Source organism: Ovis aries, chromosome 11, assembly GCF_016772045.2.
Source record: "Ovis aries strain OAR_USU_Benz2616 breed Rambouillet chromosome 11, ARS-UI_Ramb_v3.0, whole genome shotgun sequence".
In the NCBI taxonomy this organism is placed as follows: domain Eukaryota; kingdom Metazoa; phylum Chordata; class Mammalia; order Artiodactyla; family Bovidae; genus Ovis; species Ovis aries.
The window spans coordinates 49,887,966-50,007,137 of NC_056064.1; the positions used below are offsets into that span (position 1 = coordinate 49,887,966).

Below are 119,172 nucleotides of genomic sequence, written 5' to 3' on the forward strand. Positions count from 1 at the left end.
GACTTATTTGAAAAGATCCTGATGCTGAGAAAGATCGAAGGCAGGAGGAGAAGGGAACGACAGAGGATGAGATGGTTGGATGGCATCACTGACTCAATGGACATGAGTTTGAGTAAACTCTGGGAGTTGGAGGTGGACAGGGAGCCTGGCGTGCTACAATCCATGGGGTCTCAGAGAGTCAGACACGACTGACTGAACTGAACTGAACATGCTCAAAGATATGTGATACCCAACATGGGTGTCCACGGCACGGAGTCTCCCAGACTTGTGACACTTACATGTGTAGATAGGCAAGAATCCACTTGCACACATCACATCTGACACTTGTACAGGTAGCCACAGATTTTTTCTTTTAAAAAATCAAAGCAATACTATGTACATAATTTACAACCTATCTTTTCTTGTCACTGAACAGATGCTTATCACTTCACAGCATATCTTCTTTGAAGCTTGTTGTCCGTGGCTGTTCATGTTCTGTGGTGTGGCCACATCACAAGCGTTCCTACCGATGGATACTGATCTTGTTTCCCGATTATCACTCCTCACATCGTTCCAAAATGGACATCCAGTTTTGCAGTTTTAAACTTATTCCTGTAAACATCAGTATCTTTGTTGACATTTTGTGGAAATGAGTTGTGGTCTTTCTGTAGTGCCGGATCATTTCCTTCTGTGTCTCTCATGTTCATAATTGTCTTCACCCTCAGCCACTGCCTTTGGTTTCTGAAGAGACCTGAGAGGAGAATCCCTGGGTTTGAGGCTCCCCAGGGTGTCCTAAATTCTAGACCATTCCTCCCGTGGACTCTCTTGAGCATTCTGAAGGGTGCACAGATGTTGGGAAGCTTGTGCCCATGCCCCCATGACACTGAGAATGAGTTGCCATCCCTCCCAGCTTGGGAACTGCTCCAGAAGCCATGCCAGCCCCCAGTGTGTGAAGCTGCTGCAGAGCCTTGTTCCTGTTGTCCTGGCACTGTGCTGACCCTTTGTTCTGGCCCCTCTTCTGATAATTGGGCATCCTGGGGGGGTGAGCACTCGGCATGGGTCAGGGGTTGTTAGTGCCTGTTGAACAGATGTGTAAATAGATCAATGAAAAACCAATCACCAGATTCACAGGAAGAGAGATGACTGTCCTCTAATCCTCTATTCTGATCTAGAGTTGCCGGGAGGGGAAGGGGAATGGGAAGATGGGGGGGGGGGTGCTGCCCCCACTGGGTGTCTAAGTGCCTTTGCTCTCCCCTATATGACACACACACACACAGCCAGGAAGCCAGGTAGGTAGCCATCCCCGCTCAGACCCAGGGTCCAGGAGCCAAGGCTGTCATCTTGAATGCTGGAGTCCATGAGAACTCATGGTTGAGGGTAGACCCCTCCATTGTGAGCCCCAACATCAGATGGCAGAAGGGGCCTGGGCACTCGAGAGGAAGTTCCAACAGGCCAGGGTTCAGATGCCCGCCCTTGGCCTCCTTGCTGTGGGGGCATAGTCCTCCAGGCTTCAGCACCGTCCATCTGCTGGAAAGGGCAGGTGGAATCAAGTAAGGGGTTGGGGGCACAGACTCTGCCATAAAGATGTCCCATGTGGAGTTGAAGCCTGACAACCAAGGGCACTGAGAAGGGGATAGGAGAATGATTCCCCTGATGATTGAGTTTTGTGTTCTGAGTTTCTTCTCTATGTCAGAGACCTGAGTTAAAGTTAATCATCTACTCCGAGTGGCTGCTGCTGCTGCTGCTGCTAAGTCGCTTCAGTCGTGTCCAACTCTGTGCGACCACATAGACAGCAGCCCACCAGGCTCCCCCGTCCCTGTGATTCTCCAGGCAAAAACACTGGAGTGGATCGCCATTGCCTTCTCTGCTGGGTGGCTGAGAAGGAGGAAAAGATAAAGGTGTGTAGAGAGGACAGACTAGTGCTGGGGAAGTGATGGCTCGGTGGGCTCAGCAGACAAGTGAAAACTCACCCTGAGTGTCCCAGGCATAGAGGGGGTGTCCCCATAGGTCACAGAATGTTCCCAGCCTCTAAGTCCGCAGCTCTTCCAAACCACCTGAAGTAGCCACCTATACCTCACGGTCCCTGCCCAGCAGATGAGAGTCAGGGGCCCCAGACCTCCAGCCTCCAGCCACAGTTCACAGCATGGAGCTTTCCTTCCTCAAGTACGTGGGAGACAAAGCAAGAGTCTGCACATGTGTACATGTAGGTGATATGTATATGTATAAAGATAGAAATATCTGGTAGTATACGTATGTATAGAAAATAACGTGTCATATATAATATATGCAGTATGTATGTATTTATAAAATAATGTAATCAAGTGGATGACATCCATTACCTTGCCACTTCCTTGGTTAGAAGCAACTCACATTTTCCCCTCCAGTCAGGAGGAGGTCATGACTGCCATAGGGGGTCACCTCAGGGTGTCTGCCACATGCTATGATGTGGGATTTCTCAAGGTCCCAAGACAATTTTAACATGCAGCAAAATTGGGAAACAACTGATCCAAGGAATTTTATTGTCATCTAATTCCAGAGGTGGGGGGGGGGTCTTCTGGCAGACCCAGGTGTTTTGACCAGGGGCCTAGATGAAAACTCGTTCACTTGGGGACAGTCATCAGACGTCCTTGGGGAGATGATGCAGATGCAGCTGGATGTACCGGTTGGAAGTTTGGAAGGAAGGGCTAGATGACGTGATTAATTTAGCAAATTATTTTAAAAGCCATTCTCAGATTTCCCCCATTATTCAAGCAAAGCCTACCTATGAAACCTTTCATAAGCTGAAACAGCCTGGGATTTCAGAAATGGATTTTAACGTAGGACTTTGTGGCTCAGCTGGTAAAAAATCTGGTTGCAATGTGGGAGACCTGGGTTCGATCCCTGGCTTGGGAAGATTCCCTGGAGAAGGGAATGGGTCCCACTCCAGTATTCTGGCCTGGAGAATGCCATGGACTGTACAGTCTAGTTCAGTCAGTTCAGTTGCTCAGTCGTGTCCGACTCTTTGCGACCCCATGAATCGCAGCACCCCAGACCTCCCTGTCCATCACCAACTCCCGGAGTTCACTCAAACTCATGTCCATCGAGTTGGTGATGCCACCCAGCCATCTCATCCTCTGTTGTCCCCTTCTCCTCCTGCCCCCAATCCCTCCCAGCATTAGAGTCTTTTCCAATGAGTCAACTCTTCACATGAGGTGGCCAAAGTACTGGAGTTTCAGCTTTAGCGTCATTCCTTCCAAAGAACACCCAGTACTGATCTCCTTTAGAATGGACTGGTTGGATCTCCTTGCAGTCCAAGGGACTCTCAAGAGTCTTCTCCAACACCACAGTTCAAAAGCATCAATTCTTCGGCGCTCCGCTTTCTTCACAGTCCAACTCTCACATCCATATGTGACCACTGGAAAAACCATAGCCTTGACTAGATGGACCTCTGTTGGCAAAGTAATGTCTCTGCTTTTCAATATGCTGTCTAGGTTGATCATAACTTTCCTTCCAAGGGGTAAGTGTCTTTTAATTTTATGGCTGCAATCACCATCTGCAGTGATTTTGGAGCCCCCAAAAATAAAGTCTGACATCGTTTCCACTGTTTCCCCATTTATTTCCCATGAAGTGATGGGACCAGATGCCATGATCTTTGTTTTCTGAATGTTGAGCTTTAAGCCAACTTTTTCACTCTCCTCTTTCACTTTCATCAAGAGGCTTTTTAGTTCCTCTTCACTTTCTGCCATAAGGGTGGTGTCAGCATATCTGAGGTTATTGCTATTTCTCCCAGCAATCTTGATTCCAGCTTGTGCTTCTTCCAGCCCAGCGTTTCTCATGATGTACTCTGCGTATAAGTTAAATAAGCAGGATGACAATATACAGCCTTGATGTACTCCTTTTCCTATTTGGAACCAGTCTGTTGTTCCATGTCCAGTTCTAACTGTTGCTTCCTGACCTGCATATAGGTTTCTCAAGAGGCAGGTCAGGTGATCTGTATTCCCATCTCTTTCAGAATTTTCCACAGTTTATTGTGATCCAAACAGTCAAAGGCTTTGGCATAGTCAGTAAAGCAGAAATAGATGTTTTTCTGGAACTCTCTTCCTTTTTTCATGATCCAGCGGATGTTGGCAATTTGATCTCTGGTTCCTCTGCCGTTTCTAAAACCAGCTTGAATATCTGGAAGTTCACGGTTCAGGTATTGCTGAAGCCTGGCTTGGAGACTTTTGAGCATTACTTTACTAGCATGTGAGATGAGTGCAATTGTGCAGTAGTTTGAGCATTCTTTGGCATTGCCTTTCTTTGGGATTGGACCATGGGGTCGCAAAGAGTTGGATACGACTGAGCGATTTTCACTTTCACTTTTCATAAAAAAGAAGTGGCCTCAAGAGAACTTTTGCAATGTGGGGGATATCTGTATGTATTCTCTTGTATTATAATTTTTTTTCTTAAAAAAACAACTTACATTTAAATTAAGTTAATTAAGAAGCAAAGGAAATTAAAAAGTGTGAAAGCATTAATATGAAGATACAAAAAACCAACATTGTGGTATTGGAGAACTGAAGATGTTCTTTACAAAGACCAAGAAAATATTTTCTTGAAAACAGATGGACACATTTCATCATAACTAAAGACTTTGAACAAAATGAAACCATGAACCACAAAAGTGTAAAACGTGGTTAAAATGTATTTTCAAAAGAAGTGTTTGTTTAAAGAACACTTTATTTTAAAAGTGTTCAGCTTTGAGAAGAGCTAAAGAGACAGAAATGCGTTGTCGTCGATTGAATGCAACCTGAAGGTTGAAAGTTATGTTTCATTCAGCAGAAATTTTTAGGACTTAAGCCCAGGAGGTAGCATCTGAAACAAGTGTGAGAGAACTGTTTGTTCCAAGGAGGCAGAGGTGGGGGAGCAGGTTATGTAGAAGTTTTGCAACAAAGGACAGGTAGCCTGGATATCAAAAGTTTTTTTGTAAATTAAAGAAAACCAGATAACCCAAATTAAGGAATTTAGCCTGTTTCTGTATATGGGAAGATGCAAACGTATGAGCTCCCTGAAATCATTCCTTTGATATGCACCTCAGCTCTGTGGGGCCAGTTTCCTCTGTTTTCACACCCTGAGCTTTCTTTCCTCAAGGCTCACTGGTAGGGAGCTGGCTACAGTCTAGATGGCAGGTATTCTCCTTCCTGAGTTCCCTCAGGGTTCACTGGCTCATATCAGAGGGCTGCAATCCACTGATGGCAGTGACATTCTTGTTTATTGATATGCCAGAAAATATTCCATTTCTCAGTGCTTAAAACGTAAATTATTGGCAATCAGTTTCTGATATTCATTAAAAAAAAGAAAAAAATAACCAAGGAGGAATCCATTTCCACCACTGAAGGACAGGGCCCTTGACCAAGCAGGTCGCCCAGGACCCGGGATGGGACAGTGACCATGAGGGAGACGCTCACCTGCACAATTTCAGAAACCTGTGGATTGAGAGTGATGGGATAGTCTTCTCACCCTCTAGGAGAGAACATCACAGACACAATCACCTTGGGGACAGGGTTAGGGGAATAAGACTGCCCTCCCTGGAGGCTGTGGAGACTCATTTGGGATGGGGGTGGGGAGGGAGGATGACTCAGCAGTTTTATTTCCTGGTGGGCTGAGGCTCATGGGAAATAGGCAAATGAGCCCAGAGCACCATGGGGAATGGCCCTTTAAATGCTCAGGCTGGCTCTGATCCCTCCTTTCCCCTCAGGGTTACCCACAGGAGGGAGCCACCAGGGAGGGTGAGAGCCCTTTGGAATAAGAAGTGTGTCTGGGGCCTACAGGCTGGCAGAGTGTGGGGCTTGGAGGCTGAAAAGCCCCAGGTTCCAGTGTGGCCCCGGGCCAGACGGGCCAGCTCAGGTGCCGGTGGTTCTTTTACGCTCCATCTGGTTAAGTCAGGTTAACCATTTGGTTAGATTCCGATAAGTTCCTTCAGGTTCTGACAGATTCTCTCAGGTTGTCTCAGGGTAAGTCAGGTTCTGTCAGGTTCCCTTAGTTTCCCCCAGGTGAGGCTGCTGGGGCAACAGGATTCCTGAGATGGGGGGATGGGGGGCACGGTGAGAGGAGGCTGTGTGTTCCACAGGCCCCAGGTCAGCTAAACTGAGCAGAGACAGGTAAAAGGGCTGGGTGTCAGCCCAAGGGCCCCTGTGCCCTGCTCCTCCCTGCAGGGCACCTGCTCCCACCTGCCTGCCCTAACCTCCCCTGAGGTTAGAGGGGGCCCCTAACCTCACTGCTTTTCTTTGCAGCTCCCAGAGGACAGAACGCTTGCATCAGCTGAAGTTAATTCCAGAGTTTCTTCCCTTCCAACCTCTATTTTGACCCAGTTCATCCACCGCCATCCCAAATTCTTCTCCTGGTGATCCTCATCTTTCTCCTCCCTGTTCTCTTGCCCCTCCTCCCTGCCCCTTGCACCTTACTGTGCCCCCACCTGTGGGCCAGACCCCCTAAGATCACAGCCACCCCCGCTCCTGCTGTCTCTCTCTCAGGAGGCAGGCCGCTTGGCCATGTGCCCTCCAGTCAGCAAGCGGTATGTGGCGGAGGGCCTGTCCTACCTCTATGTGTCCTGGTTGTACCAGCTTCAACATGGCAGCCAGATAAAGCTCTGCTTCGCTTGTTTCAAGGTTGCCTTTCTGGACTTTAAACGGATGCTGGAGTCAGAAGACTGGGAAGATGAAGACTGGGACTCTGAGCTGATGGACGATTCCGAGGTGTGGTCTGAGCAGGGGTCATCCCCGGGGATGGGGCCAAGCTGGGGGCAGGGCCAAGGGCAGCCTGCACAGGGCGGGGCTGTGGGCTGGGGGTCAGGCACCCTGGCATCAGGCCCTGTGGAGTCAGAAGATGTGGGCTTGCACAATCACACTGTGCCCACCGAGCTGCAGCCTCAGGATGCGGTACCTTTGGGCCTGGGTGCTGAAGATGCTGACTGGACCCAGGACCTTCCCTGGAGACTTGAGGGACTCCCTACCTGCTCCCACTGGCCAAGCCCCCTTCCTCCATGGCGGGGGTTTTTCAAAGTGGACCTGCCCCTGGGGGAGCCCATGGTCCTGGAGCTGGGCACCACCCAAAACACGGACCCTGCTGAGACTAAGGCCTGGTTACTGGACCTGCAGGTCCTCTCCCTGGTGAGCTGCTGTGATGTCATCTACCTCCAGAAGATGAAGCCAAGAAGGGCCTGGAGGACCCCAGGCCAGTGTTGGAAACTGCTGCTGGAGCCTGATGAGTGGTGGGTGGTGAGACTCCAAGATGTACCCCAGATGCAAGACCTGCACCACTGGAAGCTAAGCATTCTGGAATCCTCGTCTTTGGAGCAGAATGTAGATCTTTTACCTGCGGACTCGGTCCTGCTTAAGAGGGGACTCACCATCCTCTCTTTTTCACCCTGGGCCATGAGGGAGGCAGCGGAGGGGGACTCAGCCTCTAGGCCACAGTCCTCCACCCAAGGAGGGGATTCCAGCACCAGTGGGCCCAGAATGCCTGGGGAGAACCTGGCTGCTGTGGGAGCCTTGGCCCTGGGAGAGCTGCCACATTTCCAGCCCCTCAACCCAGGGTCCCAGAACTGAGGGACTGAGGTCCATGTGGTCACCATTGTCCTGGCTTCCCTAGGACACCAGAAGCTGGGAAGGACTGACCTCTCTACAACAGCCCCAGTAGCCATTAACAATGAATGAGGTCTTGGGCCTGGAAAGAAACAATGGTGAGTGGGCCAGAGACTGAGAAATGGGGCCCACTGCAGCATCAGGAAAAAGGGACACAAATACCTATAACTGGGAGGGAAGTTCTCTGTCAGATGTCACGGAGTTAGGAATCTGAGCTATTCGGGATGTGCTGGGTGAAAGGATGCTGTGTGATGTGTGAAGAAGGGAACAGGCAATCGATCTATGTAACAGCCCTACCCTGGGGAGGGATGTCTGAAGTGTAACTCCTGGGAAAACGGTGATAGAGTTGGGAACACGGTGGTAGAGTCGGGACCACAGGGATATGTGCTTATCTTTACTCAGTGGGCTCCACAGGACCCGGTTATCGGCACTGAGGACTCTGCAGTGTGAGAGACCTTGTTTCAAAGACTGGCTATTTTATATGGTTTGGCTATTTAGTTTCTGTCTCTTTGTGTGTCAGTTTAAAGGAAATAAAGTCATCAAGTTTGCAACAAGGTGTGGTTCAGAGCTCTTCTGCAGAAAATCTTTGTTGCTTCTCCTTGTCTTGTCCCTCTCAGGGACAAATCAATCCTAGCAACTCCTACTTCATGAGGCACAGTTGTCCAGGATGGCTAAGAATCTATAGCTTCTAGATTAGTGATGGTTAGGAAAGCTAGGGTGACCCTGTGTGGGAAAGATGTAAGCAAAGGTGTGTGTGTGTGCTCTGTCCTATCCGACTCTTTGCAACCTTATGACTGTAACCTGCCAGGCTCTTCTGTCCATGCGATTTTCCAGGCAAGAATACTAGAGTGGGTAGCCATTCCCTTTTCCAATTTCCAGGGGAACTTCCCAACTCAGGGATCGAATCCGGGTCTCCTGCATTGAGGGTGGATTCTTTACCATCTGAGCCTCCAGGGAAGCCACAGAGTGACCCTCGAAAATGCCTTTGCATCTGGCTGATCCTCCTCCAGTGTTTGGGGTTCCCAGCCACATCCCATGGCCACACAAACCAGCTGGGTTTACTGTATTTAATTCCATGGAATGTAGTAATATTGTTTACTTTCTTTCATAAAGTTTATGTGGGCAGCTAGCAGCTGAAACCAGATATATCAAAATGTCCATCTCCCCATCATGGCTGAAAGCCACCTATTCTTGCAAAGGTTCTGGTTTCAGACCTCCTGCCCTCAAGTTCATGGTGAGTGTGCCCATCTTCCCATGTAGGAAGACAATGGCTGTGGGTTCACGCCCCTTGTCTCATGGGTGCCTCAGGCAGGCAGGGTCACTGCAGGCTGGGTGCGGGTGGCTAGTGAGGGGGCGAAGGGACTGGGCGCCTGTCAGCACTGTCACTGAGAGTTGTTTGCAATCGATGGCTCCCTGCTCCCACCACTGGCAGAAAGCTCAGTCTTGTCTCTTCCAGCAAGAGTCAGGCCTGCCGGGAGCCATCGTGATGAACTCCGCCCATGGCAAAGGTCATGAGGAAGGAGGCTTGGCATACGCAAAGGCGTGATCAAGCCTCAGGAAACCCCCTGTTCCCGAGCATCTACCCCCAAAACCAGAGTCTATCTACTGTCTCATGCTCTTGCCTACACCTCTGACTTTATGGGGGCTGTTTCCCACCGGTTCTCTCGGAGAAGAAGTAAATGTGCACCTCCAAGTCAATAAAAATTCCTGGGCGTGACAAGAGTGTTTCAACTTATGGACTCCTCTGAAGGTTATCTAGCCCACCTGTACAGATTCGTCTAGCCACATGTGATTGTTTACAGCCTCCCAACCATGAGAGGCACGAGATGTTTTAGACTTACTAAAAGCAAATTCCTTTGGGAAGTTGGAAATTGTCATATAGTGGGTTGGTTAGGAGTTATATTGGTGAAGGGTTTTTTTCATTTGTTGTGCCAATAATTGCTGCTAATTCCCTGCCCTGGGTGTGACAAGGGTGTCTCAGGTCAAACCTCTCTGCTGACAGACTAGCTTGTGTGACAGGATTATCCATACTCCTGCCACTACACACATGATTGTTTACTACCTCTCAACAATAAACAGCACAGAGAGTTTGGAGTATTTTGAGAGTCTTGATTAGCACAGGGCTTTTCTCATTGTTGAGTCAATGATTGCCACCAGGCCTCCATATCCTTAAGCACCTGGGAATTTATTAATCAATGTATTTGGAATATAGAAAAGGAAATATAGTAGTTTTTAAGGTTAGCAATACTAGACTTTTTGAGTTAATGAATTTTCTCTTTTGTAATAGATCACTGTACTTTGTTATAAATCACTGTGTCCTTGCTATGTAAAAATGTAACTTTATCACTATCTTAAGACTAAATAGATCTTAAGGGGAACATTGGTGAAAGGGTTTTCATTTGTTGGGTTGATGTTTGCTGCTAAATCTCCATATTCCCTGCTCTTATAATGACTATAACTAGCATATAGGAGAAATAAGTATTAACCTTTAAGATTAATCATGTTAACCTTGGGTTAAATAAATTCTTTTGTTGATTGTAACTCACTACACCCTCACCCTATAGGAAGGCAACTTTATTTGGAGGGTGGCTCCTGGTTTAAGAAAAAACACCCTTGGAAAAAATAAGTTTTTTGGTTATCAGAAAGGGTCGTAAAATGTCAGCAGGTCTCATGGCCAGAAGATGATGTAAAACCCCTAAGACCTTTTTTATACATTTATGTGAAGCACCTGATTTTGATAAAGGTCAGGACTGCTGACCCCGGCGTGACTAGGTATTCATCCCGATGTGTAACAAGGTATATAAGCAAACCCAAAAATAAAAAAATGGGATCAGTTTCTGGAAAGACTGGTTCCCCCATGTCGCTTCTTTCTTGCTCCCCAATTTTCTGGCTGAATTTCCATCTGGAATGCGGGTACTCACCAAGCCTGCTAATTTTGCCTGGACTTCTTAGATGGGACCTGGGAGGCCTCAGTGCCTCCTCTCCTTCGGGAGAATGGAAAGACGCCTGTGGCCTACGTAGGTGGTGATTGGTATTCCATGTAAACCAAGTTATTCAGCCTCCTTTTCTCCACTAATTTTCCTACTAAGTATCCGTCTCTAGATCTCTTTCTATATCTATATTTAAAAAGTTTTTTCCTAGGATGCCGACTCCGTCCCCACCTTCGAATCATCCTGGATCCCCCAGGGCTGGACCCCGGCACAGGCCGATACCTCTGCCACCAGCCCAGTGTGCCCCTGGGCGTGGCCCTGTCGGCGCTCCCCGCCCTGCTGCCTAGAGACATGTGGAAGTCGGGGTGCCTTTGGAGTTGGGGCCACAGGCTCCCCTGATGGAAGGTTCCCAAGGAGGGAAGGCAGCAGCACGCCTCTGCTCAGATTCCCTCTGACTGGTGCCCGCTGCCTCCCCAGTGCGCAGGGGCTGGGGGAGGCGCACCTTCCACCCTGGCTTCAGGTCTCCCGTGTCCCCCTGCCCCCACCTGCAGGAACGGATGCTGCCCTGTGAGCCAGGCTGGGGCTCCCCTGGTTCCCGTGAGGCACAGAGGGGGCCTGAGCCCTCTGACCTGGGCCCAGCTACCCACCCCTGCCTACCAGGCCACCGAGGGGACTTAGGATTTACGCTTCTGGGGTGCACGGATTAAGGAAAGTCTCTGATCCTGAAGGCCTGAGTGATGCTGATCCGGAGAAGCCGCCCACCCTGGCCCCACCTGTGAAACGGAGAGGCGGCCCTACGGACATGGAGCCCGTCAGCCCCAGACCTTCACTCAAACACGCCAGACACCACAGGCGCAAACCTGGGACGCTGCTGGGAGAATTTCTTTTTTCTCTCATCACTTAAAATAGCATCTCCTTCAAAACACACTTTCTAGGAGGCTAGGACAAAATGCTGAGGATTAAACGTTCTGGGCAAACCATAGCAATGCGGCCTCAGTGCCTGGCCGCCTGCCCTCATGGAGACCCGGCTGGTCACCGTCTCTCATCTGAGTGAATGGCTGAGGCGCTCGATGAATAACACAGTTGTCAGTTAATAACCATCTCTAAGATTTATTTCAGTTTAGTTTATTTGTTTTGAGGTCAGAGAAAACCCAAGCTTGCTCGGAGAATGAGCCGGGAGGGCCAGCCCCGGGCCGCAGGCGCAGGTGGCACGCGCTCCGCTTCCGCTCCGTGACGGCCCTGCCCGGGGGCTGCGGACGCGCCTGCGCTGGAGGATCCGCGGGACGCGCGAGGGCCGCTCTCGTCACCGCCGCCCACCCCGCTGCTGCGCACGGCGCGGGACGCCATGAGGGCACGTCCCGAAGGCCATCATGAGGGGACCCAAAGAGGAGACACTCCGAAGGGAGAAGCGTGAGAGGAGGCCGCAAGGGGACACCAAGAGGGAAACGTCATCCGGGGATGTCACGAGAGGACACCTTGAGGGCAGCGGTGAAGGGAACCTCGTGAGGAGACGCCATGGGGGAAACCACTGGGCACACTACGAGGGGAACAGGCTCAGGGGACGCCACGAGGGGTAATAAGGAGGAGACCCCGCGAGGAAGGAAACATCATCCGGGGAAGCCAGGAGGGAACCTCCTGAGGAGATGCCATGAGGAGAATATCAAGGGAACAGCCATGTGCGGAACTTGAGGGGAACCGTGAGAGGACTCTGTGAAGGGATATCAGGGGGCTGTGCCCTGAGGGGACATTGACAGGCACACAAACTGCCCAACAGAGGCATAGACATGCCTCCTGCTTTACCTAATGCCTCAGCTCCCAGCTCCATGTGGGAAGGATATGCCCACCCCTGGCCGAATGAGGACCTCGCCTGGAAGCAGGAGCATAGATATGGCGAGGACCCTGCTCAGGTGCCCAGTTCCTGCTGTGCGTTGCACTTTTGTTTAAAGACCCACAACTAGACAAAACCAGCACATGAAGACAAGACTGAATCACACCCATAAGTCTTTGGGTGGTGAAGGATTATGGAAACTGGGGGCTTCCAGGAGCCCTTGCCCTGCCCTGCTGGCCTGTGCAGGCCCCTCAGGTTCCTGGGGATCCCAACGACTCTGGGGCGCAGCCCTGGGGAGGCAGCTTCTGCTCCCAGGCCTGCTCCTCTGGTGCTGACTCACTGTTTCCCGATGGCGCCCCCTGGTGGTGACTTCAGGCTGCATGGCCTGTGTGTCCCCACCCCAAACCGCAGCCTCCAGAAAGGAGCCCCAGCCCAGTGCCGGCCTGGCTCTCATCAGAACCGAAACAAAGAGCCTGTCCTTGAAAACGTCCGAGCACTCCCGACTCTGAGCTGTCTGGCCTCTGTTCTCTGGTCTGCGGAGTCAGGGTGCTGCACCCTCAGGGTCCTTTGCTCTCTCCCGGCAGAGCCCTGTCTGGGGGGTTGGGGGCATGTGGAAGCCATCCCCGGTCCAGCTCTGCTGCCACCCCAGCCCCACAGACCTGCTGTGAGTGTGCGCTGGCCATTGTGTGAGTGCGGGTGTGCGTGTCTGAGTGTGCCTGCATGCGCCCCTGGTGTTGGGTCTGTTCCCAGGGCCTTGGAGCAGGTACCTTTGTTCCTAGGTCCCTCCTGCCTCGGGCAGGTCTATTGAATTAAAGTCAATAGGAGACTTGACTAATAACCCCAGGACCCTGAGGTGCAGAGGGCTGGACCCCAAGGCAGGAACCACAAACCTAGAGGACTGAGAACCAGATGTTGGCCAAGGCCATTTAGGGGAAGGATTTTCTGCTTATCTGCGTTTTCCAAGGCTTCTAAAATGAACATGAACTACTGTGCAAATAATAAACACACAGCGGTAACATTCTCACCCGGTCTGTAGCCTATGTCCACAGTCTGGGTGCAGCAGAGACACAGAGAAGCATCAATAACAAAGGGGCGGCCCATCCAGCCTTCCCCTGCAGATGGAAACCCAGGCCATGCAGAAGCCTGTGAGTGGGGTGTGGGGGTGGTGGTGTTATGTCACTGAGCTGGGTTTGACAGCAAAGGGGCAAGGGGCGGTGTTGGGAAATTAAAATGGAGGAAGTCTTGTTCAAGTTTCAGCGGCTGGAGAGAAGGCCTCTGACTGACTTCTGTTCTTGCTGGGACTATGTGCCTACTTGCAAACACACAAATTGTTACCAGCAAGTCAAGCGGCACTTTGGATAAGAAAGGGAATGGGGCTTGGATTTTCTTGAGCCCCTGGAGTTCTGGCCAACTCCCTGGGGTCCAGAAAATCTCGTGACTGACAACGTGAAACAAACAACATTGTAAAAGTTAAAGAAAACCAGAGCTGCATTTTTGCATACCCACAGATGATGATATCCACTGGCATCCTGGGATTATAAGCGGGAGCCTCCAAAAGTGCAATTTGAAGTCTCACCTGCGTGATGTGGACATTTTCCCAGTTGGGACTCCATATCGCTGTGGTCGAGGGACTTCCCAGCTCTGTCTAAGTCTGGATGTTGGTCGGCCCCATGTGGTGATGTTTCTGCTGTTACTTTTCTCTATTGTTTCTATTTCTCTTCTTTTAATGGCTGAATATTGAAATTAAGCCAAATAATCTAGTAAATATTGAAATTGTTTATTATGTGACAAGTGTTTCTTTTGTTAATGAATCTTTCGAACCAGAAACAAAAGTAAAACTTTCAGCAAAATGGTGAGGGGAGGGGGTGGCTCCGAGGTCACCCAGCCAGATGTGATGCGGCAGCATCCTTGAGGACTGTTCTGCCTCTCTCTGTGACAACTGAGATTCTCTGCAATCTCATCAGACTGTCCTGGCAGCACTGGTGCCCACGAACACTCCCTGCAATGCCGGGAAAAGTCATAATGTGGCGCGGTGGGAGGGGGTTGGTTTCCAATTTGGGTCCTGGAGCTCATCTTTGTACTAAGACTCTAGGAACAGTCAAGCTTGTCTGGGGTTCATCCTGCGCCAGGCCGCATATGACAAGTGTGTGCATACCACAGGGCATCCAATCCCAAAACAGTGCGAGGCCAGTGCCGAGAAACTTCAAACCAGCCGAGTTCATGCCAGACTGGTGGGGCTCAGGGCCCCCACAGCTGGTGTGGCCCCTCAGCTGGACTCTAGCCTGGTCAGGCCCCCTGAGACCTGGAGAAACAGAAGGTGCCCTGTCAGAATCCAAGGCCCTGAATCCTCAGCCAAAGGTCACTCTCTTGTGGAGAAACCTCTGCAGCCTGTTCAGGGTCTGGCGTTGACCGGTCCACACCCTGGGCCTCTTGCCCTGAAAATGACACTCTCTGCCATAGCTTTCTGGTCGCCACCAGACACATTCACGACTGAGCGTCGTTTCCACTTTGGCCCAGTGTCTTCATTCTTTCTGGAGCTCTTAGTAATTGCCCTCTGCTGCTCTTGCCCAGTATCATATTGGACACCTTCTGATCTGGGGGTGGGGTGGGGAGGGGCGCTCATCTGGTATCATATCTTTTTGCCTTTGCATACCTTTCATGGGGTCCTCATGGCAAGAATACTGGGAGGAGTTACTATTTCCTCCTCCACTGGACCAATTTTGTCAGAACCTTTCACTGAGTCCTGTCTCTCTTGGGTGGCCCCCTGTGGCGTGACTCACAGCTTCACTGAGTTATACAAGCCCCTTCACCACCACAGGGCTGTGATCCATGAAGGGGCTAAGAAGGTGTATGTGCCCTAATCATGATGCTGGAGATTCTTAAAGGTGGTTTCTCAAACACCTCAGTAGAGGCAGTGGCTGGTGTGTGCTCTTTGGGTGGACTTTGCTTCTTGGGATTTGGCGACAATTCCTTTTCATTCCTTCCTGATTCTGCAGAAAGAGAAATTGTAGGAGCAAGTCCTCGGAACACTCCAGCTTCTAGAAGCACAGTCTTCAGTACCCCGGCTCGTCTATGCCGCAGTAGAAAGGAGGTCACCATAGCAGTGACTTGGGAGTGGGCCGGGTAATCGGGCCTGGTGTGTGGAGGTCACACCCTAAAACACAATCTCTTCACATCCAAGCCTTTTGAACAGGCCGAGTAATGGGGCAGAGTGACACACTGTCCCTGCGGTGGGATGGGGCCTGCCTGGCAAGGAGGAAACGTGCCTTGTGCCGGCCACCCCACGCACTGCCTTTGGTTAAAGCTGCAAATTCTGCTGCTTTTTGGAAAGCAAGACTCTAGATGTTGGACTCTTAGGACATTTGGGCTAAAATGTACTCACATACTCAGACCCAGACGACGTAGGAATTCTCTGTCAATTTAAATGCCAGTCTCTCAGTAATCGAAGATTAAAAGTCATTTATATCGATGGCTTGGGGAAACAGGATTTGTGGGTCTTAGAAGATGTTTCCCCTGTTGCAACAGTCTCATAATTAGGAAAACCGCTAAGAAAGAAGCTACTAAACCATGTACGTGGTCTCCAATCTAAGCTGCAGGCAAATGAAGAATGCAGACAAGGAAGCACATTGCCCAGCTGTTAGGAAACCATAACCGAGAGGGCCAGGAATGTCATGCAGAAGGTAATAGAATCATTCACTGATTAAAGCCATTGCTGCCCCCCCTTCCCCCAGGCTTGGCTTCCAAGCCACTGCTGGAGGTAACAGGAGAGACAGGGTGGAAATGGTAAAAAGGGGCCCGGCTAGCTGCTGCCCTGATTCTGGTCACTTGTGTTTGAAGGAGGAGGAGGAACTTGCTGCTTTTGCAATAGGTTGCCAAGCTCCACATTTCTTCCCTGTGATCTTGACTTTCCAATGTATCATGATCCCAGTGTATCACGGTGGATCGCGGTGGATTTTTTTAGACCCTCATCCTAAAGCCTCCCTGTCTCTGGAAACCACACCTGCGCAGTTGTCGCCCTCTGCAGGGCGGCTCAGCGACTTACAGGTCCGTCATGCCCTCGCCCATGGGGACAGGTGTGCTTTCCAGGCTCCCCTAAGGAAACTAGGCAAAGGAATGTCTCAAAATAAAGCCTGGCAGGGAAAGCGCATCAGATGTTGGGGCAGGGGTGTGAGTTGGAGGAGGAGAGAGAGATGAAGAAAGGTTGTGGGCTGATGGCCAGGGCAGGACGGTGGTAGCAGCCAGCCCGAGGAATCACAGGAGGCCTTATGAAGGGGCCTTGGCCCTGACGACCCCTTTTCCCTGGCCAGCAAGTGGGGGCCCGTTCCTCCAGCTCTGGTTTCCTTTTGTGTGTCCTGAGGCTCCAGTATCTTCCATCCTTCCAACCACTGGGACTCAGAACTGAAATAGAAACCCAAGTCCCACTTTTCCACCATGAGGACAGGTTAACCTGAAGCCTCTCAAAGGAAACAGGAATCAGAATGTCAGAGGCTTTAGCGCTAATGAAAGAAAAGCGCAAGTCCTTTGGGCGTCTCTGGTCTTGATCCGCCCAGCGCTGTGCCGTGATCTCCCTGACTCGTGTCCTGCAGGGGGACAGAGAGAGCTCTGGCCATGATCAGCCCCTGAAGCTGGGGCCCCTCTCCCTCTGGGCTCCAGCCACAGGGGAAGGTTTTGCCCCTGGGCGGGCTGGCCACAGGGCCTGCCTGTGGAGCGGGGTTGACCCACCTGAGACAAATCTGTGGCCACCAGGTTTGTGAGGTGTGGGCCAGCATGTGGCATGGTTTCTGGACACCTCCCCCCGTGTGGGCCAGGATCAGCCAGGGCTGGTGAGCAGCAAATAGCATTGCAGCTGGCCAGACCTGTGGAACCAAAGCCACATGTGACCAGGTGCTCCAGAGACACACAGGCAGGAGACAGGGTCAATTACACCAGCACGGTCCTGAGATCTGATGTGGTCTCCTGTGTGTTTATGAGTGGTGGACTGCCCTCTCCTCTTCAGCATGCTTAATTCTAAAATTAAACTCTAAAGTTCTCCTGACAGTTTTAACTCTGAACCTGTCTTGGAGCTTTATTCATTGTCTGACTCCAGGACAGCAGAGATCGCTCCCAGCCCCGTTGGCTCCATGGCTTGCACCATGTGAGCATACGTGAGCCCGTGTTTGTGAGAGCACCTGGCTGTGGTTAAGTCCGTCATGGGGCAGGTGGGCTATCGGAAGTGCACGGTGAGCCCAGCAGGACCGCACCGGGTTCTTGGGGGCAACTCCTGTGGCTTGAGGGGCTCCAGCCACACTGAGCTCCAAGGTCAAGTCGCTCTGCAGAGTCTCAAAGCTGTCTAAGTAAAGATTAAACAAAAGGCAAAAATAAAAAGATACGTGCATGCTGTGTCAAAGTCTGTTTTGAGAAAAAGGTGTAGATCTGGGTTGGAAGGAGACACGGGGCAAAAGTGACCCAGGGCGCTCCCTGTCCTCCGTGACCTGCCCTGCAACATGACTGCAATACACGCAGCCAGGGAAGGCCCAAGTGCGCTGCTGACTGCGACGGTGTCACCAGGTGGAGGGGCCGCTGGCTGCCTGGAGCCCTGAATGACCGCGGGGCACAGGCCCCCTGCACAGGCTCCCAGGGTATGAGTGGAGGCCCTGTATCCACAGATCCCCCACCGCAGACCATCACCAGGAGGCCACTCTTCCAACAGAGGGCACGGGCAGCCACGGGGAGACCAGGGCAGGTGCATGTGTGCACAGGGTATCACCAGCACACGAGGCTCCCTCACCCTGAGTAGACCCTCAGACCAGGCCCCCAGGCATGCTGACTCAGACCTGCCAACAAAGGGCCCAGTTCAGAATCGGATTCCACCCCCTCTCCGCCCGACAGCAGCTGCCTAGAAGGCCTGTCCAGTTAGAGCCAGACAGGAAACAATGAACGGGTTCCTCATTGGAAAAGGAGTACGTCAAGGCTGTATAGTGTCACCCTGCTTATTTAACTTATATGCAGAGTACATTGTGCAAAATGCTGGGCTGGTTGAAGCACAAGCCAGAATCAAGATTGCCAGGATGAATATCAATAATCTCAGATATGCATATGACAGCACCCTTATGGCAGAAAGCGAACAGGAACTAAAGAGCCTCTTGATGTAAGTGAAAGAAGAGAGTGGAAAAGCTGGCTTAAAACACGACATTCAAAAGACTAAGATCATGGCATCTGGTCCCGTCAGTTCAGTTCAGTTCAGTCACTCAGTCGTGGCCGACTCTTTGCAACCCCATGGACTGCAACATTCCAGGACTTCCTGTCCATCAACAACTCCCAGAGTTTACTCAAATTCATGTCATTTGAGTTGGTCATGCCATCCAACCATCTCATCCTCTGTCACCCCCTTCTCCCACCTTCAAATTTTCCCAGCATCAGGGTCTTTTACCCAGCAGAAGAGGCAAGTTTGGTCCCTGGGTGGGGAAGATTCCCTGAAGAAGGGAATGGCAAAACTCCAGCATTCTTGCCTGGGAAATTTCAGGGACAGAGAAGCCTGATGGTCTACAGTCCATGGGATGGTAAAAGAGTTGGCCGCAACTCAGCAAATAAAACAGCAGCAGCCACCTCCAAAGTGAGGAAGGGCTGGGAGGCTGGCTCTGTAAACACGTGTTCCTCCATCCCAGGAACACCCATCGCTGTTGAGCAGCACTCACGGAGAACCTACTGTGTTCCGAATGGCTGTCCTTCATTCCACTGGAAAGCAGGGACCTTGTCAGAACAAAATGCTCTTGATTACTGATCCCTCGAAGAAGGGAACTGCACGCTCTCTCCCTCCCTCACCCCCACGCAAGCGGGCTAGCCTCAGTGTGGACAGTCCCCTGGGGTTCCCATGAAGCCTGAGCAGCTGGCTGGGCTCTGCTCTCAGCTTGTGGACCTCCCCCTCAGGCTGACTCTGGCACATTCCAGAAGGTGGGGACCTGAGCCCTCAGGTGTGTGCTGACCAGCTGAGGCCTGGGCACCTGGACATGTCACCAGGGCACATGCCCTCAGCCTCCCGCGGAAAACCCAATTTTAAACTTTGACCCTCAGTCACTCTCAGACCTGGTGGCCTCTGGCCCGTATATTTTAGCCCTGGGTCAGGACGCTCTACCAGGAGGGAAGGTCAGAGTTCAAATGAGGATGCAGAGGAAGAAAGAACGGCCCCAGGGTTGGGGTGAGGAGTGGGAGGACAGGAGGGGCATCTTTGCTCTTGGAGTGTCCTGGAGCTGAGGGCCAATCTTCTCAGGCCAGGAGGGTGGGAAGACCCTTGAACCTTCTGACACCTACTCAAGGGTGAGGGAGCCTCTGAACAGGATGGCGTTGGGGGAGGTTTTGGGGGGATGCAGTTGACTAAAGGAAAACCACACAGTGAGAGAGCTATGATGGAGTGAGAGAATGCATCCCAAGAGAGGGGAGAGGCCAGTTCGTGGGGCTTCTGGCCAGGAGAGCAGGTGGACTCTCCTGGTGGCAGTAGAGGTAGAGACCCGCCCCCCAATGCAGGAGCCGCAAGAGACCTGGGTTCCACCTCTGGGTTAGCAAGATCCCCTGGAGGAGGGCAAGGCAACCCACCCCAGTATTCTTGCCTGGGGAATCCCATGGACAGAGGAGCCTGGAGGGATACAGGCCATAGGGTTGCAGAGTTGGACACGACTGAAATGACTTGGCACACATGCACAGATGGTGAAGGATACATCTGGGATAAGGTGGTTCTACTGCTTGCCACAAAGAACAGATACAGCTCAAGTTAAGGGTGACGATGCTTTTCTTTGTGTGGGAAAACACAAGCAGCTGGGGTCACTGAAATTCTTCCTGAGTCACCCATCTAATCATCTGAGGGTCTGCTTGTCCAGATACACAGAGTCCGTTAACATCACTAATTCCTGTCTGAGCACAGAAGTGCACTTGGGTCATTGGCCGAAGAGGACCAACCTTTGCAGAGTGAGCAAGACACTCTTTGCTGCTCTTTGTGTGCAGGGTCAAGCCCAGCAGGCTGCAACCCTCAGCTGAGTCACTCAGGGATGGCCCCTCGGCCTTGGTGACCATCCAGGAGCCCCTGGGAGCTCCCTCTCTTCTCCAGATAGTCTTGGGTTGACCTTCCACCCAGGAAAGGCAGCATGGTGGTACCAGGGTCCCATAGCCCTCCCCTGGGAAAGGCCAGGGATGGGTCCGAAGGGGGAGGTTATGGCCTTCAAAGGACTCGTGGTTTTGCGCTTAGAGCCCGTGGGCATTTCAGCCTGGCCCCAGCCCTTCCACCCACTGCCCCGGGACCTTGGGGAAGCCCGAGATAGTCAAGGGGGATCATTCTACTGTCCCTTCTCCCTCAACCTTGCTCTCTCTAACCTAATAAAAATTGTTGTTTTTTCTTAAAGAACACAGTATTCTCTGATTACTTGAGCACAGGATCGTTGTAGAAATTCTGGAGGAAAACAGGATGAAGAAACTGTAAAAAAAAACAACTGTATTTCCCAGACTCAGACTTACTTCCTGATGACATTTTATGTTCGTCTAGCTTTTCCGGAAGTATATGTTTCTATGGATTCAAAAGGAAGGGGCTTCCCAGGTTGCACTAGAACGTGCCAGCCAATTCAGGAGCTATAAGCACATGCAGGCTCGATCCCCAGATTGGATCAGGAAGATCTCCTGGAGGATCGCATGGCAACCCACTTCAGAATTCTTGCCTGGGAAATCCCATGGACAGAGGAGCCTGGCGGGCTGCACTCCAGTGGGTCGCAAAGAGTCAGACGCCACTGAAATGCCTTAGCATGCAGGCAGGTCAAAGGGAAGTTGCGAGGATGCTGTCTGCACAGTTGGGGGTTTAAGCTGCCTGGTTCTGCTGATGCCCCGACAGTACTCTCAGACGTGCCAGGCTTCACCACAGCCCCTCAGTCCACACCAGACACGTCCACACACAGGAGCTGTGTATGGAGCCTGTAACTGGTGCAGCTACTGTCACAGGAGGGCCCCAACCAGATCCTCTGCTTCCCCGCAGACCCTCACGTGGTCCCAGGAGCACTGGCTCCTCCAGCTCAGCGGCACTTCCAGGAGCAGGGCCCCTCTCTGCCACAGGAGAGACCCCAGAGGCCCACCTCCTCGACGACCATTTCAAGCAGCCCCTGAAGAAGGGCTTTCCCAGCTCCTGCCTCCCCCAGGAACAGATGAGGAGTCTCCCTCTGTCCGCAGCGCTCTTCCTGAGAAGCCTCTCCGAAACTCCCACGGAGGGAGGGCGTCTACCGGGATCAGAATAGCCACGTCCTGGGCTCTCGTTGGTCTGGGGTTAGAGTGTTCCCAGAGAAGGGTCCTGATTCTCGGGGAATTCTGGGAATGGAGGCGGAAAGTTGAAAGGAGAGAGCAGACTGTGTGTGAAGGTTCCTCCACCACCTTCACTGGGGGTCACACAGGGTGACTGGGGCAAGAGAGATCCAGAAGCCAGGACATCTGGCCACTTTCACGCTCAGTGGGATGAAGGGAAGCCTCTTTGAAGGGCTCTAACTTTTATGTATGTTTCCTAACTGCATGTCCCTCCAGGGCCTGCTGGTCCAGGGATTTCTCAGGATTGGGGCGAAAGGAGAGAGCAGACTCTGTGTGTGAAAGATATTCCACCACCTTCTCTGGGGGTCACATGGGGTGACTGGGGCAAGAGAGATCCAGAAGCCGGGACATGTGGACCACTCTCAGGCTCAGTGGGATGAAGGGAAGCCTCTTTGAAGGACTCTAACTTTTATGTATGTTTTTGTAACTGCTTGTCCCTCCTGGGCCTGCTAGCCCAGGGATTTCCCGGGATTGGGGCATAAGCCTCACCCTTCCTGGCACTGGTTCCCACTCAGCCCTGCAGAAACGTTTGTTGAATAAACAAGAGTTGATTTGGGAAAGAATTCACATTGTTAGAACAGAGTACTTTAAACAAATTAATAAATAACAACACAAAATCAACCAATCAACACAAAAGTGGACTTATCCTGCCCCCAAAGTTCCCATGCCAGGGATGCCTCTCACCTTCCAGGTGAGGATTCTGTGGGGAGCAGGTTTGAACACCCCAGTCATCTGGCACCCTGGCAGTTTCTGAGGGTGCTCCCCCAGGGCCCAGAATAGCCAGGCCAGTCCCCGAGGAAGGTCTGAGTGGGCTCAGGGACTCACGTCTGGGATCCCCAGCTCCTGCGCCTGCAGCCCCACCGGTGACTTGCCTGCCACGCCCCAGCAGAAGCCTGGGAGCTCGTCACGCTTGCACAGGACTTGCCTTCCAAGGTGAACACCCGACTGGGCCCCACCGGGGGCAGGACACCCACTCTCAGCTCAGAGGCACTAGAACAAGGGGGAACTTGCTCTTTGGGGACCAGCGGGAAGCGCAGGTGGTAAGCCTGTGCGGGGGCAGGGAGACAGTAGCAGGATGGTGTTTAACTGAGGAAAGCGGGCAGGCGGTGCCTCACTCAGGGCCACCGAGGGATGGGGCCCCCAACCCCCTCGCTGCACTGCGCATCCTGTACGTAAGCCGCAGCGCTTGTGAGCACACCAGGGGATCCCTCTAGGGACACCATCCCAGCAGACTTACTTTCCATTTACCACTTACTTCACTTCTATGCAGAGTACATCATGCGAATTGCAGGGCTGGATGAACCACAAGCTGGAATCAAGACCACTGGGAGAAATACCAACAACCTCATAGATGCAGGTGATACCACTCTAAATGGCAGAAAGTGAAGAGGAACTAAAGAGCCTCCTGATGAGGCTGAAAGAGGAGAGTGGAAAAGCTGGCTTAAAACTCAACATTCATAAAACTAAGATCATAGCATCTGAACCCATCTCTTCATGGCAAAGAAAGGGGAAAAATGGAAGCAATGGCAGATTTTCTGATCTTGGGCTCCAGAATCACTGTGGACAGTGACTGCAGCCATGAAATTAAAAGACACTTGCTTCTTTCCAAAGGAAGGACAGCTGTCCCCAACCTAGACAGCATGTTAAAAAGCAGAGACATCACTTGCTGACAAAGTTCCATATAGTCAAAGCTATGGTGTTTTCAGTAGTCATGGACAAATGTGAGAATTGGACCATAAAAAGGCTGAGTGCAGAAGAATTGATGATTTTGAACGGTGGTACTGAGAAGACTCTTGAGAGTCCCTTGGACAGCAAGGAGATCAAACCAGCCAATCCTAAAGGAAATCAACCCTGAATATTCACTGGAAGGACTGATGCTGAGCTGAAGCTCACATACATTGGGCACCTGATGGGAAGAGCTGACTCACTGGAAAAGACCTTGATGCTTGGAAAGATGGAAGTCAAAAGGAGGAGGCAGCAGAGGATGCGCTGGTTGGACGGCATCACTGACTCAATGGACACAAATCTCAGCAAACCCTGGGAGACAGTGAAGGACGGGGAGCCTGGCATGCTGCTGCCCATGGGGTCACAGAGTCAGACACGACTTAACAACCCAACAACAACAGCTTTTGTAAAGCTGGGCAATGAGCACATTGTCATGATCAGGGGGAAATAGTGTTCTCATGTTTAAATCACCTAGTGAGCCCTTCCCCTTCCAGGCAGAGCTACCTCCCCCTGGCTTCTGTGACCACTGAATCTCTATTCCTGTTGCCCCATCAGCAAGGTGACCTCAAGGTACACTGACAGGGCTCCTCCCCAGAGAGGAGAGGAGAGCGTCCAATCGGCGGTGGGCTGCGCACCAGGGTCTGGGCAGCCCGGAAGCATAAGAGACCCTGCAGGGGCCTGTGGTGGCCACGTGGCTCAGCCAGCCTGGCGGAGCCCACGTCCTCCCTGTCTCTGAGGGACCACTGCAGGAATTACACCCTCAGGACTGAGTTACTCAATGAATGTCGGTGGCGGGGCCAGAGCCAGACCTACCTCACCTTCCCTGAAGCAGCAACAAGCACCCCAGTTCATAAGCACTTCCATAAGTAAAATGTTATACTATTTTGAAGAAAATAAAAGAACGTTCAGATGAAGGGAAAGGCATATCTGGGTGTTGGTTGAGGAAGGATTAATACTGGTAATGTGATTCTTTCAAAAAATAAAGTGTGAAGACAAATAATTCCCAGGAGCACTGAAGGCTGGGGCAGCTTGGGGCAAAATAACCAGATATTTGAAAAATGCAGCCATTCCCGAAAGCTGACATCATGCTTCTGGATGACTCCATCATAAAGAGAAATATTAATGGGTCAAGAATTTTAGTCTTACATTTGGAAACTTAAAAATTTCTAAAGCACAGTCATTCCCTGGTATTCTAATGGTATGGATTTTGCACTTTCACTGCTGCGGCCTGGGTCCAATCGTTAGTTGACAAATTGAGATCACACAATTCAATCCGATTATTCAATCTTGAACAATCCGATTGTTCAGATGGAGCTTGAAAGTGGAGAACTCCAGGAACTGGCTCTCCTGAGAAACTGCCACCTGCCGTTTTCTTTAGAATGATCATCGAATGCCCTGTGTCTAATAAAAATAGAATAAGGAATTCACTATCAAGAAACTCGTCTTTTCCCCTGAACTCAGGGCAGTTCCTGAAATTCGAGTTCAGTTCAGTTCAGTTCAGTTCAGTCGCTCAGCCGTGTCCGACTCTTTGCGACCCCCTGAACCACAGTACGCCAGGCCTACCTGTCCATCACCAAATCCAGGACTCCACCCAAACCCATGTCCACTGTGTCGGTGATGCCATCCAAGCATCTCATCCTCTGTCGTCCCCTTCTCCTCTTGCCCTCAACATTTCCCAGCATCAAGGTCTTTTAAAGGAGTCAGCTCTCCAAATCAGGTGGCCAAAGTATTGGAGTTTCAGCTTCCACATCAGTCCCTCCAATGAACACCCAGGACTGATCTCCTTTAGGATGGACTGGTTGGATCTCCTTGCAGTCCAAGGGACTTTCAAGAGTCTTCTCCAACACCACAGTTCAAAAGCATCAATTCTTCTGCACTCAGCTTTCTTTATAGTCCAACTCTCACATCCATACATGACTGCTGGAAAAACCATAGCCTTGACTAGGCGGACCTTTCTTGGCAAAGTAATGTCTCTGCATTTATGGGAAACTCGAGTGACTTCCCATAACTTGAGGTTTCCTTCCTGAATACAGGACCTGCGTATCAGACCTCAGGTGCACGTATTCTGAATCCTTCCCGCCTCCTCCTTTCCTGGCTCCGCCCTGGAATCATCATTCGGGTTTAATACAGCCACTCAGACCTGCGCACAGACAGGCTGCAGCTGCAGGCGTGGAGGAGCCGGTTACCGGGTCACAGGTGAGAGCTGGAGGGGTGGTGGTTGGGGCTCCTGGTGCAGGATCGCCCTCAAATAGGGGCTGGGTTGATGGAGATGGAGCACTGAGCCCCCAGGCTCTGCGCTCTGACTCTGCTGAATGAGGGGAAAAGACAAAGTCTTCCCGACCTGGTAGGGAACTGCGTCTCTGTGGGGCAGCTCCAGGCTTGCCTCTGCCCCTGTCTGGAGGGATAGAGAGTTGGCATCTCAAGCTCTCGGATGTCCACCCATATGCACGAAACCCCTGCTGCCCTGGACCATGTCTGGCGTGAAACAGTTTCACGTCCAGGCCAGCACTGTGGCTCTCATACTTGTGCACACACACTCACTTTCATGCACATACGCACTTGTGTGCACTCCTAAGGGGCACACGTGCACACTCAGCCCAACCACTCACAAACACTCATTAAAAGAGAAAGAAACCTGGAGAGGGGCAGTCCACTGCCTCTTTCTATGCTCTCCATTCATTTTTGGTTAAGCTGTAGCCGCAATCTCTAAATTCAATTCACCATCCCCTACTGGTGAATGATCTGCAATTTGAAAGCCAATTTCCATTCCCAGTGCCTAGGGAGCCAGAGCCCCTGGGAGGCCCTCATCCCCTGGGACTAAATAGTGAAGGTGGTGGAGAGGAATAGGCCCCCACCCGCCCCCGAGGGTGCAAGCAGCAGGTGCAAGAAGGGGGAGGGTTCTCAGAGGAAGTGCCTTGTGAAAGAGAGTGAGAAGTAGCCCAGCTGATGGGATGGTAGGTACTGATGGCCAGTGTGAGCCACAATGGTTTACAGACTCAACCCCCAGGCCTGGAGGAACTTCTGACTGCCCAGTAGGGATCCCTCCAGAGAAGGCAATGGCAACCCACTCCAGTAATCTTGCCTGGAAAATCCCATGGACGGAGGAGGCTGGTGGGCTGCAGTCCATGGAATCACACAGAATCGGACATACTGAGAGACTTCACTTTCACTTTTCACTTTCACGCATTGGAGAAGGAAATGGCAACCCAGTCCAGTGTTCTTGCTTGGAGAATCCCAGGCACAGGGGAGCCTGGTGGGCTGCTGTCTATGGGGTCGCACAGAGTCGGTCACGACTGAAGCAACTTGGCAGCAGCAGCAGCAGCAGGGACCCTCCATCCTGGCCATAGCAGCAGGGACAGGACACAGCAAAGGCTCCCCGGACTGGGGCATCTCTTCCCTCTGAGCCAGGGCTGGGGCTCTGTTTCAGCTGTCTTCTGAAGGTGGTTGGTCGCCTCCCTCCACACTATTGGTGAAAGGCCTGCCTGGACAGCAGGGTGCTCACCTTCCCATGTAAATATCCAGGTACATACAAGTTACCACTGAGCCTTTGCGTGGGAAACCTTGTCCAGGTTCTCCTAGGTGCTGCAGGAATGGAGATCCCTGCTGACCGAGAATCCCTGAGCCCCTGGTCAGCTGATAAACCTTGAGCCGCATACCTGCTGCCTCAGTTTCCCCAAGGTCCTGTGTCAGGACAAAGTGCTGGCAACGGCATGCACTTTCCAAGGTGTTCCACTGACTCCCAAATGCGATCAGGTCCCCAGTGACAGCAGAAATCCCAGCTGTGTGCCCCAGCTTAATATATGTAGAGACCAGCAGCTGTGACGGTGATCTGAGAGAAGGATGAATTGTTGCCTCACTTTTCCCAACTCCAGAAGCTTCAGGGCCCCTCCAGGTCTTGCCCCATACATGCAGGCTTCCTATACCACCCCGGACCCTCTGCCTTCTCACCGGCCTCTTCCCCTGTTGTGCCCTGGCCTCTCTCTCTCCAATTTTTCTGTCCTTTGCAGCGTCAGAGACAAGAGGAGAGACTCAGGAAGAGGGGAGGAAATGCCAAACTTAAAAACCCATCTGAATTTCAGATAATGAATCACTTTGAAATGTAAATATGTGGCAAATATTACATAAAATATACCTATATTTATAAATAAGACAACAGTGGAACCCCAGACTGATAAGGGCGGCAAAGGTGCCTAAGGACACAGGAAGCACCTCCCATCCCTAGTCCAGCTCCTCCATCCCCAGTCCAGCTCCTCCACCCTCAGTCCAGCTCCTCTATCCCAGACCAGCTCCTCCACCCTCAGTCCAGCTCCTCTATCCCAGACCAGCTCCTCCACCCTCAGTCCAGCTCTCCTTCCCAGTCCAGCCCCTCCATCCCAGTCTAGCTCCTCCATCCCAGACCAACTCCCCCCATCCCCATTCCAGCTCCTCCATCCTCAGACCAGCCCCTCCATCCCAGTCCAGCTCCTCCATCCCCAGTCCAGCTCCTTGTAGACAGCCCTTCTGCACTCTATAGGGTGGAAAAGTGTGTGTCTCCATTGTACAGATTTGGTTTAGTTGAGACTGGTCTATGGTTTTGAGGATCACCCGCAACCTGGAGTTCTTCCCAGTGCCTAGGCTGTATCGTCTGACGATTAGGAGCCAGGCCCAAGGTAGTTGGAGTTTGGGGGCAGAGCCTGGTGGGAAGGGACCCTGGCATTTCCTTGTCCAGATTCTGGAACCCTCCAGAGCCTTTCCCAGTGAGGAGAACCTCAGGGACCATATAAAATTGGACTAAGAGGCTTGTGTGCGTGAGCTCAGAGACCCGCCATGGCCTGGGGAAGGCTCAGGGAAGACTGGAGGTAGGGGGCAGCAGGAAGAGCGGCAGGAAGTCCTAACCAGGGCCCGTCTGGGAGCCCACAGCTTCAGCAGCCTTGGACAACATGACAGAAGATGGCCAGGGGTCCCCTGTGCACAGGCCACACTCCCCCAGGAGGACTCATGTGGTGGTAGAGAGTCTGTGACACTTCCTGCTTTCATAGTCTTCTGGTCATTTCAGTATCTGTGAGAACATTCCTATAAATAGCACATCTAGTGACTACAAATGGGCATTTAAGGTGAAGCTAAAACAGATACTACTGTTTAAAAAATGAGTCAGTGTCAAATAATTTCTAGGACACAGGGATATGTGAAAAGTGAAAGTGTTAGTCGCTCCGTCGTGTCTGACTCTTTGTGACCCCATGGACTGTAACCCACCAGGCTCTTGCATCCATGGGATTCTCCAGGCAAGAATACTGAAGTGGGTTGCCATGTCCTCCTCCAGGCGATCAGCCCAACCCAGGGATCAAACCCAGGTCTCCCGCACTGCAGGCAGATTCTTTACTGTCTGAGCCACCAGAGGAGCCCAAGAATACGGGGAGCCCATCCCTTCTCCAGGGGATCTTCCCAACCCAGGAATCGAATGGGGGTCTCCTGCATTGCAGGCGAATTCTTTACCAGCTGAGCTACCAGGGAAGAACTAATTTTTAGGACACAGGGATATGTAGTGTTGTGAAAAGCACAGAGGTTAGGCTGGGGAGGCTGGCGAGACAGGCTTTCTGGGGTGTTCCCTGGCAAGTAGAAAAAATATGAGAGATTGAGAGCAGAGGGTGGTTTGGTGGGCCTGACGTAGGCTCAAGGGACCACACACACCTTTCTCAGGGGGCCATGCCCACCAGCTGCCCTCCCACCCGACCTTTGGACGTCAACCTGCTGCTATTTTGCTTTCCTTTTACTTGTCAACACACACGCTCCCTCCCAGAGTCCAGTCGGATAGATCAGCGTGTGTTACAAAAACACCGTTTTGCTGAGGTCACCCCCTCTCCATGTCACCTGGTCCAGGGGCAGAGCAAGGTTGAACTTTGACTCATTCAGCTCTGCTGGGCACTTGCCCAGAGCTCATTGCAGGGCACTGACCACACCCTTCATGTGGCATCAGCCCTGCAGGGACTTCTGAGCAGGTCTGCAGGGATAGAGCACCTATTGTAGGCAGAGCATGTGGGGGCGCTAGGGGCCCTCCCCCCAGCACTGTGTGTGCGTGTGTGTGTCTGTGTGTGTGTGTGTGTGTGCTGTGTGTGTGTCTGTGTCTCTATGTGTGTGTTTGTGTGTGTGTGTGTCTGTGTGTGTGCTGTGTGTGCCCATGTGCACGTGACAGGGTGTTCTCCCAGGGAGTGGGTGTCGGATTCTGGAAGCTTCTGAAGAGGGGTTGGCTTCGCCAGGCTAGCTTATCCTGGCTCCCCATGGAGTGAGACCCTGTGTGGTTTAGGATTGTCAATGAACCCACTCATTCATTTATTTTCAGTCAACGTCCTGGTTGCTCAGAGAATCTGCCTCCGAGGCACGAGACTCAGGTTCGATCTCTGGGTCGGGAAAATCCCTGGAGAAGGGAAGGGCAACTTAATCCAGTATTCTTGCCTGAAAAATCCCGTGGACAGAGGACCCTGGCAGACTACAGTCATTGGGGTCACAAACAGTCGAACAGGACTGAGTGACTTTCATTTTCACTTTTCCCTCAACATCCCAGAAAGTGTACTAGGAACTTGAAACATGACTTCTAAATTTATGGAAAGGATGAAAGCTGGACAATGGTCAGGGAAAGGTGATGAGGAAAGGTTTTGAGGGGGTGAGTTTCCTTCTGGATACTATAGACCCCTGGCTGTCTCCCTCCCAGAGAAAACACACTGCCCTTCCCACCAAGTCTCCTGGTTGCACTGGGCATTCGGTGATGATGCCAGGTCTCCAGCAGGAGGCTCCCCCTCTCACAGGCTTAGGTGGCATTCTTCCTTTGGTTCCCTGGGGGGTGAGCCCTCCATGTGACCCTGAGGACACCTGCTTGCTCCAGCCTTGGGGCCAGTGGGTAGGCCTCCCTGGGAACCTATTTTCAGCCTGGGGAGACTTGGCCTGCCTCCCTGTCGATGGGACACCCAGGCCCACGTTCGATGGGGAACAGGGGGGCAAAGGCTGTTCCGCGGTCAGTGGAAGCAGCAGAGTGGCTGGGGTCCGAGGGGAGACCTTGAGGAGACTGGAAATGCTGGGGGTCCTGCCCAAGGCTTCTTCCAGAACCGGTCAGTGGCCAGAGATGAGCACACAAGATCAATCTCCTGCGTGCTCCGGCAGGCTCAGGGTAGGACATCCCTGGGCAAGGGTCTCCCTCCAGGCAGCCCCGAGGGCTCTGGCTAGGAGGCCAGGAGTCACTGTCGACCACTAGCAAGGATGCCTTGGGGCCCTATGGGTGGCTGAGCACCATTCTGTGCATGAGAACATTCCAATTTAAGAAAAGTTATTTTGTAAAAAATACTCAGGAAAAGAATTGAGCAGATCTTATCTGAGGTGCAAGGAAAAGCCTCAGCACAGGAAGCTGCAACCCCTATTTCTAGAACCTTCCATCACATGAGGTTCTCAGCAGCAAGTAATAATGATAAGCTATTTATGCCCCATCCTGGAAAAGGCTGAAAAACAGCTACTGGATTGTGTCCGCCTGTGAAATCTCAGCCTCTCTTGTATTATGCTGAGCAGGTTGGGGCAGGATCAGGGCAGCTCTCTCTCTTCACTTAATCACCAGATTCTTGGTTCTTTAAAAAAAAAAAAAATTAAAGCCAAGTTAATATTCTTGTGAAAAACGAATGTCCAAGGAAAGATAAACAGCCCTAGAGGGAGCCTGCCTTCCCGGGGTGAAAACGCATGATGGACAGCATAGTGGCTTGTGCCCCGCAGCTGGCAGGGCCTCAAGAGCCCACGTGGGACGGGTGCCTTGGCCAGGGCGACAGGGTACTTCACTCTTCCGTGCCTCAAGCACCACTGGTCCTCCTGGAAAGGAAGCAAAATGAGACCTGTGACATGCCACTTGCAAACACACCTTGAGGAATATTCAAGATCTGAGCGTAAAAATAGACAAAATTTGACCGTGATGGATATTCCACCACCTGGGAAGCCTTTTAAAAAGGATACTCTACACAAACAAACGAAGACTGCTTTCAAACAAAACCCTGAAGCTTTGAAGGAAAGACAGACAGGACGACATAAACACGTGGGGTCATTATTCCAAAGATCATCTGGGGAGAACTGATGATGGAAAGCTACTCACCCTGGAAGACAGTTTGTTTCTTTAAGGGGTGAAAGTCTTAGAAAGCTGTAAGGAGAAGACAGACACTCCCAGGAGGAGCAAAGGCTTTGCAAAGGCAGTGACCATGTGGAAATCCGAAGGGCCAGAAACAGGAGGAGCTGGTCAGCCCTCTACAGCAGCAGGCCTCACCAGGAAGAGGCGGAGCTAGAAGCCAAGGGGACCGGGCTGCTCACAAGCTAAGACAAAGGGACTCCTTGCAGCCATTGAAGTCAGGCTTCAGGATCCAGGGAGGCAGACCTCACCAGCAGCACACTCACTACACAGTGAGACCCAGACAGAGAAGTGGACAGAACATGACCCAGAATGCTCCCTCCAGTGTCTGTGGTTTGTGCCTGATATTTCCAGTGAGGGGAAAGCTGAGGTCTGGGGAAGGAGGGGGCCAGTGTGAGTGTCCTGGGGCAGCCGTGACCAAGGACCCCAAACAAGGGATCAAAAGAAGCAAGTTTGCCCTCCTCCAGGTTGGAGGCCGGAAGTCCACATCAAGGTGTCAGCAGGGCTGCAGGGAAATATCCTTCCTTGTCTCTTCCAGCTCCTGGCGGCCCTGGCGGCCCCTCACTTGTGGCCACATCCCTCCAGTCTGTGCCTCAGTCAGCTCTGGGCCTCTCCCTTGTCTGTTTCTGACAAATTTCTCTCTTCTTACAAGAAACCAGGCACCTTACACAGGGGCCCACGCTGCTCTAACACGACCTCCTCTTTATTTGTGGCTGCAAAGGCTCTATTTCCAAGGAAGGTCACCTTCGCATGTTCCGGGTGGACGTGTATTTTGGGGCCACCTTTCACCCTTCCCTGATGGATCAGTGGGAAAGAAAGTGCCTGCCAATGCAGGAGAGGCGAGTTTGATCCCTGAGTCGGGAAGATCCCCTAGAGAAGGCAATGGCAACCCACTCCAACATTCCTGCACGAGAAATCCCATGGACAGAAGAGCCTGGTGGGCTGCAGTACATGGGGTTGCAGAGAATCAGACATAGTTTAGCGACTAAAGAACAACAACATTCACCCCAGTACATACAGTACAGAGGGCGAGAAGAGAGAGACAGGAGTGGGCTCTCTAAGCTGATTCCACGTATGTAAAATCACATCCATGTGTGTGCACAGAACACGCGTCTCTCCAGTGACTTCTTTCTTCCTCAACTACAAATACTGTACTTATGTGAGAAAAGAAGGCTGTCGTTCTCTTGGTAAATTAGAATACAAGCAAGTTCAGAAAATCAAGGGAAGCGGGAGACAGCAGCACCAGTCACAGGGGTCTGGGGGCTGAGACTGTCCCTTGCTATTTCAATCTCTTGTTTGACCCAGAGTCTCCTGGAGTCAGGACTGGGGCTGGTCACCAATGGCCCCCAGCTCCTGGAAGCGATTCCATCCACAATTTCCTTTGCTCCTGGCCCTTCTGCCCAGCACCCTGCAAAGTGAAAAAAAGAATCAGAGACAAGGAATTCAATACCAAAGGGTACCAACTCCATGGCATTCTGGAAAAGGCAAAATTCTGGACACAGTAAAAAGATCAATGGTTGTCAGGACCTGGGGGGAAGGATGGATGAATGGATGGAACACAGAGGATTTTTCAGGCAGTGAAGCTACTTTTTGTTGTTGTTCAGTTGCTGAGTCACATCTCATTCTTTGTAACTCTATGGATTGTAACCCACCAGGCTCCTCTGTCCTGCACGATTTTCTGTGTTTGCTCACATTCATGTCCCTTGAGTTGGTGATACTATCTAACCATCTCATCCTCTGTGTAGTACCTATCGGTAGCTACATGTCATTATGAAAAGCGAAAGTGTTAGTCGCTCAGTCATGTCTGAGTCTGTCCATGGAATGTCCCAGGAAAGACTCCTGGCGTTGGTTGCCATTTCCAGCTCCAGAGGATCTCCCTGACCCAGGAACTGAACCCTCCTCTCTTGTGTCTCCTGCAGTGGCAGGCAGATTCTTTACCACTGTGCCATCTGGGAAGCCCAAATGTCAGGTTTACTGGATGCCAAAGCCTGAGACGAGCATTTGTCTCAGAGGAAGTGAAAGTTCAGCTCTCCGGACTGTAAATCTTGAGTTCCACAGGAAGATGCTTTTGTTGATAAAAGCCAATCTGGAGAGTGGACCAAGTGTCCCAAATGCCTTCCTCAGAATGCAAAAGCGGAAGAGGGGCAGGGGGCATCCAAGGTGGTCTCAGGCTGGTGTCAGGTTCAAGTGGCCACACGAGAATCTGTGTGTCACGACCCATCTCTACAGGACATATGGCTCAGGGCGTTTTGCATGTTTTATATAAAATTCAAGATAACCCCAGCAATATAACTGGACTTGTCTCCGAGGGACCCGTTTCCTGTCTCATCTGTGTTTCTCATCTGTCTGACAGTGGTCCCACTGCAGACATTATAAAGGTGTCGAGAAGGGTCATGACACAGTTGGGTCAGGAAGGAGCTTGGGGACCCTCGCCCACCCTGGCCAGGGTGCAGCCCCTCTCACAGGCTTCTGAAGGAGCCAGGGGAACTCTGACTCATTAGCTTTCCTTCCCTCCAGGGAGTGTGCCCGAAACCAGTAAGGAGGACAAGGGACCCCTTAAAACTCATCCACATCCTGCTGGCCATGCTGACCTCAGCATCCCCTCTCCTCGCTCCCAGGATACTCTGGGTCCTCTCGTTGTTGGCCGCCTTCAGGAGTGCTCAGAGTGGAGGTTAAGTTGCATGGTCTCAACTCTGCCGGCGGCGGGGCTCGGGTGGGGTGGAGTAGTGTGGGAGGGAATGCAGCAGGGGCAAGATGGGTGTGGGAGGAGAGACCTAGAACAGGCCAGGAGGGGCCCAGGCTCCAGGTAGTGCCAGTGACCCCAGGAAGGGCAGTCAGTGGATGTCCTGAGGTCTTGTCATAACCCACATGTGTGACTGTCCCCCCACAGTCTGGGACAACCCCAACTGCACCAAGGGTGTGGTTGTTGTGTTGAAGGGCCAGCCAGCCACGATGGGCTGCAGCATCTCCAATGCCTTCTCCCATATCGACATCTCCCTGAAACCGAACCCCACGGCACCCTGGGAGCTCATCTTCAGTGTAAAGGCCCCAGGAAACTACTGCCAGGATGGATGGCAGCTCTGGATTCAAGACGGTGAGGCGCAATTGATGATTCAAGAAGCCCAGGGCAGCCAGGCAGGGCGGTACAAGTGGAGTCTGAATGGGCGCCAGAGAAACATCAGAATCACCACCCTGGCCGTCTTCGGTGAGCAGGGCGGGGTGGGGGGGAATGACCCCCAAGCTTCTCTTTCTGGCGGGCAGGAGTGGGGAGCAACTCAGGAGGAGTGATTCCTGCCCACTTGAGGTGCCCAGAGTCACGGAGATGAGGCCTGAAGGGAATTTCCGCTATGCCCCACCCTCGCCGCATCTGTGCCCTCTCTGAGACTCTCAGGGCAGTCCCTGCACGAGTGCTGCTCACTGTCCCTATCTGCTCAGGGAGCTGGCGCCTTCCCTCCCTAAACACCACCTATTCTCCCACCCCCACGCCTTGATTGGCTGCAGGCTCCCCAAGTCACCATGGTTCTCTCCCTTGCACCCTTCGCCTGTTCATATGCAGTCAGTGTCACCCTGAGCGCCAGGGACAAGAAGCAGGGGTCCTGCTTTGCCCCAGACCAGGAACAGTGGGAGGGGCTGAGAAGGCACCCCTCAGCCTAGCCGGTCTCTGGGCGGGGAACCCAGTGAGGCCTTCATGAACTCCTGTATCCAGGGCTCATCTGATACCTGGGGTGGAGGGGCTGTGTCAGGGCAGGCCCTGGGCAGGCCCCCGCCAAACTGCCCTGTGTCTCTTTGGCAGACCCGTAAGACCTGCTCCTCACACCTTCCGCAGGTGGGTGTTCCTGTCTTCATCCTGGGCTAAAGGAGGGGAGCCCCCAGAAAGCCCCCCCGGGTCTTCCCTCTGCAGACACCCTCACCCTCTGTGCCAGGAGCCCTGCCCAGCCCATGCACCCATCCCCCTGCCACTCTCCCACCCATGGGATTCCCTACCACAGGCCATGTCCCCCTCGAGGGAGCCCCCTAGGTGGTGGGGCTCCTGCAAAGGTGAACAAAGGAGGGAGGGCCCGGACATTTATGCAGGTCAGCAGATGAGCATACCCCGTTCTGATCTTAATCCTGAACACACTGGGCCAGATGCTGGTGATATTCCCCATCCTTTCTCTGGTAGTCCTCCTCAGCCTGCTGATCTGCACACTGGCCTGGTTCCGAAGGTGTGGCTTTCTAAACTTCAAGCTCCAGAACCTATTGGCCTCTGAGCCTGGTCTGTGGGCGGGGGAGGGGTGGGGTCGTCTCAGGCCCGGCATAGACTCTCTGCCCCATGGTCTTGTACCCACCGAGACTAGTGAGAGAGTGGGGAGCATTTGAGGTCCCCGAGAGCCAGAACCCCTGCCCCAGAGGACCCCAGCCAGCAAATGCAGTCCCAGTCCCAGAATACAGACGCCCCACCACAGACAGGCCACGGAGTCCACACCATCCCTAGGACCCACTGGGGGATGGCATGGGGGCTTCCTGCTCCTTCCAGGAGACCTAAGATGTGCGGGTGGGGGATGTTCCTACAGGACGCACTTGTAGGCAAAGGTGTCTGCGCATGACTCTCATCCCTCCCATCCTCCCCACTTCCCCAAGTAAGGAGGCTCTGAGTCTGGGCTGGAGAGCTGTGTGCACTGGACTCTGCAGAGGGGACGTGCAGGGAAGAGCAGGCTGAGCACTAGGAAGCTTGGCAACTTCCTGGCCTCTTCCTGATGCACATGCCAGGGAGGGCTCCTTAGCAGGTTCTGGGGCCCAAAGTGCAAAAATCTCACGTTCCATAGCACTTGACCTAACAGGACCCGCCCCCTCCTCCACCCCACCCAGGCCTGGGCTCCTCCCCAGGGCAGGAGGGCCATGCTGCGGTCACCTGGGAGACGCCCCAGTCTGGGGTCTGCAGCTGATCATGGACACTCTCTTGTCTTTAGAACATGAATAAGAACCAGTTTGAGGGACCTTCCAGGAAGCACTTGTGGAACCAAAATGAAGATATCAGTGACCTGAGATGATGCATGAGGCCTCCTCCACCACCTCCAAAGGGTAGAGCAGCCCCTCTGGATGGGAGGCCGGACAGGTGGCTGCTGGTGGAATCTGCGTCCCACCTCCCTGGTCTTCCCCAGCCCTGGGGCTCCCCTCTCTGCCACCTGCCCCATGTGCTGCCCCTTCCTGTTCCCAAACCGCATCCCAAATCACATATGCCAGATGTCTCTATAAGCAAAACTGCACAACCACACTGAGTGTATCCTTTGTTGCTGTTTTTTTGGAGGTGGGGTGGGATGCCTTTTTTTCTTCCTTTTCTCTTTTGTTCTCTTATGATTTGATGACTTTAGTGCTGCACTTGAATTCCTTTTTCTTTTGTGTGTGTATATCTATGGTAACAGACTTTTGGTTTGTTGTGACCATGAGACTCTGATACAGCAGTCTACACCTACGTGCCTGATTGTTTTAAGTTGCTGATCTCTCTCCTTTCCAGTGCATTTCAAATATCCTGCCTGTGTACTCTCCTCCTCTCGTGATTACTGCTTTTGCTGTCTTGTCTGTGTGTGTGGATGGTTTCCTACTTTTACTCTATGTTTGCCTTTACGGGTGAGCCCCCTTATTTCATCCTTTGCCAGTTTCTCGCTGTGGTCTTTTCTTTTCAGCGTAGACAAGCTCCTTAAAGATAGAGCTGGTTGGTGGTTCATTGAATATGTTTGTAAAAGGTACATATAATGTGATAAAAGAAGGATTTTCTAGAAGTGCTACCTTCAGTGCTTTGCGAAACGTCCACATTGCTAATCCTCAGGATGAGTACACTAAACCGACTAGCAAATCATCGAGTGAGCTGAGCAATGTATCTTTAAGTGAAGAAAATAAAAATCTGAAAGGAGCTGCTGTGAGTCTTACAAGCTACAAAGTCCCACCGAGGGCTTCCCTGGTGGTCCAGTGGTTGAGAATTCGCCTTGCACTTGCCAAGTGCTATGGGGCAGCTAAGCCTACATGCCACAACTAGAGAGCCCATGAGACCCGACACAGCCAAATAAATACATATTAAAAAAAAAAAAAAAGGAGTCCAAATACACGCAGAAAGCCAGATATCTGGGAGTCCTCACTCACCGTGAAGCATCTCAGATGGGACATGGTGCACGGTGCCTGGCGACCGTCCCCACAGGAGGGTAACCACCCCAAACAGCTTCACTGGCCCCCAGAGTCCAGGTCTAGAACTGACTGTGTTTGCATCTCCCAGGTTAAAGAAAGGTTCATGCCAGAAATGCTGGGTTTGTTCCACCCCCGTGGGCCTGGCCCCTAAGCCACAGTGGGCATAGCACGTGGGACTGCCATGCTTAAGGGGCCGTGGAAATCTGTTCCATTTTGCCTAAAACAGACCAAAGGTGTTTTGAAGTCATTCAAAGGTCATTTTCATATTGCTATTACAGTGGGACAGGCTCACATTAAGTCATTCAGCCCCTGCACACCCAAGGCAGGAAACCTAGAAAGAAATACTGTGTCTGGGTCTTTGACTGATTTTAATTTTTAGCTTGTTGCTTATCTGTATGTTCAAGGATTTCTCTTAAGGAAGTTTAGCTCTGAGTCCTTGCCGTGCCCTAGAGACCCTTCCCCCCCGGCCCATCTTGCCCCTCTTCAGCCACACGGGCCCTCTTGCAGGCCCTCAGAAACCCCAGGCACTCTCTGGCCTTGGGGACCATGCGTGTGCTGATGCCTCTGCTTGCAACCCTGTTCCCAGATTCGCCACTGACCCTCTCCCCCTCCTCAGTCCTCTACTCCTGTGGCCCCTAAGGTTTGGCGCCCCCTCCCACCAGGTGCTGTGTGTCCTGCCGCAGGTCTGCTTGTCCATCCCTGGAGTCATCTCCAGGCCACAAGGCTCTTGTCCATCTCACCCTCTGCCCTTGGCACTGGTGCTGGCATGTGCGGGCGCCCACGGAGTGCTGGTGATGAACAAAGGCAGGACAAGGTTGGAATGGGGCGTGTTTGACAAGTCAGACGCTTTTATTGCTTCCTGCCTACAGTTTTGCTAGGATCTCCAGGAAGGACACCTCTTAAGGCTGTCTGGCCACAGGTTAGCCACGCGCACACACCTGGCACAGGCACATGTGGCTTTGGGCGAACACTGGATGCTTGGCCCTTTAGCCCAGGGCTGCCAGGACAGAGAAATATCTTCCTCTTCCTGGTTGCCCAGAGTCTGTCTCCTCTTCAAGGACCTCCAAGCCCTTGGGCTCAGGGTCCAGGCATGGGTCTCCCTCTGCCCTGGGGGCTGCTCACCAGGACCCTGGTGCACCAACATACTGGATGGTAGCCCAGCTGAGTGGTCTCCAGCCCTTGCACCCACAGGAACGAGAATCGTGAGCCACTCGGGCAGCCACAACCTGGGCACATGCCCCGGGCCTTTCCCTATGACCACACCCAGCCCCCAGGCTGCAGTGGTGACTGACTTGATACTCCAAGTTTCTGGACATAAATTAGGTCCCAGCAGAAAGTGAACCAGAAGACTGGGGCATCTGGAAGCTGACCCCCATCCTCACCTGTGACCCCCTTGTCTTTCTCCTGGTCCTGCACCTGCCCATTCTTGCCCTCCTTTCTCCTCTCCCTGGTGTGCAAGTGGGACAGAGGGGCAGGATCACGGGGCTACTGGTGTTATCCTAACTAGACAACTTGTGAGAAAGTCAACGTTGAGCTTCTGAGGGGGCAGGGGCAGCTTGTGGGTTATCCTGGATGATCTGGAGGAGTCTCTGACAGGGACTCGACCTGAAGGCCATGTGGCTGGCCCCAGCTCCTCCCCAAGCTTGCCCTAGAGTGTGACAGGAAGGCTTGCTCCAACCTGGAGCTCATGCACACCAAGAGGGGCTCTCTAAGGAAATTAACACAAAATCACCAGTACAAGTCCTAGGACAGGACCAAATGCTTATTTGGAACGAGAAAAGAAATCACAAATATTATAAAGCATCCAAAATATCCAGGAAGTAACAATATTTTAAAGTTAACTGACACTGCAGACCATTGTTAGTTTTTTTCCTTTTTTGGCTGCATAATTTCACTGCTTCCGTTTTGGTGGCCTATTCAGTTCAATTCAGTTCAGTCGCTCAGTCGTGTCTGACTCTTTGCGACCCCGTGCATCACAGCATGCCAGGCCTCCCTGTTCATCACCAACACCCGGAGCTCACTCAGATTCACGTCCATCGAGTCAGTGATGCCATCCAGCTATCTCATCCTCTGTCGTCCCCTTCTCCTCCTGCCCCCAATCCCTCCCAGCATCAAAGTCTTTTCCAATGAGTCAACTCTTCACATGAGGTCAGATGACCACAAAAGAGCACAGAGAAATGTCATTCTTATGAAAGCACAAGCCTGGCTGGAACAAGACGTTTGTGATGGACCAGGATGTGCTTGGCCTGCTGGGGATGTGAAACAATGCCTTGGCTCCCTACAAACACAGGAATTTCAGAAAATTCTTTTTCACGTCTCAAAGAAAACGAAAGATGGGTAGCAAGGGGGTTGGTACAGTTATAATTGAGTCTGACTGCATCGTGGAGAGCAGTCCTGGAAGTGAAATGTGTGTGACCAGCATGGACGAGTGCCACGGCCTCTGCCAACAATCTCACAGTTTATACACTTCACCTGACGCTGCCAGGCGCTGAAGGACACGGGTCCCTTTCGTCCACCCCTTTATCCGCACACCTCACAGCTTCCTGTCATGAAGCCAGAGAGCCTGCCCAAAGCAGGGGGCGTGCAGGGATGAAATCTGTACCTGGAGGCCAGAATGAATTGCAAATTTAGTGGGTTAAAACAACAGAAATAAATTTTTTCACCGTTCTGGAGGCCAGAAGTTCAAAACCGAGGTAGGGCTGGTTCCTCCTGGAGGCTCCGGGGGAGAATCTGCCCCAGGCTTCTTCGGGCTCCTGGTGGCGCCGGGGGTGAGTGCTTCCTGGGCTTGTGGCTGCATCCCTACACCCTCTGCCCCGTCACCACACGGCCTCCTCCCAGCATCCAAAATCGTCTCTCCTTATGAGGACATCAGTCGTACCGGCATTAAGGCCAGACAGGATGGTTTCGTCTTGACTACATCTGCAAAGACCCTGTGTCCCAATAAGGTTCCACCCACAGGTCCGGGTGGATATGAATTTGGGGGAGTACCATTCACCCTTGAGCTTCCCTGGTGGCTCAGCAGTAAAGAACCTGCCTGCAACGCAGGAGCCACAGGAGCTGTGGGTTCGATCCCTGGGTCAGGAAAATCCCCTGGAGGAGAGCATGGCAACCCACTCCAGGATTCTTGCCTGAAGAATGCCATGGACAGAGGAACGTGGTGGACTACAGTCCATGGGGTCACGAAGAGTCAGACACGACTGAAGTGCCTAAACACATATGTTTTCAACCTCAGCTCACCATTCCTCTCCCAGATGGATAGCAAAAACTTCACTGATCTCAGAGCCACTGGCACACCCATCAATAGACCTATTACATCAACTAAATGTAGTGTCAGGTCAATTTCCTCTTAGCCAGGCCTCAGAGACGCTCTGGGCCAGACTGAGGCCAGACTGGAGGGAGGCGGGGTCTGGATCACTGCGGTCACACATCTGCACCCAGCTTCACATCACACATGACGCTCCAGGCCTCGGGAACGTTGAGGCCTGATTGTCAGACCACATAGGAAAACCACCAGGGCCCAGTGGATAGGATGTTTCCAGGAGATGGTGTCCACCCTGTGTTCCAGCTCAAACCACCTACACACAACTTCTAGACACCAAGAGTAGATGGTTGTCCTATACAGAAGGTGCGAGGGGGCCCAGGTCCTTGCAGGGCAGCACAGATCCCAGGTCAAAGACCCACCTCAGCCCCACATCCTGAAGCTTCCCCGAGAGTCTGCAGCGGGTCTCTCGACCATCAGAGCTGAGACCACCCCAAGCCTCTACCCCGCAGTGGAACGCTCCAGCCCTGTCTCATACCACATGGCTGTGAGGTCAGCTCTGGGCTCTACAAGGAAGGCAGACCCAATTCAGAGTCAGTGGGTGCTCAGCCTGAAGAACACTCTGGGCCGTGCCCTGCAGATGCCTGATTCATGGAAACTCTTTAATATCAAAAGACCCATGGACACTCCAGACTCAGTCCTGCTTAAGAGGAGATTCACCATCCTCTTTTATTCACCCTGGGCCAAGAGGAAGGCAGAGGAGGGGGACTCAGCCTCTAGGCCACAGTCCTCCACCCAAGGATGGGCTGCGGGCACCAGTGGGCCCAGAAGGCCTGGGGAGATCCTGGCTGCTATGGGAGCCTCGGCCCTGGGAGAGCGGCCACATTTCCAGGCCTTCAACCCAGGGTCCCAAAACTACAGACTGAGGCCCAGGTGGTCACCATTGTCCTGGCCTCCCTACAACACCAGATGCTGGGAGGGACTGACCTCTCCACAACAGCCCCGGTAGCCAGTAGCAATGAATGAGGTCTTGGGCCTGGAGAGGAAGAATGCTGAGTGGCCCAGAGACTGAGAAATGGGGCCCCCTGCAGCATCAGGAGAAAGGGACACAAATACCTATAAGTGGGGGGGAAGTTTTTGTCTGATGGATTCTTTACCATCTGAGCCTCCAGGGGAGCCACAGAGTGACCCTAGAAAATGCCTTTGCATCTGGCTGATATTCCTCCAGCGTTTGGGGTTCCCAGCCACATCCCATGGCCACACAGACCAGCTGGGTTTAACGCATTCATTTCCTTGGAATGTAGCAATATTGTTCTTTTTTTTTCTTTCATAAAGTTTATGTGGGTAGCTAGCAGCTGAAACCAGATATATCAAAATGTCCATCTCCCCATCATGCCTGAAAGCCACCTATTCTTGCAAAGAGTTCTGCTGCCCTCCCAGTTCATGGTGAGCGTGCCCATCTCCCTATATAGGAAGAGAGTGGCTGTGGGTTCATGCCCCTTGTCTCATGGGTGCCTCAGGCAGGCAGGGTCACTGCAGGCTGGGTGCGGGTGGCAAGTGAGGGTGCGGAAGGGACTGGGCACCTGTCAGCACTGTCACTGAGAGTTGTTTGCCATCGATGGCTCCCTGCTCCCACCATCGGCAGAAAGCTCAGTCTTGTCTCTTCCAGCAAGAGTCAGGCCGTTACCTCTGGACCAGGCCACTGTGCCCCTGGGCGTGGCCCTGTCGGTGCTCCCTGCCCTGCTGCCTAGAGACATGTGGAAGTCCGGGTGCCTTTGGAGTTGAGGCCACAGGCTCCCCTGCTGAAGGTTCCCAAGGAGGGAAGGCCGCAGCACGCCTCTGCTCAGATGCCCTCTGACTCGCGCCCGCTGCCTCCCCAGTGCACAGGGGCTGGGGGAGGCGCACCTTCCACCCTGGTTTCAGGTCTCCCGTGTCCCCTGCCCCCACCTGCAGGAACGGATGCTGCCCTGTGAGCCAGGCTGGGGCTCCCCTGGTTCCCGTGAGGCACAGAGGGGGACTGAAGCCTGTGACCTGGGTCCAGCTACCCCGCCCTTGCCTACCAGGCCACCGAGGGGACTTAGGATTCACGCTTCTGGCGTGCACGGATTAAGGAAAGTCTTTGATCCTAAAGGCCTGAGTGATGCTGATTCGGCGAAACCTCCCACCCTGGCCCCACCTGTGAAACGGAGAGGCGGCCCCGCAGACATGGAGCCCTCAGCCCCAGACCTTCACTCAAACACGCCAGACACCACAGGCGCAAACCTGGGACGCTGCTGGGAGACTTTCCTTTTTCTCTCACCACCCCATAAAAATAGCATCTCCTTCAAAACACACCTCCTAGGAGGCTAGGACAAAATGCTGAGGATTAAACGTTCTGGGCAAACCATAGCAAAGCGGCCTCAGTGCCTGGCCGCCTGCCCTCGTGGAGACCGGGCTCCTCACCGGCTCTCATCTGAGTGAATGGCTGAGGCGCTCCATGAATAACACATTTGTCAGTTAATAACCATCTCTAAGATTTATTTCAGTTTAGTTTATTTGTTTTGAGGTCAGAGAAAACCCAAGCTTGCTCGGAGAATGAGCCGGGAGGGCCAGCCCCGGGCCGCAGGCGCAGGTGGCACGCGCTCCGCTTCCGCTCCGTGACGGCCCTGCCCGGGGGCTGCGGACGCGCCTGCGCTGGAGGATCCGCGGGACGCGCGAGGGCCGCTCTCGTCACCGCCGCCCACCCCGCTGCTGCGCACGGCGCGGGACGCCATGAGGGCACGTCCCGAAGGCCATCATGAGGGGACCCAAAGAGGAGACACTCCGAAGGGAGAAGCGTGAGAGGAGGCCGCAAGGGGACACCATGAGGGAAACGCCATCCGGGGATGTCACGAGAGGACACCATGAGGGCAGCCGTGAAGGGAACCTCGTGAGGAGACGCCATGGGGGAAACCACTGGGCACACTACGAGGGGAACAGGCTCAGGGGACGCCACGAGGGGTGATAAGGAGGAGACCCCGCGAGGAAGGAAACGTCATCCGGGGAAGCCAGGAGGGAACCTCCTGAGGAGATGCCGTGAGGAGAATATCAAGGGAACAGCCATGTGCGGAACTTGAGGGGAACCGTGAGAGGACTCTGTGAGGGGATATCAGGGGGCTGTGCCCTGAGGGGACATTGACAGGCACACAAAGTGCCCAACAGAGGCATAGACACGCCTCCTGCTTTACCTAATGCCTCAGCTCCCAGCTCCATGTGGGAAGAATATGCCCACCCCTGGCCGAATGAGGACCTCGCCTGGAAGCAGGAGCATAGATATGGCGAGGACCCTGCTCAGGTGCCCAGTTCCTGCTGTGCGTTGCACTTTTGTTTAAAGACCCACAACTAGACAAAACCAGCACATGAAGACAAGACTGAATCACACCCATAAGTCTTTGGGTGGTGAAGGATTATGGAAACTGGGGGCTTCCAGGAGCCCTTGCCCTGCCCCACTGGCCTGTGCAGGCCCCTCAGGTTTCTGGGGATCCCAACGACACTGGGGCGCAGCCCTGTGGCGGCAGCTTCTGCTCCCAGGCCTGCTCCTCTCGTGCTCACTCACTGTTTCCCAATGGCGCCCCCTGGTGGTGACTTCAGGCTGCATGGCCTGTGTGTCCCCACCCCAAACCGCAGCCTCCAGAAAGGAGCCCCAGCCCAGTGCTGGCCTGGCTCTCATCAGAACCAAAACTAAGAGCCTGTCCCTGAAAACGCCTGAGCACTCCCGACTCTGAGCTGTCTGGCCTCTAATCCGTGATCTGTGGAGTCAGGGTGCTGCACCCTCAGGGTCCTTTGCTCTCTCCCAGCAGAGCCCTGTGTGGGGGGTTGGGGGCATGTGGAAGCCATCCCCGGTCCAGCTCTGCTGCCACCCCAGCCCCACAGACCTGCTGTGAGTGTGAGCTGGCCATGTGTGTGAGTGCGGGTGTGCAGTGTCTGAGTGTGCCTGCATGCGCCCCTTGTGTTGGGTCTGTTCCCAGGGCCTTGGAGCAGGTACCTTGGTTCCTAGATCCCTCCTGCCTCCAGCAGATCTAGTGAATTAAAGTCAATAGAAGACTTGACTAATAACCCCAGGACCCTGAGGTGCAGAGGGCTGGACCCTAAGGCAGGAATCACAAGCTTAGAGGACTGAGAACCAGATGTTAGCCAAGGCCACTCTGGGGAAGGATTTTCTGCTTATCTGCGTTTTCCAAGGCTTCTAAAATGAACATGAACTACTGTGCAAATAATAAACACACAGCGGTAACATTCTCACCCGGTCTGTAGCCTATGTCCACAGTCTGGGTGAAGCAGAGACACAGAGAAGCATCAAGAAGGGCAAAGGGGTGGCCCATCCAGCCTTCCCCTGCAGATGGAAACCCAGGCCATGCAGAAGCCTGTGAGTAGGGTGGAGGGGTGTGGGTGTTATGTCACTGAGCTGGGTTTGACAGCAAATGGGCAGGGGGCGGTGTTAGGAAATTAAAATGGAGGAAGTCTTGTTCAGGTTTCAGCCGCTGGAGAGAAGGCCTCTGACTGACTTCTGATCTTGCCTGGACTATGTGCCTACTTGCAAACACACAAATTGTTACCAGCAAGTCAAGTGGCACTTTGGATAAGAAAGGGAATGGGGCTTGGATTTTCTTGAGCCCCTGGAGTTCTAGCCAATCCCTGGGGTCCGGAAAATCTCGTGACTCACAAGGTGAAACAAACAACATTGTAAAAGCTAAAGAAAACCAGAGCTGCATTTTTGCATACCCACAGATGATGATATCAGCTGGCATCCTGGGATTATATGCAGGAGCCTCCAAAACTGCAATTTGAAGTCTCACCTGCATGATGGGGACCTTTTCCCAGTTGGGAATCCATATGGCTGTGGTCGAGGGACTTTCCAGCTCTGTCTAAGTCTAGAAGTTGGTCGGCCCCATGTGGTGATGTATGTACTGTTACTTTTCTCTATTGTTTCTATGTCTCTTCTTTTAATGGCTGTATATTGAAATTAAGCCAAATAATCTGCTAGTAAATGTTGAAATTGTTTGTTGTGTGACAAGTGATTGGTTTCTTTTGTTAATGAATCCTTCGAACCAAAAACGAAAGTAAAACTTTCAGCAAAATGGTGAGGGGAGGGGTGGCCCCGAAGTCACCCAGCCAGGTGTGATGCGACACCAGCCTGAGGACTGTTCTACCTCTCTCTGTGACAACTGAGATTCTCTGCAGTCTCAACAGACTGTCCTGGCAGCATTAGTGCCCAGGAACACTCCCTGCAATGCCGGGAGCAAGTGATACTGTGGCGGGCGGTCGTTTCCAAATTGGGTTCTGGAGCTCATCTTTGTACTAACACTCAGGAACAGTCATGCTTGTCTGGGGTTCATCCTGTGCCAGGCCGCATATGACATGTCAGTGCTTACCACAGGGCATCCAACCCCGAAACAGTCCGAGGCCAGTGCTGAGAAACTTCAAACCAGCCGAGTTCATAGCAGTCTGGCATGAACTGGTGGGGCTCATGGACCCCACGGCTGAGTGTGGCCCCTCAGCTGGACTCTAGCCTGGGTCAGGCCCCCTGAGACCTGGAGAAACAGAAGGTGCCCTGTCAGAATCCAAGGCCCTGAATCCTCAGTCAAAGGTCACTCTCTTGTGGAGAAATCTCTGCAGCCTGTTCAGAGTCTGGCGTTGACTGGTTCACACCCTGGGCCTCTTGCCCTGAAAATGACACTCTCTGCCCCAGCTTTCCGGCCGCCACCAGACACATCCACGACTGAGCGTCGTTTCCACTTTGGCCCAGTGTCTTCATTCCTTCTGGAGCTCTTAGTAATTGCCCTCTGCTCGTCCTGCTCTTGCCCAGTGTCATATTGGACACCTTCTGATCTGGGGGTGGGGTGGGGTGGGGCGCTCATCTGGTATCCTATCTTTTTGCCTTTGCATACCATTCATGGGGTCCCCATGGCAAGAATACTGGGAGGACTTACCATTTCCTCCTCCAGTGGACCAATTTTGTCAGAACCCTTCACTATGTCCTGTCTCTCTTGGGTGGCCCCCTGTGGCCTGACTCACAGCTTCACTGAGTTACACAAGCCCCTTCACCACCACAGGGCTGTGATCCATGAAGGGGCTAAGAAGGTGCATGTGCCATAATCATGATGCTGGAGATTCTTAAAGGTGGTTTCTCAAACACCTCAGTAGAGGCAGTGGCCGGTGTGTGTTCTTTGGGTGGACTTTGCTTCTTGGGGTTTGGTGGCAATTCCTTTTCATTCTTTCCTGATTCTGCAGAAAGAGAAATTGTAGGAGCAAGTCCTCAGAACACTCCAGCTTCTAGAAGCACAGTCGTCAGTACCCCAGCTTGTCTATGCCGCAGTAGAAAGGAGGTCACCATAGCAGTGACTTGGGAGTGGGCTGGGGAATCGACCTGGTGTGTGGAGGTCACACCTTAAAACACAATCTCTTTATATCCAAGCTTCACAAACAGGCCGAGTAATGGAGCAGAGTGACACGCTTCCCTGTGGTGGGATGGGGCCTGCCTGGGGAGGAGGAAACATGTGTTGTGCCACCCCACGCACGGCCCTGGGTTAAAGCTGTAAATTCTGCTCTTTTTTGGAAAGCAAGACTCTAGATGTTGGACTCTCAGGACATTTGGGCTAAAATGTACTCACATACTCAGACCCAGACGCAGGAATTCTCTGTCAATTTAAATGCCATTCTCTCAGTAATCGAAGATTAAAAGTCATTTATATCGATGGCTTGGGGAAACAGGACTTGTGGGTCTTAAAAGATGTTTCCCCTTTTGCAACAGTCTTATAACTTAGGGCTTCCCTGGTGGCTCAGAGGATAAACAGTCTGCCTGCAATGCAGGAGACCTGGGTTCGATCCCTGGGTTGGGAAAATCCCCTGGAGAAGGAAATGGCAACCCACTCCAGTATTCTTGCCTGGAGAATCCCGTGGACAGAGGAGCCTGGCGGGCTACCGTCCACGGGGTGGCAAAGAGTCAGACACCACTGAAGAACTCCACTTTCACTTTCACTATAATTAGGAAAACCGCTAAGAAAGAAGCTATTAAACTATGTATGTGGTCTCGGATCTAAGCTGCAAGCAAAGAAGACAAGGAAGGGCAATGCCCAGATGTTAGGAAACCAAAATGGAGAGGCCCAGGAATGGGGTGCAGGAGGTAATAGAATCGTTCAGTAATTAAAGCCATTGCTGCCCCCCTCACCCCAGGCTTGGCTTCCAAGCCACTGCTGGAGGAAACAGGAGAGACAGGGTGGAAATGGCAAAAAGGGGCCGGGCTAGCTGCTGCCCTGATTCTGGTCACCTGTGTTTGAAGGAGGAGGAGGAACTTGCTGCTTTTGCAATAGGTTGCCAAGCTCCACATTTCTTCCCTGTGATCTTGACTTTCCAATGTATCGTGATCCCAGGGTATCACGGTGGATCGCGGTGGATTTTTTTAGACCCTCATCCTAAAGCCTCCCTGTCTCTGGAAACCCTGCCACACCTGTGCAGTTGTCGCCCTCTGCAGGACGGCTCAGCGACTTACAGGTCCGTCATGCCCTCGCCCAGGGGACAGGTGTGCTTTCCAGGCTCCCCTAAGGAAACTAGGCAAAGGAATGTCTCAAAGCCTGGCAGGGAAAGCGCATCAGATGTCGGGGGTGGGGGGTGAGTTGGAGGAGGAGAGAGAGATGAAGAAAGGTTGTGGGGTGATGGCCAGGGCAGGACGGTGGCAGCAGTCAGCCCGAGGAATCACAGGAGACCTTATGAAGGGGCCTTGGCCCTGACGACCCCTTTTCCCTGGCCAGCAGGTGGGGGCCTGTTCCTTCAGCTCTGGTTTCCTTTTGTGTGTCCTGAGGCTCCAGTATCTTCCATCCCTCCAACCACTGGGACTCAGAACTGAAATAGAAACCCAAGTCCCACTTTTCCACCATGAGGACAGGTCAACGTGAAGCCTCTCAAAGGAAACAAGAATCAGAAAGTCAGACGCTTTAGCGCTAATGAAAGAAAAGCGCCAGTCTTTGGGTGTCTCTGGCCTTGATCCACCCAGTGCTGTGCCGTGATCTCCCTGACTCGTGTCCTGCAGGGGGACAGAGAGAGCTCTGACCATGATCAGCCCCTGCAGCTGGGGCCCCTCTCCCTCTGGGCTCCAGCCACAGGGGAAGTTTTGCCCCTGGGCGGGCTGGCCACAGTGCATGCCTGTGGAGCGGGGTTGACCCACCTGAGACAAATCTGTGGCCACCAGGTTTGTGAGGTGTGGGCCAGCATGTGGCATGGTTTCTGGACACCTCCCCTCGTGTGGTCCAGGAGCAGCCGGGTCTGGTGAGCAGCACACAGCATCGCAGCTGGCCAGACCTGCGGAACCAAAGCCACATGTGACCAGGTGCTCCAGAGACGCACAGGCAGGAGACAGGGTCAATCACACCAGCACGGTCCTGAGATCTGATGTGGTCTCCTGTGTGTTTATGAGCAGTGGACTGCCCTCTCCTCTTCAGCATGCTTAAATCTAAAATTAAACTCTAAAGTTCTCCTGACAGTTTTAACTCTGAACCTGTCTCGGAGCTTTATTCATTGTCTGACTCCAGCACAGCAGAGATCGCTCCCAGCCCCGTTGGCTCCATGGCTTGCACCATGTGAGCATACGTGAGCCCGTGTTTGTGAGAGCACCTGGCTGTGGTCAAGTCGAGCCCGAGGGCAGTGGCCACCGTCACGGGGCAGGTGGGCTATCGGAAGTGCGTGCTGAGCCCAGCAGGACCGCACCGGGTGCTTGAGGGCAACTCCTGTGGCTTGAGGGGCTCAAGCTACACTGAGCTCCAAGGTCAAGTCACTCTGCAGAGTCTCAAAGCTGTCCAAGTAAAGATTAAACAAAAGGCAAAAAGAAAAAGATACATGCATGCTGTGTCGAAGTCTGTTTTGAGAAAAAGGTGTAGATCTGGGTTGGAAGGAGACACGGGGCAAAAGTGACCCAGGGTGCTCCCTGTCCTCCGGGACCTGCCCTGCAACATGACCGCGACACATGCAGACAGGGCAGGCCCAAGTGCGCTGCTGACTGCGACGGTGTCACCAGGTGGAGGGGCCGCTGGTGGCCTGGAGCCCTGAATGACCGTGTGGCACAGGCCCCCTGCACAGGCTCCCAGGGTGTGGGTGGAGGTCCTGAATCCACAGATCCCCTACCGCAGACCATCACCAGGAGGCCACTCTTCCAACAGAGGGCACGGGCAGCCAAGGGGAGACCAGGGCAGGTGCAAGAATGCACAGGGGATCACCAGCACACAAGGCTCCCTCACTGTGAGCAGACCCTCAGACCAGGCCCCCAGGCATGCTGACTCACACCTGCCAACTTGGGGCCCAGTTCAGAATGTTATTCCGCCTCCTCCCCAACCACCCCCGAGTTAGAAAGCCTGTCCAGTTAGAGCCAGACATGAAACAACGGATGGGTTCCTTATTGGGAAAGGTGTACGTCAAGGCTGTATGTTGTCACCCTGCTTATTTAACTTATATGCAGAGTACATAGTGCAAAATGCTGGGCTGGTTGAAGCACAAGCCAGAATCAAGATTGCCAGCATTAATATCAATAATCTCAGATATGCAGATGACACCACCCTTATGGCAGAAAGGGAACGGGAACTAAAGAGCCTCTTGATGAAAGCGAAAGAAGAGAGTGAAAAAGCTGGCTTAAAACACGACATTCAAAAGACTAAGATCATGGCATCTGGTCCCATCAGTTCAGTTCAGTTCAGTCGCTCAGTCGTGTCCTACTCTGCAACCCCTTGGACTGCAGCATTCCGGGACTTCCTGTCCATCACCAACTCCCATAGTGCCTGGAGCCAGCGTGAGGAACTCCGCCCATGGCAAAGGTCATGAGGAAGGAAGCTTGGCATACGCAAAGGCGTGATCAAGCCTCAGGAAATCCCCTCTTCCTAAGCATCTACCCCAAAACCAGAGTCTGTTTTATCCTCTCACCTATACCTCTGACTTTACAGGGGGCTCTCCCCCATCACCATTTCTCTTGGAGAAGGAGTTAACGTGCAGCTCCAAGTCAATAAAAATTCCTGGGCATGACAAGAATGTTTCAGCTTACGGACTCCTCTGAAGGTTATCTAGCCCGCCTGTATAGGTTCGTCCAGCCACATGTGATTGTTTACAGCCTCCCAACCTGAGAGGCACGAGATGTTTTAGACTTCAGTTCAGTTCAGTTGCTCAGTCATGTCCGACTCTTTACGACCCCATGAATCGCAGCAAGCCAGGCCTCCCTGTCCATCACCATCTCCCGGAGTTCACTCAGACTCACGTCCATCGTGTCGGTGATGCCATCCAGCCATCTCATCCTGGGTCGTCCCCTTCTCCTCCTGCCCCCAATCCTTCCCAGCATCAGAGTCTTTTCCAGTGAGTCAACTCTTCCCATGATGTAGCCAAAGTACTGGAGCTTCAGCTTTAGCATCATTCCTTCCAAAGAAATCCCAGGGTGATCTCCTTCAGAATGGAGTGGTTGGATCTCCTTGCAGTCCAAGGGACTCTCAAGAGTCTTCTCCAACACCACACTTCAAACGCATCAATTCTTCGGCGTTCAGCCTTCTTCACAGTCCAACTCTCACATCCATACATGACCACAGGAAAAACCATAGCCTTGACTAGACGGACCTTAGTCGGTAAAGTAATGTCTCTGCTTTTGAATATACTATCTAGGTTGGTCATAACTTTTCTTCCAAGGAGTAAGTGTCTTTGAATTTCATGGCTGCAATCACCATCTGCAGTGATTTGGGAGCCCAAAAATATAAAGTCTGACACTGTTTCTACTGTTTCCCCATCTATTTCCCATGAAGTGATGGGACCAGACGCCATGATCTTCGTTTTCTGAATGTTAAGCTTTAAGCCAACTTTTTCACTCTCCTCTTTCACTTTCATCAAGAGGCTCTTTAGCTCCCCTTCGCTTTCTGCCGTAAGGGTGGTGTCATCTGCATATCTGAGGTTATTGATATTTCTCCCGGCAATCTTGATTCTAGCTCATGTTTCTTCCAGTCCAGCGTTTCTCATGATGTACTCTGCATAGAAGTTAAATAAGCGGGGTGACAATATACAGCCTTGACGTACTCCTTTTCCTATTTGGAACCAGTCTGTTGTTCCATGTCCAGTTCTAACTGTTGCTTCCTGACCTGCATACAGATTCCTCAAGAGGCAGGTTAAGGTGGTCTGGTATTCCCATCTCTTTCAGAATTTTCCACAGTTTATTGTGATCCACACAGTCAAAGGCTTTGGCATAGTCAATAAAGCAGAAATAGATGTTTTTCTGGAACTCTCTTGCTTTTTCCGTGATCCAGCGGATGTTGGCAATTTGATCTCTGGTTCCTCTGCCTTTTCTAAATCCAGCTTGAACATCAGGGAGTTCACGGTTCACGTATTGCTGAAGTCTGGCTTGGAGACTTTTGAGCATTACTTTACTAGCATGTGAGATGAGTGCAATTGTGCGGTAGCTTGAGCATTCTTTGGCATTGCCTTTCTTTGGAATTGGAATGAAAACTGACCTTTTCCAGTCCTGTGGCCACTGCTGAGTTTTCCAAACTTGCTGGCATATTGAGTGCAGCACTTTCACAGCATCATCTTTCAGGATTTGAAACAGCTCAACTGGAATTCCATCACCTCCACTAGCTTTGTTCGTAGTGATGCTTTCCAAGGCCCACTTGACTTCATATTCCAAGATGTCTGGCTCTAGATTAGTGATCACATCATCATGACTATCTGGGTCGTGAAGATCTTTTTTGTACAGTTCTTCTGTGTATTCTTGCCAGCTCTTCTTAATATCTTCTGCTTCTGTTAGGTCCAGACCATTTCTGTCCTTTATCGAGCCTGTCTTTGCATGAAATGTTCCCTTGGTATCTCTAATTTTCTTGAAGAGATCTCTAGTCTTTCCCATTCTGTTGTTTTCCTCGATTTCTTTGCATTGATCGCTGAAGAAGGCTTTCTTATCTCTTCTTGCTATTCTTTGGAACTCTGCATTCAGATGCTTATATCTTTCCTTTTCTCCTTGGCTTTTCGCCTCTCTTCTTTTCACAGCTATTTGTAAGGCCTCCCCAGACAGCATTTTGCTTTTTTGCATTTCTTTTCCATGGGGATGGTCTTGATCCCTGTCTCCTGTACAATGTCACGAACCTCATTCCATAGTTCATCAGGCACTCTATCTATCAGATCTAGACCCTTAAATCTATTTCTCACTTCCACTGTATAATCATAAGGGATTTGATTTAGGTCGTACCTGAATGGTCTAGTGGTTTTCCCTACTTTCTTCAATTTAAGTCTGAATTTGGCAATAAGGAGTTCATGATCTGAGCCACAGTCAGCTCCCGGTCTTGTTTTTGTTGACTGTATAGAGCTTCTCCATCTTTGGCTGCAAAGAAAATAATCAATCTGATTTCGGTGTTGACCATCTGGTGATGTCCATGTGTAGAGTCTTCTCTTGTGTTGTTGGAAGAGGGTGTTTGCTATGACCAGTGCATTGTCTTGGCAAAACTCTATTAGTCTTTGCCCTGCTTCATTCCGCATTCCAAGGCCAAATCTGCCTGTTACTCCAGGTGTTTCTTGACTTCCTACTTTTGCATTCCAGTCCTCCATAATGAAAAGGACATCTTTTTTGGGTGTTATTTGTAAAAGGTCTTGTAGGTCTTCATAAAACCGTTCAACTTCAGTTTTTTCAGCATTACTGGTTGGGGCATAGATTTGGATAACTGTGATATTGAATGGTTTGCCTTGGAGACGAACAGAGATCATTCTGTCTTTTTTGAGATTGTATCCAAGTACTGCATTTTGGACTCTTTTGTTGACCATGATGGCTACTCCATTTCTTCTGAGGGATTCCTGCCCGCAGTAGTAGATGTAATGGTCATCTGAGTTAAATTCACCCATTCCAGTCCATTTTAGTTCGCTGATTCCTAGAATGTCGATGTTCACCCTTGCCATCTCTTGTTTGACCACTTCCAATTTGCCTTGATTCATGGACCTGACATTCCAGGTTCCTATGCAATATTGCTCTTTACAGCATCAGACCTTGCTTCTATCACCAGTCACATCCACAACTGGGTATTGTTTTTACTTTGGCTCCATCCCTTCATTCTTTCTGGAGTTATTTCTCCACTGATCTCCAGTAGCATATTGGGCACATAATGACCTGGGGAGTTCCCCTTTTGGTACCCTATCATTTTGGCTTTTCCTACTTTTCATGGGGTTCTCAAGGCAAGAATACTGAAGTGGCTTGCCATTCCCTTCTCCAGTGGACCACATTCTGTCCGGCCTCTCCACCATGACCCGCTCATCTTGGGTTGCCCCGCAGGCATGGCTTGGTTTCAATGAGTTAAACAAGGCTGTGGTCCTAGTGTGATTAGATTGACTAGTTTTCTGTGAGTATGGTTTCAGTGTGTCTGCCCTCTGATGCACTCTTGCAACACTTACCATCTTACTTTGGGTTTCTTTTACCTTGGCGTGCGGTATCTCTTCATGGCTGCTCCAGCAAGGCAGATTCTTTTGGGGAGTTGGAAATTATTAGTATAGTGGGTTGGTTAGGAATTATATTGGTGAAGGGTTTTTTCATTTGTTGTGCCAATAATTGCTGCTAATTCCCTGCCCTGGGTGTGACAAGGGTGTCTCAGGTCAAACCTCTCTGCTGACAGACTAGCTTGTGTGACAGGATTATCCATACTCCTGGCACATGACTGTTTACTACCTCTCAACCATAAACAGCAGAGAGAGTTTTGGAGTATTTTCAAAGTCTTAATTAGCATAGGATTTTTCTCATTGTTAAGTCAATGATTGCCGCCAGGCCTCCATATCCTTAGGCACCTGGGAATATATTAATCAATGTATTTGGAATATAGAAAAGGAAATATAGTAGTTTTTAAGGTTAGCAATACTAGACTTTTTGAGTTAATGAATTTTCTCTTTTGTAATAGATCACTGTACTTTGATATAAATCACTGTGTCCTTGCTATGTAAAAATGTAACTTTATCACTATCTTAAGACTAAATAGATCTTAAGGGGAACATTGGTGAAAGGATTTCCATTTCTTGGGTTGATGTTTGCTGCTAAATCTCCATGTTCCCTGCCCTTATAATGAATATAACTAGCATATAGGAGAAATAAGTATTAACACTTAAGCATATAGGAGAAATACGTATTAACCTTTAAGATTAACCATGTTAACCTTGGGTTAAATAAATTTCTTTCTTGATTGTAACTCACTACACCCTCACCCTATAGGAATGTAACTGTATTTGGAGGGTGGTGCCTGGTTTAAGAAAAAACACCCTTGGAAGAAATAAGTTTTTTTGGTTATCAGAAAGAAAGGATCATAAAATGTTAGCAGGTCTCATGGCCAGAAGTTGATGTGAAATCCCTAAGACCTTTTTATGTGAAGCACCTGAGTTTGATAAAGGTCAGGACTGCTGACCCCCGCGTGACTCTGTATTCATCCCTATGTGTAACAAAAGGTATATAAGCAAACCCCAAAATAAAGAAATTGGATCAGTTTCCGGAAAGACTGATTCCCCCATGTCATTTCATTCTTGCTCCCCGTTTTTCTGGCTGAATTCCCATCTGGAGCATGGATGCTATTCCACGCAAACCAAGTTATTCAGCCTTTTTTTCTCCACTAATTTTCCTACTACACTATCTGTTTCTAATCTCTCTATATCTCTGTAATTAAATATGTGTTTTTCCAAGGACGCCGACTACGTCTCCACCTTCGAATCACCCTGGATCCACCGGGGCTGGACCCTGGCACCAAAGTTTACTCAAACTCATGTCATTTGAGTCTGTGATGCCATCCAACCATCTCATCTCTGTCATCCCCTCCTCCCACCTTCAGTTTTTCCCAGCATCAGGGTCTTTCAAATGAGTCAGCTCTTGGCATCAGGTGGCTAAAGTATTGGACTCTCAGCTTCAACATCAGTTCTTCCAGTGAATATTCAGGACTGATTTCCTTTAGGATGGACTGGTTGGATCTCCTTGCAGTCCAAGGGACTCTCAAGAGTCTTCTCCAACACCAGAATTCAAAAGCATCAATTCCTTGCCTCTCAGCTTTCTTTATAGTCCAACTCTCACATCTGTACATGACTACTGGAAAAACCATAGCCTTGACTAGATGGACTTTTGTTGCAAAGTAATGTCTCTGCTTTTTAATATGCTGTCTAGGTTAGTCATAACTTCTCTTCCAAGGAGTAAACATCTTTTAATTTCCAGGCTGCAGTCACTGGTCCCATCACTCATAGCAAATAGATGGGGAAACAATGGAAACAATGACAGACGTTATTTTCTTGGGATGTATAATCACTATGGATGGTGTCTGCAGCCGTGAAATTAAAAGACAGTGGCTCCTTGAAAGAAAAGCTATGGACAAAGCTATGAAGCTCCAACACTTTGGCCCCTTGAGCGAAGAGTGAGTTCTTTGCAAAAGACCTGATGCTGGGAAAGATTGAAGGCAGGAGGAGAAAAGGACAATAGAGGATGAGACGGTTGGATGGCATCACCGACTCGATGGAAATGAGTTTGAGCAAGCTCTGGGATTTGGTGATGGACAGGGAAGCCTGGCGTGCAACAGCCCATGGGGTCCCAAAGAGTTAGACATGGCTGAGTGACTGAACGGATCCTGAGAAGGCCTGCCTGGGTGGTATTGACCTCCCACAGTGAGCCTGGTCTCCGTCTGGGCTCACAGCCTGAACACCCAGCACCTGCATCCTCGAGCAGGTGCCCACATTTCCAGCTTCTTCTGATTTTAGGGGCGAGGCCACGGACAGCCTGTCAGACCAGCACCAGTTCCCGGAACAGTGGGCATAGGTCAGGGCAGCATTGTGAGCCCAGGGGTTGGCAGGGAGAGGCTGTCTGGCTGACTCAGCTGTTCTGTGCAGACGCTGCAGAGGCTCGGCTCTACCAGGAAACCTGGACCCATCATCAACAGTGAGGGAGGAGCTCAACTCACCATCACCCACCCTGCCAGGCTTCCTCACCTGCCTCCCGCAATTCCAGCTTTCTGGCAGGATAGCCCTCACGGGCACACGGAGGCAGGAGGCTGGGCTGCTCCGCGGGCTGGCGGTTCTGTCAAGGCCTCTGCCTAATCCCTAGTCTGGTTTCTGAGACAGGATGACCTCCCACTCCTGACAAGTGCCCTCCCCACCCACCTCCCCTCCTTCCAGCAGAATGCAAGCCAGAGTTGAGCAGGATTGATGAGTATTCCAGGCCCAAGGCCGCTTCATTGGTTCCAGGTCCACGTGCCCTTAGTGTGTGTGTGAGTTGCTCAGTCATGGCCAACTCTTACTGACCCCATGGACTGTTGCCCACCAGGCTTCTCTGCCCATGGAGTTCTCCAGGCAAGAAGACTGGAGTGGGTTGCTATTCCCTCCTCCAGGGGTTCTTCCCGACCCAGGGATGGAAACTGAGTCTCCTACATTGCAGGCAGATTCTTTACCATCTGAGCCACCAGGGAATCCCATCTGTTCCTTTAGTAGCAAACAATCCCTACATTCTTTTAGCCTCTGAATCCTTTTTTGAACCCTTTGTCAGCTGAGCCAGTGAAAATCCAACAGCAAACGGAAAATGGGTAGCCGATACTCCATGTAAGAAAACGATGGAGTGAAGGAGTGTGGGGCCTTCATTCACATGCCACCAGTCAAGTACCGAGATTCTGGGCCCAGTGGCAACAAACCGGGTTTGTGAATAGTATGCATATTTTATGAAGCAGGTGGGACTCCGAGTTCTCCGAAAACCATACTCACCTCCTTTATTTAGCAGTCTGCCTCTAAAAGCTTCCCAGGTGACTCAGACATAAAGAATCTGTCTACCCAGCAGGAGAGGCAAGTTTGGTCCCTGGGTGGGGAAGATCCCTGGAGAAGAAAATGGCAACACACTCCAGTATCCTTGCCTGGGAAATCTCAGGGACAGAGGAGCCCGATGGTCTACAGTCCATGGGATGGTAAAAGAGTTGGCCGCAACTCAGCAAATAAAACAGCAGCAGCCACCTCCAAAGTGGGGAGGGGCTGGGGGGCCGGCTCTGTAAACACGTGTTCCTCTGCCCCAGGACATCAATGGCTGTTGAGCAGCCTTCACGGAGAACCCACTCTGTTCGGAATGTCTGGCCTTCACCCCACTGGAGGAGCAGGGACCTCAGTCAGAAAAAAACACCCTTGATTACTGATCCCTTGAAGAAGGGAAATGCATGCTCTCTTCGTCCCTTACCCCCACGCCATGGGGCCCAGCCTCACTGTGGACAGTTCCCTGGGGTTCCCATGAAGCCTGAGCAGCTGGTTGGGCTCTGCTCTCAGCCTGTGGACCTCCCCCTCAGGCTGACTCTGGCACATTCCGGAAGATGGGGACCTGAACCCTCAGCTGTGTGCTGACCTGGACATGTCCCCAGGGCACCTGCCCTCAGCCTCCAGCTCACAGCCCTCCTCAGGGCCCCCTGTGGGAAAACACCCAATTTTTAACTTTGACCCTCAGTCACTCTCAGACCTGGTGGCCTCTGGCCTGTATATTCTAGGGCTGGGCCCGGAAGCCTCTACCAGGAGGGGAGGTCAGAGTTCAAATGAGGATGCAGAGGAAGAAAGAACTGCCCCAGGGTTGGGGTGAGGAGCAGGAGGACAGGAGGGGCATCTTTGCTCCTGGAGTGTCCTGGAGCTGAGGGCCAATCTTCTCAGGCCAGGAGGGTGGGAAGACCCTTGAACCTTCTGACACCTACTCAAGGGTGAGGGAGCCTCTGAACAGGATGGCGTTGGGGGAAGTTTTGGGGGGATGCAGTTGACTAAAAGAAAACCACACAGTGAGAGAGCTATGATGGAGTGAGAGAATGCGTCCCAAGAGAGGGGAGAGGCCAGTTCGTGGGGCTTCTGGCCAGGAGAGCAGGTGGACTCTCCTGGTGGCAGTAGAGGTAGAGACACGCCCCCCAATGCAGGAGCCGCAAGAGACCTGGGTTCCACCTCTGGGTTAGCAAGATCCCCTGGAGGAAGGCGTGGCAACCCACCCCAGTATTCTTGCCTGGGGAATCCCATGGACAGAGGAGCCTGGAGGGATATAGGCCATAGGGTCACAAAGTCGGACATAACTGAAACGACTTGGCACATACAGATTGTCGAGGATGTGTCTGGGTGAAGGTGGGTCTACTGCTTGCCACAGAGAACAGATATATGCCAAGTTAAGGGTGACGGTGCTTTCTTTGTGTGGGAAAACACAAGCAGCTGGGGTCACTGAAATTCTTCCTGAGTCACGCATCTAATCATCTGAGGGGCTGCTTGTCCAGATACACAGAGTCCATTAATGACTCTAATTCCTGTCTGAGCACAGAAGAGCACTGTGGGTCAGCGGCCGCAGAGGATCAACCTTTGCAGAGTGAGCAAGACACTCTTTGCTGCTCTTTGTGTGCAGGGTCAAGCCCAGCAGGCTGCAACCCTCAGCTGAGTCACTCAGGGATGGCCCCTCGGCCTTGGTGTCCATCCAGGAGCCCCTGGGAGCTCCCTCTCTTCTCCAGATGGTCTTGGGTTGACCTTCCACCCAGGAAAGGCAGCATGGTGGTACCAGGGTCCCATAGCCCTCCCCTGGGAAAGGCCAGGGATGGGTCAGAAGAGGGAGGTTATGGCCTTCAAAGGACCCATGGTTTTGCACTTAGAGCCCGTGGGCATTTCAGCCTGGCCCCAGCTCTTCCACCCACCACCTCGGGGCCTTGGGGAAGCCCAAGATAGCCAAGGAGGGGTCAACGTACTGTCCTCCTTCCTCAACCCCGCTCTCTCTAACCTAATAAAAATTGCTGTTTATTCTTAAAGAACAAGTATTCTCTGATTACTTGAGCTCAGGATCGTTGTAGAAATTCTGGAGGAAAAAAAGTTGAAGGAATTGTAAAAAACCTGTAGTTCCCAGACTCAGACTTACTTCCTGATGACATTTTATGTCTGTCTTGATTTTCTGGAAGTATATGTTTCTATGGATTCTAAAGGAAGGAGCTTCCCAGTTGGCACTAGAACTTGCCTGCCAATTCAGGAGCTATAAGCACATGCAGGCTCGATCCTCTGATGGGGAAGATCTCCTGGAGAATCGCATGGCAACCCACTTCAGAATTCTTGCCTGGGAAATCCCATGGGCAGAGGAGCCTGGTGGGCTGCACTCCAGGGGGTCCCAAAGAGTCAGAGGCCATTGAAATGCCTTAGCATGCAGGCAGGTACACATCCAAAGGGAAATTGGGAGGATGCTGTCTGCACAGTTGGGGGTTTAAGCTGCCTGGTTCTGCTGATGCCCCGACAGTACTCTCAGACGTGCCAGGCTTCACCACAGCCCCTCAGTCCACACCAGACTCGTCCACACACAGGAGCTGTGTATGGAGCCTGTGACTGATGCAGCTACTGTCACAGGAGGGCCCCCACCAGATCCTCTGCTTCCCCGCAGACCCTCAGGTGGTCCCAGGAGCACTGGCTCCTCCAGCTCAGCGGCACTTCCAGGAGCAGGGCTACTCTCTGCCACAGGACAGACCCCAGGGGCCCTTCCCTTCGACGACCATGTCAAGCAGCCCCTGAAGAAGGGTTTTCCCAGCTCCTGCCTCCCCCAGGAACAGCTGAGGAGTCTCCCTCTGTCCGCAGCACTCTTTCTGAGATGCCTCTTGGAAACTCCCGCGGAGGGAGGGCGTCTCCCGGGATCAGAAGGAGCCGCATCCTGGGCCCTGGCCTGCCCTCTCATTGGTCTGGGGTTAGAGTCTTCCCAGAGAAGGATCCTGATTCTCGGGGAACTCTGGGAATGGAGGCAGAAATTTGAAAGGAGAGAGCAGACTCTGTGTGTGAAAGTTACTCCACCACCTTCTCTGGAGGTCACTCGGGGTGACTGGGGCAAGAGAGAGTCAGAAGCCAGGACATGTGGGCCACTCTCAGGCTCAGTGGGATGAAGGGAAGCCTCTTTGAAGGGCTCTAACCTTTATGTATGTTTTCGTAACTGTACTGTCGCTCCCGGGCCTGCTAGCCCAGGGACTTCCCGGGATTGGGACATAAACCTCACCCTTCCTGGCACTGGTTCTCACTCAGCCCTCCACAAACGTTTGATAAATAAACAAGAATTGATTTGGGAAAGAACTCACATTGTTAGAACAGACTACTTTAAAGAAATCCATAAATAACAACACAAAACCAACCAACCAACACAAAAATGGAATAATCCTACTCCCAAAATTCCATTGCTTAGGATGCCTCTCACCTTATAGGTGAGGATTCTGTGGGGAGCAGGTTTGAATACCCCAAGTCATCTGGCACCCTGGCAGTCTCCGAGGGTGCTCCCCCAAGGCCCAGAGTAGCCAGGCCAGTCCCCGAGGAAGGTCTGAGTCGGCTCAGGGACTCACGTCTGGGATCCCCAGCTCCTGTGCCTGCAGCCCCACTGGTGACTTGCCTGCCACGCCCCAGCGGATGCCAGGGAGCTCGTCACGCTTGCACAGGACTTGCCTTCCAAGGTGAACACCCGACTGGGCCCCACCGGGGGCAGGACACCCACTCTCAGCTCAGAGGCACTAGAACAAGGGGGAACTTGCTCTTTGGGGACCAGCGGGAAGTGCAGGCTGGTAAGCCTGTGTGGAGGCAGGGGGACAGTAGCAGGATGGGGGTTTAACTGAGGAAAGCAGGCAGGCGGTGCCTCACTCAGGGCCATGGAGGGATGGGGCCCCCAACCCCTCGCTGCTCTGTGCATCCTGTACGTAAGCCGCAGCGCTTGTGAGCACACCAGGGGATCCCTCTAGGGACACCATCCCAGCAGACTTACTTTCCGTTTACCTCTTACTTCACTTCTATGCAGAGTACATCATGCGAATTGCAGGGCTGGATGAACCACAAGCTGGAATCAAGACCGCTGGGAGAAATACCAACAACCTCATAGATGCAGGTGACACCACTCTAAATGGCAGAAAGTGAAGAGGAACTAAAGAGCCTCCTGATGAGGCTGAAAGAGGAGAGTGGAAAAGCTGGCTTAAAACTCAACATTCATAAAACTAAGATCATAGCATCTGAACCCATCTCTTCATGGCAAAGAAAGGGGAAAAATGGAAGCAATGGCAGATTTTCTGATCTTGGGCTCCAGAATCACTGTGAATGGTGACTGCAGCCATGAAATTAAAAGACACTTGCTTCTTTCCAAAAGAAGGACAGCTGTGCCCAACCTAGACAGCATGTTAAAAAGCAGAGACATCACTTGCTGACAAAGTTCCATATAGTCAAAGCTATGGTGTTTTCAGTAGTCATGGACAAATGTGAGAGTTGGACCATAAAAAGGCTGAGTGCAGAAGAATTGATGCTTTTGAATGGTGGTGCTGGGGAAGACTCTTGAGAGTCCCTTGGACAGCAAGGAGATCAAACCAGCCAATCCTAAAGGAAATCAACCCTGAATATTCACTGGAAGGACTGATGCTGAGCTGAAGCTCCAATACATCAGCCACCTGATGGGAAGAGCTGACTCACTGGAAAAGACCCTGATGCTTGGAAAGATGGAAGTCAAAAGGAGGACTCAGCAGAGGATGCGCTGGTTGGACGGCATCACTGACTCAATGGACACAAATCTGAGCAAACTCTGGGAGACAGTGAAGGACAGGGAGCCTGGCATGCTGCTTTCCATGGGCTCACAGAGTCAGACACGACTTAGCAACCCAACAACAACAGCTTTTGTAAATACTGGGCAATGAACACGTTGTCATGATCAGGGGAAAACAGTGCTATCATGTTTAAATCACCTAGTAAGCCGTTCCCCTTCCAGGCAGAGCTGCCTCCCCCTGGCTTCTGTGAGGATTGAATCTCCATTCCTGTTGCCCCATCAGCAAGGTGACCTCAAGGTGCACTGACAGGGCTCCTCCCCAGAAAGGAGAGGAGAGCGTCCAATCGGCGGTGGGCTGCGCACCAGGATCTGGGCAGCCCGGAAGCATAAGAGACCCTGCAGGGAGCTGTGGAGACCATGTGGCTCAGCCAGACAGGCGGAACCCGCCTCCTCCCTGACTCTGAGGGGCCACTGCAGGAGTTATACCCTCAGGACCCAGTTACTCAATGCACGTCGGGGGCGGGGCCAGAGCCAGACCTACCTCACCTTCCCTGAAGCAGCAACAAGCACCCCAGTTCATAAGCACTTCCATAAGTAAAATGTTATACTATTTTGAAGAAAATAAAAGAACATTCAGATGAAGGGAAAGGCATATCTGGGTGTTGGTTGAGGAAGGATTAATACTGAAAATGTGATTCTTTCAAAAAATGAAGTGTAAAGACAAATAATTCCCAAGAGCACTGAAGGCTGGGGCAGCTTGGGACAAAATAACCAGATGGTGGAGGAATGCAGCCATTTCAGAAAGCAAACATCATGCTTCCGGTGACTCCATCCGAAAGAGAAATATTAATGGGTCAAGACTTTTAGTCTTACATTTCAAAACTTAGAAATGTCTAAAACATGAAAGTTCCCTGGTCTCTAGTGATAAGGATTTTGCACTTTGAGTGCTGCAGCCTCGGTCCAATCGCTAGCTCAGGAATTGAGATCCCACATGCCACGTGGCACGGCCAGCTTGGCTGAAAACATTCTGGACCTGAGAGTGAAAGGACTGTGAGGTGAATGCTGACATCTGGACTGCAGGAGCCCCAGGGAGATCACTGAAAATGAAGAGGAAGGATGTGCACTTCCTGGAGTTTAGGAAAAAGAAGAAAAGAAAATGCAAGATTTCGGTTTGAAAGGGGATTTAGGCACTAGGGTGAGGAAGTAAGTAAAACACTCCCCTCCCCTAACGAAAGGCTTCCCAGGTGGCTCAGTGGTAGAGAGTCTGCCTGACGAAGCAGGAGATGCAGGAGGCACGGGTTCAATGCCTGGGTCAGGAAGATCCGCTGGCCGAGGAAATGGCAAACCACTCCAGTGTTCTTGCCTGGAGAATCCCATGGACAGAAGAGCCTGGTGGGCTACAGTCCATGGGGTCGCAAAACACCAGACAGGACTTAGCAACTGAGCACAGCACAGCACTCCTACCCAAAGACAAGAGGAAACATTTAAATCTTCCCCAAAAGGATGATGGACCCAGGAATGAGAACAATCGGATTCTTCCTCAGCTGCTCTGGATAGAAGACGACCCTGGACCAGGGCTTTCGAAATATCGAGGAAACGAGAAGCCAGGATTCTGGGGCTGTGAACCCAAACACAAAGCCCTGTTTAAACACACTCTTAGGCCCCTGAGCCCTTGGAGTGTCTGCACCCTGAGACCTGCCCTGAAGTGGGGGTGCCGAGTGTCTGAGATGCCAGCAGACATGTGTTCATGAATGTGGTCACGTGCCTCGGGGAAGCTGCTCAACCAGAATGAGAGAATAGAAATCTACCCGTGTCAGCACAGGATGGGTGAGGGCTGGTCCACAAGGTACCCACCCACACCAGCAACTCTCTGCCCACGTGACGAGTACTTGCCCAGCCTGAGTCCACAGCCCCTCCCCTGGTGGCCAGAGATACCTCTTTGCCCCTTACTCTGCTCTACTCCCTGAAGCAGGTCACTTTGGGTTCTAGCGGAAGGGGACAGCCTACACGGTACTCACTTGGCACTGCGGACCTCTGGGCTTCCTTACCCCACCTCCAAACTACCGATAACTGTGGGGTCTCCCTTCTCCTTACACCTTCAAGGCTTCTGCACCCTCATGGAAGGACCTTCAGACTCACTGCCCCCAATCCACTCCTGCCTTCCAGGGGGCTTTTTTGGAAGTGCATGTCTGATGAGGGATGTCCTACACTGAACAGAAACAAACTCTTTCTCCTGCCCCCAACCCCTGCCACACCATCCCTGTAGGGTCTCTCTCTAAGCCTCTCTCCTCAGGGGTGTGGGGGCAGAGCCAGGCCCAGCCCTGCACAGGCCCCTTTGTCTCAGGTCACCCTTGGCTCCTGACTCCGCTGCCCCAGGTGTGAGCTCCCAGCACACATGCTACCCGTAGCTGAGGCTGCACACCTGCCCCTCTGCCACAAGGAAGACGGAGCTGGGATGCTGCACGCAGGAGGCTAGGCAGCGGGAGTGAGGACAGCAGCCCTCCTCCTGGTCTGCAGGAAATCTGGGCGCTGCTGGTGAGAGCCCAGAAGCTAGCGAGGCTGGATGTGGACCAAGCACTCCGGGTTCAAGTCAAGAGCAGCCGCTTGCCTCCAGCAATTTGAAAAAAAAAACGGAGCCTGGAGTCGAACAAAGAATGATTCAAACACCTCTGTCCTTCCCCACCCTTGTGACTCTCACACATTCCCCTTATTCCCCACTTTCAGAGTCTCAAAGAGACTTCTGTCTTAGTGATTTTTATAAGCACCAAAACCATTTGTACATGAGAGACACACACACCCCTGCAAGGAAACTCCTGGCTTCCAGCACTTCTCTGAGGTCAGCACCTATTGGACTCCACCCTCTGGGAATGAGGGCGCTCCGTTATGCCCAGGGGACATCTGTTTTGGCCACAGAGTGTCTCCACACCCAGCCTGCTAGGACCCTCCATGGGGAGGGAGCTGGGAAGAGGGCTCCTTCTGCTCAAGGGCTAGTGAAGGACAATTTATAGTTTAAACTCCTACCACTTGCTCCTATTCACTCTGGCTCCTTACCCCTGCCTGTGTCCCCAGCAAGGCTTCTATCTGGGTGGACCCAACTTGCAATTCTGAAACTTGGAATCAAGCTCTGAGGAGTCTCAATGGGTAGGGATCTGCCCAGTGTCTGTGTGTGTGGGTGATCCACACAGCAGGGGACTGGCAGGTCCCCAGATCCATGCAGTGAGGTGAACACACTCAGCTCCCCAAAGGAGGATCTGTTCAGACGGAGCTTGAAAGTGAAGATCTCCAGGAACTGGCTCTCCTGGAAAACTGCCACCTGCGTTTTCTTTAGAATGATCATCAAATGCCCTGCGTCTAATAAAAATAGAATAAGGAATTCACTGTCAAGAAACTCATCTTTTACCCTGAACTCAGGGCAGTTCCTGAAACTCGAGTTCAGTTCAGTTCAGTTCAGTCGCTCAGTCATGTCCGACTCTTTGTGACCCCATGAACCGCAGTACGCCAGGCCTCCCTGTCCATCACCAAGTCCCAGAGTCCATCCAAACCCATGTCCACTGTGTCAGTGATGCCATCCAAGCATCTCATCCTCTGTTGTCCCCTTCTCCTCCTGCCCTCAATCTTTCCCAGCATCAGAGTCTTTACAAATGAGTCAGCTCTCCACATCAGGTGGCCAAAGTATTGGATTTTCACCTTTAACATCAATCTCTCCAGTGAACACCCAGGATGGATCTCCTTTAGCATGGACTGGTTGGATCTCCTTGCAGTCCAAGTGACTTTCAAGTGTCTTCTCCAATACCACAGTTCAAAAGCATCAATTCTTCTGCATTCAGCTTTCTTTATAGTCCAACTCTCACATCCATACATGACTACTGGAAAACCATAGCCTTGACTAGTCGGACCTTTCTTGGCAAAGTAATGTCTTTGCTTTTATGGGAAACTCAAGTGACCTCCCATAACTTGAGGTTTCCTTCCTGAATACAGGACCTGGGTATTAGACCTCAGGTGCATGGATTCTGAATCCTTCCCGCCTCCTCCTTTCCTGGCTCCGCCCTGGAATCATCATTCGGGTTTAATGCAGCCGCTCAGACCAGCGCACAGACAGGCTGCAGCTGCAGGCGTGGAGGAGCCAGTTACTGGGTCACAGGTGAGAGATGGCGGGGTGGTGGCCGGGGCTTTAGGTGTAGGATCACCTCCAAATAGGGGCTGGGTTGATGGAGATAGAGCACTGAGCTCCCAGGCTCTGCACTCTGAGCCTAGGCTAAAGGAGGGGAAAAGACAAAGGCTTCCCGACCTGGTGAAGAACTACATCTCTGCGGGGCAGCTCCAGGCTTGACTCTGCCCCTGTCTGGAGGGGCAGAGAGTTGGCATTTTGAGCTCCAGGATGTCCACCCATACGAACAAAACCTGCGTTCCGGACCACACCTGGGAACACCGGGACACCTGCTGTCCCGGACCACATCTGGGGTTAAACACTTTCACGTCCAGGCCAGCACTGCGACTCTCATACTTGTGCATACACACTCACTTTCATGCACATACACACTTGTGTACACTCACAAGGGACACACACACACACTCAGCCCATTCACTCACAAACACTCATTAAAACAGAGCGAAACCTAGAGAGGACCACTCCATTGACTCGTTCTATGCTCTCCTTTCATTTTTGGTTAAGCTGCAGCAGCAATCTAAATTCAATTCACCACCCACTATGGTGAATGATCTGCAATTTGAAAGCCAGTTTCCACCCCCAGTGCCTAGGGAGCCAGAGCCCCTGGGAGGCCCTCATCCCCTGGGACTAAATAATGAAGGTGGTGGGGAGGTATAGGCACCCACCCGCCCCTGGAGGGTGCAAGCAGCAGGTGCAAGGATGGGGAGGATTCTCAGAGGAAGTGCCTTGTGAAAGAGAGTGAGAAGTAGCCCAGCTGATGGGCTGGCAGGTACTGATGGGCCGTGAGAGCTGCAACAGTTTACAGACTCAACCCCCAGAACTGCAGGAACTTATTACTGCCCAGTAGGGATCCTTTCTGACCATAGCAGCATGGAAAGGACAGAGCAAAAGCTCCCCGGACTGGGGCATCTCTTCCCTCTGAGCCAGGGTTGGGACTCTGTTTCAGCTGTCTTCTGAAGGTGGTTGGTTGCCTCCCTCCACACTGTTGGTAAAAGGCCTGTCTGGACAGCAGGGTGCTCACCTTCCCATGTAAATATCCAGGTACATACAAGTTACCACTGAGCCTTTGCATGGGAAACCTGGTCCAGCTTCTCCTAGCTGCTGCAGGGATGGAGATCCCTGCTGACCGAGAACCCCTTCCCCCGATCAGCTGATAAACCTTGAGCCGCATACCTGCTACCTCAGTTTCCCCAAGGTCCTGTGGCAGGACAAAGTGCTGGCAATGGCATGCACTTTCCAAGGTGTTCCACTGACTCCCAAATGCGATCAGGTCCCCAGTGACAGCAGAAATCCCAGCTGTGTGCCCCAGCTTAATATATGTAGAGACCAGCAGCTGTGACGGTGATCTGAGAGAAGGATGAATTGTTGCCTCACTTTTCCCACTCCAGAAGCCTCAGGGCCCCTCCAGGTCTTGCCCCATGCATGCAGTCTTCCTGTACCCCCTCAGCCCCAACCCTCTGCCTTCTCACCGCTCTCTTCCCCTGTTGTGCTCTGGCCTCTCTCTCTCCCATTTTCCTGTCCTTTGCAGCATCAGAGACAAGAGGAGGGACCCAGGCAGAGGAGTGGAAATGCCACTTAAAAACCCATCTGAATTTCAGATAACAAATCACTTTGAAATGTAAACTTATGGCAAATATTGCACAAAATACTCCGATATTTGAAAATAAGACAACAGTGCAACCCCAGACTGATAAGGGCGGCAAAGCTGCCTGAGAACACGGGGAGCTCCGCCCATCCCCAGTCCAGCTCTTCCAGCCCAGTCCAGCTCCTCCATCCCCAGTCCAGCTCCTTGTAGACAGCCCTTCTGCACTCTATAAGGTGGAAAAGTCTGTGTCTCCATTGTACAGATTTGGTTTAGTTGAGACTGGTCTATGGTTTCAAGGATCTGCCCCAACCTGGAGTTCTTCCCAGCTCCTAGGCTGTATCGTCTGACAATGAGGAGCCAGGCCCAAGGTGGCTGGAGTTTGGGGGCAGAGACTGATGGGAAGGGACCCTGGCATCCTTGTCCAGATTCTGGAACCCTCCAGAGCCGTTTCTGGTGAGGAGAACCTCAAGGAGCTCATTAAATTGGACTAAGAGGCTCGTGTGTGTGAGGGCAGAGCCCCGCCATGGCCTGGGGAAGGCTCGGGGAAGACTGGAGGTAGGGGGCAGCGGGAAGAGCGGCAGGGAGTCCCCACCAGGGCCCGTCTGGGAGCCCACAGCTTCAGCAGCCTTGGACAACATGACAGAAGACGGGAAGCCCAAATGTCAGGTTTACTGGACGCCAAAGCCTGAGATGAGCATTTATTTCAGAGGAAGTGAAAGTTCAGCTTTCCGGACTGTAACTCACGAGCTCCACAAAGACTCTTTTTGTTGATAAAAGCCAATCTGGAGAGTGGACCAAGTGTCCCCAAATGCCTTCCTCAGAATGCAAGAGCGGAAGAGGGCCTGGGAGCATCCAAGGTGGTCTCAGGCTGGTGTCAGGTTCAAGTGGCCACACGAGATTCTGTGTGTCACGACCCGTCTCTACAGGACACATGGCTCAGGGCGTTTTGTGACTTTTATATAAAATTCAAGAAAACCCCAGCAATATAATTAGACTTGTCTCCCAGGGGCCCGTTTCCTGTCTCATCTGTGTTTCTCATTTGTCTGACAGTGGTCCCACTGCACACATTATAAAGGAGTCGAGAAGGGTCATGACATAGTTGGGTCAGGGCGGAGCTTGGGGTCCCTCGCCCACCCTGGCCAGGGTGCAGCCCCTCTCCCTGGCTTCTGAAGGAGCCTAAGGGAACTTTGACTCATCAGCTTTCCTTCCTCCAGGGAGTGTCCCCAAAACCAGTAAGGAGGACAAGGGACCCCTTAAAACTCATCCACGTCCCGCTGGCCATGCTGACCTCAGCATCCCCTCTCCTCGCTCCCAGGATGTTCTGGGTCCTCTTATTGTTTGCCGCCTTCAGGAGTACTCAGAGTGGAAGTAAGTTGCATGGTCCCAACTCTGCCGGAGGTGAAGCTCAGGTGGGGTGGGGTGGGGTGGGGTGGGGTGGGGTGGGTGGGAGGGAATGCAGCAGGGGCAAGATGGGTGTGGGGGGAGAGACCTATATCAGGCCAGGAGGGGCCCAGGCTCCAGGTAGTGCCAGTGACGCCAGGAAGGGCAGTCAGTGGATGTCCTGAGGTCCAGCCCTGACCCACACGTGTGCCCTCCCCCCGCACAGCCAGGGAGGACCCCTACTGCACCCAGGGTGTGGTCTCTGTGTTGAGGGGCCAGCCAGCCTTCATGACCTGCAGCATCTCCAAGGCTGTCTCCCACATCAACATCTCCCAGAAAGCGAACCCCATGGCACCCTGGAAGCTCATCTGCAATGCAAAGTGCCCAGGAAACTACTGCCAGGATGGATGGCAGCTCTCAATGTCGAAAGGCGTGGCGTACCTAGTAACTGAGCAAGCCCGGGACACCCAGGCAGGGCAGTACAAGTGGAGTCTGATGGAGCACCAGAGATACATCAGAACCACCACACTGACCGTCTTAGGTGAGCAGGGCGGGGTGGGGGGATTGACCCCCAAGAGCTTCTCTTTTTGGTGGGCAGGAGTGCGGAGCAACTCGGGAGGAGTGATTCCTGCCCAGCTGAGGTGCCCAGAGCCACAGAGATGAGGCCTGAGAGGACTTCCACCGTATCCCACCCACGCCACATCTGGCCCTCTCTGAGCTTCTCAGGGCAGCCCTGGCATGTGTGCCTGCTCACTGTCCCTATCTGCTCAGGGAGCTGGCTCTTTCCCTCCCTAAACGCCGCCTATCCTCCCACCCCCACCCCTTGCTTTGCTGCAAACTCCCCAAGGAGTTTGTGCAAGGTCGGGGCTCCTGCACAGGTGAACAAAGGAGGGAGGGGCCCGCTCATTTATCGCAGATCGGCAGAGCAGTATACTCCGTTCTGATCTTAATCCTGAACACACTGAGCCAGATCCTGCTAATCTTCCCCATCCTTGCCTGGTCGTCTTCCTCAGCCTGCTGATCTGCACACTGGCCTTGTGCTGAAGGTGTGGCTCCCGGAACTTCAAGCTCCAGAAGGTATTGGCCGCTAGCCTGGTCTGTGGGCTGGGGAGGGGTGGGGTTGTCTCAGACCCGGCATAGACACTCTGCCCCATGGTACTCACCCAGACTAGTGAGAGAGTGGGGAGCATTGGAGGTCCTGAGAGCCAGAACCCCTGCCCCAGAGGACCCCAGCCAGCAAATGCAGTCCTAGTCCCAGAATACAGATGCCCCACCACAGACAGGCCACGGAGTCCACACCATCCCTAGGACCTACTGGGGGATGGCATGGGGGCTTCCTGCTCCTTCCAGGAGACCTAAGATGTGCGGGTGGGGGATGTTCCTACAGGACGCACTTGTAGGCAAAGGTGTTTGCGCATGGCTCTCATCCCTCCCATCCTCCCCACTTCCCCAAGTAAGGAGGCTCTGAGCCTGGGCTGGAGAGCTGTGTGCACTGGACTCTGCAGAGGGGACGTGCAGGGAAGAGCAGGCTGAGCGCTAGGAAGCTTGGCAACTTCCTGGCCTCTTCCTGATGCACATGCCAGGGAGGGCTCCTTAGCAGGTTCTGGGGCCCAAAGTGCAAAAATCTCACATTCCATAGCACTTGACCTAACAGGACCCGCCCCCTCCTCCACCCCACCCAGGCCTGGGCTCCTCCCCAGGGCAGGAGGGCCATGCTGCGGTCACCTGGGAGACGCCCCAGTCTGGGGTCCTCAGCTGATCATGGACATTCTCTTGTCTTTAGAACATGAATAAGAACCAGTTTGAGGGACTTTCCAGGAAGCACTTGTGGAACCAAAATGAAGATATCAGTGGCCTGAGATGATGCATGAGGCCTCCTCCACCACCTCCAAAGGGTAGAGCAGCCCCTCTGGATGGGAGGCTGGACAGGTGGCTGCTGGTGGAATCTGTGTCCAACCTCCCTGGTCTTCCCCAGCCCTGGGGCTCGCCTCTCTGCCACCTGCCCCATGTGCTGCCCCTTCCGGTTCCCAAACTGCATCCCAAATCACATATGCCAGATGTCTCTATAAGCAAAACTGCACAACCACACTGAGTGTATTCTTTGTTGTTGTTGTTTTTTTGGAGGTGGGGTGGGACGCCTTTTTTTCTTCCTTTCCTCTTTTGTTCTCTTATGATTTGATGACTTTAGTGCTGCACTTGAATTCCTTTTTCTTCTGTGTGTATATCTATGATAACAGACTTTTGGTTTGTTGTGACCATGAGACTCTGATACAGCAGTCTACACATACGTGCATGATTGTTTTAAGTTGCTAATCTCTCCTTTCCAGTGCATTTCAAATATCCTGCCTGTGTACTCTTCTCCTCTCGTGATTACTGGTCTTGTTATCTTGTCTGTGTGTGTGAATGGTTTCCTTCTTTTACTCTGTTTGCATTTACGTGTGAGCCCCCTTATTTCATCCTTTGCCAGTTTCTCGCTGTGGCCTTTTCTTTTCAGCGTAGACAAGTTCCTTAAAGATAGAGCTGGTTGGTGGTTCATTGCATATGTTTGTAAAAGGTACATATAATGTGATAAAAGAAGGATTTTCTAGAAGTGCTACCTTCAGTGCTTTGCAAAACGTCCACATTGCTAATCCTCAGGATGAGTACACTAAACCGACCAGCAAACCATCGAGTGAGCTGAGAAATGTATCTTTAAGTGAAGAAAATAAAAATCTGAAAGGAGCTGCTGTGAGTCTTACAAGCTAAAAAGTCCCAACCAGGGCTTCCCTGGTGGTCCAGTGGTTGAGAATTCGCCTTGCACTTGCCAAGTGCTGTGGCGCAGCTAAGCCTACATGCCACAACTAGGGAGGCCATGAGACCCGACACAGCCAAATAAATAAATATTAAAAAAAAAAAAAGGAGTCCAAATGCACGCAGAAGGCCAGATATCTGGGAGTCCTCACTCACCGTGAAGCATCTCAGATGGGACATGGTGCACGGTGCCTGGCGACCGTCCCCACAGGAGGGTAACCACCCCAAACAGCTTCGCTGGCCCCCAGAGTCCAGGTCTAGAACTGACTGTATTTGCATCTCCCAAGTTAAAAGAAAGGTTCATGCCAGAAATCTGGGTTTGTTCCATCCCCTGGGCCGGCCGCTAAGACACAGCAGGCATGGCACTTGAGATCGCCATGATTTGGGGGCTGTGGAAATCTGTTCCATTTTGCCTAAAACAGACCAAAGGTGTTTTTGCTTTGAAAGTCATTCAAATATCATCTAATATTGCTATTAGGGTGGGACGGGCTCACATTGTCATTCACCCTCTGCACACCCAAGGCAGGAAGCCTAGAAAGAAATAGTGTGTCTGGGTCTCTGACTGATTTTAATTTTTAACTTGTTGCTTATCTGGACATTCAAGGATTTCTCTAAAGGAAATTTAGCTCTGAGTCCTTGCAGTGCCCTAGAGACCCTTCCCCACAGGCCCCCCTTGCTCCTCCTCAGCCACACGGGCCCTCTTGCAGGCCCTCAGAAACCCCAGGCACTCTCTGGCCTTGGGGACCATGCGTGTGCTGATGCCTCTGCTTGCAACCCTGTTCCCAGATTTGCCACTGACCCTCTCCCCCTCCTCAGTCCTCTACTCCTGTGGCCCCTGAGGTTCGGCGCCCCTCCCACCAGGTGCTGTGTGTCCTGCCGCAGGTCTGCTCGTCCATCCCTGGAGTCGTCTCCAGGCCACGAGGCTCTCGTCCGTCTCACCCTCTGCCCTTGGCACTGGCGCTGGCACATGCGGGCGCCCAGGGAGTGCTGGTGATGAACAAAGGCAGGACAAGGTTGGAATGGGGCGTGTTTGACAAGTCAGACGCTTTTATTGCTTCCTGCCTACAGTTTTGCTAGGATCCTCTGGAACTTTGCAAGATTCTGCCCCTGAAATAGATACCCCTCATGCAAAAAAGTGTCTGTAGGTAGGTGGACAGCCCCTGCCTAGAGCGGTCACTAAATAATCCTAATCTGCCCCCACCCAAAACCCCACCCAGGATCCTGAACCATCAGCACAGGAGCGTCCAGTCAGAGGAGGGCTCTCCAGGGAGGAAATCTCTTAGGGCTACCTACCCACGCGTTAGCCACGTGCACACACCTGGCACACGCACATGTGGCTTTGGGTCAACACTGGAAGGTTGGCCCTCTAGACCAAGGCTGCCAGGACAGAGAAATGTCTTCTTCTTCCTGGTTGCCCAGAGTCTGTCTCCTCTTCAAGGACCTCCAAGCCCTTGGGCTCAGGGTCCAGGCATGAGTCTCCCTCTGCCCTGGGGGCTGCTCACCAGGACCCTGGTGCACCAACATACTGGATGGTAGCCCAGCTGAGCGGTCTCCGGCCCTTGCACCCACAGGAAAGAGAATCGTGAGCCACTGAGGCGGCCACAACCTGGGCACATACCCTAGGCCTCTCCCTATGACCACACCCAGCCCCCAGGCTGCAGTGGTGACTGACTTGATACTCCAAGTTTCTGGACATAAATCAGGTCCCAGCAGAAAGTGAACCAGAAGACTGGGGCATCTGGAAGCTGACCTCCATCCCCACCTGGGGACCCCCGTGTCTTTCTCCTGTCCTGCCCCTGCCCTTTCTTGCCCTCCTTTCTCCTCTCCCTGGTGTGCAAGTGGGGCAGAGGAGCAGGATCACGGGGCTACCAGTGTTATCCTAACTAGACACCCCTATGGAAAGTCAGCGTTGAGCTTCTGAGGGGGGCAGGGGCAGCTTGTGAGTTATCCTGGATAATCTGTAGGGGTCTCTGACAGGGACTCAACCTGAATGCCATGTGGCCGGCCTCCAGCTCCTCCCCAGGCTCACCCTAGAGTGTGGCAGGAAGGCTCGCTCCAACCTGGAGCTCATGCACACCAAGAGGGGCTCTCTAAGGAAATTAACACAAAATCACCAGTACAAGTCCTGGGACAGAGCAAATGCTTATTTGGAACGAGAAAAGAAATCACAAATTTTATAAAGCATCCAAAATATCCAGGAAGTAACAATATTTTAAAATTAACTGACTGTGCAGACCATTGGTGGTTTTTTTTTTTTTTTTTTTTTTGGCTGCATAATTTCACTGCCTCCTCACTGGGGGCCTCTTCAGATGACCGCAAAAGAGCACAGAGAAACGTCATTCTTATGAAAGCACAAGCTTGGCTGGAACAAGACGTTTATGATGGACCAGGATGTGCTTGGTCTGCTGGGGATGTGAAACAAGTGCCTTGGCTCCCTACAAACTTGGGAATTTCAGAAAATTCTATTTTTCAAGTCTCACACAAAAAGAAAGATGGGTAATGGGGGCAGGGGCTGGGTGCAGTTATAATTGCGTCTGACTGCATCGTGGAGAGCAGTCCTGGAAGTGACATGTGTGTGATCAGCATGGACGAGTGCCACGGCCTCTGCCAACAATCTCCCGGTTTATACACCTCCCTGACGCTGCCAGGCACCGAAGGATACGGGTCCCTTTCGTCCACCTGTTGATCCATACATCTCACAGCTTTCTGTCATGAAGCCAGAGAGACTGCCCAGAGCAGGGGGCGTGCAGGGATGAAATCTGTACCTGGAGGCCAGAATGAGTTGCAAATTTAGTCGGTTAAAACAACACCAATTAATTTTTTCACCGTTCTGGAGGCCAGAAGTCCAAAACCGAGGTAGGGCTGGTTCCTCCTGGAGGCTCCGGGGGAGAATCTGCCCCAGGCTTCTTCCGGCTCCTGGTGGCGCTGGTGGAGAGTGCTTCCTGGGCTTGAGGCTGCATCCCTACACCCTCTGCCCCTGTCACCACACGGCCTCCTCCCAGCATCCAAAATCGTCTCTCCTTATAAGGACATCAGTCGTATCGGGATTAAGGCCAGACAGGATGGTTTCGTCTTGACTACATCTGCAAAGACCCTGTGTCCCAATAAGGTTCCACCCACAGGTCTGGGTGGATAGGAATTTTGGGGACTACTATTCACCCTTGAGCTTCTCTGGTGGCTCAGCTCTAAAGAACCTGCCTGCAACGCAGGAGCCACAGGAGACGGGGGTTCGATCCCTGGGTCAGGAAAATCCCCTGGAGGAGAGCATGGCAACCCACTCCAGTAATCTTGCCTGAAGAATCCCATGGACAGAGGAACCTGGTGGGCTACAGTCCATGGGGTCACAAAGAGTCAGACATGACTGAAGTGACTGAGCACATACGTTTTCAACCTCAGTACACCATTCCTGCCCCAGATACATAGCAAAACCTTCATCGATATTAGAGCCACTGGCACACCCATCGATAGACCTATCAAATCAACTAAATGTACCATCAGGTCAGTTTCCTCTTAGCCAGGCCTCAGAGATGCTCTGTCCCTGACAGGCTGTCTGACGCGCACGCAGACTGGAGAGAGACAGGGTCTGGATCACTGAGGTTACACATCTTCACAAAGCTTTATATCACACATGATGCTCCAGGCCTCGGGAGCATCTGAGGCCTGATTGTCAGAACCACATAGGAAAACCACCAGGGCCCAGTGGATAGGAGGTTTCCAGGAGATGGAGTCTACCCTGTGTTCCAGCTCAAACCACCTACACACAACTTCTAGACACCGTCGAGTGGATGGCTATTCGTATATAGCAGGTGCGATGGGGCCCAGATCCTTGAAGGGCAGCACAGATGCCAGGTCAAAGACCCACCTCAGCCCCACATCCTGAAGCTTTCCCAAGAGTCTGCTGTGTGTCTCTCGGCCATCAGAGCTGAGACCACCCCAAGACTCTACCCCACAGTGGAACTTTCCAGCCCTGCCTCATACCACATTGCTCTGAGTTCAGCTCTGGGCTCTACAGGAGGGCACACCCAATTCAGGGTCAGTGGTGCTTGCTGGAGTCCAGCTTCAGCAACCAGGGATTCAACGTGAAGGGGTGAGCAGTGTCGGTGAGAAACTGAGGCAGCCTCTCAGTTTTCTTGGACAGCCTGTTTATTTCAAGCTTATGATTCTCTTTTGTACTTTTACAAAAGCATTAGGTCAGAGGTTTGATATTTTTAGTTCCCATTGACCCAGATTTATTTTTCTCCAAAATTCATTGTTGCCCCTCAAAAGGAGTTCCTTCCTCAGTGATTCCCTTAGCTACTTTTTCTCGCATTTTCTTGTGAATACACTGTAACTCATGCTAATGTCTGGACTGCATACCACATTCCTCAGTTTGATTCTTATCTTTCTAAGTCCTGTTTGCCCCTAGTATCCTAAGCTCACTGTTTCTAAGAAAGGGCTTAGAGCTATAAAGACCTCTAAAGTCCCTAATCTCTATAAGCTAGCGTAGAATATGCTAACATTACAGCATCCCTTAAATCTTTAGCTTCTAACTATTTTAATTATTCCTAAGTGCTAAATTCAGCAAACTCCTTTGCTATAAACACTTTCCTCACAAATAGACTTCAGATAGCAATCCCTCCCATGGTCTCCAGCTGCGGCCTCTGTGCTCACCCTGGAACACTCTTTTGTAAAAGTCCTTGAACAAATGTCAATGATTAACTTTATGAATTATTCTTTGAGCTCAGCTGCAGAAGGCTTTATGCCTTCTCATGCTCCTCTCAAAAACAATAAGCACCTTAATATTCTCTTCAGTCAACTCAGCCGACGAAAGGAAACAGCAAGTCAGAGTCACAAACCTAACTTCTTCATTTCAAGTCTGTGCCTATGGAACAAAGGGAGGGGGTTTAGGGCCATGCCTCCATTTTGTCAGTAATGCCTAATGCAGCTCGTGACAGGTGCGCAGCCTGAAGAACACTCTGGGCTGTGGCCTACAGATGCCTGATTGATGTAACCACGTTAATCTAAAGACCCATGGACACCCCAGACTCAGTCCTGCTTAAGAGGAGATTCACCATTCTCTTTTATTCACCCTGGCCAAAAGGAAGGCAGCGGAGGGGGACTCAGCCTCTAGGCCACAGTCCTCCACCCAAGGATGGGATGCCAGCGCCAGTGGGCCCAGAAGGGGAGAACCTGGCTGCTGTGGGAGTTTTGGCCCTGGGAGAGTTGCCACGCTTCCAGCCCCTCAACCCAGGGTCCCAAAACTATGGACTGAGGCCCAGGTGGTCACCATTGTCCTGGCCTTCCTACAACACCAGAGGCTGGGAGGCACTGACGTCTCCACAACAGCCCCAGTAGCCATTAACAATGAATGAGGTCTTGGGCCTGGAGAGGAAGAATGCTGAGTGGCCCAGAGACTGAGAAATGGGGCCCCCTGCAGCATCAGGGGAAAAGGACACAAATACCTATAAGTGGGAGGGAACTTTCTGTCAGATGGATTTTTTACCATCTGAGCCTCCAGGAAAGCCACAGAGTGACCTCAAAAATGCCTTTGCATCTGGTTGATATTCCTCCAGCATTTGGGGTTCCCAGCCACATGCCATGGCCACACAGACCAGCTGGGTTTAACGCATTCAATTCCCTGGAATGTAGCAATATTGGTGTTTTTCTTTTTTCTTTCATAAAGTTTATGTGGGCAGCTAGCAGCTGAAACCAGATATAGCCAAATGTCCATCTCCCCATCATGCCTGAAAGCCACCTATTCTTGCAAAGGGTTCTGGTTTCACAACCTGCCCTCCCAGTTCATGGTGAGCATGCCCATCTCCCCATATAGGAAGAGAGTGGCTGTGGGTTCACACCCCTTGTCTCATGGGTGCCTCAGGCAGGCAGGGTCACTGCAGGCTGGGTGCGGGTGGCAAGTGAGGGTGCGGAAGGGACTGGGCGCCTGTCAGCCCTGTCACTGAGAGTTGTTTGCCATCGATGGCTCCCTGCTCCCACCATCGGCAGAAAGCTCAGTCTTGTCTCTTCCAGCAAGAGTCAGGCCGTTACCTCTGGACCAGGCCACTGTGCCCCTGGGCGTGGCCCTGTCGGTGCTCCCTGCCCTGCTGCCTAGAGACATATAGAAGTCCGGGTGCCTTTGGAGTTGGGGCCACAGGCTCCCCTGCCGGAAGGTTCCCAAGGAGGGAAGGCCGCAGCACGCCTCTGCTCAGATGCCCTCTGACTCGCGCCCGCTGCCTCCCCAGTGTGCAGGGGGTGGGGGAGGCGCACCTTCCACCCTGGCTTCAGGTCTCCCGTGTCCCCCTGCCCCCACCTGCAGGGACGGATGCTGCCCTGTGAGCCAGGCTGGGGCTCCCCTGGTTCCCGTGAGGCACAGAGGGGGCCTGAGCCCTGTGACCTGGGCCCAGCTACCCCACCCCTGCCAACCAGGCCACGGAGGGGACTTAGGATTCACGCTTCTGGGGTGCACGGATTAAGGAAAGTCTCTGATCCTAAAGGCCTGAGTGATGCTGATCCGGAGAAGCCGCCCACCCTGGCCCCACGTGTGAAACGGAGAGGCGGCCCCCCGGACACGGAGCCCGCCAGCCCCAGACCTTCACTCAAACACGCCAGACACCACAGGCGCAAACCTGGGCCGCTGCTGGGAGACTTTCCTTTTTCTCTCACCACCCTGTAAAAACAGCATCTCCTTCAAAACACACCTCCTAGGAGGCTAGGACAAAATGCTGAGGATTAAACGTTCTGGGCAAACCATAGCAATGCGGCCTCAGTGCCTGGCCGCCTGCCCTCGTGGAGACCGGGCTCGTCACCGGCTCTCATCTGAGTGAATGGCTGAGGCGCTCCAGGAATAACACATTTGTCAGTTAATAACCATCTCTAAGATTTATTTCAGTTTAGTTTATTTGTTTTGAGGTCAGAGAAAACCCAAGCTTGCTCGGAGAATGAGCCGGGAGGGCCAGCCCCGGGCCGCAGGCGCAGGTGGCACGCGCTCCGCTTCCGCTCCGTGACGGCCCTGCCCGGGGGCTGCGGACGCGCCTGCGCTGGAGGATCCGCGGGACGCGCGAGGGCCGCTCTCGTCACCGCCGCCCACCCCGCTGCTGCGCACGGCGCGGGACGCCATGAGGGCACGTCCCGAAGGCCATCATGAGGGGACCCAAAGAGGAGACACTCCGAAGGGAGAAGCGTGAGAGGAGGCCGCAAGGGGACACCAAGAGGGAAACGTCATCCGGGGATGTCACGAGACGACACCATGAGGGCAGCCGTGAAGGGAACCTCGTGAGGAGACGCCATGGGGGAAACCACTGGGCACACTACGAGGGGAACAGGCTCAGGGGACGCCACGAGGGGTGATAAGGACGAGACCCCGCGAGGAAGGAAACATCATCCGGGGAAGCCAGGAGGGAACCTCCTGAGGAGATGCCGTGAGGAGAATATCAAGGGAACAGCCATGTGCGGAACTTGAGGGGAACCGTGAGAGGACTCTGTGAGGGGATATCAGGGGGCTGTGCCCTGAGGGGACATTGACAGGCACACAAACTGCCCAACAGAGGCATAGCCACGCCTCCTGCTTTACCTAATGCCTCAGCTCCCAGCTCCATGTGGGAAGAATAGGCCCACCCCTGGCCCAATGAGGACCTCGCCTGGAAGCAGGAGCATAGATATGGCGAGGACCCTGCTCAGGTGCCCAGTTCCTGCTGTGCGTTGCACTTTTGTTTAAAGACCCATGACTAGAGAAAACCAGCACGTAAACACAAGACTGAATCACACCCGTAAGTCTTTGGGTGGTGAAGGATTATGGAAACTGGGGGCTTCCAGGAGCCCTTGCCCTGCCCCGCTGGCCTGTGCAGGCCCCTCAGGTTCCTGGGGATCCCAAAGACTCTGGGGCGCAGCCCTGGGGCGGCAGCTTCTGCTCCCAGGCCTGCTCCTCTGGTGCTGACTCACTGTTTCCCGATGGCGACCCCTGGCGGTGACTTCAGGCTGCATGGCCTGTGTGTCCCCACCCCAAACCGTGGCCTCCAGAAGGGAGCCCCAGCCCAGTGCCGGCCTGGCTCTCATCAAAACCGAAACTGGCCAGACCTGAGGAACCAAAGCCACATGTGACCAGGTGCTCCAGAGACGCACAGGCAGGAGACAGGGTCGATAACACCAGCACGGTCCTGAGATCTGATGTGGTCTCTCCTCTTCAGCATGCTTATATCTATAATTAAACTCTAAAGTTCTCCTGACAGTCATTAACTCTGAACCTGTCTCGGAGCTTTATTCACTGTCTGACTCCAGGACACCAGAGATCGCTGGGAGATCGCTCCCAGCCCCGTGGCTCCATGGCTTGCACCATGTGAGCATACGTGAGCCCGTGTTTGTGAGAGCGCCCGGCTGTGAGCCCGAGGGCAGTCGAGCCCGAGGGCAGTGGCCACTGTCACGGGGCAGGTGGGCTATCGAAAGTGCACGGTGAGCCCAGCAGGACCGCACCGGGTGCTTGGGGGCAACTCCTGTGGCTTGAGGGGCTCCAGCCACACTGAGCTCCAAGGTCAAGTTACTCTGCAGAGTCTCAAAGCTGTCTAAAGATTAAACAAAAGGCAAAAAGAAAAAGATACATGCACGCTGTGTCAAACTCTGTTTTGAGAAAAAGGTGTAGGTCTGGGTTGGAAGGAGACACGGGGCAAAAGTGACCCAGGGCGCTCCCTGTCCTCCGTGACCTGCCCTGCAACATGACCGCGACACACGCAGCCAGGGCAGGCCCAAGTGCGCTGCTGATGGTGTCACCAGGTGGAGGGGCCACTGGCTGCCTGGAGCCCTGAATGACCGTGTGGCACAGGCCCCCTGCACAGGCTCCCAGGGTATGAGTGGAGGCCCTGTATCCACAGATCCCCCACCGCAGACCATCACCAGGAGGCCACTCTTCCAACAGAGGGCACGGGCAGCCATGGGGAGACCAGGGCAGGTGCATGTGTGCACAGGGGATCACCAGCACACGAGCCTCCCTCACCCTGAGCAGACCCTCAGACCAGGCCCCCAGGCATGCTGACTCAGACCTGCCAACAAAGGGCCCTGTTCAGAATCGGATTCCACCCCCTCTCCGCCCGACAGCAGCTGCCTAGAAGGCCTGTCCAGTTAGAGCCAGACAGGAAACAGCGAACGGGTTCCTTATTGGGAAAGGAGTACGTCAAGGCTGTATAGTGTCACCCTGCTTATTTAACTTATATGCAGAGTACATTGTGCAGAATGCTGGGCTGGTTGAAGCACAAGCCAGAATCAAGATTGCCAGGATGAATATCAATAATCTCAGATATGCATATGACAGCACCCTTATGGCAGAAAGCGAACAGGAACTAAAGAGCCTCTTGATGAAAGTGAAAAAGAGAGTGAGAAAGCTGGCTTAAAACACGACATTCAAAAGACTAAGGTCATGGCATCTGGTCCCATCAGTTCAGTTCAGTTCAGTCACTCAGTCGTGTCCGACTCTTTGCAACCCCATGGACTGCAACATTCCAGGACTTCCTGTCCATCAACAACTCCCGGAGTTTACTCAAATTCATGTCATTTGAGTTGGTCATGCCATCCAACCATCTCATCCTCTGTCATCCCCTTCTCCCACCTTCAAATTTTCCCAGCATCAGGGTCTTTTACCCAGCAGGAGAGGCAAGTTTGGTCCCTGGGTGGGGAAGATCCCCTGAAGAAGGGAACGGCAACACTCCAGTATTCTTGCCTGGGAAATCTCGGGGACAGAGAAGCCTGATGGTCTACAGTCCATGGGATGGGAAAAGAGTCGGCCGCAACTCAGCAAATAAAACAGCAGCAGCCACCTCCAAAGTGAGGAAGGGCTGGGAGGCTGGCTCTGTAAACACGTGTTCCTCCATCCCAGGGACACCCATCACTGTTGAGCAGCACTCACAGAGAACCCACAGTGTTCGGAATGGCTGTCCCTCACCCCACTGGAAAGCAGGGACCTCGTCAGAGCAAAATACTCTTGATTACTGATTCCTCGAAGAAGGGAACTGCACGCTCTCTCCCTCCCTCACCACCTTCTGACACCTACTCAAGGCTGAGGGAGCCTCTGAACAGGGTGGCGTTGGGGGAGGGTTTGGGGGGATGCAGTTGACTAAAAGAAAACCACACAGTGAGAGAGCTATGATGGAGTGAGAGAATGCGTCCCAGGAGAGGGGAGAGGCCAGCTCGTGGGGCTTCTAGCCAGGAGAGCAGGTGGACTCTCCTGGTGGCAGTAGAGGTAGAGACCCGCCCCCCAATGCAGGAACCGCAAGAGACCTGGGTTCCACCTCTGGGTTAGCAAGATCCCCTGGAGGAGGGCAAGGCAACCCACCCCAGCATTCTTGCCTGGGGAATCCCATGGACAGAGGAGCCTGGAGGGATATAGGCCATAGGGTCACAAAGTCGGACACGACTGAAACGACTTGGCACATACAGATTGTCAAGGATATGTCTGGGTGAAGGTGGGTCTACTGCTTGCCACAGAGAACAGATATATGCCAAGTTAAGGGTGACGGTGCTTTTCTTTGTGTGGGAAAACACAAGCAGCTGGGGTCATTAAAATTCTTCCTGAGTCACCCATCTAATCATCTGAGAGGCTGCTTGCTCTAATTCCTATTTGAGCACAGAAGAGCACTGTGGGTCAGCGGCCGCAGAGGACCAACCTTTGCAGAGTGAGCAAGACACTCTTTGCTGCTCTTTGTGTGCAGGGTCAAGCCCAGCAGGCTGCAAGCCTCAGCTGAGTCACTCAGGGATGGCCCCTCGGCCTTGGTGACCGTCCAGGAGCCCCTGGGAGCTGCCTCTCTTCTCCAGATGGTCTTGGGTTGACCTTCCACCCAGGAAAGGCAGCATGGTGGTACCAGGGTCCCATAGCCCTCCCCTGGGAAAGGCCAGGGATGGGTCAGAAGAGGGAGGTTATGGCCTTCAAAGGACCCATGGTTTTGCACTTAGAGCCCGTGGGCATTTCAGCCTGGCCCCAGCCCTTCCACCCACCACCTCGGGGCCTTGGGGAAGCCTGAGATAGTTAACGGGGGTCATTCTACTGTCCCTTCTACTCCCATCAACCGCTCTCTCTCTAACCTAATAAAAATAGTTGTTTTTCCTTAAAGAACACAGTATTCTCTGATTACTTGAGCACAGGATCATTGTAGAAATTCTGGAGGAAAAAAAGTTGAGGAAATTGTAAAAAACCTGTAGTTCCCAGACTCAGACTTACTTCCTGATGACATTTTATGTTCGTCTAGCTTCTCTGGAAGTATATGTTTCTATGGATTCAAAAGGAAGAGGCTTCCCAGGTGGCACTAGAACCTGCCTGCCAATTCAGGAGCTATAATTACATGCAGGCTCGATCCCCAGATGAGATCTCCTGGAGAATCGCATGGCAACCCACTTCAGAATTCTTGCCTGGGAAATCCCATGGACAGAGGAGCATGGCAGGCTGCACTCCAGGGGGTCCCAAAGAGTCAGACGCCACTGAAATGCCTTAGCATGCAGGCAGGTACGCATTTCAAGGGAAATTGCGAGGATGCTGTCTGCACAGTTGGGGGTTTAGGCTGCCTGGTTCTGCTGATGCCCTGACAGTACTTTCACACGTGCCAGACTTCACCACAGCCCCTCAGTCCACACCAGACACGTCCACACACAGGAGCTGTGTATGGAGCCTGTAACTGATGCAGCTGCTGTCACAGGAGGGCCCCAACCAGATCCTCTGCTTCCCCGCAGACCCTCAGGTGACCCAGGAGCACTGGCTCCTCCAGGCTCAGCAGCTCTTCCAGGAGCAGGGCCCCTCTCGGTCACACCCCAGGGGCCCACCGCCTCAATGACCATTTCAAGCAGCCCCTGAAGAAGGTCTTTCCCAGCTCCTGCCTACCCTGGGAACAGCTGAGGAGTCTCCCTCTGTCCGCAGCACTCTTTCTGAGATGCCTCTCGGAAACTCCCATGGAGGGAGGGCGTCTCCCGGGATCAGAAGGAGCTGCATCCTGGGCCCTGGCCTGCCCTCTCGTTGGTCTGGGGTTAGAGTCTTCCCAGAGAAGGGTCCTGATTCTTGGGGAATTCTGGGAATGGAGGCAGAAAGTTGAAAGGAGAGAGCAGACTCTGTGTGTGAAGGTTCCTCCACTACCTTCTCTGGGGGTCACGCGGGGTGACTGGGGCAAGAGACAGTCAGAAGCCGGGACATGTGGGCCACTTTCAAGCTCAGTGGGATGAAGGGAAGCCTCTTTGAAGGGCTCTAACTTTTATGTATGTCTCATAACTGCATGTCCCTCCCAGGCCTGCTGGTCCAGGGATTTCTCAGGATTGGGGTGAAAGGAGAGAGCAGACTCTGTGTGTGAAAGTTACTCCACCACCTTCTCTGGAGGTCACGCGGGGTAACTGGGGCAAGAGAGAGCCGGAAGCCGGGGTGTGTGGGCCACTCTCACGCTCAGTGGGATGAAGGGAAGCCTCTTTGAAGGACTCTAACTTTTGCGTATGTTTTTGTAACTGCACTGTCCCTCCTGAGCCTGCTGGTCCAGGGACTTTCCGGGATTGGGGCACAAGCCTCACCCTTCCTGGCACTGGTTCCCACTCAGCCCTGCACAAATGTTTGTTGAATAAACAAGAGTTGATTTGGGAAAGAATTCACATTGTTAGAACAGAGCACTTTAAACAAATCAATAAATAACAACACAAAATCAACCAATCAACACAAAAATGGATTTATCCTGCCCCCAAAATTCCCTTCCTAGGGATGCCTACCACCTTCCAGGTGAGGATTCTGTGGGGAGCAGGTTTGAACACCCCAAACCATCTGGCACCCTGGCAGTTCCCGAGGGTGCTCCCCCAGGGCCCAGAGTAGCCAGGCCAGTCGCCCAGGAAGGTCTGAGTCGGCTCAGGGACTCACATCCGGGATCCCCAGCTCCTGTGCCTGCAGCCCCACCGGTGACTTGCCTGCCACGCCCCAGCGGATGCCAGGGGGCTCGTCACGCTTGCACAGGACTTGTCTTCCAAGGTGAACACCCAACTGGGCCCCATCGGGGGTAGGACACCCATTCTGAGCTCAGAGGCACTAGAACAAAGGGGAACTTGCTCTTTGGGAACCAGCGGGAAGTGCAGGCTGGTAAGTCTGTGTGGAGGCAGGGGAACTTAGCAGGACGGGTTTTAACTGAGGAAAGCGGGCAGGCGGTGCCTCACTCAGGGCCATGGAGGGATGGGGCCCCCAACCCCCTTGCTGCACAGTGCATCCTGTACGTAAGCCGCAGCGCTTGTGAGCACACCACGGGATCCCTCTAGGGACACCAAACCAGCAGACTTACTTTCCATTTACCTTTCACTTCACTTCTATGCAGAGTACATCATGCGAATTGCAGGGCTGGATGAACCACAAGCTGCAATCAAGACCACTGGGAGAAATACCAACAGCCTCATAGATGCAGGTGACACCACTCTAAATGGCAGAAAGTGAAGAGGAACTAAAAGAGCCTCCTGATGAGGCTGAAAGAGGAGAGTGGAAAAGCTGGCTTAAAACTCAACATTCATAAAACTAAGATCATAGCATCTAAACCCATCTCTTCATGGCAAAGAAAGGGGAAAAATGGAAGCAATGACAGATTTTCTGATCTTGGGCTCCAGAATCACTGTGGATGGTGACTGCAGCCATGAAATTAAAAGACACTTGCTTCTTTCTGAAGGAAGGAAAGCTATGCCCACCCTAGAGAGCATGTTAAAAAGCAGAGACATCACTTGCTGACAAAGTTCCATATAGTCAAAGCTATGGTTTTCTCAGTAGTCATGAACAGATGTGAGAGTTGGACCATAAAAAGGCTTGAGTGCAGAAGAATTGATGATTTTGAACAGTGGTACTGGAGAAGACTCTTGAGACTCCCTTGGAGAGCAAGGAGATCAAACCAGCCAATCCTAAAGGAAATCAACCCTGAATATTCACTGGAAGGACTGATGCTGAGCTGAAGCTCCAATACATTGGCCACCTGATGCGAAGAGCTGACTCACTGGAAAAGACCCTGATGCTGGGAAAGATGGAAGTCAAAAGGAGGAGGCAGCAGAGGATGCGCTGGTTGGACGGCATCACTGACTCAATGGACACAAATCTGAGCAAACTCTGGGAGACAGTGAAGGACGGGGAGCCTGGCATGCTGCTGCCCATGGGCTCACAGTCAGACACAGTTTAGCAACCCAACAACAACAGCTTCTGTAAATGTTGGGCAATGAGCACGTTGTCATGTTCAGGGGAAACAGTGCTCTCATGTTTAAATCACCTAGTGAGCCCTTCCCCTTCCAGGCAGAGCTGCCTCCCCCTGGCTTCTGTGAGGATTGAATCTCCATTCCTGTTGCCCCATCAGCAAGGTGACCTCAAGGTACACTGACAGCGCTCCTCCCCAGAAAGGAGAGGAGAGCGTTCAATCGGCAGTGGCCTGCGCACCAGGGTCTGGGCAGCCCAGAAGCATCAGGGACCCTGCAGGGAGCTGTGGGGGCCACGTGGCTCAGCCAGACTGGCGGAACCCGCCTCCTCCCTGTCTCTAGGCACTACTGCAGGAGTTACACCCTCAGGACTGAGTTACTCAATGCATGTCGGGGGCGAGGCCAGAGCCAGACCTACCTCACCTTCCCTGAAGCAGCAACAAGCACCCCAGTTCATAAGCACTTCCGTAAGTAAAATGTTATACTATTTTGAAGAAAATAAAAGATGTTCAGATGAAGGGAAAGGCATATCTGGGTGTTGGTTGAGGAAGGAGTAATACTGAAAATGTGATTCTTTCAAAAAATGAAGTGTAAAGACAAATAATTCCCAAGAGCACTGAAGGCTGGGGCAGCCTGGGACAAAAAAAAAAACAACAGATGTTTGAGGAATGCAGCCATTCCAGAAAAAAAAAAAAACATCATGCTTCTGGGTGACTCCATGAGAAAGAGAAATATTAATGGGTCAAGAATTTTAGTCTTACATTTCAAAACTTGAGAATTTCTAAAGCACGGACATTCCCTGGTATTGTAATGGTATGGATTTTGCACTTTCCCTGCCGTGGCCTGGGTCCAATCATTAGTTGAGGAATTGAGATCACACAATTCAATCCGATTGTTCAATGCGGAACAATCCGATTGTTCAGATGGAGCTTGAAAGTGGAGAACTCCAGGAACTGGCTCTCCTGAGAAACTGCCACCTGCCGTTTTCTTTAGAATGATCATCGAATGCCCTGTGTCTAATAAAAATAGAATAAGGAATTCACTATCAAGAAACTCGTCTTTTCCCCTGAACTCAGAGCAGTTCCTGAAACTCGAGTTCAGTTCAGTTCAGTCGCTCAGTCTTATCCGACTCTTTGCGACCCCATGAACCGCAGTACGCCAGGCCTACCTGTCTATCACCAAGTCCAGGAGTCCACTCAAACCCATGTCCACTGTGTCGGTGATGCCATCCAAGCATCTCATCCTCTGTCGTCCCCTTCTCCTCCTGCCCTCAATCTTTCCCAGCATCAGGGTCTTTTAAAGGAGTCACCTCTCCAAATCAGGTGGCCAAAGTATTGGAGTTTCAGCTTCCACATCAGTCCCTCCAATGAACACCCAGGACTGATCTCCTTTAGGATGGACTGGTTGGATCTCCTTGCAGTCCAAGGGACTTTCAAGTGTCTTCTCCAACACCACAGTTCAAAAGCATCAATTCTTCTGCACTCAGCTTTCTTTATGGTCCAACTCTCACATCCATATATGACTACTGGAAAAACCGTAGCCTTGACTAGTCGGACCTTTCTTGGCAAGGTAATGTCTCTGCTTTTATGGGAAACTCGAGTGACTTCCCATAACTTGAGGTTTCCTTCCTGAATACAGGACCTGGGTATCAGCCCTCAGGTGCATGGATTCTGAATCCTTCCCGCCTCCTCCTTTCCTGGCTCCGCCCTGGAATCATCATTCGGGGTTAATGCAGCCGCTCAGACCTGCGCACAGACAGGCTGCAGCTGCAGGCTTGGAGGGACCGGTTACTGGGTCACAGGTGAGAGCTGGAGGGGTGGTGGCTGGAGCTCCCGGTGTAGGATCGCCCTCAAATAGGGGCTGGGTTGATGGAGATGGAGCTCTGAGCTCCGAGGCTCTGCGCTCTGAGCTCTGTGTCTCCGCTGAAAGAGGGGAAAAGACAAAGCCTTCCCAACCTGGTGGGCAACTGCGTCTCTGTGGGGCAGCTCCAGGCTTGACTCTGCCCCTGTCTGGAGGGATAGAGAGTTGGCATCTCAAGCTCTCAGATGTCCACCTATATGCACAAAATCCCTGCTGCCCCGGACCACATCTGATGTGAAACACTTTCACGTCCAGGCCAGCACTGCGACTCACAAGGGGCACACACGCACACTCAGCCCATTCACTCACAAACACTCATTAAAACAGAGAGAAACCTGGAGAGGGGCAGTCCACTGCCTCTTTAATGCTTTCCATTCATTTTTGGTTAAGCTGCAGCAGCAATCTCTAAATTCAATTCATCACCCCCTACTGGTGAATGATCTGCAGTTTGAAAGCCAATTTCCATTCCCAGTGCTTGAGGAGCCAGAGCCCCTGGGAGGCCCTCATCCCCTGGGACTAAATAGTGAAGGTGGTGGGGAGGTACAGGCCCCCACCCGCCCCCGAGGGTGCAAGCAGCAGGTGCAAGGACGGGGAGAGTTCTCAGAGGAAATGCCTTGTGAAAGAGAGTGAGAAGTAGCCCTGCTGATGGGATGGCAGGTACTGATGGCCAGTGTGAGCCACAGCAGTTTAGACTCAGCCCCCATGCCTGGAGGAACTTATGACTGCCCAGTAGGGATCCTTCCAGAGAAGGCAATGCAACCCACTCCAGTAATCTTGCCTGGAAAATCCCATGGACGGAGAAGGGTGGTGGGCTGTAGTCCATGGGGTCGCACAGAGTCGGACATGACTGAGCGTCTTCACTTTCACTTTTCACTTTCGTGCATTGGAGAAGGAAATGGCAACCCAGTCCAGTGTTCTTGCATGGAAAATCCCAGGGACGGGGGAGCCTGGTGGGTTACCGTCTATGGGGTAGTACAAGCCGGTCACGACTGAAAAGAATTAGTAGCAGCAGCAGAGACCCTCCATCCTGGCCATAGCAGCAGGGACAGGACACAGCAAAGGCTCCCCGGACTGGGGCATCTCTTCCCTCTGAGCCAGGGTCGGGACTCTGTTTCAGCTGTCTTCTGAAGGCGGTTAGTCACCTACCTCCACACTGTTGGTGAAAGGCCTGCCTGGACAGCAGGGTGCTCACCTTCCCATGTAAATATCCAATTACATACAAGTTACCACTGAGCCTTTGTGTGGGAAACCTGGTCCAGCTTCTCCTAGGTGCTGGAGGAATGGAGATCCCTGCTGACCGAGAACCCCTTCCGCCTGGTCAGCTGATAAACCTCGAGTCCACATACCTGCTGCCTCAGTTTCCTCAAGGTCCTGTGGCAGGACAAAGTGCTGGCAATGGCATGCACTTTCCAAGGTGTTCCACTGACTCCCAAATGCAATCAGGTCCCCAGTGACAGCAGAAATCCCAGCTGTGTGCCCCAGCTTAATATATGTAGAGACCACCTGCTGTGACAGTGATCTGAGAGAAGGATGAATTGTTGCCTCGCTTTTCCCAACTCCAGAAGCCTCAGGGCCCCTCCAGGTCTTTCCCCATGCATACAGTCTTTCTGTACCACCCCCGACCCTCTGCCTTCTCACCGCTCTCTTCCCCTGTTTTGCCCTGGCCTCTCTCTCTCCCATTTTTCTGTCCTTTGCAGCGTCAGAGACAAGAGGAGAGACTCAGGTAGAGGGGTGGAAATGCCAAACTTAAAAACCCATCTGAATATCAGATAACGAATCACTTTGAAATGTAAATATGTGGCAAATATTACATAAAATATACCTATATTTAAAACTAAGACAACAGTGGAACCCCAGACTGATAAGGGCGGCAAAGGTGCCTAAGGACACGGGAAGAACCTCCCATCCCTAGTCCAGCTCCTTCATCCCAGACCAGCCCCTCCATCCCAGTCCAGCTCCTCCATCCCAGACCAGCTCCTCCACCCTCAGTCCAGCTTCTCCTTCCCAATCCAGCCCCTTTATCCAAGTCCAGCTCCTCCATCCCCAGTCCAGCTCTTTGCAGACAGACCTTCTGCACTCAATAGGGTGGAAAAGTCTGTGTCTCCATTGTACAGATATGGTTTAACTGAGACTGGTCTATGGTTTTGAGGATTAGCTGCAGCCTGGATTTCTTCCCAGTGCCTAGGCTGTATCGTCTGATGATGAAGAGCCAGGCCCACAGTGGTTGGAGTTTGGCGGCAGAGCCTGGTGGGAAGGGACCCTGGCATTTCCTTGTCCAGATTCTGGAACCCTCCAGAGCCTTTCCTGGTGAGGAGAACCTCAGGGACCATATAAAATTGGACTAAGAGGCTTGTGTGCGTGAGCTCAGAGACCCGCCATGGCCTGGGGAAGGCTCAGGGAAGACTGGAGGTTTGGGGGCAGCGGGAAGAGCGGCAGGAAGTCCTAACCAGTGCCCATATGGGAGCCCACAGCTTCAGCAGCCTTGGACAACATGACAGAAAATGGCCAGGGGTCCCCTGTGCACAGGCCACACTCCCCCAGGAGGACTCAAGTGGTGGTAGAGAGTCTGTGACACTTCCTGCTTTCATAGTCTTCTGGTCATTTCAGTATCCGTGAGAACATTCCTATAAATAGCACATCTAGTAACTACAAATGGGTATTTAAGGTGAAGCTAAAACAGATACTACTGTTTAAAAAATGAGTCAATGTAAAATAATTTCTAGGACACAGGGATATGTGAAAAGTGAAAGTGTTAGTCGCTCTGTCGTGTCTGACTCTTTGTGACCCCGTGGACTGTAACCCACCAGGCTCTTGCATCCATGGGATTCTCCAGGCAAGAATACTGAAGTGGGTTGCCATGCCCTCCTCCAGGGGATCTTCCAGACCCAGGGATCAAACCCAGGACTCCCACACTGCAGGCAGATTCTTTACTGTCTGAGCCACCAGAGGAGCCCAAGAATACGGGGAGCCTATCCCTTCCCTTGGGGATCTTCCCAACTCAGGAATCGAATGGGGGTCTCCTGCACTGCAGGCGGATTCTTTATCAGCTGAGCTACCAGGGAAGAACTAATTTTTAGGACATAGGGATATGTAGTGTTATGAAAAGCACAGAGGTTAGGCTGGGGAGGCTGGCAGGGCGGGCAGGCTGGCGAGACAGGCTCTCTGGGGTGTTTCCCTGGCAGGTTGACAAAATATCAGATATTGAGAGCAGAGGGTGGTTTGGTGGGCCTGACGTAGGCTCAAGGGACCACACACACCTTTCTCAGGGGTCCATGCCCTTGCTGCTGGAAGACACCAGCTGTCCTCCCACCTGACCTCTGGACTTCAACCTGCTGCTATTTTGCTTTCCTTTTATTTGTCAGACACACACTCCCTCCCAGAATGCAGTCGGGTAGTTCAGCGTGTGTTACAAAAACACCGTTTTGCTGAGGTCACCCCCTCTCCATGTCACCTGGTCCAGGTGCAGAGCAAGGTTGACCTTTGACTCATTCAGCTCTGCTGGGCACTTGCCCAGAGCTCATTGGAGGGCACTGACCACACCCTTCATGTGGCATCAGCCCTGCAGGGACTTCTGATCAGGTCTGCAGGGATTGAGCACCTATAGTAGGCAGAGCTTGTGGGGGCCCTAGCGGACCACACCCTAGCACTGTGTGTGTGTGTGTCTGTGTGTATGTGTGTGCGCATGTGACAGGGTGTTCTCCCAGGGAGTGGTTGTCGGATTCTGGAAGCTTCTGAAGAGGGGATGGCTTCGCCAGGCTAGCTTGTCCTGGCTCCCCATGGAGTGAGACCCTGTGTGGTTCAGGATTGTGAATGAACCGACTCTTTCATTTATTTTCAGTCAACGTCCTGGTTGCTCAGAGAATCTGCCTCCAAGGTGGGAGACTCAGGTTCGATCTCTGGGTCAGGAAAATCCCCTGGAGAAGGGAAGGGCAACCTACTGCAGTATTCTTGTCTGGAAAATCCCATGGACAGAGGACCCTGGCAGACTACACTCAGTCGAACAGGACTGAGTGACTTTCATTTTCACTTTTCACTCAACACCCCAGAAAGTTTACTAGGAACTTGAAACACGACTCCTAAATTTATGGAAAGGATGAAAGCTGGATAATGGTCAGGAAAAGGTGATGAGGAAAGGTTCTGAGGGGGTGAGCTTCCTTCTGGATACTATAGACCCCTGGCTGTCTCCCTCCCAGAGAGAACACTTCTGCCCTTCCCACTGTCTCCTGGTTGCACTGGGCATTCAGTGATGATGCCAGGTCACCGGCAGGAGGCTCCCCCTCTCACCCAGTGAGGCATCACTGCTCTCAGAGCACAGGCTTAGGTGGCATTCCTCCTTTGGTTCCCTGGGGGGTGAGCCCTCCATATGACCCTGAGGACACCTGCCTGCTCCAGCCTTGGGGCCAGTGGGCCGGCCTCCTGGGGAACGTATTTTCAGCCTGGGGTGACTTGGCCTGCCTCCCTGTCAATGGGACACCCAGGCCCATGTTTGATGGGGAGCAGGGGGCAAAGGCTGTTCCGAGGTCAGTGGAAGCAGCAGAGTGGCTGGAGTCCGAGGGGAGACCTTGAGGAGACTGGAAACACTGGGGGTCCTGCCCAAGGCTTCCTCCAGGATGGGTCAGTGGCCAGAGATGAGCACACGAGATCAATCTCCTGCCTGCTCCAGCAGGCTCAGGGTAGGACATCCCTGGGCAAGGGTCTCCCTCTAGGCAACACCAAGGGCTCTGGCTAGGAGGCCAGGAGTCACTGTCGACCACCAGCAAGGATGCCTTTCGGCCCTATGGGTCATTGGGCACCATTCTGTGTATGAGAACCTTCCAATTGAGAAAAGTTATTTTGTAAAAAATACTCAGGAGAGGAATTGAGCAGATCTTATCTGAGGTGCCAAGAAAAGCCTCAACACAGGAAGTTGCAACCCCTATTTCTAGAACCTTCCATCACATGAGGTTTTCAGCAGCAAGTAATAATGATGAGCTATTTATGCCCCATCCTGGCAAAGGCTGAAAAGCAGCTACTAGACTGTGTCCACCTGTGAAATCTCAGCCTCTCTTCTTTATGCTGAGCAGGTTGCGGCAGGATCAAGGCAGCTGCGTCTCTTCACTCAATAACCGATTCTCAGTTAAAAGAAAATTGATTAAAACCGAGTTAATGTTCTTGTGAAAAACGAATGTCCAAGGAAAGATAAACAGCCCTAGAGAGAGCCTGCCTTCCCGGGGTGAAAATGCATGATAGACAGCATAGTGGATTGTGCCCCGCGGCTGGCAGGGCCTGGAGAGCCCCACGTGGGACGGGTGCCTTGGCCAGGGTGCTCACTCTTCTGTGCCTCAGGCACCACTGGTCCTCCTGAAAAGGAAGCAAAATTAGGCCTGTGACATGCCACTTCCAAACACACCTTGAGGAATATTCAAGATCTGAGCGTAAAAATAGACAAAATTTGACCGTGATGGATATTCCACCATCTGGGAAGCCTTTTAAAAAGGATACTCTACACAAACAAACGAAGACTGCTTTAAAACAAAACCCTGAAGCTTTGAAGGAAAGACAGACAGGACGACATGAACACGTGGGGTCTTTATTCCAAAGATCATCTGGGGAGGATTGATGATGGAAAGCTACTCACCCTGGAAGGCAGTTTGTTTCTTTAAGGGGTGATAGTCTTAGAAAGCTGTAAGGAGAAGACAGACACTCCCAGGAGGAGGAGCAAAGGCTTTGCAAAGGCAGTGACCATGTGGAAATCCGAAGGGCCAGAAACAGGAGGAGCTGGTCAGCCCTCCACAGCAGCAGGTGTCACCAGGAAGAGGCGGAGCTAGAAGCCAAGGGGACTGAGCTGCTCACAAGCTAAGACAAAGGGACTCCTTGCAGCCACTGAAGTCAGGCTTCAGGATCCAGGGAGGCAGACCTCACCAGCAGCACACTCACTACACAGTGAGACCCAGACAGAGAAATGGACAGAACATGACCCAGAATGCTCCCTCCAGTGTCTGTGGTTTGTGCCTGATATTTCCAGTGAGGGGAAAGCTGAGGTCTGGGGAAAGAGGGGGCCAGTGTGAGTGTCCTGGGGCAGCCGTGACCAAGGACCCCAAACAAGGGATCAAAAAAACCAAGTTTGCCCTCCTCCAGGTTGGAGGCCGGAAATCCAAAATCAAGGTGTCAGCAGGGCTACAGGGAAATTTCCTTTATTGTCTCTTCCAGCTTCTGGCGGCCCTGGTGGCCCCTCACTTGTGGCCACATCCCTCCAGTCTGTGCCTCAGTCAGCTCTGGGTCTCTCCCTTGTCTGTTTCTGACAAATTTCTCTCTTCTTACAAGAAACCAGGCACCTTACACAGGGGCCCACGCAGCTCTAACACACCTCCTCTTTATTTGTGGCTGCAAAGGCTCTATTTCCAAGGAAGGTCACCTTCACATGTTCCAGGTGGACGTGTATTTTGGGGCCACCTTTCACCCTTCCCTGATGGATCAGTGGGAAAGAAAGTGCCTGCCGATGCAGGAGAGGCGAGTTTGATCCCTGAGTCGGGAAGATCCCCTAGAGAAGGCAATGGCAACCCACTCCAACATTCCTGCAAGAGAAATCCCACGGACAGAAGAGCCTGGTGGGCTGCAGTACATGGGGTTGCAGAGAATCAGACATGGTTTAGCGACTAAAGAACAACAACATTCACCCCAGTACATACAGTACAGTGGGTGATAAGAGAGAGACAGCAGTGGGCTCTCTAAGCTGATTCCACGTATGTAAAATCACATCCATGTGTGCACAGAACACGCGTCTCTCCAGTGATTTCTTTCTTCCTCAACTACAAATGCTGTACTTATGTGAGAAAAGAAGGCTGTCCTTCTGATGGTAAATTAGAATAGAAGCAAGTTCAGAAAATCAAGGGAAGCGGGAGACAGCAGCACCAGTCACAGGGGTCTGGGGGCTGAGACTGTCCCTCGCTATTTCAATCTCTTGTTTGACCCAGAGTCTCCTGGAGTCAGGACTGGGGCTGGTCACCAATGGCCCCCAGCTCCTAGAAGTGATTCCATCCACACTTTCCTTTGCTCCTGGCCCTTCTGCCCAGTTCCCCGCGAAGTGGAAAAAAGAAATGAGAGACACGGAATTCAAAACCAAAGGATACCAACTCCATGGCATTCTGGAAAAGGCAAAACTCAGGACACAGTAAAAAGATCAATGGTTGTCAGGACCTGGGGGGAAGGATGGATGAATGGATGGAACACAGAGGATTTTTCAGGCAGTGAAGCTACTTTTTGTTGTTGTTCAGTTGCTGAGTCACATCTCATTCTTTGTAACTCCATGGATTGTAACCCACCAGGCTCCTCTGTCCTGCACGATTTCCTGTGTTTGCTCAAAATCATGTCCCTTGAGTTGGTGATACTATCTAACCATCTCATCCTCTGTGTAGTACCTATCGGTAGCTACATGTCAATATGAAAAGTGAAAGTATTAGTCGCTCAGTCATGTCTGAGTCTGTCCATGGAATGTCCCAGGAAAGACTCCTGGAGTTGGTTGCCATTTCCGGCTCCAGAGGATCTCCCTGACCCAGGGACTGAACCCTCCTCTCTTGTGTCTCCTGCATTGGCAGGCAGATTCTTTACCACTGTGCCATCTGGGAAGCCCAAATGTCAGTTTTACTGGATGCCAAAGTCTGAGATGAGCATTTGTCTCAGAGGAAGTGAAAGTCCAGCTTTCCAAACTGTAACTCACGAGTTCCACAGGAAGACTCTTTTTGTTGATAAAAGCCAATCTGGAGAGTGGACCAAGTGTCCCAAATGCCAATCCTCAGAATGCAAGAGCCGAAGAGGGGCAGGGGGCATCCAAGGTGGTCTCAGGCTGGTGTCAGGTTCAAGAGGCCACATGAGATTCTGTGTGTCACGACCCGTCTCTACAAGACACATGGTTCAGGGCGTTTTGCGTGTTTTATATAAAATTCAAGATATCCCGAGCAATATAACCGGACTTGTCTCCCAGGGACCCGTTTCCTGTTCCCAAACTGCATCCAATCTTATATGCCAGATGTCTTTATAAGCAAAACTGCACAACCACACTGAGTGTATTCTTTGTTGTTTTTTTGGAGGTGGGGTGGGATGTCTTTTTTTCTTCCTTTCCTCTTTTGTTCCCTTATGATTTGATGACTTTAGTGCTGCACTTGAATTCCTTTTTCTTCTGTGTGTATATCTATGATAACAGACTTTTGGTTTGTTGTGACCATGAGACTCTGATACAGCAGTCTACACATACGTGCATGATTGTGTTAAGTTGCTGATCCCTCCTTTCCAGTGCATTTCAAATATCCTGCCTGTGTACTCTCCTCTTCTCGTGATTACTGGTCTTGTTATCTTGTCTGTGTGTATGGATGGTTTCCGTTTTTACTGTATATTTGCCATTAATGGTGAGCTGTCTTATTTCATCCTTTGCCTGTTTCTCATTGTGGCCTTTTCTTTTCAGCGTAGAGAAGTTCCTTTAAAGATAGAGCTGGTTGGTGGTCCATTGCATATGTTTGTAAAAGGTACATATAATGTGATAAAAAGAAGGATTTTCTAGAAGTGCTACCTTCAGTGCTTTGCAAAACGTCCACATTGCTAATCCTCAGGATGAGTACACTAAACCGACCAGCAAATCATCGAGTGAGCTGAGAAATGTATCTTTAAGTGAATAAAATAAAACCTAAAAGGAGCTGCTGTGAGTTTTACAAGCTAAAAAGTCCCAACGAGGGCTTCCCTGGTGTCCAGTGGTTAAGAATTTCCCTTGCAATGCAGGGAACGCGGGGTCAATCCCTGGTGAGGGAATTAAGATCCCTAGTGCTGTGAGGCAGCCAAGCTTACATGCCACAACTAGAGAGCCCAAGAAACCCGACACAGCCAAATAAATACATTAAAAAAAAAAAAAAAGGAGTCCAAAACACGCAGAAGGCCAGATATCTGGTAGTCCTCACTCACCGTGAAGCATCTCAGATGGGACATGATGCATGGTGCCTGGCGACCGTCCCCACAGGAGGGTAAACACCCCGAACAGCTTCACTGGTACCCAGAGTCCAGGTCTAGAACTGACTGTATTTGCCTCCCCCAGGTTAAAGAAAGGTTCATGCCAGAAATGCTAGGTTTGTTCCACCCCCTGGCCAGGCCTCTAAGACACAGTGGGCACAGCCCGTGGGACTGCCATGCTTTGGGGGCTGTGTTCCATTTTGCCTAAAATAGACCATAGTTGTTTTTGCTTTGAAAGTCATTCAAAGGTCATTTTCATATTGCTATTAGGGTGGGACAGGCTCACATTAGGTCATTCAGCCCCTGTACACGCAAGGCAGGAAGCCTAGAAAGAAGTACTGTGTCTGGGTCTTTGACTAATTTTAATTTTCGACTTGTTGCTAATCTGGACATTCAAGGATTTCTCTAAAGGTAGTTTAGCTCTGAGTCCTTGCAGTGCCCTAGAGACCCTTCCCCCCAGACACCCCTTGCTCCTCCTCAGCCACACGGGCCCTCTTGCAGGCCCTCAGAAACCCCAGGCACTCTCTGGCCTTGGGGACCATGTGTGTGCTGATGCCCCTACTTGGAACCCTGTTCCCAGATATACCACCTGACTCTCTCTCACCTCGTCAGTGCTCTACTCCTATGGCCCCTGAGGTTCAGCACCTGCCAGGGTCCATCCCTGGTGGATCCAGGGAATTTGAAGGGTAGATGGAGTCAGCAAGGAGAGATTTATTTAATTAGAAATATAAGATTAGATTAGGAAAGAATAGTGTAGTAGGAAAATTAGTGGAGAAAAGAGGCTGAATAACTTGGTTTACGTGGAGAAATAATAAAACCTCGAGACAAGAGATTTGCACCATCTACATTAGGACACCAGCGCCCGTTTGAATAGTGGAGGGTTTCCCACCTTGAGCTCTCTTTCACGTGGGTCTTAGAAGCCAGGGCAAGTAAGTAGACATGACGAGCCTCCACGCCTCAGATGGGAATTCAGCCAGAAAATAAAGACACGGGGAGACCAAGCTGCTTCAGTGAGCGAGGCCCCAATAACTTTATTTTTTAAAAGGACTTTTATACCTCTCCCACAAATGATGTGTACATTATCTTCTGGCCTTGGAGGCCTGTGAAACATTTTAAGACCCTCTTTTGATAAAGACTGCTCAACCAGAAAACTTATTTTCCCTTGAAATGTTTTTTCTTTATATTTCTAATCTATGTCAGCCTCAGAAAGCATCAAACAAAGTTACATTTTCACGAAGCATAGGTGCAGTAAGTTACAACAAAGAAAGAACCAATTAGCTCAAAAGTCTGATGTGGTCAGTTTCAAGGCTACACTAGTTTTTTCTTACATTCTAACTATGTTAACTAATGCACTCCCAGGTGCACAGTGGATAAGAGATACGGGAACTTAGCAACAAGCTTTAGCTCAACAGTGAAATCTTACAGCAGCACTACTCTAATAACTTTTAACTCTTTGAAAGGCTTTATGTTTTAGGCTTCCCGTGCCTCTCACAGTTGGGGGGCTGTAAACAATCACATGCGTAGTTGTAAAAGTCCGGGTAAGGCAAGTTAGAGACCCATCAGAGGGGTCTGAGCTGAAACACTCCTTTCAAATGCAGAAGACTGAAGCCCTAAGTTAACTTTTTCCAGAGAGTGTCAGAAGAGTGGAAAAGCACATTACAATAAAATCAGGCCAACCTTGGTTTTTTGGAGTAGATGTTCAGGAAAACTCAGGGGGAACCCCTGAAGGCAGATCACGCCTTTGCGTTTTGTCAGGCTTCCTTCCTCGTGACCTTTGCCATGGACGGGATTCCTCACGCTGGCTCCCGGCAGGCGCCCCCTCCCACCAGGTGCTGTGTGTCCTGCCGCAGGTCTGCTCGTCCATCCCTGGAGTCGTCTCCAGGCCACAGGCCTCTCGTCCGTCTCACCCTCTGCCCTTGGCACGGGCACTGGCACGTGCGGGCGCCCAGGGAGTGCTGGTGATGAACAAAGGCAGGACAAGGTTGGAATGGAGCGTGTTTGACAAGCCTGATGCTTTTATTGTTTCCTGCCAACAATTTTGCTAGAATCCTCTGGAACTTTGACAAGATTCTCTGTCCGAAATAGATACCCCCTCATGCAAGAAGTATCTGTAGATAGGTGGAGAGCCCCTGCCAGGGGAGGTCAGCCCAGCAAACCTAATCTGCCCCCACCCCAAACCCCACCCAGGACCCCGAACCATCAGCACAGGAGCGGCTAGCCAAAGGAGGGGCTCTCCAGGGAGGAAATATCTTAGAGCTGCCTGGCCACACGTGAGTCACGCGCAAACACCCAGCACACGCATGTGTGGCTTTGGGCCAACACTGGAAGGTTGGCCCTCTAGCCCAAGGCTGCCAGGACAGAGAAATGTCTTCTTCTTCCTGGTTGCCCAGAGTCTGTCTCCTCTTCAAGGACTTCCAAGCCCTCGGGCTCAAGGTCCAGGCATGGGTCTCCCTCTGCCCCGGGGGCTGCTCACCAAGACCCCAGTGCACCAACATACTGGATGGTAGCCCAGCTGAGCACTCTCCAGCCCTTGCTCGCACAGGAAGGAGAATCATGAGCCACTCGGGTAGCCACAACCTGGGCACATGCCCCGGGCCTTTCCCTATGACCACACCCAGCCCCCAGGCTGCAGTGGTGACTGACTTGATACTCCAAGTTTCTGGACATAAATCAGGTCCCAGCAGAAAGTGAACCAGAAGACTGGGACATCTGGAAGCTGACCTCCATCCCCACCTGGGGACCCCCGTGTCTTTCTCCTGTCCTGCCCCTGCCCTTTCTTGCCCTCCTTTCTCCTCTCCCTGGTGTGCAAGTGGGGCAGAGGAACAGGATCATGGGACTACTAGTGTTATCCTAACTAGACACCCCTGTGGAAAGTCAGCACTGAGCTTCTGAGGGAGTAGGGGCAGCTTGTGAGTTATCCTGGATGATCTGGAGGGGTCTCTGACAGGGACTCGACATGAAGGCCATGTTGCCAGCCCCTAGCTCCTCCCCAGGCTCACCCTAGAGTGTGGCAGGAAGGCTCGCTCCAACCTGGATCTCATGCACACCAAGAGGGGCTCTCTGAGGACATTAACACAAAATCACCAGTACAAGTCCTGGGACGGAAGCAAATGCTTATTTGGAACGAGAAAAGAAATTGTAAATTTTCTAAAGCACCCAAAATACCCAGGAGGTAACAATATTTTAAAATAAACGGACACCACAGACCATTGTTTGTTGTTTGTTTGTTTGTTTTTGCTGCATAATTTCACTGTCTACGCTTTGGTGGCCTCTTCAGATGACCACAAAAGAGCACAGAGAAATACCATTTTTATGAAAGAACAAGCCTGGCTGGAACAAGATGTTTATGATGGACCAGGATGTGCTTGGTCGGCTGGGGATGTGAAACAAGATCTGGCTCCCTACAAACACAGGAATTTCAGAAAATTCTATTTTTCAAGTCTCACACAAAAAGAAAGATGGGTAACAGCATGGGGCGGGTGGGGGTAGGGGGGTGCAGTTATAATTGTGTCTGACTGCATCGTGGAGAGCAGTCCTGGAAGTGACATGTGTGTGACCAGCATGGACGAGTGCCACGGCCTCTGCCAACAATCTCCCAGTTTATACACCTCCCTGACGCTGCCAGGCCCTGAGGATATGGGTCCCTTTTGTCCACCCCTTGATCCACACATCTCACACCTTCCTGTCATGAAGCCAGAGAGCCTGCCCAGAGCAGGGGGCATGCAGGGATGAAATCTGTACCTGGAGGCCAGATTGAATTGCAAATTTTGTGGTTTAAAACAACAGCAATTAATCTTTTCACCGTTCTGGAGGCCAGAAGTTCAAAACCGAGGTAGGGCTGGTTCCTCCTGAAGGCTCCGGGGGAGAATCTGCCCCAGGCTTCTTCCGGCTCCTGGTGGCACCAGCGGTGAGTGCTTCCTGGGCTTGAGGCTGCATCCCTACACCCTCTGCCCCTGTCACCACACGGCCTCCTCCCAGCATCCAAAATCGCCTCTCCTTATAAGGACATCAGTCGTATCGGGATTAAGACCAGACAGGATGGTTTCGTCTTGACTACATCTGCAAAGACCCTGTCTCCCAATACGGTTCCATTCACAAGTCCGGGTGGATATGAATTTGGGGGAGTACCATTCACCCTTGAGCTGGTGGCTCAGCTCTAAAGAACCTGCCTGCAACGCAGGAGGCGCAAGAGCCGTGGGTTCGATCCCTGGGTCAGGAAAATCCCCTGGAGGAGAGCATGGCAACCCACTCCAGGATACTTGCCTGGAAAATGCCATGGACAGAGGAACCTGGTGGGCTACAGTCCATGGGGTCACAAAGAGTCAGACACGACTAAAGTGACTAAGCACATACGTCTTCAACCTCAGCTCACCATTCCTGTCCCAGATAGATAGCAAAACCTTCATCAATCTTAGAGCCACTGGCATACCTATCAATAGACCTATTAAATCAACTAAATGTATCATTAGGTCAATTTCCTCTTAGCCAGGCCACAGAGACGCTCTGAGCCAGACTGAGGCCGCCTGATGCACACGCAGGCTAGAGCAACACGGGGTCTGGATCACTTCGGTTACACATCTGCACCCAGCTTCACATCACACGTGACGCTGCTCCAGGACTTGGGAGCATCTGAGGCCTGATTGTCAGACCACATAGGAAAACCACCAGGGCCCAGTGGATAGGATGTTTCCAGGAGATGGTGTCCACCCTGTGTTCCAGCTCAAACCACCTACACACAACTTCTAGACACCGTCGAGTGGATGGCTATTCGTATATAGCAGGTGCGATGGAGCCCAGATCCTTGCAGGGCAGCACAGATGCCAGGTCAAAGACCCACCTCAGCCCCACATCCTGAAGCTTCCCCGAGAGTCTGCTGCCAGTCTCTCGACATTCAGAGCTGAGCCCACCCCAAATCTCTACCCCACAGTAGAACTTTCCAGCCTTGCCTCATACCACATGGCTGTGGGGTCAGCTCTGGGCTTGACAGGAGGGCACACCCAATTCAAGGTCAGTGGGTGCTCTGCCTGAAGAACACTCTGGGCTGTGCCCTACAGATGCCTGATTGATGTAACCTCGTTAAGATCCAAAGACCCACAGACACCCCAGACTCAGTCCTGCTTAAGAGGAGATTCACCATCCTCTTTTATTCACCCTGGGCCAAGAGGAAGGCAGAGGAGGGGGACTCAGCCTCTAGGCCACAGTCCTCCACCCAAGGATGGGATGAGGGCACCAGTGGGCCAGAAGGCCTGGGGAGATCCTGGCTGCTGTGGGAGCTTCGGCCCTGGGAGAGTTGCCACGCTTCCAGCCCCTCAACCCTGGGTCCCAGAACTACAGACTGAGGCCCACGTGGTCACCATTGTCCTGGCCTCCCTACAACACCAGAGGCTGAGAAGGACTGACCTCTCCACAACAGCCCCGATAGCCATTAACAATGAATGAGGTCTTGGGTCTGGAGAGGAAGAATGCTGAGTGGCCCAGAGACTGAGAAATGGGACCCCCTGTAGCATCAGGAGAAAGGGAAACAAATACCTATAAGAGGGAGGGAAGTTTCTGTCAGATGGATTCTTTACCATCTGAGCCTCCAGGGAAGGCACAGAGTGACCCTGGAAAATGCCTTTGTATCTGGCTGATCCTCCTCCAGCGTTTGGGGTTCCCAGCCACATCCCATGGCCACACAGACCAGCTGGTCTTAACGCATTCAATTTCCTGGAATGTAGCAATATTGGTGTTTTTTTTTTTTTTTCGTTCATAAAGTTTATGTTGGCAACTAGCAGCTGAAACCAGATATAGCAAAATGTCCATCTCCCCATCATGCCTGAAAGCCACCTATTCTTGCAAAGGGTTCTGGTTTCACAACCTGCCCTCCCAGTTCATGGTGAGCATGCCCATCTCCCCATGTAGGAAGAGAGTGGCTGTGGGTTCACACCCCTTGTCTCATGGGTGCCTCAGGCAGGCAGGGTCACTGCAGGCTGGGTATGGGAGGCAAGTGAGGGTGCGGAAGGGACTGGGCACCTGTCAGCACTGTCACTGAGAGTTGTTTGCCATCAATGGCTCCCTGCTCCCACCATCGGCAGAAAGCTCAGTCTTGTCTCTTCCAGCAAGAGTCAGGCCATTACCTCTGCCACCAGCCCAGTATGCCCCTGGGCGTGGCCCTGTCCGTGCTCCCCGCCCTGCTGCCTAGAGACATGTGGAAGTCCGGGTGCCTTTGGAGTTGGGGCCACAGGCTCCCCTGCTGGAAGGTTCCCAAAGAGGGAAGGCCGCAGCACGCCTCTGCTCAGATTCCCTCTGACTGGTGCCCGCTGCCTCCCCAGTGCGCAGGGGCTGGGGGAGGCGCACCTTCCACCCTGGTTTCAGGTCTCCCGTGTCCCCCTGCCCCCACCTGCAGGAACGGATGCTGCCCTGTGAGCCAGGCTGGGGCTCCCCTGGTTCCCGTGAGGCACAGAGGGGGCCTGAGCCCTGTGACCTGGGCCCAGCTACCCCGCCTCTGCCTACCAGGCCACCGAGGGGACTTAGGATTCACGCTTCTGGGGTGCACGGATTAAGGAAAGTCTCTGATCCTAAAGGCCTGAGTGATGCTGATCCGGAGAAGCCGCCCACCCTGGCCCCACGTGTGAAACGGAGAGGCGGCCCCGCGGACACGGAGCCCGTCAGCCCCAGACCTTCACTCAAACACGCCAGACACCACAGGCGCAAACCTGGGCCGCTGCTGGGAGAATTTCCTTTTTCTCTCACCACCTCGTAAAAATAGCATCTCCTTCAAAACACACTTTCTAGGAGGCTAGGACGAAATGCTGAGGATTAAACGTTCTGGGCAAACCATAGCAATGCGGCCTCAGTGACTGGCCGCCTGCCCTCGTGGAGACCGGGCTCCTCACCGGCTCTCATCTGAGTGAATGGCTGAGGCGCTCCATGAATAACACATTTGTCAGTTAATAACCATCTCTAAGATTTATTTCAGTTTAGTTTATTTGTTTTGAGGTCAGAGAAAACCCAAGCTTGCTCGGAGAATGAGCCGGGAGGGCCAGCCCCGGGCCGCAGGCGCAGGTGGCACGCGCTCCGCTTCCGCTCCGTGACGGCCCTGCCCGGGGGCTGCGGACGCGCCTGCGCTGGAGGATCCGCGGGACGCGCGAGGGCCGCTCTCGTCACCGCCGCCCACCCCGCTGCTGCGCACGGCGCGGGACGCCATGAGGGCACGTCCCGAAGGCCATCATGAGGGGACCCAAAGAGGAGACACTCCGAAGGGAGAAGCGTGAGAGGAGGCCGCAAGGGGACACCATGAGGGAAACATCTTCCGGGGATGTCACGAGAGGACACCATGAGGGCAGCGGTGAAGGGAACCTCGTGAGGAGACGCCATGGGGGAAACCACTGGGCACACTACGAGGGGAACAGGCTCAGGGGACGCCACGAGGGGTGATAAGGAGGAGACGCCGCGAGGAAGGAAACATCATCCGGGGAAGCCAGGAGGGAACCTCCTGAGGAGATGCCGTGAGGAGAGTATCAAGGGAACAGCCATGTGAGGAAGTTGAGGGGAACCGTGAGAGGACTCTGTGAGGGGATATCAGGCGGCTGTGCCCTGAGGGGACATTGACAGGCACACAAACTGCCCAACAGAGGCATAGCCACGCCCCCTGCCTTACCTAATGCCTCAGCTCCCAGCTCCATGTGGGAAGAATATGCCCACCCCTGGCCGAATGAGGACCTCGCCTGGAAGCAGGAGCATAGATATGGCAAAACCCTGCTCAGGTGCCCAGTTCCTGCTGTGCGTTGCACTTTTGTTTAAAGACCCACAACTAGACAAAACCAGCACATGAAGACAAGACTGAATCACACCCATAAGTCTTTGGGTGGTGAAGGATTATGGAAACTGGGGGCTTCCAGGAGCCCTTGCCCTGCCCCGCTGGCCTGTGCAGGCCCCTCAGGTTTCCGGGGATCCCAACCACACTGGGGCGCGGCTTCTGCTCCCAGGCCTGCTCCTCTGGTGCTCACTCACTGTTTCCCGATGGCGCCCCCTGGCGGTGACTTCAGGCTGCATGGCCTGTGTGTTCCCACCCCAAACAGCAGCCTCTAGAATGGAGCCCCAGCCCAGTGCCACCGGCCTGGCTCTCATCAGAACCGAAACTAAGAGCCTGTCCCTGAAAACGTCCAAGCACTCTGACTCTGAGCTGTCTGGCCTCTGTTCTCTGGTCTGCGGAGTCAGGGGGCTGCACCCTCAGGGTCCTTTGTTGTCTCCCAGCAGAGCCCTGTCTGGGCGGCTGGAGGCATGTGGAAGCCATCCCCGGTCCAGCTCTGCTGCCACCCCAGCCCCACAGACCTGCTGTGAGTGTGAGCTGGTCATGTGTGTGAGTGCGGGTGTGCAGTGTCTGAGTGTGCCTGCATGCGCCCCTGGTGTTATGTCTGTTCCCAGGGCCTTGGAGCAGGTACCTTGGTTCCTAGATCCCTCCTGCCTCGGGCAGGTCTAGTGAATTAAAGTCAATAGGAGACTTGACTAATAACCCCAGGACCCCGAGGTGCAGAGGGCTGGACCCCAAGGCAGGAACCACAAGCTTAGAGGACTGAGAACCAGATGTTGGCCAAGGCCACTTTGGGGAAGGATTTTCTGCTTATCTGCGTTTCCCAAGGCTTCTAAAATGAACGTGGACTACTGTGCAAATAATAAACACACAGCGGTAACATTCTCACCCAGTTTGTAGCCTATGTCCACAGTCTGGGTGAAGCAGAGACACAGAGAAGCATCAAGAAGGGCAAAGGGGTGGCCCATCCAGCCTTCCCCTGCAGATGGAAACCCAGGCCATGCAGAAGCCTATGAGTGGGGTGGAGGGGTGTGGGTGTTATGTCACTGAGCTGGGTTGAACAGCAAATGGGCAGGGGGCAGTGTTAGGAAATTAAAATGGAGGAAGTCTTGTTCAGGTTTCAGCCGCTGGAGAGAAGGCCTCTCACTCACTTCTGACCTTGCCGGGAGTGTGTGCCTACTTGCAAAGACACAAATTGTTACCAGCAAGTCAAGTGGCACTTTGGATAAGAAAGGGAATGGGGCTTGGATTGTCTTGAGCCCCTGGAGTTCTGGCCAACTCCCTGGGGTCCAGAAAATCTCGTGAGTCACAAGGTGAAACAAACAACATTGTAAAAGTTAAAAGAAAACCAGAGCTGAATTTGCACACCCACAGATGATGATATCAGCTGGCATCCTGTGATTATAAGCGGGAGCCTCCAAAAGTGCAATTTGAAGTCTCACCTGCGTGATGCAGACCTTTTCCCAGTTGGGACTCCATATGGCAGTGGTCGAGGAACTTCCCAGCTCTGTCTTAGTCTGGATGTTGGTCGGCCCCATGTGGTGATGTATCTGCTGTTACTTTTCTCTATTGTTTCTATTTCTCTTCTTTTAATGGCTGAATATTGAAATTAAGCCAAATAATCTAGTAAATATTGAAATTGTTTATTGTGTGACAAGTGGTTTCTTTTGTTAATGAATTCTTCGAACCAAAAACAAAGGTAAAACTTCCAGCAAAATGGTGAGGGGAGGGCACCATGCTTGAGGACTGTTCTACGTCTCTCTGTGACAGCTGAGATTCTCTGCAGTCTCAACACTGTCCTGGCAGCACAGGTGCCCATGAACACTGCCTGCAATGCCGGGAAAAGTGATACTGTGGCGGGCGGTGGTTTCCAAATTGGGTCTTGGAGCTCATCTTTGTACTAAGACTCCAGTAACAGTCATGCTTGTCTGGGGTTCATCCTGTGCCAGGCCGCATATGACATGTGTGTGCTTACCACAGGGCATCCAACCCCGAAACAGTGTGAGGCCAGTGCCGAGAAAATTTAAAACAGCCAAGTTCATGCCAGACTCATGGGGCTCAAGGCCCCCATAGCTAGGTGTGGCCCCTCAGCTGGACTCTAGCCTGGCTCAGGCCCCCTGAGACTTGGAGAAACAGAAGGTGCCCTGTCAGAATCCAAGGCCCTGAATCCTCAGCCAAAGGTCACTCTCTTGTGGAGAAACCTCTGCAGCCTGTTCAGGGTCTGGTGTTGACTGGTTCACACCCTGGGCCTCTTGCCCTGAATTTGACACTCTCTGCCATAGCTTTCCGGCCGCCACCAGACACATCCACAACTGAGCGTCGTTTCCGCTGTGGCCCAGTGTCTTCATTCCTTCTGGAGCTCTTAGTAATTGCCCTCTGCTCGTCCTGCTCTTGCCCAGTGTCATATTGGACACCTTCTGATCTGGGGGTGGGGTGGGGTGGGGCGCTTATCTGGTATCATATATTTTTGCCTTTGCATACCATTCATGGGGTCCTCATGGCAAGAATACTGGGAGGACTTACCATTTCCTCCTCCACTGGACCAGATTTGTCAGAACCCTTTACTGTGTCCTGTCTCTCTTGGGTGGCCCCCTGTGACATGACTCACAGCTTCACTGAGTTACACAAGCCCCTTCACCACCACAAGGCTGTGATCCATGAAGGGGCTAAGAAGGTGTATGTGCCCTAATCATGATGCTGGAGATTCTTAAAGGTGGTTTCTCAAACACCTCAGTAGAGGCAGTGGCTGGTGTGTGTTCTTTGGGTGGACTTTGCTTCTTGGGATTTGGCGGCAATTCTTTTTCATTCTTTCCTGATTCTGCAGAAAGAGAAATTGTAGGAGCAAGTCCTCGGAACACTCCAGCTTCTAGAAGCATAGTCTTCAGTACCCCGGCTCGTCTATGCCGCAGTAGAAAGGAGGTCACCATAGCAGTGACTTGGGAGTGGGCTGGGTAATCGGGCCTGGTGTGTGGAGGTCACACCCTAAAACACAGTCCTTTATATCCAAGCTTTTCTAACAGGCCCAGTAATGGGGCAGAATGACACGCTGTCCCTGTGATTGGATGGGGCCTGCCTGGGGAGGAGGAAACGTGCCTTGTGCCTACCACCCCACGCACGGCCCTTGGTTAAAGCTGCAAATTCTGCTCCTCTTTGAAAAGCAAGACTCTAGATGTTGGACTCTCAGGACATTTGGGCTAAAATATACTCACATACTCAGACCCAGACGCAGGAATTCTCTGTCAATTTAAATGCCATTTTCTCAGTAATCGAAGTTTAAAAGTCATTTATATCAATGGCTTGGGGAAACAGGATTTGTGGGTCTTAGAAGATGTTTCCCCTTTTGAAACAGTTATAATTAGGAAAACCGCTATGAAAGAAGCTATTAAACCTTGTACGTGGTCTCCAACTAAGTTGCAGGCAAATGAGACAAGGAAGCACATTGCCCAGGTGTTAGGAAACCAAACCCAAAAGGGCCAGGAATGTCGTGCAGGAGGTAATAGAATCATTCACTAATTAAAGCCATTGCTGCCCCCCGCCTCCCCCCAGGCTTGGCTTCCAAGCCACTGCTGGAGAAAACAGGAGAGACAGGGTAGAAATGGCAAAAAGGGTCTGGTCTAGCTGCTGCCCTGATTCTGGTCACCTGTGTTTGAAGGAGGAGGAGGAACTTGCTGCTTTTGCAAAAGGTTGCCAAGCTCCACATTTCTTCCTTGTGATCCTGACTTTCCAATGTATCGTGATCCCAACGTATCACGGTGGATCCTGGTGGATTTTTTTAGACCCTCATCCTAAAGCCGCCCTGTCTCTGGAAACCCTGCCACACCTGTGCAGTTGGCGCCCTCTGCAGGGCGGCTCAGCGACTTACAGGTCCATCATGCCTTTGCCCGGGGGACGCTTTCCAGGTGTGCTTTCCAGGCTCCCCTAACGAAACTGGGCAAAGGAATGTCTCAAAATAAAGCCTGGCAGGAAAAGTGCATCAGATGTCAGGGGGTGAGTTGGAGGAGGAGAGAGAGATGAAGAAAGTTTGTGGGGTGATGGCCAAAGCAGGACGGTGGCAGCAGCCAGTCCGAGGAATCGCAGACCTTATGGAGGGGCCTCGGCCCTGACAAACCCTTTTCCCTAGCCAGCAGGTGGGGGCCCGTTCCTCCAGCTCTGGTTTCCTTTGGTGTGTCCTGAGGCTCCAGTATCTTCCATCCCTCCAACCACTGGGACTCAGAGCTGAAATAGAAACCCAAATCCCACTTTTCCACCATGAGGACAGGTTAACCTGAAGTCTCTCAAAGGAAACAGGAATCAGAAAGTCAGAGGCTTTAGCGCTAATGAAAGAAAAGCGCGAGTCCTTTGGGCATCTCTGGCCTTGATCCGCCCAGCCCTGGTGCCGTGAACTCCCTGACTCGTGTCCTGCAGGGGGATAGAGGGAGCTCTGGCCATGATTAGCCCCTGAAGCTGGGGACCCTCTCCCTCTGGGATCCAGCCACAGGGGAGGGTTTTGCCCCTGGGAGGGCTGGCCACAGTGCCCACCCCCTCGACGAGCATTTCAAGCAGCCCCTGAAGAAAGGCTTTGCCAGCTCCTGCCTCCCCTAGGAACAGCTGAGGAGTCTCCCTCTGTCCGCAGCACTCTTTCTGAGATGCCTCTCCGAAACTCCCACGGAGGGAGGGCGTCTACCGGGATCAGAATAGCCGCATCCTGGGCTCTCCTTGGTCTGGGGTTAGACTGTTCCCAGAGAAGGGTCCTGATTCTCGGGGAATTCTGGGAATGGAGGCAGAAAGTTGAAAGGAGAGAGCAGACTCTGTGTGTGAAGGTTCCTCCATCACTTTCTCTGGGGGACACGCGGGGTGACTGGGGCAAGAGAGAGACAGACGCCGGGACGTGTGGGCCACTCTCACGCTCAGTGGGATGAAGGGAATCCTCTTTGAAGGGCTCTAACTTTTATGTATGTTTTTGTAACTGCACTGTTCCTCCGGGGCCTGCTGGTCCAGGGACTTCCCGGAATTGGGGCATAAGCCTCACCCTTCCTGGCACTGGTTCCCACTCAGCCCTGCACAAATGTTTGTTGAATAAACAAGAGTTGATTTGGGAAAGAATTCACATTGTTAGAACAGAGTACTTTAAACAAATCAATAAATAACACAAAATCAACCAATCAACACAAAAATGGACGTATCCTGCCCCCAAAATTCCCTTCCTAGGGATGCCTACCACCTTCCAGGTGAGGATTCTGTGGGGAGCAGGTTTGAACACTCCAAGTCATCTGGCACCATGGCAGTTTCTGAGGGTGCTCCCCCAGGGCCCAGAGTAACCAGGCCAGTCCCCCAGGAATGTCTGAGTCGGCTCAGGGACTCACGTCTGGGATCCCCAGCTCCTGTGCCTGCAGCCCCACCGGTGACTTGCCTGCCACGCCCCAGCTGATGCCAGGGAGCTCGTCACGCTTGCACAGGACTTGCCTTCGAAGGTAAACACCCGACTGGGCCCCACCGGGGGCAGGACACCCACTCTCAGCTCAGAAGCATAGAACAAGGGGGAACTTGCTGTTTGGGGACCAGCGGGAAGCGCAGGTGGCAAGCCTGTGCAGAGGCAGGGGGACAGTAGCAGGATGCTGTTTAACTGAGGAAAGCGGGCAGGCGGTGCCTCACTCAGGGCCACCGAGGGATGGGGTCCCCAGCCCCCCTCACTGCACTGTGCATCGTATACGTACCCGCAGCACTTGTGAGCACACCAGGGGATCCCTCTAGGGACACCACCCAAGGAGACTTACTCTCCGTTTACCTCTTATTCCACTTCTATACAGAGTAAATCATGTAAAATGCCGGGCTGGATGAAGCACAGGCTGGAATCAAGGCTGCTGGGAGAAATACCAACAACTTCATAGTTGCAGGTGACACCACTCTAAATGGCAGAAAGTGAAGAGGAACCAAAGAGCCTCCTGATGAGGGTGAGAGAGGAGAGTGAAAAAGCTGGCTTAAAACTCAACATTCCTGAAACTAACATCATAGTGTTTGAACCCATCTCTTCATGGCAAAGAAAGGGGAAAATGGAAGCAATGGCAGATTTTCTGATCTTGGGCTCCAGAATCACTGTGGATGGTGACTGCAGCCGTGAAATTAAAAGACACTTGCTTCTTTCCGAAGGAAGGACAGCTGTGCCCAACTTAGACAGCATGTTGAAAAGCAGAGACATCACTTGCTGACAAAGTTCCATATAGTCAAAGCTATGGTTTTTTCAGTAGTCATGGACAGATGTGAGAGTTGGACCATAAAAAGGCTGAGTGCAGAAGAATTGATGCTTTTGAATGGTGGTGCTGGAGAAGACTCTTGAGAGTCCCTTGGACAGCAAGGAGATCAAACCAGCCAATCCTAAAGGAAATCAACTCTGAATATTTACTGGAAGGACTGATGCTGAGCTGAAGCTCCAATACATCGGCCACCTGATGGGAAGAGCTGACTCACTGGAAAAGACCCTGATGCTGGGAAAGATGGAAGTCAAAAGGAGAAGGCAGCAGAGGATGCGCTGGTTGGACGGCATCACTGACTCAATGGACACAAATCTCGGCAAACCCTGGGAGACAGTGAAGGACGGGGAGCCTGGCATGCTGCTGCCCATGGGCTCACAGAGTCAGACACGACTTAGCAACACAACAACAGCTTTTGCAAATGCTGGGCAATGAACACGTTGTCATGATCGGGGGAAAGAGTGCTCTCATGTTTAAATCACCTAGTGAGCCCTTCCCCTTCCAGGCAGAGCTGCCTCCCCCTGGCTACTGTGGCCACTGAATCTCCATTCCTGTTGCCCCATCAGCAAGGTGACCTCAAGGTACACTGACAGGGCTCCTCCCCAGAGAGGAGAGAAGAGCATCCAATTGGCGGTGGCCTGGGCACCAGGGTCTGGGCAGCCCGGAGCATCAGGGACCCTGCAGGGAGCTGTGGCCACGTGGATCGGCCAGACTGGCGGAGCCCGCCTCCTCCCTGACTCTGAGGGGCCACTGCAGGTGTTACACTCTGAGGACCCAGTTATTCAATGCACGTCGGGGGCGGGGGCAGAGCCAGACCTACCTCACCTTCCCTGAAGCAGCAACAAGCACCCCAGTTCATAAGCACTTCCATAAGTAAAATGTTATACTATTTTGAAGAAAATAAAAGAACATTCAGATGAAGGGAAAGGCATATCCGGGTGTTGATTGAGGAAGGATTAATACTGAAAATGTGATTCTTTCAAAAAAGGAAGTGTAAAGACAAATTATTCCCAAGAGCACTGAAGGCTGGGGCAGCTTGGGACAAAATAACCAGATGGTGGAGGAATGCAGCCATTTCAGAAAGCAAACATCATGCTTCCGGTGACTCCATCCGAAAGAGAACTATTAATGGGTCAAGACTTTTAGTCTTACATTTCAAAACTTAGAAATGTCTAAAACATGAAAGTTCCCTGGTCTCTAGTGATAAGGATTTTGCACTTTGAGTGCTGCAGCCTTGGTCCAATCGCTAGCTGAGGAATTGAGATCCCACATGCCAGCTTGGCTGAAAACATTCTGGACCTGAGAGTGAAAGGACTGTGAGGTGAATGCTGACATCTGGACTGCAGGAGCCCCAGGGAGATCACTGAAAATGAAGAGGAAGGATGTGCACTTTCTGGAGTTTAGAAAAAAGAAGAAAAGAAAATGCAAGATTTCGGTTTGAAAGGGGATTTAGGCACTAGGGTGAGGAAGTAAGTAAAACACTCCCCTCCCCTAAGGAAAGGCTTCCCAGGTGGCTCAGTGGTAGAGAGTCTGCCTGACGAAGCAGGAGATGCAGGAGGCACGGGTTCAATGCCTGGGTCAGGAAGATCCGCGGGCCGAGGAAATGGCAAACCACTCCAGTGTTCTTGCCTGGAGAATCCCATGGACAGAAGAGCCTGGTGGGCTACAGTCCACGGGGTTGCGACTAGTCGTGGACTAGTGGTGGACTAGTCGTGTCCACCAGACACGACTTAGCAACTGAGCGCAGCACAGCACTCCTACCCAAAGACAAGAGGAAACATTTAAATCTTCCCCAAAAGGATGATGGACCCAGGAATGAGAACAATCGGATTCTTCCTCAGCTGCTCTGGATAGAAGACTGCCCTGGACCAGGGCTTTCGAAATATCGAGGAAACGAGAAGCCAGGATTCTGGGGCTGTGAACCCAAACACAAAGCCCTGTTTAAACACACTCTTAGGCCCCTGAGCCCTTGGAGTGTCTGCACCCCGAGACCTGCCCTGAAGTGGGGTGCCGAGTGTCTGAGATGCCAGCAGACATGTGTTCATGAACGTGGTCCCATGCCTCAGGGAAGCTGCTCAACCAGAATGAGAAGATAGAAATCTACCCGTGTCAGCACGGGTGGGTGAGGGCTGGTGCACAAGGACCCATAATCAGATGCATGGAAAGAGGACTCACCTATCAGAGGCTGTCAGGCTGGATGAAAGTCTAGAGAGGTTCTACTTACAAGAGATGCACCTACCATGTGGACACAAATGGCTGAAAGTAAAAGTCTTTAAAATGACCTACCATGAAGAGTCTAACAAGAGACAGTGTTGCTGTACCGATCAGACAAAAGAGACTAAGAGAAATTGGATGGTTAGGGTGGAGCGGGTCACTGTCTGATGACAGAGGCTCAGTTTACCAAGAAGGTACAGTAAGTCTCCTACATACGAACCTTCCAAATGAGAGCTTTCAAAAATGCTAACGTGTGTTCACGTGTCCATTCACGGAAGTTGATTCACGTCTGGCGTGCATTGTCATAAGCGAGCATCCTCTGCGAGCAGCTCTACTGTCCTATATAGAGCACAGTATCTTTATTTCAGGTGAAGACCTGAACATAGAATGGTACGTAACATTTGCAGCAGCCCTTCAAAGCGCAGTCTGGTGTCACCAAGTCATCAATCTAGTGTCCAGACATCACTGATTTGTTTTTCAAGAGGATAGATTGAATTGAATTCGGTGAGAAACTGGAACCTACGCCCATGGGTCATGAATGAAGTTGCAGCTTGCCCTCCGTCTCCCATTGCTGATCACCCTTCATCGCTACCATCTCCCACCTCCTCTCCCTCCTTTTCCAGTTAGTAACTCCTCTTGCCTGTTCACCTGATGCCAGACCCTGTGTGCCAGTGCTGTACTCCTGCACTTTTCAGCAGACTGTACTGTGAGATTTAAACGTTTCACTTTTTGTGTTTGTTGGTTTGTTATGTATTATTTGTGTCAAAAGTACTATAAACCAATTGGTCTTCAAGGCTGGCGCTACTGGTAAAGAGCCGGGCTCCCAGTGCAGCCAATATAAGAGATGTGGGCTCAGTCCCTGGGTGGGGAAGATCCCTCGGAGGAGGGAGTGGCAACCCACTCCAGTATTCTTGCCTGGAGAATCCCATGGACAGAGGAGCCTGGCAGGCTACAGTCCATAGTGTTGCCCAGAGTCGGACACAACTGAAGCAACTTAGCACGCATGCACTACAAACCGCTTGCAGTATAGCAGCACTACAAAGCCATTGTGTTGGTTGGGTACCGAGGCTAGCTTTGTTGGACTCACAAAGAGGGCTTGTGACTGTGCTCTCAAAACACATGTGTAGGGTTCATATGTAGGGGACTCGCTGTATAACACTTTAAATATTTTTGCATCTCATAGAATGGCTTCCAAATATATGATAAAAGATTGCTAGGACTACAGAGAGAAATGGATGATCCTCCGTCTTCTGAGCAATTCCAACCCACCTCTCCCAACCATTGACAAATCAGCTCAAGCTGAAAACATTTGGCAAGTACACAAAAGATCACATTACCCCACCGACCACCTTGATGGGAGGGACCCCAGAAGATACAGGGATGTCTCAAGGATCTGAGGCATTTACAAAAATTGTGTGTGTGTGTGTGTGTGTATGTGTGTGTGTCTGTGGCAACTGAGACACAAAATGGCAAAATGTCCCAGTGAGGGAGCCCAGAGAATGAGGACAGAAGTTAGAAAGAAGTCACAAGTTGCTAACAAACAGATAAGCATGCCACCACGTCTGGAATATGAAGAACGTGCTGAATGTTTGTTTGTAGTTAGACAGGAAATCAGAACTAAAATCAACAAATTCCTAGAACCAAGAGAAAACGAAACTCTACCCTTCACGTGATGTAGCTGATGCTATGATCTGAGGGTGAAATTTTCAGGAGAAGTAAAGGGACGACACTGAGGGAGCCCGGTGCCCTTCAAAGATAGGGTCCCAAGTTGCACAGGAAAAGAGGCACGCCTTAGACAAGCCTGAGTGTTTGTACAGACACAAGAGCTGTCTAGCAAGCTCTAACAGGAAGTGTCCACAAATGTTACCTTTGGGAAGTAAACAGGAGTCCCAGGGAGATACAGCAAGTTCATTTATCTTATCTTCTTGGGACATTTGAGTGGTTTCAGTTCAGTTCAGTCGCTCAGTCCTATCCGACTCTTTGTGACTCCATGAACCACAGCACGCCAGGCCTTCCTGTCCATCACCAACTCCCTGAGTCCACCCTAATCCATGTCTATCAAGTCGGTGATGCCATGCAACCATCTCATCCTCTGCCGTCCCCTTCTCCTCCTGCCCTCAATCTTTCCCAGCATCAGGGTCTTTTCAAATGAGTCAGCTCCTCACATCAGGTGGCCAAAGTATTGGAGTTTCAGCTTCCACATCAGTCCCTCCAATGAACACCCAGGACTGATCTCCTTTAGGATGGACTGGTTGGATCTCCTTGCAGTCCAAGGGACTCTCAAGAGTTTTCTCCAACACCACAGTTCAAAAGCATCAATTCTTCTGTGCTCAGCTTTTATAGTCCAACTCTCACATCCATACTGGCCACTGGAAAAACCATAGCCTTGACTAGACGGACCTTTGTTGGCAAAGTAATGTCTCTGCTTTTGAATGTGCTGTCTAAGTTGGTCATAACTTTCCTTCCAAGGAGCAAGTGTTTTTCAGTTTCCTTGCCGCAATCACCATCTGCAGTGCTTCACTTTCAACAATAAACTAGTTTCATTTTCAAATGCTTCATCAGGATACCCATTTTCATCAAGGTCCCAGGAGATCTCATTCTGTAGGTACGAGACCCTAAGTGTTCAGCCGATGCTCAAGGTCCGTCAGTACGTGGGACTCTCCTCTCCTCCTGGTGCAACAGCCCCTTCCCAGGAGCCCCCAGGAGCTGAGAGACCCTAGGCAAGGCTGGATGTGAGGGGAAGCAAGGACTGATTAGGAAGGTGGCCTTGGGACTAGACCCTCCTTCCAGCACAGAGGGGAATGGTGGGCAAGCATCAAACACGACATGTGGCAATTTGGTCCCCAGGCTGGACCATATGTGAGGCCCTTCTCCACTGTCTTGATGGCCCTTGGGATGGGGCCAGGGACCCAGGCCTCCGTGCCTCTTGTGGGGAGGATGAATTTCACACTGACTTTTGTGCACCTTCCTGTGAGGACAACTGACTCGGAGGTTTATTTATCCACCAGGAAAAGGTTACTCCTTTGGCACAGCCAGGACTTTGCCCTGTTCAACCCACTACAGACACCAAGTTGTTGGTCAACGTTCAGGCCCTGAGTCCAGCTGGAGAATGGCCCTTCTTGCCCTTGATCTCCTTGAAGATCTAGAGGCTCCCCTTGTGGGGCAGCTGGAATGTTCTGTCCTGTCCAGTCTGGGCCCTTCCTCTGCCACCCACAAAATTCATGGATCCCCCAGAACTTGGTTCTGCATTTTCCTTTCCTTACATGAAAGCCGGGCATCACCCACACCAGCAACTCTCTGCCCACCTGACGAGTACCTGCCCAGCCTGAGTCCACAGCCCCTCCCCTGGTGGCCAGAGACACCTCTTTGCCCCTTACTCTGCTCTACACCCTGAAGCAGGTCACTTTGAGTTCTGGTGGAAGGGTACAGTCCACATGGCACTCACTTGGCACTGCGGACCTCTGGGCTTTCTTACCCCACCTCCAAACCACCGACAACTGTGGGGTCTCCCTGCTCCATACACCTTCGAGGCTTCTGCACCCTCATGGAAGGCCCTTCAGACTCACTGCTCCCACCGCTCTCCTTCCTTCCAGGGGGCTTTTTTGAAAGTGCAGGTCTGATGAGGGATGTCTTACACTGAACAGAAACAAACTCTTTCTCCTGCCCCCAACCCCTGCCACAGAGTCCCTGCAGGGTCTCTCTCTCCAAGCCTCTCTCCTGGGGGTGAAGAGGCAGAGCCAGGCCCAGCCCTGCACGGGCCCCTTTGTCTCTAGTCACTCTTGGCTCCTGACCGCTGCCCCAGGTGTGAGCTCCCAGCACACACGATGCCCTCAGCTGAGGCTGCACACCTGCCCCTCTGCCACAGGGAAGACGGAACTGGGAGGCTGCACGCAGGAGGCTAGGCAGCTGGAGTGAGGACAGCTCCTCTCTTCTGGTCTGTAGGAAATCTGGGCGCTGCTGGTGAGAGCCCGGAAGCTAGCGAGGCTGGATGTGGACCAAGGACTCTGGGTTCAAGTCAACACAGCTGCTTGCCTCAAGCAATTTGAAAAAAATGGAGGCTGGAGTCAAAGAATGATTCAAACACCTCTGTCCTTCCCCACCCTTCTGGCTCTCACACATTCCTCCTTATTCCCCACTTTCAGAGTCTCAAAAAGAGACTTCTGTCTTAGTGATTTTTATAAGCACCAAAAGCACTTGTACATGAGAAACGTACACACCCCTGCAAGGAAACTGCCGGCTTCCAGCACTTCTCTGAGGTCAGCACCTATTGGACTCCACCCTCTGGGAATGAAGGGTATGCCCTGGGAACACCTGTTCTGGCCACAGAGTGTCTGCTTACCCAGCCCTCTAGGACCCTCCATGGGGAGGGAGCCGGGAAGAGGGGCTCCTTCTGCTCAAGGGCTAGTGAAGGACAATTTATAGTTCAAACTCTTTACCACTTGCTCCTATTCACTCTCGCTCCTTACCCCTGCCTGTGTCCCCAGCATGACTTCTTTCTGGGTGGACCCAACTTGCATTTCTGAAAGTTGGAATCAGGCTCTGAGGAGTCTCAATGGGCAGGCTCTGCCCAGTGTCTGTGTGTGGGGTGATGTACACAGCACGGGACTGGCAGGTCCCCAGATCCACGCAGCGGGGTGAACACAGCCAGCTCCCCAAAGGAGGATCTGTCCAGACTGAGCTTGAAAGTGGAGAACTCCAGGAACTGGTTCTCCTGGAAAACTGCCACCTACCATTTTCTTTAGAATAATCATCTAATGCCCTGAGTCTAATAAAAATATAATAAGGAATTGACTGTCAAAAAAAATCATCTTTTCCCCTGAACTCAGGGCAGTTCCTGAAACTTGAGTGACTTCCCATAACATGAGGTTTCCTTCCTGAATGTTGGACCTGGGTGTCAGACCTCACGTGCATGGATTCTGAACCCTCCTTTCAGCTGCCTCCTCCTTGCCTGGCTCCACCCTGGAATCATCACTGGGGTTTAGTCAGGCCACGCAGACCAGACCAGCCACAGACTGGCTGAAGCTGAGGACCGGCTTGGCAGGTGGAGTGCAGGAGCCTCGGGCGTGGAGGAGCTGGGGTGCGGGGCGCAGGTGAGAGCTTGAGGAACGGTGGCCAGGGCTCCTGGTGTTGGACCACTCTGTGCACTCAAATAGAGGCTGGGTTGATGGAGATGGGGCGCTAAGCTCTCAGGCTCTGCGCTGTGCGCCTCCGCTGAGGGAGAGAAAAAGACAAAGACTTCGCAGTCCTGGTGGGGAACTGAGGGGCAGGCTAGGCTCTGCCCCTCTCTGGAGGGTCAGAGAGTTGGCATCTAGATCTCCGAGAGGTCCACCCATCCACACAGAGCCTCTGCTGTCCCGGACCATATCTGAGGCGAAACACGTTCGCATCCAAGCCAACACTGCGGCTCTCATCCCCGACCAACTGCTCACTTTCGTGCACAGGCACACTTGTGCGCACTCACATGGGTCACACATGCACACTCAGCACTCACAAACACTCATTAAAACAGAGTGAAACCTCCGAGACTTCCCCTAAGGTCAGGGGAGAGGGGCAGTCCACCGCCTCTTGCTACGCTCTCCTTTCATTTTTGGTTAAGCTGCAGCAGCAATCTAAATTCAATTCACCACCCACTACTGGTGAATGATCTGCAATTTGAA

At 52.2% G+C, this 119,172-nt stretch overlaps 2 protein-coding genes, 1 long non-coding RNA gene and 1 pseudogene across 5 annotated transcripts; 3 read left to right on the plus strand and 1 right to left on the minus strand.

Moving 5' to 3' along the window:
• Positions 1 to 5,683: 5,683 nt before the first annotated feature.
• LOC101105265 (testis-expressed protein 19.2-like) lies at positions 5,684 to 13,457 on the plus strand. 2 transcript variants are annotated; one of them, XM_004013445.6, is made up of 3 exons: positions 5,684 to 5,951; positions 6,231 to 6,340; positions 6,606 to 13,457. In XM_004013445.6, the coding sequence occupies exon 3, from the start codon at positions 6,630 to 6,632 to the stop codon at positions 7,542 to 7,544; it is 915 nt and encodes a 304-aa protein (XP_004013494.3). In that variant the 5' UTR covers positions 5,684 to 5,951; positions 6,231 to 6,340; positions 6,606 to 6,629; the 3' UTR covers positions 7,545 to 13,457. The 2 variants fall into 2 exon arrangements, with proteins under 2 accessions (XP_004013494.3, XP_042112747.1); XM_042256813.2 differs by having other exon boundaries at positions 6,231 to 13,457.
• Positions 13,458 to 25,454: 11,997 nt separating this feature from the next.
• On the plus strand, positions 25,455 to 35,765 carry LOC101105514 (secreted and transmembrane protein 1A-like; annotated as a pseudogene).
• Positions 27,479 to 84,320, minus strand: LOC132657438 (uncharacterized). The gene is made up of 2 exons (XR_009595618.1): positions 84,147 to 84,320; positions 27,479 to 32,908 (listed from the first exon to the last, which is right to left on the minus strand). It is a non-coding gene; the product is annotated as an uncharacterized LOC132657438 (long non-coding RNA).
• LOC106990448 (secreted and transmembrane protein 1-like) lies at positions 66,450 to 72,250 on the plus strand. Of its 2 annotated transcripts, none has more exons than XR_006061265.2 (5): positions 66,450 to 66,537; positions 69,364 to 69,517; positions 69,756 to 70,070; positions 70,543 to 70,606; positions 71,313 to 72,250. XR_006061265.2 is itself a non-coding variant. In XM_042256225.2 (5 exons), the coding sequence occupies exons 1-4, from the start codon at positions 66,466 to 66,468 to the stop codon at positions 70,571 to 70,573; spliced, it is 669 nt and encodes a 222-aa protein (XP_042112159.1). In that variant the 5' UTR covers positions 66,450 to 66,465; the 3' UTR covers positions 70,574 to 70,606; positions 71,313 to 72,250. The 2 variants fall into 2 exon arrangements, 1 of the variants encoding a protein (XP_042112159.1); XM_042256225.2 differs by having other exon boundaries at positions 70,446 to 70,606.
• Positions 84,321 to 119,172: the final 34,852 nt, after the last annotated feature.

Bases quoted from the DNA above. Each gene is read 5' to 3' on its own strand.
- LOC101105265 (XM_042256813.2), top strand. From the start codon at position 6,489: ATGTGCCCTCCAGTCAGCAAGCGGTATGTGGCGGAGGGCCTGTCCTAC.
- LOC106990448 (XM_042256225.2), top strand. From the start codon at position 66,466: ATGCAGCCGCTCAGACCAGCGCACAGACAGGCTGCAGCTGCAGGCGTG. The intron at 69,518-69,755 runs GTAAGTTGCATG...CCCCCCGCACAG, and splicing joins CAGGAGTACTCAGAGTGGAA to CCAGGGAGGACCCCTACTGC. The intron at 70,071-70,445 runs GTGAGCAGGGCG...CATTTATCGCAG, and splicing joins CACCACACTGACCGTCTTAG to ATCGGCAGAGCAGTATACTC.